At 57.7% G+C, this 131,038-nt stretch overlaps 2 protein-coding genes and 1 long non-coding RNA gene across 6 annotated transcripts in view; 2 read left to right on the top strand and 1 right to left on the bottom strand.

The window, feature by feature from the left end:
- Positions 1-5,592, top strand: part of SLC29A4 (solute carrier family 29 member 4) — a 15,962-nt gene extending 10,370 nt beyond the window's left edge. The window contains exons 6-11 of the mRNA XM_065923758.1: positions 143-217; positions 1,297-1,544; positions 2,328-2,463; positions 2,644-2,831; positions 3,462-3,702; positions 4,689-5,592. Coding sequence (XP_065779830.1) covers positions 143-217; positions 1,297-1,544; positions 2,328-2,463; positions 2,644-2,831; positions 3,462-3,702; positions 4,689-4,831 — 1,031 coding nt within the window. The 3' untranslated portion in view covers positions 4,832-5,592. The remainder of the gene's footprint in view (positions 1-142; positions 218-1,296; positions 1,545-2,327; positions 2,464-2,643; positions 2,832-3,461; positions 3,703-4,688) is intronic.
- A 2,933-nt stretch (positions 5,593-8,525) lies between these two features.
- On the bottom strand, positions 8,526-89,802 carry TNRC18 (trinucleotide repeat containing 18). 4 transcript variants are annotated; one of them, XM_065923735.1, is made up of 30 exons: positions 89,428-89,802; positions 87,096-87,531; positions 68,211-68,366; positions 65,598-65,723; positions 63,404-65,131; positions 56,346-56,448; positions 55,898-56,103; positions 55,219-55,365; positions 54,566-54,756; positions 52,842-53,271; positions 50,338-51,327; positions 44,076-44,251; positions 43,519-43,655; positions 43,167-43,295; positions 41,587-41,758; positions 39,735-40,095; positions 36,306-36,581; positions 31,699-31,941; positions 25,388-25,809; positions 21,586-21,738; positions 21,192-21,333; positions 19,357-19,474; positions 18,836-18,911; positions 18,561-18,669; positions 15,986-16,102; positions 15,449-15,613; positions 13,836-15,142; positions 10,510-10,746; positions 10,331-10,405; positions 8,526-10,014 (listed from the first exon to the last, which is right to left on the bottom strand). In XM_065923735.1, the coding sequence occupies exons 2-30, from the start codon at positions 87,280-87,282 to the stop codon at positions 9,808-9,810; spliced, it is 8,886 nt and encodes a 2,961-aa protein (XP_065779807.1). In that variant the 5' UTR covers positions 87,283-87,531; positions 89,428-89,802; the 3' UTR covers positions 8,526-9,807. The 4 variants fall into 4 exon arrangements, with proteins under 4 accessions (XP_065779807.1, XP_065779808.1, XP_065779809.1 ...); XM_065923736.1 differs by lacking the exon at positions 89,428-89,802 and adding an exon at positions 87,849-88,316; XM_065923737.1 differs by lacking the exon at positions 43,167-43,295.
- A 2,039-nt stretch (positions 89,803-91,841) lies between these two features.
- LOC136160281 (uncharacterized) lies at positions 91,842-95,547 on the top strand. The gene is made up of 2 exons (XR_010661594.1): positions 91,842-94,802; positions 94,925-95,547. It is a non-coding gene; the product is annotated as an uncharacterized lncRNA (long non-coding RNA).
- The last annotated feature ends 35,491 nt before the right edge of the window (positions 95,548-131,038 follow it).

The following is a 131,038-nucleotide window of genomic DNA, read 5'->3' on the forward strand; positions in this document are numbered from 1 at the left end:
CCACACGGTGGTTGGACCACGTCCGTCTGCCCCCAGTGGTGTTCATGTCCTTTCCCCACACTCTTGCCAACACAAGTGTTCTTGAACTTATGAACAGGTGACATGTGGTGTCTCACGGTTACTACTCTCTCTCTCTCTCAAGTGCAGCAATCCAGCTTCTACGGGTACACAGGGATGCTGCCCAAGAGGTACACGCAGGGGGTGATGACAGGAGAGAGTGAGTATCTGCAGACCCCAGGAGTGGGCGCTGGGCTTTCTGGGCTCCGAGAGCCTCTCCCTGGGCCTGAGGTGGGGCTCAGGAGCCCTGGGCACCTGGGGTGGGGATGCCTGGCGGGAAGCAGCGATGCGACTCCCAGGAATCTGGTTGTGAAGGGCATGGCCTCTTTGGTGTGTGGTCCTCTGGGATGTGAGGCGCAGGTGCCCCTCTGAGCGTGGGTCTGGAGTGTCTCTCTCGGAGCACCTGTGTGAGGCATGTGCTGTGTGTCTGTGTGTGCGTGCGTGTGCCCGCACCCATCCACACACGTGATGTCAGGTGCTGTCCCTCAACACCAGGCCCTCCTCGCAGCCCTAGACCCATGAGCCATCGCCACTTAGCATCTGAGACTCACTGTCCCAAACCCACCGTGTCATTTCCCACCGCCTCAGTGAACTGCACCCCCACGCTCAATCTGAAAGTTACTCAACACCCCATCCTTCTGCAAGTTGCGAGGGCCTGCCTGCCTGCCCTCCGGCTGATCCCGCCTATCCAGCCCCCGGTCCAGGCAGCTGACCCCCTCATGCGGTGGCCCCGCTCCACACAGCAGCAGCTCCTCTCTCCACCCAGCCCCAAGCAGCAGGGGCCCCCAGGAAGGTACCTGGCCTGCTGTGACCCCCCCATCCACCTGGTTCGAAGCCCACCACTTCCTTTCAGCTCCTCAAATAGAAACACGCAGAGCTCATGCCAGCCCCCTGTCAGGGATGCTCGTCCCCGCCGTCTTCCCCCGCCCCAGGTCTCTGCCTGTACCCCCAAATCCTGGTGTTCTTCTATGAGACCTTGGGGTCTCTCCTCTCCAGCCTCATAAGGAAACGGCCTGTGTGCATCATCCCCACTGTGTCCTCAGACCGGGACGGTGCTAGGCACACAGCAGGCATTCCATCTATGCTTCCAGCGGGGCGGGAGGGGGTGTGAGCAGGCGGCGGGCCGGGGAGGGGCGGTCTGCATGGACGCCTCCTGTGGGCAAGCCTTAGGACTGCCGGCTAGTTTGTGGGGCGGGGGCGGGCGAGGGCGGGGCCGGCGTCACGGCCCCTCCTCCGCAGGCACGGCGGGAGTGATGGTCTCTCTGAGCCGCATCCTCACCAAGCTGCTGCTGCCAGACGAGAGGGCCGGCACGCTCATCTTCTTCCTGGTCTCCGCGGGCCTGGAGCTGCTCTGCTTCCTGCTGCACCTGCTGGTGCGGGGCAGCCGCTTCGTGCTCTACCACACGGCGCGGCCCCGCCACTGCCGCCCGAGCCGCAGGGCCGGCTACCGCGTGCACCACGACGTAGCCGCCGAGGACGTGCACTTTGTAAGTCGCGAGGCCGGGGGCGGGCATCTGGGGGGGCGGGCATCTGGGGGCCCCGGGCACGGCCGCCACCCTGTCCCAGCCGCGCTCCCCATCCCGCTGTCGTTTCAAGCTCCAGCTCCTTCTGTGGCCCGAGGCGCTTTCTCACGGGCCGTCCTTCCTCACGTGGACCACAGTTCCATCCCTCAGTGGCACGCATGTCCGGGGCCTGAGTCCCCTTTGCGTATGACAGCCCTCGAGTCCTTAACACCCCCCCACGCCCGCTGTGAGGGCCCACACCTGCAGCCTGGGCGTCCCCGTGGCTGTGATGGCCCACACCTGCGGCCTGAGGTCCGCGCGGGCGCACTCTGGTGGCGGCAGGGCCGCGTAGCCGGTGGAAGGCCCAGGGATGGCAGGTGTGGAGGCTTAGGCGCAGGGGAGCCGAGGAGCCGGCCATGAGGAGGGCAGGGCAAGGGGAGCCAGAATGTTCTCGAAGGCATTGTTCCAGCTAGTCGCCCTCGCTGGGCCCTGGACTGGGGACACAACAGTGAGCCAGAGACCGGTCCACGGGAGGCCTGTGACAAGGCCCAGGTCAGAAGCTGGGGCCCCCTTGATGGTCAGGGAACTTCCCCGGATGGCTCTGGGCTGAGACCTGACCCGTGCGGCCGGAAGGGCGTGGGGGGCAGTGGGGGGCGCAGGCCCAGAGGCTGGGCGGTGGGGAAGAGCCTGGCGTGTTTGCCGGACAGCAGGAAGCACTGGGGCCTCGGGACCCGCGCGCAAACCCCGCCCCCTCCGTCCTCGCTCCAGGAGCACCAGGGCCCAGCGCTGGCCAACGGCGGGTCCCCGAAGGACAGCCCGGCCCACGAGGTGACGGGCGGGGGCGCCTACACGCGCTTCGACGTGCCTCAGCCAAGGATCAGGCGCAGCTGGCCCTCCTTCCGAGGTGGGCGGGCCGGACCGGGCGTTGGGTCTGCGCGCGGGGGCGGCGCGGGGCGGCGCGGGGCGGCGCGGGGCGGCGCGGGGCGGCGCGGGGCGGCGCGGGGCGGCGCGGGGCGGGTGCGCCCGCGGGCTGCGGGCGGGGGCCCCTGGGCTCGCGCCCTCTGACCCCGCCGGCCGCCCACAGCCCTGCTCCTGCACCGCTATGTGGTGGCCCGCGTCATCTGGGCGGACATGCTCTCCATCGCCGTGACCTACTTCATCACGCTGTGCCTGTTCCCGGGTCTCGAGTCCGAGATCCGCCACTGCATCCTGGGCGAGTGGCTGCCCATCCTCCTGATGGCCGTGTTCAACCTCTCCGACTTCGTGGGCAAGGTGGGCCCCGCCCTGGGGGAGGGGAGAACCCCCAGCTGAAGATGCACGTGGCTCGGGGTGGGGAGGATGGGAGCTGAGCCAAGGATCAGACCACAGCCAGGGGCAAGAGGAGGGTCATGTGGCATCCGCCCCAGGCTCACTGGTTGGGGGTGTCTCTGGCAGCACAGGTGTGGACACATGCAAGGGGGTTAGGAGCACCCAGAACTGGCTAGCCAGTTGGGCTTTTCTAGAAGAACACAAGACTCAGAGAGGGAGAGTCATCTGTCTGGGGTCACACAGCGGGGAGGTCTGAGAAACTCCGAGCCAGACTTAGTTAGCGGGTCCAGCTGCTGCCGCTTCCTACAAGTTAACACAGGTGGGCCTGACTCTGGGCCGCATGTTCCCAGGTGGGGTCGCGAGCCCGCGCGGTGAAGGCATTGTGAGGACTGAGGCAAGACACGTGTCGCGTTTAGCTGAGTGCCGAGCACACCGCACGGCCTGTGTGTTGCCATAATGAGGGGTTTGGTCGGTTTTCGGGGACAAAAACTGGTAAGGACAGGGACAGGGCCTGAGCCGGGAGCGTCCAGGGACAGGAGTGGGTCTGGAGAGGTGAGGGCAGAGGCCGGGGCCCACACGACCATCTCCCCGCAGATCCTGGCGGCACTGCCCATGGACTGGCGGGGCACCCACCTGCTGGCCTGCTCCTGCCTCCGCGTGGTCTTCATCCCCCTCTTCATCCTGTGCGTCTACCCCAGCGGCACACCTGCCCTCCGCCACCCGGCCTGGCCCTGCGTCCTCTCCCTCCTCATGGGCATCAGCAATGGCTACTTCGGCAGCGTGCCCATGATCCTGGCGGCGGGCAAAGTGGGCCCCAAGCAGCGGGAGCTGGCAGGTAAGGCCCCCCTCGGCCCACTTGCCTTGTGAGACTGTCCACCGCCAGGCAGGGAAACCCAGGCCCGTAGAAGTCAAGGCCACACCGCAAGCAGCTGCGTTTGGGTCCCAGGGGCGAGTCAGCTCGGAGCATGCAGGCTAGGACGTTCATCAACCCCCTTCCTCATTCATCCCACGACGGCTCGGTGAGCCCCTGCCGCAAGCTCCAGGGACACAGCGACAATAGAAGCAGTCCCTGTGCTGACGGGGTTGACCGTCCAGAGCTGACAGCAGAAAAAGGTGTGATGTGCTGGAGGAATATAAAACAGAGCGATGGAATGGAGGAGTTGGGGTCGGGCCTCACCTTGCAAGTCTGGCAAGGCATCACTGGGGAGGCGGCTTGAACAGAGCCGTGGAGGGAGGCGTGAGGGGCCAGCCACAGTGCAGGGGAAGTGGCGGGACTAGCATGTGCAAAGACCCAGGGGGCAGAAGCGGTGGTGTGGGCCAGGGAGGTGGCCTGAAGAGGTGGGAGGAGTCTGGAAGAAAGGGCTGGTTCCAGGATCTGTTTTGACCGTGCGGCCTGCAGGGCCAGCTGACGGATTGGGAGATGGAGCATGAGAAAGGGCCGGGGGCGGGGGTCAAGAAGGACTCCCAAGTTTGGGCCTGTTGCTCAGGGCAGGAAGGCTAGACGGTTGTCAAGTGAGACAGAGAGGGGGCTGAGTGGGGAAGGGGCACTGGAGGTGGGTTCTGGTCAGGGGACCTGCGGGGAGGCCAGTGGACACCCCAGGTCGTCCATGACAAGGTGGAGAGAAAGGGAGGCTGGAGAGAGAGAAGCAGGCCAGGCCTGGGCCGCCCAGCACGGTCCATCAGGGAGGAGCAGCCCTGGGGCGGCAGCAGCTGGCCGTAGTCACTGCCTCACCCCGCAGGAGCGGGGCTTCGGCTCCAGCGCAGGCGGTGGCCCGCCGGGGTCCCCCGCCCCCACCCGCTTAGGCCCGGTCCTGTCCGCAGGGAACACCATGACCGTGTCCTACATGACGGGACTGACGCTGGGCTCGGCCGTGGCCTACTGCACCTACAGCCTCACGCGGGACGCCCACCGGAGCTGCCTGCACCCCTCCGCCACCAACGCCTCCTTCCCCACCGGCCTCTGAGCCCTGCCCAGGGAGGGCTGCCGGGCCCCCTCCCCACTCCTGCCTGCAGTGCCTGGGGGCGCGCGGATGGTCCGTGCAGTTTCCCGCCTGCCCCCGCCCCCCGCCCGTGTCCAGCGGCCCACTCTGTGGGGTCACTCACAGCCATCACCCCCCTGCCTCAGGAGAGCAGACCACCAGCCCGCGTTCCCTGCTGGGTCCGCTCTGAGGGCCCCGCGGCCCTGGCCCCACCGTCGGCGGCACCTCCTCCACTGGGGACCCCGCTCCCACAGGCCTGCCCCCACACCCTGTCCTCAAACCCTGGGTCCCCAGCAAATGCCTTTGCTACGAGGGAGCTGCAGCTTGGGTGCGCCCACGCCGCGCCAGCACCCCCATGCACCCTGGTACCCACCTGACGCCACAGGCCTGGAGGTCTGTCTGCCCAGGAAGCCTGATCGACCTCCCCGTTTCCTCCAGCCGCCTGTGATACCGGAGGGCACAGTTTGAGGGCCACGAGCAGGGCCCACAGCCTGGCTGGAGTCACACCCCTGACCTAGGCCTTGAGCCCTGTCCAGGGAGGGACAGACGTGCCCAGGGGTCCCTGGCAAGTAGAAGAGGGTGGGGGGCGGTCCCTCCAGAGCTCCAGGCTGGCTCAGCACCCTGAGCTGGGGGGATTCCTGGAGCATCCTGCCAGCGGCGGGCTTCTCCAGGGGCAGGACAGGCGCCCTCCCACCCCCGCTGGTCCCGTCCACGCGTCTGTCCACTGACTGTACCGCACTGGCCATTAAAGATGAAGGCAGAGCCTCTGCCCCACCTCCGCCTCCAAGTCGCGTCTATGCCGCGCCGTCTCTGCCCGCCGGGGTGGGAGGAGGGGTCCTGGTGGGGCAAGACCCGCAGCCGGCTGGGATGGGCTTCCCCCCACGCACGTGCTGGCCCAGGAGGGTCCGTGTGGAGGGGCGCGGACAGGATGCGCATGGGCTTTCAAGGGCGGCTCGGTGCCCTTTGGCCTCAGGGTGCCCGATGGGGCAGCTCACGCCCACTGGAAAGGGGGAGAAGGGGCGGCAGCTCGCCCTGTCGTCCAGGGTCAGAGCGAGGAAGCCGGGCGGGGGGGGCGGGGGCGTTCTGGGGTCAGGTCTCGGCTCTGTCGCTGACAGTCAGTGATTAGAGCAGATTCCTCCGCCGTTCTGTGTCTCAAGTCTCCCCGAGAACCGGGTCGGTCTAGTCTGATGTGGGCGCGTGGGAGGAGGGTTGGGGAGGAGGGGACGGGGCCGAGCCCGCGCGGGGCGATGCCACAGGGGACGCTCCTCGGGGCTCCGGGGAGGGGAGGAGGAGGAGGGATGGGGAGAGGGGAGCGCGCACCAGCCCGTGACTCAGTTTCTCTAAAACCCGAGGACCGTCCCGGAAGGAGGAGCCTCGCTGCCTTCGCCATCCGCACACCGTACCCTCCACACACCGCCCTCAGACACCAAAGCCATCCGTGTCCCATGCACGCCGGGTGCTCTGGGGCGCTGGGCTGGTGCCGGTGGGGTCCGACCTGAGCTACGCACGGCCGGGGGGCGGGGCGGGGCAGCGCCAAGACCCCGGCTCAGCCTCCCCCGGACCCTAACCGGCAAGGGTGCGGCTTCTCCATCTCGCGCCGGCTCAGGGCCCCGCAGAGCGTCAGCACCCTCGTTATCTCTTCCAGAGTGGATGCAACTGGGAACACTCAGCTCCATAGGTTTTTGTTAGCTTTTTTCTTTGACTGCGCGGGGTCGTTCTTGCAGTTTAGGGTCTCCGTTGCCGCGCGTGGACTTTCTCCAGTTGCAGGGCGCAGGTTTCTTCTTGCAAGCATGGGCTCCTTAGTTCCGAAGCGTGGGCTTAGTTGCCTCGAGGCATGTGGGATCTAGTTCCCCTGACCAGAGATCGAACCTGCGTTCCTTGAATTGCAAGGCGGCTCCTTAACCACTGGGCCACCGGGGAAGCCCCTAAGGTAATGCTCAACATGTATTTTCTTATAACCCTCTTGTTAATTGTTTGGAGTTGCATTTTATAGGTCTCTTTTTTAACCTTTCTTTTGTTCTCTTGTGATCTGATGAATGTTTTTAATGTTTGTATTCCTTTTTCTGTGTGTATTACAGATTTTGGGTGCTTTTTTTCAGTTTTAACATCTCTATTGACGTATAGTTGACTTGCAGTGTGTTAATTTCTGCAGTACAGCAAAGCAGATCAGTTAATATCTTTTAACTTATTCTTTCCATTATAATCATAGAATAGTGACGTCACCTGTGCTGTCCAGGACCTTGTTACACTTATCCATCCTCTATATACAAGCTCACATCTGCCAACCCCAACCTGCCACTCCGTCCCTGCCCGCTTGGCAACCATCAGCCTGCTCTCTGTGATGCTTCATAGTTTCATTTGTGTCATATTTCAGATTCCATATGTCAGTGATATCATATGGTACTTGTCTTCCTGAGTTCACATAGTATAATACTCTCTGGTTACAAATGGCGTTATTTCATTCTTTTTTACCCTTGAGCAGCATTCTATTGCATATATGGGCCACATCGTTATTCATTCACCTGTCGGTGGACATTTAGGTTATTTCCATGTCTTGGCTGCTGTGAACATGGACGTGCACGTGTCTTTTTGAATTCTGTAGTTTTCTATGTCCTGGAGTGGAATTACTGCATGTGTGGTGTGCGCCCCCTGGTGGGTGAGGCTGGCCCGAGGTTGCAGCTGGCATCCTGGAGATCAGGGCCAGGGGCTGGCACCCCGGAGCTGGGCTCTCTGCTGGCCTCGGGCCTACAGGCTGCCTCTGGGTGTGCCCGTGGGTGGGGCTGCGTCCCCCACCCAGTTGTTGTTCGGGAGGCAGTGTCCTAGCACTGAGGCCTGCAGGCTGTTGGGTAGGACCAGCTCTTGGAGGGGGTGCCCCACGGCTGGGCAGCACCAGCATCCATGTGGTTGGAGGGCTCAAGACTGGCTGCTGCCCGCGTCTTTGTCCCCAGGGTGAGCCATAGCTGCCCGCCCCCTGCCTCTCCAGGAGACCTCCCCCAAGACCTGGGAGACCTGGCCAAGCTCCCATCAAGGTACGGCTTTCGCCCCCGGGTCCTGGAGCACAAGAGATTCCATGTGTGCCCTTTAAGGGTGGTTTTTCCCCCTAGTCCTGTGGAACTCCCAAAATTACGCCTTGCTGGCCTTAAAAGCCAGATGCTTGGGGGCGTCTCCCTGTGTAGGACCCCGAGCGGGGGAGCCTGGGGTGCGGCTCAGAGGCTCACTCCTGCAGGAGGCATTCTCTGTGATGTCATTCTTCTCCAGAGTATGGTCACCCCCCGGGGGTGTGGAGTGGACTGCAATGCAAGTCGGCCCCTCCCGCCTGTCTCACTGGGGTTCCTTCTTTATGTCCTCAGTTGCAGACCTTCCTGGTAGGTCCCGGTCCTTTTCACTGAGGACTCTTCTGCAGAGCTGTGACTGTGGTGGGCTCACAAGTCCTTGCGCTCTGCCATCCCAGCACACTCCAGCCTGGCCGGGGAATCCCTCTGCACTGACGGACACAGGCCAGCCCCCGCCCGGTAGCCACTGACCGTGTCTGCGGACCAGCGTCGGTGCGGCTAAGGAGCTGCCTGTTTCCTGTAGACTGGCTGATTCGTCTCCTCCCGGAAGTGTCAGCCTCCCTCCAGAGCTGCGTCCCAACGCCAAGTGCACCCCGGCCCCCGAAATGAACCACGCCAGACAACCGTACTTTTCCAATTATAGCTTTTTCTTTTTTCTTTTTTTTTCTTTTTTCTTTTTATGAAAAAGATCACACAGAATTCGCCAACAAACAAAATTCCAAAAGAAACTTAAAAAAAAAAAAAAGGAAAACAACAATTCCCCCAAAAAACAAAACCGAAGTCTGGCTTTTCCTTCCCTTAAGATTGTCTGGACGAGGCCTCCCGTCCCCTGGAAGGTGCGGGGGCTGCTAAGTGCTTCTGTGGGCTGAGTGGGGCCGTCTCCCCGCTCAGCCTCTGCTCTCCCTAGGTCCTTCTCCATCGTGGGGGCAAGTACAGTACACCTGGGCCGGGCGGTGGGCGGGGGGTGTGCTTGGGACAGGAGCGGGGCCCGTGAAGCGGGGTGCTAGACACTCACAATCTAACAGGAAATAAAAAATAATATTCTGCACGTCAGAATGTGTTCGCTTTTTTTTTTTATAATTTCGTAGCTATTTTTTCACAGTTTTAAAAAGTTTATATTTATATATATTTATATATATTTATCTTTATATATATAATTAAAAAGTTGACTCCATTTAAAGGCGTATGATACAGGGGAGAGTCTCTTGGTACAATAAAACTGTACAGGCTAAGAACTGCCGCCTCCCTGCGGGCATGGGGACGAGACTTCAGCACCATGGGGTTGTCTGTAGTGTGAGGGTCTGGACCGGCGGGTGGGCCCTCCCCGGGGCCTCAGGGCATGGAGCCCCCTCCCCTGGCGCCTGGCCAATGCTGCTGGACCACCCCCCTGCCTGGCTCTGCTCCCCGAGTCCAGGCCATCCTGAGAGGGTGGAGGGTGGAGGCTGGACCCCAGGCAGGTGCCCGTGCAGGCCCGGCCGGGTCAGTGAGGCTGGGGTCAGGAGGCCGCCCCGGCCCCACGGTGGGAGGCTCAGGATGGGCGCTGTGCTGAGGGGGCTGGGCACCAGGAGGACCCACCAGCGGCGGGAACCTCCGAGCAAGCATGAGTCTGGTTGCTCAGACACCCCCTCCCACCAAATCCCCAGCTGGCGTCGGCCTGAGGGTCCCGGGGCCTGGCCTGGCCAAGTGCTTACAAGGTGCTGGGGGGCCCCGAGGGGCTGGCAGAGCCATACCCTGATCGCTCAGAGGGGAGGGGGTCTGGACGTGTGCACATGTGAGCACGCACGTGCATGCATACGGGCACACACATGTACACACTGCCGCGTGGGGGCGTCCACGGGCACACCTGCATGCACACGGCCTGCGCACGTGGCCGCCGAGCCCTGGCAGTGGGGCGGGCAGGCCGCCAGCTCAGCAGAGCACGGGCACGCCGTCGGTGGAGAAGATCATGCCCGTGGTGGGCTCGTAGGTGCCCGCCAGGTAGTACAGGCCCTCGCTGTCCTGGTACTTCTTGGTCTTGACCATCTGCTCGTACTGTTCCAGGCCCACCACCAGGCACTTGTGCGACACCGTCTGCACGTCGTTCTCGTCCACGTGCGAGGACTGGTACAGGGCACGCTGCGGACACACGGTGGCATCAGGGGCCGCAGGGGAGCCCCAGAGGGAACCCAAGAAACACGGGGACGGAGGACGAAGGCAGCCAGCAAACCAGACAGAGCCCGTGGGACAGGGATCCAGGCTGAGGCAGAGACAGACCCAGAGACAGACAGACTGACAGACACAGAGACTGAGACACCGAGGGAGGGACAGACGCACCCAGAGACCGAGGGAGAAGACAGCAAGGGTGACAGAGACCGGGAGACAGCAATCAGAGATGCAGGCTCGGGAGATGGAGTGGGCGGGGTCACGGGAGGCCCCACCCCCGCGCTCCTACCTCCATGAAGTCCTTCCTCTGGCTGGAGGCCCGCAGGGAGGCGGGGAGGCTGCGGCCAGACTTCTGGTCCCAGGGCTGTGTGCGCAGACGAGGGGCTGCTGTGAGCCTGGGCCCTGCCCTGCCTGACCCCTGGCTCCTAACCCGGCCCCCAGACCCCAGAGCGGGGCAGCCCGGCCCACCTGGCCCTCGTGGAGGCGCTTGCCCGGGCTGGTCTCCTCGGGGTGGTAGAACCACTTGACGCGGACCACCATGTTGCTGCCCCAGGACTCCCACATGCTCTGGATGCGGCCGATGTAGGGCAGGTTGGGGCGGCCGGCCGACAGGAAGACGGCGCAGTCCCCGATGCGGATCATCTCCTTGCCGCGCACGATGGCCTTGTAGAAGAGCTTGCGGGCCTTGCCCTTCATGCCACGGCGCTGTGGGCAGATGGAGGGGAGGGTGGTCAGGGCGGGTGCGCCACCCCCACCCCAGGCCCCGGGTTCTGCAGGCGCTCCTGATCCGGAGCCCCCGCTCATCCCCGTGGCAGAACAGGGACTTCACATGAACTAAGGCTCCGCGCTGAGAGCCACGTGGGTGACGATGCAGGTGGGGGGAGGGCCCCAGGGTCGCTCCCTGCAGGAGCCACCGCCCTACAGCCACACCCACTGCTGGGGTTCTGACACCAGCCCCTGAGGCAGAGCCGGCCCCTGCTGACCCCCAACTTCCAGACAGGGATGGGAAGGTTGCCTCAGCCCCATGATCTCCGCTCCACAGGACACAGATTCCACTCGACACAACCAGTGCCCATCACTCTCCCGGCAGCCTCAATCTACACACATCACCCGGAGCAGTCTCTGCACCAGCTGGCTCTACCAGGGGCCAGGGAGGGGGGCCTGGGCAGTGTCAACCCCCAGGCAAGGCTGACTGCCCCCCACATTACCCCACGGAAGCCACTGGCTGAGGTCAGAGCTTGGCCGACAGGATCCAGCCCTGGGTTCGTGGCTGCCAGGCCCAGGCGGGGCTGGATTTCTCTTAATTCTTGCAACACACACTCCCTGACGCCCTCTCAGCGCTCCCACCTCGGCTGGCGCTGGGAGAGACCGGAGTGCAGGCTCCAAGGAGGAAACAGACCACCCATCGGAGCCCAAACTCTGTCCCAGGCAGCCCCGGGACCAGTCACTGCCCCCAGGCCAACACTGCCCAGAAGCCAGGCCTGCGCAGCCTGCTCTGCCCTCCAGTGGAGCCCGCGCGCCTTCCCTCCAAACCGACTCCTAAAACCCGCCCCTCCCTTCTCGGATTGGCCACTAGGCGGCGTCAAAGGGTTTTTTTTGTTTGGGTTCTTTTTTTTTTGTATAAACAAGGAAAACCTGCAAGCTTCCTACCTTACCCCCCTGGCCCTTTTCTATTTTTAATTCACTGAGTCTCTCCTGAGACTTTTTTGTTTGGCCACATCACAGCAAGTAGGATCTTTGTTCCTCAACCAGGGATCCAACCTGTGCCCCCTGCAGTGGAAGCAGGGAGTCCTAACCACTGGACAAGGAGGGAAGTCCATAACAGACTTTCTTGCCTGTTCTGTAAACTGCTCAAATTATTTTCAGCTCAAGGCATGGTACAAACTGACTCAAGGTGAGATGGATGGCTAAGACCTCTAAGCCAGCTCATTTTTGACAGCAGGTATGTTTTCAGGCCTCCATGGCTACCTTCCTCAGACTCAAAGAGATGCCCCCTTGATCCATGGGGTGCCCAGTGGGGCTGACCCCGCCCCTGTGGCCAACACGGGACCTGATCTGGCCAATCCAAACAGCCCATCCTCCTTCTGGCCACTGTGATTGGTTCAGGTGTGTGCTCAGGCCCTAAGCCAAAGGAGGCTCCACCTACTCTAGCTGGAACCCTGAAAAAAGATCCTTCCTTTCCACATCACTTCTGAGTTAGCAGGTCAGCTGAAAGCTATAGGGCTGCCTATTGTGAAGAGGAGCGCAGGACAGAGAGAAAGGAGAAACGGAAGCTGGGGGCACAGGCCTGAGAGGGATCTGAAGACAGCCTTTGGGCTGCTGGATCCAGCTGGACCTGAAGCTGAAAACCACACTTTTCTATTAAGAGTTTGGCCCTGTGCTCCGAGCTCTGCAGCAGGAAGTGCACTCAGTAACAGTGACACTGGGATGTGCAGGGAGCAGATGCTAAGGTAAGGACTGGCCACCGCCCTGGGGGCAGGGCAGTGAGGGTGCGCCCGTCCTTGGCTCAGAAACCACCGCTCCGTGATACACCCCTGGATAAGTGTCTGTCGGGATCAGCCGCGGGCCTGGTCAGGGATGTCCACATGTGGCTCATCAGCAAAGACCCTACAAGAATCCATACACCCTGGTTTGCTGTCTTGAGTAGGGGCCTTGCCAAGAGAGGCGCTTTCAGCCTGGAGCCCACAATCCGGGGTGGGTGAAAGTCAGATAGCTCACGCCCTGCAGGGTCAAGAAGCAGATCTTCTGCCCAAGACAACCCCAGGTGACGAATCAAAGGCACGGATGTTGGAAGGAGAGCATGAGCTGTGGGAGTGGGGGAGGACGCCCCCTTGTCTGACAAAGGGGGATCCCCTACCCTATCCTAAACAGCCTTTGGGGGTTCAGACTGGGGCCAGGTAGAGCTGTCTGCCTCACCCCAGGGGATCCAACCGCCCCTGGGTAGCACAGTGGCTAGCTCTAAAGGCTGCTGCCAAGACAGAAACCCCCAAGTTAGTCTGGATACATCACCAGAGAACCAAACCCCTAAAGCCTGCCTGCCTGGCAGCACCGGCATTACAGAGGCCCACACCCAGCAGGGCGCCTGGCTCCCGCGCGGCCTCAGAGGACCCTGACTCAGGGCAGCAGATGCTGTGGGCAAACCTGACCTGACCAGTTGTACCCATGGACCAGGACCCCAGCTCTTCCTGCCCAGGGGTGCGGGGCGGACTGGTGGCCTCTGGGCTGTTCCCCTTCTACATACAGAAGCTTCACGTATGTGCATGTCTATGCAGGTGTGTGCCTGTGCGTGTCCAAGTGTCTGTGTGTGCAGAAGGCGCAGGGTGGGCCAGGAGGGGTCCTTCTGCAGAGCCGACCCCCACCCACTACAGGGGTGGCCATGAGCCTCAGACCCAGTCAGCCAGAATGCTGGGCCTTCTGGGCCACCCTGACTAGCTCAGGACGGGCAGGGACCCAGCCAGGCCCAGGAGACTCAGCCCTGGACTTCGACCTGCAAAGAGGGAAAGAAGTGCCTCTGCTACGACTGCTAACCTGGCTAGCCCGAAAATGAAGTGAAGACAAATAAACTCAGGCCACGTGGCTTTGAGACCAGCCGCACGGTCACTGCAGGCCTGCCACAGGACTGTGTGGGTCAACCAGGTGCCTCCGAGGGTGGGTCTGGGTCCCCGGGACCAGGGGGCAGCGCTGCTCCGGGACGGGCAGGACTCAGGAATCACATGGACTCCACGGCCGTGACCCAACCCTCCACCATGGGGCTGCTGGGATGACAGAGAAAGACAACCCCCCGCCCCACCTACCTGGGTGGGCTTGCCGAACCACTTCCAGAGCTGCCGGGCAGGCAGGAAGGCGGCGATCTTGGGCCGGTTCTCCACGGAGGGCAGGCGCTGCCGCTTGGCCAGCTCCTTGGTGGTGGGGAGGTGAACACCCTCCCTCTTCTTGGGCCGGCTCTTGGCCCCGGCCTGGGCCTTGGGCGGCAGAGGCGGCGTGGGCTGCGGCGGGGGGGCCTGGGCCGCGGGCGCCGGTGCCTTCTTGCTGGGGGAGTGGGCCGAGGAGCGGGCCTTGCCCGCCTGCTTGGGCGCCTTGCTGGGGAGGGCCGGTGGGGCGGAAGGGCCGGCGGCGGGGGCAGGGGCGGCCTCGTCGTCCGAACTGCAGGAGTCGTCGTCTGTGGTGGAGGAGGAGGACGAGGAGGACGAGGAGGAGGAGGAGGAGGAGGAGGACGAGGAGGAGGAGGAGGAGGAGGAGGATGAGGAGGACGAGGACGAGGATGAGGACGAGGAGGAGGAAGAGGAGGAGGAGGACGAGGAGGACGAGGAGGAGGAGGAGGACGAGGACGAGGATGAGGACGAGGCCCTGGAGCTGGAGGCGCTGCAGTTCCGCCCGCCGCCCTGGCCATCCTCCTCGCCCTCCGTCTCGGAGCTGCTGCTGCTGCTGCCGCTGTCGCTGCTACTGCTACCGCTGCCACTGCTGCTCTCCGACTCCTCCGCCCCGTCCTGCTCAGCCTGGCCCTTGTCCGGGCTCTTGGCGGTCCCCGAGTCCTCGAACGCGAGCCCGACCGCAGGCTCCTGGGCCAGGTCACCATCTGCGGCCTTGGGCCGGGCGGCCTTGGGCTCGGGGCTCCCGGCTGCTGGCGTGTAGCCGCCCAGGCTAAGCAGGCCCTTGGGCTCCTCCCGCAGAAGCAGGGCCTCCTTGGCCTTCTTGCTCTTGGGAGACGTCACGCCCTCATGGTCCAGCTTGACCAGCAGCTCAGCCTCCTCCCCCGGCCTCCGGGCGCCCTTGCTGGCCGACTCCTCGGCAGCCCGGGCCTTCTTGGGCTTGGGGCGGGTGGCGGGTATGGTGATGGGCACAGTGACAAGGGGGGTGGGCGCCAGGGCTGCTGCAGGGGCCGGCAGCTCCCCAAAGGGCTCGGGAGCCGGGCAGCTGGCAAAGGTGGACGGCGCTGGGCTGGGCTGTGGGGGTGCAGGGCGAGCCTTGGGGGTCTTGGCCCGCTTGTCCACGGGTTCCGGGGGGCTCTTCTTGGAACCTGGGGTGCTGATGGGCTCCAGGGCCAGTGGGGTAACGGGGACGTCATCTGTTGAGCCGCCCTCCTCCAGGACGGCAGCTCTGTCTGCAAGAGAGGAGGGGGAGCCCCGAGAGTCAGGGCTGGGGGGCCTCTCGGGGCTTCGGGCCGAGCGGCTCTCACAGCCCGCTGTCCCCACGTGCTGGTGGCAAGGTGGCGCTGCCCCGGGCACCCTGCACTGGATTCGGGAAGGACACGCTTTCCTGGACCTCAGCTCTGCCTCTGAGAGACCCACGAGTGCCCTGAGCCTGCTTCCTGTCAGCATTTCTGCACAGGCGGGCGGGGGGTCTCTGTGCAGACACCCCAAGAGTGCGGCAGGCCCCAAGTCCTGGCAGGCTGGCCCCCAAAACATACCGCTCTTGGCTTTGGTGCTGGGTTTCCGCCCACGACCCCGCGCCTTGGCGCCGGGCTCCTCAGACCCTGGCGCGGCCCCATCCTTGCTCTCCCCGGCGTCTTTGCTGGTCTTTCGGCTGCGGCGCTTAGCGCTGGGCACCAGGAGCGCTGGGGATGGCTCCGCACCTGCGGGGCAGCACAGAGAGCGGCTCAGGCCCGCCTCCACCCCCGACTGCTGCGGGAGCATCACCTGTCGTGAGCGGCGGAGCCCAGACCAGCTACGTGGTCGGGCAGGAGGCCCCTCTGCAGGGACGCAGCTCAGGGGTCTGCACCGGCATGCAGCGGGGCTTCCTTGAATAAATGAGCAGGGGAGGGCTGACTGTGGCTTTAATGGTCCTTTCAGAGGATTCACCCTGGAGCCCTGGAGCCATGGCAGTTCTGGGTCAGTGTCTCGGTCCTAACTCTGACTAGTCGAGGGAGCCAGGATGAGGCATCTCCCCTCCAAAGCCCGGGTTTCCTACTGGTCAAAGGGCAGGGGGGACCCAGATCACCACTCACACTGGATCTTGTAGTCGGGTGGCAGGAGGCGGATGTGCGAGAGGGGGATCCTCCCAGTGTCCCCATCGTCGAACTCCACGGTGATGAGGTCCCCATCGTCCTCCAGACCCAGCAAGCCTGTTGGAGGAGGACGGGGTCAGGGGAGGCCCGCGGCCTGCACCCCCTGGCAGACGTGGGGCAGAGGGAGCAGACACTAGCCAGCGAGCAGCCCCAGGTCCAGGACGCATGAGGGCAGGTGGGCGGTGGAGCAGGACATGGGCTTTGAGCCAGGCAGGTCCAGAACTGTGGGCTCCCCTGGTCCAGCCAGGCATGTCCACCCATCCAGGGTCCTCCCCAGAGTGACAACAACGAGCGTGGGACCACACAGCAGAGGGAGCAGGCCGCAGGATGGCGGCTGCAAGAACGCGGGCCTCTCGGAAGACGACACCCGAGTGGACAAGCGGGACCCCCGCCGGGCTAGGCCCGCTGTGCCACAGGGAAGGAAGCCAGCTTTCCAAGGGGAGCCCCGGGGTCCCCTCTCCTGAGCGCCACACACCCCTGCAGGCAGGAGTGCAGGGGTCACTGGGCAGACTGGGGGTCACACGGCAGCGGCGAGCTTTATGCCAGGACACTGGGCACAGCAGAAGAGGGTGGTGGGCACCATGCCAACCAGGGCGACAGTGAAGTCCAAACCCTGGATGGTGACCCCACTTCTAGGCACCGGATGCGGAGCCCTGGGCCCCGAAGGATGGCGCCACGGGCAGGCTGGTGGGAGAGGAGCCGCCAGCGCTGGTAGTTGGCACCCCCCGCTGTCAGGCCCTGCCCACACACAGCTTCCAGTCCCCTTGCTGAGCATCACCAGTGATGAAAGAACAGCCTCCAGCAGAAGAGAGCGGAAGGACAGAGAGGTACAGACAGGAGCCTGCAGAAAGAGGGGAGGGGGACTGCAGAAGGAAATAGCTGAAGAAACCTAAAATGGAAACAGTATGTCCTCAGGGAAAAGAGGAATCCACGGAACAAAAAGAGATCACTGAAAAAAGAAAAAATCAAAGAATAAGAAAGAACTTTTAGGAATTTTATAAACAATAGCAGACACATCAAAAGTGCAACAGAATAGAAGGACCAAAAGGCAGGGGTGAGGAAATCTGCCAGAAAGTAGAACAAAAAGATAAAGATGATAATGGGCAAAAGACAGCAGCAGAGGGCCACCAGACAAGTGTGAGACCCAGGGAGAGAGGGCGAATGAGGGAGGAGGCTCTCCAGGAAGAGACATAAGAAAAATCTCCAGGAATTGGAAATCTACTTTCAAACCAAAGCACCCTTCCCCCAGATACCCAACAAAACACACAGAGAGAGACAGAGAGAGACAAAAAGAGACAGAGAGGAACAGAGACACAGAGACAGAGAGAGACACACAGAGAGAGACACAGAGGAGAGAAAGAGACAGAGAGACCACACGAGATTCCAGATCTAGGAATAAGGGGATGGTGCCAAGTCTCCTGCGATGATTCAGGAATAACCCTGGTGTAGGATACCTCCAACATCAGAACCCAAATAAAAATAGAATGCTGACTTCAGAGAAAGCAACGGAAGGTGATTTCCAATGTAGAATTTATACCCAGATCAACTATCTCTAAAGACCAGGAGAGAATAAGGAGACTGTACTTGAGGAGTTTCCCTCCCATGGATCCTTTCTCTCTGGAAGCCGTGAGAAGGTCCTCTGCCACAAGGAGGGAAAGAGACAGGAAGAGACAGACACGAGATGCAGCACAGGTGAGGTGGAATCCTCAGCAGGGCTGCAAGGGCAGGTCCCAGAAGTGATGCCTGCGAGGCAGGCCTGGAAAGCTGCCAGCCCCCAGGGCTCAGGAGGCTGGAGCCCCAGGAGAGCTGGATGGGGAGGCACGGCTCCCGTCGTCAGGGGACTCCAGCCCAGCGCCCTGCCCCCATCTCCTGGGCACACGGGTGACTTAGGTGGCCGACAGGTGGACTCCCTTGGCCCCCAGGTTTGACTTGGGGCTGTAACACACGCCCAGACTCCTGGTTCACAGATGCATTGGTTCTGCACTAGCTGTGTCCACCACCTGCCCACCTGCTCGTTCTGTCTGCTGCATCCACACCCACATCTTCTGGGCTACTGTTATCCTTTGTCTGCCCAGCTGCCAATCTCTTATTTTGCTCACAAGGTCAGCTTTCCTAGGGAAGCCACCTTCCCGTCTCTTCCAATCCACAGGCAAAACCAAGAAGCTGCCTCACTCATTAGCAAGGACAAGCGTAAGACCTGTAACCCAGGTGACCAAGGCTAGTTCAGTGCAACTCCATCCTGGGACTCAGATGGGAAAGCGGAGCATTTCATGAGGACAGGGTCTGTTCAGACGGTGACAGAGAGTCCTCGGGAGTGGGGAGTGAAGCCAGCACAGCTGAGAGCTGACGGACACGGGAACCCTGAGTCCTGATGCCACCAGGAAACAGTCCTGGTTCCAACCATGTGCAACGCTCTATACTTAAGTCCATCTGAGCTGGCCTTCAGGAACCAAATGGATCCATGCTGACACACTGGGAAAGGGGGTGCTGGGAGGGTCTCGGGGGCAGCTCTCACCTCGGACCACGGTACCAGGGTACAGGCAGCGGTACTGCTGGCTCCAGTAGGCCGCGATCCTGGTCCCTTGCGGCAAGTAGCGCGTGGAGGCCGGCCTCACGTCGATGATCTGGGGAGGGGAGGAATGAGCGCCAGGCCGGCCCCGCCCCAGGCCCCGCCCTCACCGCCTCCTGCAGCAGCCCCGCCCCCACCCCCGCCCCACCCCGCCCCCACCGCCTCCGGCAGCAGCCCTGCCCCCTCCCCACCCCGCCCCGCATCCCCGCCCCCGCCCTCACCGCCTCTTGCAGCAGCTGCTCCAGACAGTAGATGTGAGGCCGGTTCCCGCGTTCACCCTCCACAACCACTCGGTATCTGTACAGCCGGGGCGACGGTGGGGTGACGAGAGGCCCCCCGGGACCCCGCGCAGTCCACGCCAGCTCCACTTCCCGGGCCACCAGGATGGGGTGTGCAAGCCAGGGGGTTGCTGACTTGCTGCACAAGCTTGGGGCAGGTGTCCCCACTCTGGGCCCATCTCCTCGACATGACCAGGCAGGGTCACAGATGCAGGGAAGGCCAGCACAGCCTCGCCTGCTCCCTCCCACTGAGCCCTGTCCACCTTGGGGGCCACCTCGGAGTCCGCTCTACCCCTGGCCCGCTCACAGAGTGTGCTTCCTCTGAGCTTGCCCGAGCCCCCATCCTATGGTGGGGGAGCAGGGAAGCCACAGGTCAGAGAGGTGAGGCAAGGCGCCTACAGCGGCGCAGCAAGGCTCTGGGCGGGGGTCTGAGACTCTGCACAGAGTGGCCCGTCCCCACTCACATGTCTGGCGAGTGCAGGGTCTGCACGTGCCCCGCGTACAGCAGCTTATCGTCCATGGGGATGAGCACACGCAGGCCGTCCTTCAGCTCGTCCTTGTCGATGATGCAGGAGCGAGGGGCTGCGGGCGGGCGGTGAGGTGGGGCTGGAGCAGGGGGCGGCCTCGAGACCCCCCCCAGGCCCACCTGGCCACCCCGTCACCCCTCTCTGCAGTGTGCCCGCGCGCACACCTGCCCACAGCGCACAGGCCCCCTCCCAGTGTCCGCAAAGATCCCAGGCAGGTGGGAACCCAGGTGACGCCCATGCAAGGACCAGCGCTCGCTGAGCCTCAGCCAGAGGCTCCGGGCCATCAGACCCCACTGCTGCCCCTCAATGGCAGTCCCCAGCCTTTCCCATCAGCTCCTTCCTGACCAGGAACGGTGTCTGTTCTGGCGGCAACACCCCCACGGCTAGGCTCCCTCTTCTGACCAGGCCCCAGCCCGAGGCTGCCGCTCCCTTTCCCCTCCATTCTCCTCCAGGCCCCCACACTTGCTTCAGCCTCCTGGACCCAGTCTTCTCTGTAGGGCCCTGGACCCAGCCCCTCACTGCCGTCACCTCACTCAGAGAAACCCAGATCGCTGGCTGGGATGGACGGAGTGACGGGCTCAGGTCTCAGTCCCTGCCTGCACCCACATCCCTGCCACAGCCTCACAGTGGGTGCAATAGGCTTCCCACCTCTTGAACTTTGGCATGGCCATGTGACCTACTTTAGCCAGTGGATGAGGGGAGAAGCACTTGAATCTGAAGGGAGGCCTCCCTCCAGAGGCCTTCCGGTCCCTCTCGAGCCTCTGGCAGCAGGGCCGTGAGAGAACAAGCCCTGGCCAGCCCAGCGGGCCAGGTGGGGCAGACCTGTGTCTGCTGTCAGTGGACCACTAGACACCCCATTAACATGAGAGTCAGCCAGCTGAGGACACCTCACCGTCCTGCTGACAGCCCATCCCAACCCATCACTGAGTCTGCGTGCCTGGTCCTCACACAGCAACAGCTGACAGATACGCTCCTCAGCAGGTGACAAAGCTTCGCGGGGCTGGCCCGGCTCTTCTCACTGCACTCCCCCCACCAATTCACACTCTTTAATCTCAAGCTACAGATCCCCAGATCCAAGTCATCTCCCTGGGAGGTCACCTTCCTGGGATGCCCTCCAGGCACCCCAAACCCCAGCCACCAAGGCTCCCTGTGACCTACCTCGCTGACAGCTGTCCCCACCTGCCAAAACCTGTCCACATGCCTTGCCTCCCCGCCATCTGCTTACATAGCCCCCGTATGCTCCATCCCACCCACGTGCCCCTGGCTCCCCCCACAGGGGTCCCACCATCCCTGGACCCACTCCGCGGTCCACCCCCACCGCTGCTCACCCAGATCCCCCAGCAGCCTCCTAACTCAACCTCCTGCCCCCACCCCCTGCCCCAGCCCTCCAGTTCCCTGTCTACACAGCAGCCAAAGAGCACACCGTGAAATCAAGCTGACCACGCTGACCTCCCTCTTACTGTTCAGGAAGAAGTCCAAGCCCCACTGAGGCCCTCGAGACAGGGGGTCTGCCCTGCCTGCCCCCAGTCCAAGGCTGCTCTCCCGCCCTGACTGAGCAGCCCAGACTCACACGGCCTTCCTGCAGCTCACCTCAGGCACCGTGCTCCCGTCTAACCGCGGGGCTTCTGCACATGCTGTCTCCCCCGTCACCCTGCCCCCTCTCTGTGCGAGCCCGGCCTGGCCCGCTCTGGCCCCGCTGGCAGCTGCCTCTGGGAAGCCCCCGGCACCCCCACACTGCAGGCCGGGGCCCACGCGGCTCTGCAGGCGCTCACCTGGGGTCAGCGGCCGCTCCGCCGCCCCGCCGCGGGGCAGGTGCTCGTCCTCGGAGAAGCTCGAGTCCTGGTTGGGCTCGAAGTCCTCCTCAGCGGCCATGCTCTCCATTAGCTTGCTCACGGCTCCCCCCTTGCCCCGGTTCTGAGAAGAGAGCAGGAGAGACCGACGGCTGAGGCCCGGTCAGAAGCCCGGGGTCACCGTCAGGCTGCCATGCAGCGTGGTGCAGGGAGCAGCCAGATTCCACCTGGGCGCCAGAGGGAGGACAAAGCGGGCCGAGGGAGCACTTCCAGCCGCACACGGATCTTGGGGTGGGGGTGGGGCCATGCAGGGTCGCCCCCATCTGTCAACCAAGCAAAGCAACTCCGCCGTGCCTGGGCCTCCGGGGAACCTCACCTCCTTCTTCACCTCCTTGCCCTTGGCCTTGGCCTTGCTCCTCTTGGCGGAGGCTGGGGAGCTGGTGTGAGGGGCCCGGGCCTCGGCAGGCAGGGCGGGAACACGGGGCGGGGGCAGCGAGGCTCCGGACCCGGCCTCCTTGCCCTTCTTCTTCTGGGGATGAAGCCAGAGAGCGGCCGTCAGAGGGCAGCACGGGCCCACGCCCCACACTCGCCCTCCCACCCCCGGCAAGCATTTCTGGTTTTAATCTTGCTTTATTACCACTATATATTACTTGTTATAAAAAAAAAAAAAGAATATCGACATGCATATAACTGAGTTCCTCTCCAACGATCCCACCAACCGCAGAGGTGACTAGAGGGAATAACGGCGTGGCGTGTCCTTTCCAGAACTTTCCACAAGCACACACAACCATGTAAACTCACAGGCTAAGCAAACACATTTGTGCATACACGGTACTTTCTTGTTTTAAACACAGATGGGAATTTACCGAAAATTCCACTGTGCAACCTTCCTCCCCCCATCCTCTGCCACCTTCCTCCCCCCATCCTCTGCCAAGTGTATCTGGCAGACACAGAGGAGAAGCCTCCCTTTTTATTGTGACCAGGTGCCCAAGGTGCCTTGACGTGGAGACCTGAAATTCATCTGACTGCCCGCCTGCTCTTCCCTCTGCTGAATGACGCCAAGAATAATGACAGTCTCGCTCAGTGAGGCAGACACATTCCTGGAAGGAGCGTGCAGAACCGTGTCCGCACTGCCCGGGGTGCTTCTGGGGACCAGCGGCTACCTTCCTCTCACCCCAGCAGTGGGGGACACCCAGCTCAAAGCCCCCAGGGTGGATCTGGGATGCTCCCTCCAATGGGGGCACGGAAAGTGGGCCAGTGCACGGGGACTGTGCAAGGCTCCGCTTATCAGAGCAAAGGAGTGGGAACAACCCCAATGTAAAGCAACCCGGCGGGTCAGCAGATACAGTCACAAGCTTCCATCCCAGGGGCCAAAGGCTCTGTTCCAAGGGAGAGGCGACAGCATGGGCAACACACGATGACACTCGGGGCAGGAAGCGGGCTCAGGCCGCAGAGGGGACGGGAGGCAAGGGTGGGGGTCACTGTGTGCATTTCAGAAGCGGCGCGCCAGATACCAACGACCAAGTCACGGGCCAGGGGAGACGGAAATTAAGACAGAGAAAAAAAGATGACTGGGCAAATGATACTGAGAGAGCAGCAGAAGTCCCAGCTTCCACAAGAGACGAGTGGGATTCAAAGCCAACAGGGTTAAAAGGAACAAAGTGGGGAATGTTACAAGGATAAATGCATTCGTTTTAACCTCTATTTGGGGGGAGACATATATATAGGTTTATATACATATATACAAGTTTATATATACTGAAGCAACTTGGCACACACGCACGCGTGCACACACACACTCTCTCTTTTCTTATTTCTGATGCGTCTTGTAATCCTGTTCCCATTTCTGAAATTAGAAGGCATCTTGGGAGTGGACGGACAGTTTCTCATGTGGTTATGTCTCCTCTTCCACCTGACTTCTATTATTAAATAGACAGCTTGTCGTATGGGGCATGTCTTTGCAGTTGCACACTCAGGAGGAAAGGGAACTCAACAGCAAAAACTTATCACTGCGTGGAATTTAATTTTCTTCCTTTTCTTTATCATCCAAGTACTGTTATAATAAGATAAAACTGGTAACTCTTTCTTTCCCACTAGCCAGAAAGCCCATTTCTAAGAAACATTTCTTCTTTTAAAAAAAGAAAAGAATTCCAAAGGTGCCAAGTTCTGTAGCCAGAGCAGAGATGTCCATTGCTGGGATGATTACCATGGCAAAACACCATCATCAACCAAATCACCGATGGCCAGCATGGCTGTTGGCAGGAGATATTGAAAACCACGGGATGGCCAGATGGTGGGATACTATTCCGTCACTTAGTGAGTTTAAAAAAAAAATGAAAGAAAAGTAAACTAAAAAGTTCATGGCATATGGGAAGGCACAAGATCTAACTCCAAAAGTGCATCTCACAAAACTGTGCACTCTGTTTGACCCTAGAGCAATTTTCTCTGTGTCTGACGTCTTAGACAGTTAATCTGTTCCGTTCCATCTCTGACTGTATCGTCAGAAGGCTGGGATCAGGTGAGCCCCTGGTCCTCTCCTAACGGAAACTGCCTTTTTGGGAAAGGCTCAGAGAGGCTGGGGGCCCTGTGGTTAAGGGCTCAGGCACTAGACCTCCAGTGTTCTAAGTTCAGCTCTGACGATCATTAGCCGCTAGGCTAACTGGGAAGGTTCCAGGGCTACCTGTGAGGTGCAGTTTGTAAGACTTCGTTACACGGCTTGTAAAACCCGCCTTACATGGCCTTGTAAGGACTCAACTGTGATGTCAAAAGCATTATGTACTTGGTCTCTCCCCACTCCTTGCTGTGTTCCTGATACAGCGCTTCTATGCGCCCTGGCATTTCTGGGGTCACAGGAGCATCTTCTGTTCTAAGGAGGAGACACGTGATGAGCCCGTGGATGGCCTCAGGATGAGGCCTGGTCCGCAGAAAGACAAGCCACGACCCAAGCTTGAACCTTGCTGCCTCATCCCCGTTCTTGGAAGAGGAGCGAGGGGCTGGATGGAGCCTGAGTGACTGCTCTTCATCATGCCTCCGGATGAAGCAGCCACGAAAACCCCTCAGCAATGGGGCTCCGAGCACCGCAGGGCTGGCCCACATACCGAGGAGGGGACACGGGGCTCGGCGCCCCTTCACACACACCGTGCCCCACACGTGTCCTCCACCTGGCTGTTCCCGGGCTGCATCCTTTACAATAAACTGGACCAGTAAATCAAGTGTCTTCCCGAGTTGTCATTCTAGGGAATTATTGACCCGGGGGTGGTGGGGGGTCATGAAAATCCTTGATTTAAAGAGCACAGGTGACCGCCTGGGATGTGGGCCCGGCCTCGGGGGTGGGGTGGGGTGGGGTCTCCACCTGTGGGGTCTGCGCCAGCTTGGGGGAGCTGGAGTCAGACGTGTTTCAGCAGAGGACATGAGCGTCCCTCCCCCAGTACATGCAGCGTACGTGGCAGAGCGATTAGGACATGCCTGACCCCATGTGGGTCCCTCGGTATGGTTACCATCGTTATGTATTATTCTAGCACCTTCTCTCCAGGGACCAGAAAAGCCCGAGGTGGCTTCGGCCGTGAGGGGTCATGAACAAGGGGTCCCTGCGGATGCCACTCAAATGCAGCCCCTTCCTCACTACCAGCCGACACCGAGTCCCATCCCTTTGGGTGGCTTTCTCAAGAATGACATTGTAGTGTGGGGGACATGGGGCAAAGGGGCCTGAGCCAGAGACCAGCGTTGTGAGCTGGCGGTGAGGTATGCAGGCAGCCACCCGAAGCGGGAAGGGCAGCAGGCCTCATCAGTACAGAGTTCTCACAAAGCAGGTGTTCCCTCAGACAGGGGAAAAAAAATCCCATCTCTATTGTCACTACCTGCTCAAGAAATGAGGCTTTCCTTCCGGGCAAGCCTCTGTCACCGACAGAAGTCAGCCGCGGAGCGCGCGACAGTTCCCGCAGAGGCCTTGGAGCACCGCCCGAGCCCACCGCTTCACACCAGGCACTTCTAGCCCGGCTGCTGGGTGCCCTTATCAAAGACGCCCGTCGAGGGGCACCCAGAGGAGCGCCCACCACCCACGGAGGTCTCGGCGGGTACCTGCGTCTCAGCAGCACGCTGCCCCCCGGGGTCCCGGCCACCCTGCGCGTCTGAGCCCCTCGCTGGGCCCCGAGGTCCGGGGGGCCCCGCCCCGGGCCTACCTTCCTGGGGTCCTTCCTGTCCTTGGCGCGGCCGGCGTCCTTGCGCGGGCTGGGCAGGCTGGCCTTGGCGCAGCGGCCGGGTTTGGTGGCGGGGGGCGCGGCGCTGCTGGGCGCGGGGGGCGCCGAGGCGTCGTGCAGGAAGATCCGCTCGCTGCGCCGCCGCGTCCACAGGTCGTCGTCGCTGGCCTCAGGCCCTGCCTCCAGGCCCGGCTCCTTGGGGCCCCGCGACTTGCGGGCCTTGCGCCCCTTCTCAGCCACCAGCTTGGCCTTGTCGGGGCTGCTGGGGCCGGGGGCCCGCGCACTGGGCGTGGCCAGGGCCGGACCTGGCTCCCCCAGCCCCTTCTTGGGCCGCAGCAGCCCGGCGGGTGACCGCTTCCGCACCTTGACCTCGCTCTCCGAGTCGGTGTACTCGAACTCCGTGCCTGCACGCAGGTGAGGGGGGCGCTGTGGACGGGGTGCTCTGCGGCCCCCACTTCCCACCCTGGCCCGCCCATCCCTGCTGCAGGGACCGGGCCACCGGGGAGGCTTCCGCCGCTTCCAGGGAGGAGTCCGAGGCCTAAGGTCAGGAGGACTGTGGCCCACTCCCATCCCGAGTCCCCCAAGCTGCCCATACTCTGCTCCTGACCCTTCGCGCCTGAAGCACCGTCTGGGAATGTGGAGTCTCCTGCCCGGGCATGTGTGAGCTTCCCGGCTCTTCCTGGGCCTCCTCGGGAATCCCGGAGCCCTGGGAGGGTGAGCCGTGGACGGCCCACACCTGCATGGGCAGCAGCTCCAAGGGAGGCGGGCGGGAAAGTCCGCTCAAAATCCCCGAGCCCCAGCAGGGCCTCGCCTCTGCGTCCTGGTGCCACTTCTCACTTGGAGGGTCCTAGACACCCACTCCCCTTTCGAGAGGACAGGACTCCCCAGAACCCACACAGATCTGGGGCCCGGCCCCTCCCCACAGCCAGGGGGCCACCTCCCTCTACTGCAGGGCAGCCCCAGCTACCCCCCCCCCCAACTCCTGGGTTCCTTGAACGCACAACCGCTCCCGAACATCCGCTGTCATCTGTCCTTTTAAGCCCCTGGGTCTTCACTCCTTCTGGCCCCTCTGCCCAGAGCACCATCTCTCCCTGCCCTCCACCTGGACTACTGCAGCCTCCTTTCTGAGAAGACCCACTCCGCGCCCTGGGGAGTCCTTGGGTCACCCCTCCTCACCACAGGTACACGGCACACTGCAGAGGTCCCGTCTGTGTTTGTCTATCCTGGCGGGCTCCGCCCCCCCCAGAAGCAGATCCCCACCTTCTCCCAGAGGCCCCAGCATTGTACAATGCAGTGCTTGGCCCAGAGCTGGTGGCCAAGAAAAGACTCTAAATGGGGATGAGTGGTGCTTCTCTCCCCATCAGGGGAATGAAGAGGGCCTGCCTCCTCCAGGCAGAGCCCAGGGACGAGATGTCTGTGACAGTGGGGGGCTGACCGCCCCAGAGAAGGCCTTGCCCTGGGTCAGCCTACAAGCCAGGGCTGAACCTCGGGGCCTACTGACCCTTGGGCAGCCAGCAGCCGGCCACAAAGGCTCCCGTGGGAGGCTGAGACCCATCACCCCAACAGATGCAGCCTCGGTGGCAAGGGCAGGGCTGGGGAGGGGCCACACTCCAGGGGAAGGAACCACTTGCAAAGAATAACGATCCTATTAATTCCTCTTCTGTTAACAGACTTCCTGCTGCAGGAGAGGCAGCTGGGGCTTTCAGGGCTGATTAGGGTGCAGGCCATAAGACACTCTCGGCCTGTGAGCTCTGCTTCTGGGTATGAGGGAATGAGATCCCACCTGATGACGGGCCCCTTGCAGAAAGCCACCTGAAATCCTGGACGCACACAGAACACTGCAGGTGCACTGCACAGGGAGCCGGTGCAGGGCAGGGCGGTGACCAGGAGTGGACACTCGCCTGCAAGAGCGGAGGTTGGAGCCTCTTGGCTCATGGTAAGATCAGGTAGGAAGACAAACAGTTACGAGCCCAGCGGGGGAGCACAAGCAGTGCCTGGAACAGAGGACGCAGTCTCCGTCAGGGCCCTGCGGTGGGGACAAGCATGAGGCCCGCAGAGACGGAAGCATCTTGCTGCAGCCTCACTGCCGGACAGGCCGGAGCAGGGAATAGAACCCCCATCCTGGATTCCCAGCCAGTGTCCAGTAAAATGCTTCCTCGCCCCAAAAACAGGCAGAAAGGAGGAAGAAAGGAACAAAGAAATAGGCCAAGAAAACAGACAACAAATAGTAGAGAAAAGAATAAGACACAAATAGGATGAAAGTCAAGGGATTAAAAAAAAAAAAAGACATATGATACGAATAATAACCAAAGTCGAGCTGCAGCGGCTGTACAGACATGCATCACTTAATCGTGCTCTGCGGAAACTGCCCCTTTTTACCAACTCGAGATCTGTGGCAACCCTGCGTCGAGCAAGTCTATGGGCAATACTCTTCCAACAGCATTTGTTCCCTCTATGCCTCTGTGTCACATTTTGTTAATTCTCACAAGATTTCAACTTTCTTCATTATCATTATATTATTTTACTTTGTTGTATCTGTCATCAGTGATCTTTGATGTTACTACAACTCACTGAAGGCTCAGGTGATGGTTGTCGATTTTTAGCAATAAAATATTTTTTAACTGAGGCATGTGCTTTTTTCTTAAGACAGAATACTATTGCATCCTTACGACTACAATATAGTATAAACATAACTTTTATATGTATTGGGAAGCCAAAACGTTTTGTGTGGCTCACTTTACTGCAATATTGGCTAAATGCAACATTGTGTTTGTCTGGAATTAAACCCATGTTATCTCTGAGGTACGTCTCTACTATTATCAGATAAAATAGGTTTTAAGACAAAAACTGAGAAACAAAAAAGGACATTTTGCAATGATAAAATGATCAATCCATCAAGAAGACATAATTATAAGCAAATGTAAACAAAATGCAGAAACATACAGAAAAGATTATACACCATGACCAAGTGAGACATAGGCCAGGAATGCAAGGTTGGTTTGACTCTTTACAAAACCAATATAATATACCACATTAATAGGATAAAACATAAAAACCACATGAACAACACATCAACAGACACAGAAAAAGGAACAAAATCTAGTACCCTTTTGTGATAAAATCACTGAACAACGAGAATCAGAAGGAAACTTCCTTAACCCGACAAATGAAAAAACCACTGTTAACATTATCTGTGGGCTTCCCAGGTGGCTCAGTGGTAAAGAACCCACCTGCCAAGCAGGGGACTTGGGTTCAAGGAAGAGATCCTGGGTCAGCAAGATACCCTGGAGAAGGAAGTGGGAACCCACTCCAGTATTCTTGTTTGGGAAATTCCGTGGACAGAGGAGCCTGGCAGGTTACAGTCTATGGGGTCGTAAAGAGTTGGACGTGACTGAGCAACTAAACAACATCATATTTAATGGAAAAAGTATGAATGCTTTCTCACAAAGATATCTATGGGGCAGGGAGGATAGGAAAAAAAACAAAGATATCTTTTCTCACCACTGCTGCTCAGCATTGCATCAAGATCCTAGCCAGAGCAATTAGGCAAGGAAAATAAAGGGAATATACATTGGAAAGGGAAACATAAAACTACCTCTATTTGTAGATGAGATGATCTTATATATAGAAAATCCTAAGGAATCTACTTTAAAAAAATTATTAGAACAAATGAGTTTAGCAAGGATGCAAGATATAAGATCAATTTACAAAAGTAGTTGCATTTCTATATGTTAGCAGCAAACACTCCAAAAGTGAACAGAATTCCATTTATAATAGCATCCAAAAGGACTTCCCTGGTGGCACAGTAAATAAGAATCTTTCCTATATACCAGCAATGAACAAGTGGTAATCTGAAATTTAAAACCTGGTATTACTTACATTAACAATCCCGAAAATGAAGTAAGCTAAATTTAACAAAATATGTAAAAGATACATATGAGGAAAACTATAAAAAAAAAAATCTGATAAAAGAAATCAAAGAAGATATCCCATTGTCAGGGACAGGAAGAACTGATACTGTCAAGGTGTCATTTCTTTCCAAATTGATCTATGGATTCAATGTTAATAAACCCAATAAAAATAGCAGCAAGTTATTTTGTAGACATCAATTCTAAAGTTTGTATATTGAGGCAAAAGGCCCAGAACAGCCAATTCAATATTTAAAGATAAGAACAAAGTCAGAGGACTGAAGGTAGCTCATTTCAAGACTTACTGTAAAGCTGGAGTAATCAAGACAGGGAGATATTGGCAAAAGAACAAACAGGTCAAGGGGACGGCATAGAGAACCCAGAAACAGACTACCATAAGAACTGTCAGATGACGCTTGACCAAGGAGGAAAGGCGAGACAATGGAAAAGAGAATCTTTTCAATAGATGGTGCTGGAGTCAGTAGACATCCACATGCGAAAAAAAACAGAACCTGGACGCAGACCTCACGCCCTTCACAAAAATTAATTCATGGTGGACCACAGGCCTAAACTTAAACTGCAAAAATACAAGATTTCTAGACGATGATGTAGGAGAAAATCTAGATGACCTTTGGTATGGCAGTAAATTTTTAGATACAAAACCAAAGGCACAATCCATTAAAAAAAAAAAAAGAACTGATAAGCTGGACTTCAGTAAAATTAAAATTTTCTGCTTTGTGAAAGGCACTGTCAAGAGAATGAAAAGATGAGATTTAGGAGAAAATATCTGCAAAAGACACATCTGACTGTTATCTGAAATACAAAAGGAACTCTTAAAACTCAGTATTAAGATTTAAATTAAATAACCCAATTTAAGAATAGGACAAAAACCTTAAAAGACACTTTACCAAAGAAGATATGCAGATAGCAAATAATAAGCATATGAAAAGATGCTCCACAGCATATCAGTAGGAAAAATGCAAATTAAAACAATGAGAATGTCCAGAATCCAAAAGACTAACACCAAACACTGGTGAGGATGCTGAGCAGCAGGAACTCGCATTCACTGCTGGCGGAATTGCAAAACCGTACAGTTAACTTTGAAAGAGAGTCTGGCAGTTTCTTAAAAAACTAAGCGTGATCTTAAGATATGCATATAATCCAGTGATCACACTCCTTGGTATTTACCCAAAGGAGCTGAAAACATGTCCAGACAAAAACCTGCACACAGAAGTCTAGAGAAGCTTCAGTGAAAACCACCAGAACTAGGATGTCACCCAGATGTCCTTCGAAGCCCTTGAGCAGGTGAATGAAGAAACAAACTGCGGTCCGTCTTGACAGTGGGACGTTTCTCGGCATAGAAAGCACTGGGTCGCCCAGCCCTGAAAAGACGTGGTCCCGGGAGGTGGTGCGGGCCGCTGGGAATGGGCGCTGGGTTGCATGAAGTCGGGGCAGCTAGGGGAGGCTGGGGGTCGGGGTGGCAGGGTAGCAAGCAGGGCCCATTTCCCATGCCCCAGCCCCTGCCAGGAGGGCCTCACGTGTACCTCCAAGGCTCAGAAAAGGGCAAGGGGAGCTCACAGCCCAAACACATGTGGAGCCATCTCGGTTTCAAACATCAACCCCTGGTGAAGGTGAGCTCGGCCCAGGAGACAGTCCCAAGGTGTCTGTCCGTCCCAAGAAGGCAGAGATACGACTGGAGACGCAGAAAGAGGAGGGACGCAGGGCCAGGACACAGCGGGGCCTCCGGTCCGAGTGTTGGTGCCTGCTGCCTGTCTGCCCACGCGGGCAGCAGGACAGTAAGCTGGCACCTGGCCACCACCACTAATGACCTCCACTGGGTTGCAACCCCAGGCCCATGAAATCTGCCCTGTCTGGGCCAACGCACCTCACTGAATAAACTGCCCCTCCTAACTGCCCTGAGTGTAAAGAGCTTCCCCTTCTTCCAGACCTTTGTGTGGCCTGTTCCTTTCAGGTACACCTCCATTTCTCCTACATCACCTTAGCCAACTCCCATTTTTCTCTCCTGGCTCAGCCTACGTGTTACCAACCTGTAGTGGTCTCCCTTACCCCCGGGCTGGGTCAGGGGCCTCCTGTGGGCTTCCACAGCCCCCAGGGTGTGTATCCGAGGCCTCTGCAGACCCCAGAGCTGCCTGACACTGGGCGCCAGAGGTCCTGTTTGTTGGAAGCATCAACAGTGAAGGTCACAGCACAGCTCTGGAGACCCCTCCCCAGGGAGTGGCAGGCTGGGGGGCGGGGGGTGACCCCATCACTGGGGCCGTCCGCCCAGGCCCGGCCCCAGAGGCAGAGTTCCTGTCCTTCTCTTGAGCCCCGCCTGCAGGCCGGACAGTGGGACCCGCCGCCCCGCGGCCCACCACCGGGACTCACCCATCAGGCTCTGGCGCTCCTCCTTCTTGCGGGCCTTCTGCTTGGCCTCCAGCTGCACCACGGACAGGGACGGCCCCACAGTGGGGCTGGGCAGGGCACTGGCTGCAAAGCGCGCCAGCAGGCCCAGCCCGCTCTCCTCCAGGCCTGGCGACAGGGCCCGCTCCCGGGAGCCCAGCCTATAGCCGCCGGCAGCCTCGTCCTCCTCCAGCTCATCGTCCTCATCCTCCTCCTCGGAGCTCTCATCTGGCGTGCAGAAAACAGGGCGCGAGTCAGAGCCTTGGCCTGGGCCAGCGCCGCCCCCCGCCGCCCCCCACGCCGCCGCCGCCACGCCAGCGAGGGGGGGCTGCGGCTCCAGCCCGGCTCCGGACTCCTCACCAGCCCAGGCGCCTCCCACCCAGCCGCCCCCGGCCATCAAAGCGAGCCCAAGACCTGGGCATCCTGGGCAGCCCAGAGGTGGGCGGCGGCTTTGGGAGTCGAGTGTTTTCTGCAGGGGAGCACCGACATGCACCTGTGCTGTGGGGGGTGGGGATGGACACACGGACGAGGACTGGAGACAGAGCTCTCCAAGGTCTCACACGCACACACGCGCACACACAACCCGACGCACAACAAGAAAGCCGGGGGAGGAGGCGGGAGGAAGGAGGAGGGAGGTGAAGGCGGGGCAGGGGGGTGGGGGGGGGCGGAAGGACCCTGCGGGGGCAGGCCGGGGCTCAGGACACAGACCCCCGGGGTGTGTGGGGGCGGGCAGGGGGCAGTCTCAGCTACAGGAGGCCGGGGGTTGGCTAGCAGCAGGAGAAGGTGGAGTTCAGTCTCATCTCGGAGTGGGCGGGGGGGTGGTGGGGGGGTGCTCCCTTGACGGGAACCCTCAGCAGACTCCGGGGGTCCACAGCTGGGGCCCAGCACCCCGGGGAAACCTGGAGCAAACGTACAGTCCTCTCAGAGCTGCTGTTTCCTTATCTGTGAGAATCTCAGCTCAGCTCAACCAAGGGAACAAGCCGGCTACAGCTCCCAGGCCAGGAAGCGGGAAGGGAACGCCCGGGCGGGTCCGCCCACTCTGCTCGACACAGTTAGATGCTCAGGCAGCAGAGCGGGACTTGAACCTGGGGCTGGCGGCTCATTGCCCATGGCCTAGTGGGAAAGAGACTCTTAGGGAGCCCCAGCTTGCCTCACTCGTTGGTGAGACAGAAAGGTGCTTCTCCCCAAGAACTGGTCCAGCTCGGAACATCGGCACAAAGACGGGGTGGGTGGTGGGGCTGGAGGCCGCACCAAAAAAGGTGACTTTCCATGCACATGAATTAAGTCCTCCGCCAAGAAGAGAGACAGCCTGGAGGTACAGGCCAGCTCCCCCGCCTTTCTCGGGAGACGGCTCAGCTGACCCCACCAGGGCGGTGGGTGGGAGCGCGCCCGGCTTGCCTGCCCGCGAGGTGCTGTGGCCAAGGAGGTGCCCGTCTGCCCAGGGGCGCTGGGAGCCTGGAGGGGACTCACCAGCAAGAAGAGGAAGGAGGATTATGAGCTACCGCCTCTCTGCACTGTCTGGGGGCCGGGAGTCTGGGTCCGGGGGCGAGCGAGCCCTAGATGGTAGCCAACTCCACATTCTCCTGCCAACGCCCCCAAGCCGCCTGCTTGCTGAGCTGCAGTAAGTGGCCCAAAGAGGCGGCCCCGGGGGTGCCAGGGAGGCGGGGGTGGGGGTGGGGGGGTCTGGTCTGCCTGTCCCAGCCGAGTGAGCCCTCGGTGAGGGAGGCAGACGAGAGCTCGAGGAAGGCCCGGAAGGGGCTGAGAGAGGAAGGAGGCAGAGAGAGAGGAGGGCTGTTAGGAGGGGTGAGCGGACGGAGACCCGGCTCCCTGAGCGATGGGGGCAGCGGGATGGAGGCCGGCGGGACGGGCAGGTGGCAGGCAGGCCGTGCACACTTGCGATCCATTCACATTGCGGACGTCACATGGTTCTGTCTCCGCCCAGTGGGCCACAGCGGCAAAGCAGGCTAAGTGTAGGCAGACTTTTGGCAGCACCTGGGTCCCCTGCTTCGGGCAGGCCACCCCCCTCCCCACCTTGGGGCTGACCAGTCTGAGCAGGGTGGCGGGCAGGGGGGCTGGCTGGGCTGAGGGGGGCATGGGGTGGGACGTGGGGCTGCTCAGGTGTGGAGACTCCGGCTCTCTCTCCCACCCAGGATTCTCAGTCTGGCTCTGGGTTTTTGGCTGTCTGGAATGTCTGCATTGGATCCCAGAAAGCCAGGACTGGCTCAAACCCATCACCACGGGATGGAAGAATGTTTGGAAAGCAAAAAGCCAAAAGAAAGGGCGTGTCTCCCACAAAATAAATGCTGACTGGATTACCCTGGTCTCCTGAGACCCTTCCCCACCTCCTGCTCCCACGAGCCTGTGGGCCCACCCTGGCTTCCTCCCACGGTGGCCGGTCTGCTCAGGCCAGAGCCCAAGGCGGTAGGGGTAGCTGAGAGAGGGGAGGTGTCTCGGGACCAAGAAAGCCTTTCTGGAGTTGTCCACACCTGAGGCGATAGAGCTTGCCAAGGGCAGGGGGAAGAAAAAGTCCCAACAAAGAAACCCGAGGAAATGAAGAAAAACTTTTTTTTTTCAGAGGGAAAAAAAAAACCTGTTGGCTCAGTATGTGGGGGTTGGCTCTCGTCACTTGGTTTTTCAAAACCTGATCCATAAATGCCAAATTGATCCGCTGCTGCCATAGCCGATGGGGGCAAACCCCGAGGGGTGGGGGGTGCAGAAGGGACACAGAGAAAGGGGTTGTGCCTACCTACGGAGCAACGAGCCCGGCTCGCACCCAAGCTCAGTGACCCGCTGCGCGTCTGCCCTACTCCCAGCCTTCGCTGTGCGTCCAGAGTGCAGCGTGAGAGCAAATGCGAGAGACCAAAACAGACATTCAAAGCGTCATGGGAAGGGGTCAAGGGTGAAGGTATGGCCAAGCTGCTGGGGGGAGAAAGCAGACACACCAGAAAAGCCAAGCCAGTTAGGTGTTTTAGTACCAGGCGTCAGGAAGGCCCTATTACCCAAATATCCCTTTCAAGACCTGACCAGCGATCTGGGTGCAGTGGGGAACTGCCTGCCCCCTATCCAGGCTCTGTCTGATGGTGGGTGGGCCCCTGGCTACCAGATCTGGGATGATGCTGCCTGCTTCTCTACAGGGTCTGGGCTAGGGTGGGAGAGCTCCAAACCTTGGAAGCTGTAACTCTGGTCTCTGATGGGGAAGGAGGCGTGGGGACCCAGCCCCGGGAAGGCGAGAGGGGAATGGGGAACCAGCCAGACGTGTCCACAGAGGCCGGGGCTGGGGAGGCCTCACAAGACGAGGCCGGCGGGAGACCTAGCGGCCCAGGCTGTGCTCACTCAGGTGTGGGGGCCACACAGGGAGCCTGAGCCCCTAGGCCCCAGCTGCATCCTCTCCTGATCATCCAGAACGCCTCCCAGTCAGCATAAGGATGTAGGCTCGGATCCCTGGGGTCCCTGAAAGGGGTCCACCCTGAAGCAAACCCTAAACTAGGATGGAAAGCCTCGCCCCCACCCCAGGACATCTGGGAGTGGAGGTCCTGGAAGACTGAGACAAGTCAGTCTACCAAGGAGCTCACAGGGGTCCCTTACACCAACCCTGTCTGCCTAAGCGAGGCGGGGGGCAGACCAGCCTGGGACTCCTGGGACGACTCTGAGCTCTGCCCCTAACACGGCAATGAAGCCTTTGAATTTCACAACAAAACTCGGGGGACGCAGAGTGGTCTTGACCCTGCACTGCCTACATGCCCTTCAAAGCAGAAACATGTGTTAGAAAATGAGTATTTACAAGTGTTTTTTAACCACTGTTGCATAAGAAGCTTTAAGAAAACAAAAGACAAACAAGCAGCTTAACAAAAAAAAAAAAAAAAGGATGAAGCTTGAGGTGAAAGCAGTTGACTTTAAACCTGGAAAATGAAAGGCATGCCAACAGCTACCAGGGATATTTGAATAATAGAGAGAGTGCAGACTGCGTTATTCCATCTACCCCTTCTGGGGTGGGGGGGGGGTGGGGTGGGGATGGGGGTGGGGTGGGGGCAGGGAGAGGGGAGGAACAAATGAGGGAAGCGGCAACCTAATGGTCCAGTCAGGACACAGCAAGAGAGACAAGGCACACGGGTTTAGTTAAAAATGAACTCGGTATGTTTAATAAAGCTTGGTATTACCAAAATCGCGGTACAAACATCAAGTCACACGCCCACACAACAGAATTCAATTTACAAAACGTCCCCTGGGAGGCCTCCGCGGCCACGCCAGGAGGATCCACCCAGGCCTGCGGTCCAGGGGGCAGGGAGGCAAGGGGAGGGTGGTGGGCAGGAGGAGCAGGGAGAAGGGGAGGAAGACTAAAAACAGTCCATATAAAAGCTCAAAAAGAGCCAGCCAATGGTATTATCACAATGATACAGGTACAAATAAAAACAAAAATGAAAGGACCCAGGCTGATGCGGCAGGCTACGCTGCCAAGAACCGGACGGCCGCCCTGGCCGGGCCATCCCGGCGGCGCCTGGCCGCCCTCCCTGCGCTCGCGCCCCGCTCTCGCTCTCGCACTCACTCGCTCGATAGGAAACACGGAAGGTTATTTTGTGTTTGGAGCTAGTAACCTTGGTCAAACGAGTCCTCCGAGGAATCGCTGAAGGAGGAACGGGGCTCGACCTCTTGAAGCAGCAAACAAAACGGCTGCTTCCTGCCGGCGGCCGGCTTGGGCTTCAGAGTCCGGGCGCCCGCCAGGCCCCTCTTGGTCAGCTTGGGGCCGCCGGCCGGCTTGCTATTCTTCGCCACCATGCCGCACAGGAGGGAAGGTGTCAGTTTGGAGCTGGAGGGGCCCTGGGCAGCCCACTCGTCCTTCAAGAATTCCTCCTCTTCCTCTGAATCCGTATCTGCAGTCAAAGTAGTTTTTAATAAAGATAAGTCACAGAGCCAGGGGAGGGAGGGAGCTGGGGGTCTCTTCCATTAGCCTCGGCGCCTTTGAGGACACTCTGCCACGCACCAGAACAGAGGTCCAAACGCCCACTGGCCATGGAACCAGCAGAGCTGCACCACCTGGCTCGCTCCTCCCCATCCGGGCCTCACCTCTCACCTGGGAGGCCTCTGAGCCGCAGGCCCCACACAACCCATCTTGCACGGTTTGGACCCAGACCCTGGCTGGGCCGCTGCTTCCAGCACCACCCACCACACGGCCACAGGGCGAACAGTCTTTCCTGGCCCTGCAGGAGGCGGGAGCCCCACTCTCAGGAAGGTCTCTGCCCTGTGCGGGGAGGTCACTGCCGAGGCCAGTCCACCCCACGGGACTGCAGCCAGCCCATGGGCTCCTTGTGGGGAGGGAGGCAACCTAAGAGGGGAAGGACTCAGGTACAGCCCTTCTTTCCTGAAGCACCAGCTCCCAGTGGTATTCGGGGCAAGCGTGTAAAGACTCACAACCCAGCTTCTTGCTCGGCAATGTCAGGACAGCGGTGTCTGACAAATGATACTGTGGTTCCCAGCTCTACCCCGTTCCTTTTCCTATCAGAGCTGGGTGACCAGCATGCTGGTTCTGGCCTCCCTCACGTCTCCAGCCTTGGAGCTGCATGAGGCTTTGGGGAGGGGGCTGTCAAGTGGGCACAGCTCTGGCCCCTTCCAATCCCTTCCCAGGCACACTCACACCACTTTGGTCTGTTCTACACACGAGGCTGGTGAGCAAGATTCCATTGGACAGAAAGGCTCTGCAGCCAAAGGCTGTAATCCCTTCATCTCGTCAAATCCGTTGGAACTGGGAGCGTTAACAAACACAGCTGCCCTCCCGAAGTCCAAGAGAAGGAATGCGTGAGAGAGAGTGTGTGTGTGTGCGCGCGCACGTGCGTGTGTGCTTGGGGGCAGGGGTCCTCTGGTTGCCTCCTCCAGCATCTATGCCTTCCACTCAACACCCAACGGCAGGGTGGTCTGGCAACTCTGGGTGTGACGAGGACACGCCTCTGCCGGTCCCCCAGCCACAGCTCTCCCTCCGGTGTGCTCCATCCTGTCCTTCTTGAAGCCACTTGCCGGGCAGGACAAGTCTGTGCGTGACAACGACAAACTTGGATTCCCACCAGAACCCACCATGCACGCCACCAGATCCCTACAACCCACAGTGAAAACGCAGGAGGGCAACGTTCTCCCTGCCCATCTCCTGCCAGTACAGTATCTCAAGGCTGGAAACACCTTGACCTCTTCGTGACCCTGCATGCACCCATTTACGAGGAAGACAAAAAGACGACTGTGAAAAATAGAAGAGACGCACTCTCTCCAAAGCCAGCCACTCTCTCCCACACCATAGCCACCAGCTAACTGCAGACAAGCCTTTTGACCACCCTGTGGCAGCATTAACCCACTTCCCTCAACTGAACAGTGCAGTTTTAGACAAGAACGTAACAGAGATGAGCAATCTGAACACTGTTTTGCATGCGTACACACATCTGCCGCAGTGGACGTGGCAGCTTAGAGGCCCCCCCAACCCCTGCAAAGACCTCAGCTTATCTGTGGACTCTAGCCTGAACCCCACTCTAGCCTCATCCCCCTGTAAGCAGGGCGAGCAGAGGATCCTTCCGCCACCAGCCAGGCCACATCCACTGAAAGATCAAAGGAAAAGCAATCCCTGCTCTCTCTGTGATATTCCAAAACAAGCAAAGGAAAGTCCTTCCCTTCTCCTGCGGAGCTACAAGTCTCTAGAACTGGCACACAGCGGCCAGGGGCCTGGGCAGTGCCGCTCAGCTCACACCCAACTGAATCTGAGGTGCTTCGGCCACCAATCCCACCCAGGGGACATAAGGCACGAAAGCAGATCCTCACCCCCACACCCATCTGAACATCAAGGCTAGAGACCCAGGGCAACCAAAACCAGGAACGTTAAAATCCAGACACCAGCAGCAGCTTCATCTCCTGCCAGGCACCTTCTCCCAGCTGTTCACCCACACAGCGAGCTCAGTAGGGCTCTGGACAGCGCTCGGAGGCAGTCCATGGCATCTTAACTCCACAGAAACTTTCTTTCCTTAAGAACACACACCATTTCTCGCCCTTAACAGTCATCACCCTCGCCCCCGACCCCATGAACTAGGCAGAGGCGATCAAAGGCCCAGTCGCACAAATGCACGAAGTCACCAAGGAGAAAGTTTTCTACCCGAGTCACGGCTTGGGGTCCCCCTCGAAGAAGCCCGCGGACAGATGCCAAGAGGCAAGCAGCGGTCCCCGCCCTCACCGGCCTTACTGTGGCGGCCAGCCCTTGGCACCCACCCATCCTGGGCACTACGTGTTCCGCGCGCAAGTACTTAACTGAGCACCTATTACGTGCCAGGCGGCGGGCTCTGGGCCGACGGACGGGCGTCAGGGGTGGGGGTGGGGACAAGGCCGTCCGGGCCCCGGAAACCCACGCTCCCCCAGTTCCCAGACAAGAAGCGCCAAAGGCCGCAGGCTCCGCGTAAATTCGGTCCCTCAGTACCACCAGCTGTTAGGTTTCAGGGGCCCGAAAGCCTCATGGGGCTGGCGGCTGCCGTCCAGGCATTAAACAGGCTGCGCCCATCGTGACAGGCCATCCCGCGCCGCTGAATCTGACAGGCTGGGCCCTGCCTCAGCATCTATCCTCAGAAACAAACCGGGTAACCGACAACGGGAAAGGCCGCCCTGGTGTGCGCTCCAGAGACGCTTTCCTCACGAACGCGGAGCTAGAGAACTGGCTGACGCCTGAGGGCGGGAGCGACCGCTCTAGGCTGAGTAACCGCCAACTCTGTACCACAAGGCCTTCACACCGATGGCCTTAGCGCAGACCAATGGAAGGCAGGTACGGGAAGGCTGGCGGACTTCCGCTCCCACCTGCCCGCCAATCACGAGCACCCACCAATCACAGATGGCCGCCCAAAGAACAGCGTCCATTCGTCACAACCACTTCCGTTTCCGACTTGGTACCGGCGCCAAAGCAGAAGAGAGAACGTCACCAGAGACCATCGAGCTTTCGAGGCCGAAAGAGGAGGAAAGGAAAGAAAGGGAGGAAGAACAGCCCTGAGGCGGCACGGCCCACTACTTACTGTAGGAGTAACTGCTCACTTCCGAGGCGAAGGGGGAGTGGGTCGACTTGGGCTGGCCTCTGGCCTTGAACCCCACCTCCATCTTCCTGGCTTTGGCGGCCCTTTTGTGTTTACCTTCTCGCGAGGCTTTAAGAGACAGGCTGAGGCCTTTGGCCAGCGCCTTCCTGTCCTTGCCCAGCAGGCTGTCGTAGGGCGTCAGGTACCTGCCGCAGCCCCCGCTCGCTTTTGATTTCCCCCCAGAACCGTCTGAGAACTTGAAGGGCGACTTCAACTTGTCCTGCTTTGTGAGGGAAAGGGCTTTGTCCAGCTTGCTTGCCAACTGCTCCTGGTCGCTAGCCATCTTCTTCTTCTTAATCTTTAGCTGGAAAGGGAAGTTGGGAAGTCACAGGTTAAGACATTTGACACCCACAGTGGGTCTCAGTGCATGAGCTCCGACGAACCCAGGCTCCTTCTCCCTGCCTCTGTGGCTTTCTGGCACGTTGCTGAATTCCTCTTAGCCTCAGTTCCTCTACTCTGTAAAATGGGGGTGATTACACACAGGCAGCGCTGGGTTGTGCTGAAGAGGAACTGAGAAAAGGCACGTGAAGCACTTATTAAAGAGCTGTTACTGTGGTTACAGTTATCATCGCCACCGGCTGGCTGTAGCGCTATGCTTCCTACCAGGGAGCGCCTTAAACAAACAGCGCTGCCAGGGAGCCAAGGGGGAGAAAGGTGGCTGGATTAAGGGAGGAGGGATGAACCCAAAGATGGAAAACCCAGATCACAGCACAGCTGATCTGCTTATCTCAGCTGCCTAAAGCAGGTGATGAAGACGGCCTCACAGCCTAAACCAGGCCATCCAGCTAAATGGGCTGAAGCTGCCAAGAAAATGCCTCGAGTGTGCCTTGGACGCCTGAAGCAGAAAGAATGATTAGAGATTTCACAGATAAATTCCTGCTTGCGCGTCTCCCGTCAGCTGGAGTCATTTGCTGTTGAAACGTGCAGCTTCAATGGCCCTCATTTGAACATTTCATCGCTATTTTCTCTCTAATCAGGTAACATTTCATAAGGAGAGAAAAAGTTGGGATAGTGTCAATTAGACAACAAGAGTGCCCTTCACAGTTCGAGAGTACAAAGGATGCTGACGTACAAACTACAAACTGGCTCTCTTCCCCTCCCCACGGACCCACTCTCCCCTATGTAAGTCCTTCTCTCTGACACCTGAATCAACTGTAACAGCCCCCTCCCACAGGGTTTTTCTGGGAGGGACGACAAGGTATGTTAGTATTCAGCGATGAGGGCCTTCAAGTGGGTGATTTCAGTGCTCTGCAGAAACAAGAAAATTCAAGGCACTGGCACTCGGCCCTTTACCTCAGGAGAGTTCCCAGAGGAAATTACAATGGCATCAAGCCCTTGTTTCTTCAAACTCCAGAATGGTAAAGCTGCTCATTAAATAATTATACTGTGAAACAACTGAGTAATTGCACTCTTGGGTTAAGAACTTGCAGCCTCTCCTCTGCGCTTCAGCAGAGGGTCATGGAGCACGCAGAGGACGGGCTTACAGCCTCTGCGCCACCTGGGGCCGTCTTACTTCACCAGCTCTCTGACCTGCCCTGGGCCTTACTGTCCCGCTCTGCACAATGACCAAGACTGCAGGAGTGGTTCTAGCAGTAAGGCAGCCACCCTCAACAAAAAGCGTTCGCGCCTGGGTTACTATTCCATTTTATCCATGGTGATTCCACAGTTAAGTGTAGCCCAAAAGTGTTTGCGCAACAGGACCAGGAGACCTGCAAAGGGAGTGTGTGAGCCCCAGCGGCCCCTCCACACCTTCCACCTCAAGCCACCAGTACTCCTGAGAGACGGGGCGACCAACCTGACTCATGAAGTCTGACGAGGTTTCGTGCTCGTCCCAAGGCTGGTTCCTCCCCCTGGCTTTCCCCGCTCCGCCGAGGGCGTCATGGTCCTCCTCAGGCCCCTTGTGTCTCTTCCTCATCCCCGCTCCCAGCTCGTAGTCATCTGAGGTCAGCAGGGGCTTGCTGCTCAGCCTGAAACCCAGACGTGGAACCGGTCAGCGCCCCAGCCAGGCGGCATTCATGGGCCGGGGTCCGCCCTCATGGCCCTGAAGGGTGGGCTCTGGATGCTGAAGCACAGACTGCCGAGTCAAGCACTGTGGTGCCAGGACTCTGGGACACTTGTGAAGGAGGCAGAATGAGCGTTTAATGGGGAGAAAAAGAATTTGAAAGCAGCGTCTCTGCTGGCCCCTCTCTCTCATGCTCCTTCACATACACACACACAAGTAACCTGTCACGGTCAGAGACCTCTGTACCCAAGCATGCCAAGAACACGGATCAGAAACGCCATGGACATCCACCAGGATGGGGCGGGTATTTATCAAGAGCTGCTCTGAAGGAGGAGCCACCCACTCTTCTGTACCCGAGCAGCACAGGCAGTCAGGCCACGGTATCGGTCGCCTGCTTCACGCTAAACCCTCATGAATATAAGACAGCAGTAACTTTTACCTGGTGTTTACTGTGTGTCTCATTCCATGTCTGTGTTTTGTATTTTAACCACAAAACAACACTTGGTTCCACATACTCCTCTTTATAGAGGAAGGCGCTCACCTAGAAGAGCTAACACCTGGCCCAAGGTCACGAGGCGCAGCAGACCTGGGACTCAGCAGGAGGCGCACCCACCTCCAGGGTCCGCGCTCCTACAAGGCGGCTCCACGTGCGGGCAGTCCCAGCCTCTGCTGGCTCCTCCGGGAGCGGCTTTCCCCACCCGCCTGTGGCTGCTAACAGGGTATTTCTCTCTGCATCCTCTGGTCAGTCAGGGACATCCAAGCTTAAGTGCAAGACAGGGGGGCTCTTGGGGCTGTCTTCTCCTGAGAAGACCCATAGCCTCTCCTGCAGCTGTGAAGGTACCCTGTGGCCCCCCTGCTTCCTCACCCAAGCCCTGCTAGCGCAGGCTGAGGCGCGCTCCGGAGGCCTGGGGGAACCACAGCATCGCTCCTCTATCCACACCTAACCCAGAGGGAGTGCTCTCGCTCCGGCCACTTGTGGCTCCAAGGAGCCTCTCCCCAGCATGCGTGGAGGCAGAGGCCCCGGTCACAGGCAGCATCCCGGGCACAACGCACCAGGAGACGAGGAGTGAGGCCGTCCAGCACAGAGGGAAGCGGGCCCTAGCCGCGGAGGACGCCAGTGCGGCAGGAAGACGGGCCTGACGCTGGGGTGACGTTCGGTTTGCTGGCTGGGGTGGGTGTGCCTGTCCGCTCCATGCCTGCCCTCCTGGCCGGCCCAGGGCAGCGCACTGTGCTGCCCGTGAGCCACCAATCCCGGCGGGTCAGAGCCTGAGGGACGCGAGGGTCCCCGGCGCCGACACAGGCCCCGCGCGGGCCCGCACGCCTCCCCTCCGAGCTCTGTGCCAGTCCCCGACCCACCGAGGGGCCAGCCTTACTTTCCGCTATGGATGCGGCTCTTCCCTCTCTTGCGGGGGGGCGACAGGGCGCTCAGGGCGTGGGTCCGTTTCCGCGGCCTGCCAGGGCCTCTGCGTGCCAAGCTTCTATGGGGTTCCTCGCGCCTGTCCCTTAAAGAGAATCACACGCTGGGCTGTGAACCCGGGGGTGGGGGGGCGCGGAGAAGGGGGCGCACAGAGCGCACACGTCACTCGGGGCCACGCACACCTGGCGGCCTGCACAGCGGACCTCCTGAGCGCGGCGCCTACAGAGCCCAGCCGCGGGCAGCGGGGCGCACTCACTCGGAATCGCGGCGCCTACAGAGCCTGGCCGCGGGCGGCGGGTCACACTCACTCGGAATCGCGGCGCCGCTGCAGCTTCACCAGCTCGCGCTGCTTCTCCTTGTACTGACGCTGCACCTCCGCCAGCCGCATCCGGAAGTCCAGCTCCATGGCGTCCATGCTCTCCAGGGAGGACTTCATGGCATACATCTGCAGGGAACGGCGGGTAAGCGCGGGGTCTCGTAGCGGGGACGCCACCCTCCCCCTCACCAAGACGCCCTGTGTGCACGCCAGGGTCCGGAAAGCCAACCCTGTGGGGCCGAGTCCAGGCCAAGGTGGTCCGCAAGCACCTCTCGGGCAGGGCTGGCGTCTGTCACGTGCACATCTGCTCTCCCCGAGCCCCCAAGCCGTTGCCCACGGGACACACCCTTGACACGTGATTAGATGATACACTGAGGCTGGGGAAGAGGAGACCGCCGGGGACCACCCAACAAGGTGGTGGCGGAAGTTGGGCATGCAACAGGTTCCCCCGAGCGTGCAGCCTGCCAAGGCCCAGGTCAGGCGGCCTCTCTGGGGTTACCCCGTCCTCCCCCCACCCCGCTTCCCCGAGTCACGCCCGGGATGCCTCACCCGCTCGTCCTTCTTCTGCATCCAGCTGTACTTCTTGTTGGGGTTCAGCTCACGTGGTAGCCGCAGGTTCTTGAGTGGATCCACGAAGGGGCCGTCCAGCACCTCCTTCAGCACGTGGCTGCTGGCCGCCAGGAGGCTCTCCAGCGACGGCCGCACCGGCAGGCCCCGCTCCGCGCCTGCGGGAGGAGGCAGGTGAGCCTGTGCTCTGGGGGCCGGGCTCACGGGCACCACGGCCGACCCGCCTCAGACCCCCACCTGGGAAGGGGACACGGGCCAGAGTCCTGTCCATCACAGCACGCCTGTGCACAGACGGGCAGGTCACCAGAGAACGGCAGAGCCGCGCTCTAACAAGGCGACTCTCTCTCTGCTTATCTGTCCTGAAAATCTTCCGCAAGGACTATGCGTGGTTTTCACGATCAGAAAAAACAGAACCCCATGATAAGTTCTATAAATTGTGAAAAGTCACATGTGTACATGATAAAAACCACAAACCAAGCAGAGAAGAGTCACGAAACACACGCCTTCCTCCTCCCGCCACCAGGCCCCTCCTGGGAGGATGCCTCGGCCAACACTGCGTGGCAGGTAGTTCCAGAAACTTTTACACACATTCAAACATGAGTAACACCCAGGCATCCTTCACAAGCAGAAATCAGCACCCATCAATACACACCACATCACACTGCTTGTTGCTACTCAACAAGTTTCTGCATTAGCACAAAAATACACACACGCATTCATACTGTAGCTTGAACCCGAACAGAAAGTGCCATTTCTGTAAGTCAGAACCACTAGAATATCAGCAATTTTACGCAGCAAAACCGAGTAACAGCAGCCTAGTTTTTCTCTTGGATCGATAAGCTTTAATTTACCTAAACAATCCCCCACTGATGGCATTCAGGTGGCTCCAGATTTTTTTTTTTTTTTGGTAGTAAACACACAGGAATTTTCCAGAGACTCTGCCTGTCTGTGCAATTAATATGATCAAGGTATGTGTGTTCATCTCTGATGAATATTCCAACTGCCCTTCAGAAACACTGCAGCAACTCAGGATCTCAACAGTGGTACCTGAGAACCTACTTCTCCACAGTCTTTCTACGAAAATAACATGAGTTTTCATTTTCCAACTGATGTTTCCTTTGTGATCTAACATATGATCAATTTTTTAGAACGGTTCATGTGTACTTGAGGGGGAAAATATGTTCTCTTTTTAAAAAGAAAGTTTTTAAAAGTATTTATTAATTCAGCTGCACTGGGTCTTAGTTGTGGCATGCAGAACCTTCGATCTTCCTTGTGGCATGCAGGACCTTTACCTGTGGCACGCCAACTCCTAGTCGGGGCATGTGGGATCTACTTCCCTGTCCAGGAATTGAACGCAGTCCCCCTGCATTGGGAGCGTGCAGTCTGAGCCACTGGACCGCCTGGGAAGTCCTGGAAAAGTATATTCTTCACAACCAACAGGCAGAGTTCAACATGCAGAACTCCCTAACGTCGACATTAACGAGCGTATCGCCCAGATCAGGGCTTCTGAACCCTGGCGCCATTGACATGGCCATGGGCTCGTATCTCTGCTGCAGGGCGGCTCTGGGGGCATCGTCCTGAGACACTGAGAGGCGTCCTCGCCTTCACCACTAGGTGTCAGCAGCGCTCCCCTCAAGTCCCAACCACATGTCACCAGTGGCATGAGTTGAGAGTCCCTGTTTTGCTCTTCTGGGTCTTTAGACACCACACACCAGTGAGCCCCACCAGCAAGCAGCTGGCACTGAAGCATGTGGCCCACCCCCAGGTGCCACACCCCCGCCAATCCCTTCCAGGTCCTCCGAGCCGTCAGCTTCTCAGTCACTGGGTCAGGCGGTGAGCTGACCCATCAGAGGGGACCACGCAGCGACTCCATCGCCTGCTTCAACCCCCCTCCAAATGCACCAGCCTCGCTGGGGTCCCCAGGACACAAAGGGCAGCCTGGTGGCCCGAGGCCAGAAACTGTGTGCCCCCAAGGCCACATGGAAAGCCCTAACACCATCACACCTCAGGAGGCAGAGCCTTTAAAGAGGGCGTCAGGGTAGGCTCTGTCTGATCCAGTAAGACTGCATCCTCACAAAAGGGGACGTTTGGAGACACAGATACACATGGAAGAATTTCACAGGCCTGCTGAGGAGAGATGCCTCAGGAGGAGCCAACCCAACCCTGCTGACCCCTGGATCTAGAGCGCCCAGCCTCTAGAGTCATGAGAACACACTCATTACTCAAGACTCAGCCCCCTGCCCCGCCCCACGGCGCTTGTATGTTTATTACAGTAGCCAGAGCTGATACCCCAGCCCTGCGGCTGTACCAACGCGGAGGTGACCTGGGAACAGGCCCGACACACACTGGAACCATGGGACCAGGCATCCCTCACAGAGACTGTGGTGCCGGAGGGCGGGAAGGATGGCCGCTCGCCTTGGGACACCGGGCTTGCTGCCCGCCAGCAGGAGCGGGGAAGCGGGAGGGCCAGCGGCGCCAGGAAGTGGCCAGGCCGTGGGGAAAGCTCCGGAGCCCTGGAGCTGCCGTATGACCGGGACCACTCACGGCCCAGGCCTGCAGGCACTCTGCACGGCACCGATGCTCAGGGTCCGTCCGGGGCTATCGGAGGCAAAGGGCCCCCAGGCCTTCCCCTGTCCATGTGGTGCCCGCACCCCTGCACACCGGCGTCTCCAAGCGCCCGCTCCAGCCCAACGCCGCCCCCACCCCAGGATCACAGAGCCCACGCTCAGGCCGCCAGACCCGCACTGCAGAGCGCCCAGGGCAGTGCAGGGCAGCACCAGGAGCATCCGCATCCAGCCAGCCGCCGGGCTCCCCAGACGCGCGCCTCCTGTTGCTTCCCCGCCTCAGAAACCTTTCCTCTCTTCCAGCAACTCGGGTCAAAACCCTCAGCCTCATCCTTACACACCCAACCGCAGTCCCTTCGCAAAGCCTGCTGGCTCCGACGTCCACCCGGAACCCACCTGCCCGCACCTGGGCCCGGGTGCAGATGGGAGCCTCTACTGGGTCTCCCCACTTCGGCCCTCGCCCCGGCATCGGCCCCCACACAGCCCCCAAAGAGACTGCAGTTAGGTCTGATCCTATCAGTGCAACTCAAATCCACCTTCCAATGGCCCCTCACTTCACTCCAAGTGAATAAAAGATGACCTCCACCCTCCCCAGTGATCCCACTTCCTAGCAATCACTCTCCCCTCCGGGCTCCCCTCCAGTCCCTGGCCTCCTCACCTTTGTTCTACCCTGGGGCAAACAGTCGCCCCAGGGCCTTTGCACTTGCTCTTCCTTGAGCCTGGCATAGTTTTCCCCAGAAGAATCTCCCTCCCCAACCTATTGAGAGGGGCTTCCCTGGCTATCTGCTATGGGAGACCACCTTCCCACCCCTGCCCTGACCCCCTCCCACTGTTTGGGCCTCCCACTTGTCACCCGAACAGTGCGAGGGCTGCACGCGGATGGCCTGGTTCACTGCTCATACCAAACACTGCTGGGCATACAGGAGGAGCTGAATGAGTGCATGAATCAGGCAGCAGTGTGAAGACAGGCAACAGCAGGCAGAGGCCCCCAAACTTGGTGACCCATCCTCAGCCCTCTCCTTCCCAGAGGCCCCTTGGCCTGTGTGGTCCCCACTGAAAACCCACCAGTTGGCAGGATATCAAGAGGGATTTGTCTTCTGGGGGAGGGGGGGGGAATTTGTACTCAACTATTTAAATGAAAGAAAAGAAACAATGAACTTGAACAACAGGACTTCCCTGGTGATCCAGTGGTTAAGAAGGCACCTGCCAATGCAGGGAACACAGGTTCAGCTCCTGGTCCAGGATGATCCCACAAGCCACAGAGCAACTAAGCCCACGTGCCACAACTGCTGAAGCCTGTTCGCCTAGAGCTCGTGCTCGACATCCAGAGAGGACACCGCAGCAAGAAGCCCAAGCACTGCAACCCAAAAAAGAAAAAACCCACAAAGCAACAGACGCCTGCAGGGAAGTAGGTGTCACTCGTCCAAGCTTCCAGGAAAGGGGCATTGGACCCTGATGATGAAAAAGATCTGGTTCTGACCCAGCAATTCCACCCCTGGGAACAAACCCTCTAGGAAAGCAGAGGTGTGGACAAAGATTTTTCTCCAAGAGGAATCATCACATTACTTACAACAGCAAAAGGAAGGAAGGAAAATTACAGAAAAGAAGGCAAATTAAAATGCCTGACAATTGCGGGTCGGGTCTCAACTGAAGGCTGGGGCCTCCACCAGGCAGAAAACTGCATAGTTCCAAAAAATGTTTTAAGAATGCACAGTGTTGAAAATGTTTAATAAAGAATATACTTAGGGGAAAAGAAGGCTGAGCGCCGAAGAACTGATGCTTTCAAACTGGGGTGCTGGAGAAGAACTTGAGAGTGCTTAAGAGTCCCTTGGACTGCAAGGAGATCAAACCAGTCCATCCTAAAGGAGATCAACTCTGAATATTCATTGGAAGGACTAATGCTGAAGCTGAAGGTCCAATATTTCGGCCACCTGATGCGAAGAGCTGACTCATTGGAAAAGACCCTGATGCTGGGAAAGATTGAAGGCAGGAGGAGAAGGGGACGACAGAGAATGAGATGGTTGGATGGCATCACCAACTCAATGGACATGAGTCTGAGCAAACTGCAGGAGATGGTGAAGGACAGGGAAGCCTGGTGTGCTGCAGTCCAGGGTGTCACAAAGGATCGGGACAAAGAATCTGACACAATGTAGCGACTGAACAACAACAAAGTGGAAAAGGCAGGTAACAAAAGTTGCTTACAAAATGATCTTAATTTTAGAAACTTGTGCAAGTGTAGAACAAGTTCTAGAGGAAATACAGTTGAACACCCTGCACTGCTCTTATGACCTCCCCCCAGCTGTGCGCCACCCCCGCCCCCACGAGTGTTCTGGCTGGAGTGCAGGCCGGCAAGGCTGCGCCTGACCCTTTGGCGCTTTACATACTTCGTGGAGCACTTCGATTTCTATGTTGAATGTCAGTGGGTTTGTGCCAGCCCAGAAGTCACGGCAGGCACTCCATTCCTTCTGAGGATGACCACCTCCCTACACACACACCTACATCCTAGAAGTGACTGCTCTCCCATCCAGGGCTGGGCAGGACCAGCCCACTCCATCCCATCTCCTGGGATACAGGCTTTGTTTCTGCAAGAAGCATGAACCACAGTCAGCCAACTAATGAGTGAATCACAGCATCTTCGCCACAGCTACCAGGAGAGAGGTGGCTCTTCTGTGTGTCTGCTGGCTACAGTCCATGGGCCCGTGGGCTTGGGAGGAAGTATCAGTGACCCCCATGAGGAAAGTGGACCCACCCTGCATGAAGCCAGTGGAAAGCAGTGAAGCTATGAGAGGGAGGGACAGGGAAGAGGCAAAAAAGAGCTCCTGATGACTTGGCTTGAGCACCTGGATCCAGCCGTACCTGAAACATTCCCTCATTACTGACACATTGTGATTCCACAAGCCAAAAAAATTCCCCCCGACTTTTTCTAAGCCAGTGAGTCTTGTCGCTCCCACTGCAACGCATCCTGCTAGTTCACCACGGACAGAACAAGGAGGAGTTTCACCACTAAGAAACCCATAAGCTAGCTGCATGACAAAGTGACTATATAACACCACTGCCCTGTTTAAAAATGGTAAAGGCGGGGCTTCCCTGGTGGCTCAGTGGTAAAGAATCTGCCTGCCAATGCAGGAGACCTGGGTTCCATTCCTGATCCAGGAAGATCCCACAATGCCCTGTCCAACTACAGAGCCTGGAGCTGCCACTACTGAAGCCCAAGCACCCTAGGACCTGTGCTCTGCAACAAGAGAAATCACTGCAGTGAGGAGGCCATGCTCCCCAACTAGAGCGTAGACCCCGCTCGCTGTAACTAGAGAAAAACCCATGCAATGAAAAGCTAGTACAGCCCCCCCCACCAAAAAAAAAAAAAAAAAAGCAGTTAAAGTGGTAAAGTTTACGATAAGTGTATTTTACCACAATTTTTAAAAATTAATTCACAAAGGGAAAAAAAGTGAATAGAAATAAACCATATTCTAGAGATTCTGAAACTTTAAAAATCCCACTTTAAAAAAAAGTTTTTTTTATAGGAAGGGAAAAAGCAGGAGTTTCTCAGTGGCCTAGTGGTTAGGATTGTGTGCTCTGGTCAGGGAACTGGTAGGGGTTAGGGTTAGGGTTCCCCAATGCGCAGCCAAAAATAAATAACAAAAAATAGGCCAAGGGGGGAAAGCAACCCCCAGAAGCCTCACCCGCTGCCTCCTGGCTCCTCTTCTCCAGCTCCAGCTCGGCGATCTCACTCAGCAACGTGATGCCATGCAGGAAGCTCTGCTCCAGAACGAGGCTCTGCGCGGCCTCCAGTGTCTCCAGGGCCGGAGCTCCAGTGCCCGGGGAGGGCAGGGGCCGGGCCTGGGGCAGCTCTGCGGCCGCCGCCAGGGCGTTCATGCCGGCCAGCGGGTCCTCCAGGCTGGGCAGGAACTCCTCAGAGCCCGCCTCCTCCAGGAAGCAGGTGCCGCCAGGCACAGGGCCAGCCTCGGAGGCCTCCAGGCTTGGGCACTCGCCCTCCCCAACGGGCATGTCACAGTCCGGCAGTTCCAGGCTGGGTTGGGGCTCAACTGGGGCCGCCTGGGCCAGGTCCTCCTCGCCGGGCACCGCCTCCGCCAAGGGCACGGCCACGGGCACGGCCACGGGCACCTCCACCGGCTCCTCCTTGGCCTCCACCAGCGGCTCTGGCGTCAGCCGCGGCCCCAGGTCCGGGGCAGCCGCACAGGACTCTATCCGGCCGGGCGAATCGACCCGCGCCTCGGCCCCCTCGGCAAAGTCCGGGCACCCGGGGGGCTCCTCGGGCCCCTGGCCGCCAGCACTCAGCGCCTGGGCCTCCAGCAGGCCACCCGCCGGGCTCGGGGCCGCCAGGGCATCCTCGGGGGGCAACGTCAGTGGGGACCCCAGAGAGGCCAGCTGGGCAGGTTCTTCATCCATGTCCTCCACCTCCGCCTTCACCTCCCGCTCTGCCAGAGGCTCTTCGTCCGGGATCTCGCGCAGCGGCTCTGGGACCTTGGACGGGGACAGGCGCAGGGGCTTGTCCTCAGGGGAGAGCGCCAGGCGCTCGGGCCCATCAGCTGGGAGCGGCACGTCAGGGGCCAGGCCATCGGCGTCGGCAGCCGCCGTGGGCTGCAGCAGGAACGGGTAGGGCCTCCCATAGTGCGGTGGCAGGGCTTGAAACGGGTACCGGGCTGGGATATCTGCAGAGGACACGCAGGTCAGTGGGGGCCCCCTCCAGCCCCGTGTCCCCGTCAACACCCACCCACCTGCCACCCTCTCTCCTCGGCCGCCCTGCAGGGCTGGAAGCCCTTCCCAATGGCACCTGATGAACCCCAGGACCTCTCTGCACATCTGGGTCCCAGAGATAAAATATCGGCCACCCGGCAGTCCCCAGGGGTCTTCGGGTCGGTCTCAAAGGCAGAACCCATCGACAGCTCTGTCTCTGGTTCCCGCAAACTGAGCATCCGGCACAACGCTGGACCAGAAGGATCTGGTAATAAGACCCTACACAGGGGGCTTCCCTGGCGACTCAGTGGTAAAGAAACCACCTGCCAAAGCAGGAGACATGGGTTCGATCCCTGGTCCCGGAAGATCCCACATGACACAGAGAAACTAAGTCCATGGACCGCAACTACCGACCCCGCACTCCAGGGCAGGGGAGCCGGAACAACCGCAGCCCAAGCGCCCTAGGGTCCAAGCTCCACAACAAGAGAAGCCACCTCAACAAGAAGCACATGCACGGCAACAGAGGAGCCCTTGCTCCCCGCAACTAGGGCAAAGCCCCGCGCAGCACAGCCAAAATAAATAAAGTTATGAAAAAGAAAAAAGACCCGAAATGGTCCCCACCCAGCCCAGCGGACTCTGTCCTCCATCCTGCAAGAACCCACCAGCCCCACCTCTTTTTCAGCAGAGCTGGGGACACTCAAGTTGTTAAAAAACTGACAGTAACACTGTGCTGCCACCCACCTTGTTACCTCTGACCTCCCCCCGCCACAAAGTGTAATCTCCCGGAGAGCAGGGTGGTGTGCAGCTGACTCTCTGCAGCAACAGACCCTGTCAGGGGGGCGGGCGGGCATGCAAGCAGTAAGAGCTGAACAGGAACCAAAGAGGGGAGACAGATGCACGGAGCACCCCACCCAGCACTGCAGCCTGGCCTGTGCTCCACACTTGACTCGACTGTCAGCAAGACATCGGCTCTCCCCAGAAAGCGGCGCGTGCGGCCCAAGACCACACAGCATCCCAGCGGGCGAAGTCTGAATTCTGGAATTCAAGCTCACATCCTCCCACAGGCCGAGGCTACCCACTGTGTGTCCCCATGGACACGGGACACGGAAGAGGGTGCATGCGTGCATGCATGCCACACGCGGGCGGGGGCACGACCCGGAAGGTACTGTCATCGTCAGTGTGACGACGCAGCACCTGTGAGCCAGGCGGCGTTGCCTGTTCAATGCTCAGAGCAAGGCCTCCTGAACTCAGGACCTACTTCTAACATTACACCCATTTCCCCTGACCTACAACCAAGGGAAGACTCGAGAGACGATGGCTGACAGCTCGTTCCAGAGCTTGACAGCAGGCCACGTACTGGTTTGGCCAAAACACCAGAAGGAATTTCCTGGCTGAGCCAACATGGCAGGCACTCAACAGGAAAAGGAGGAACGGCCAGCTGAACCGATGAGTGAGTGACGCACGGGCCACCCGTTTCCCCAGCTCCTACCTGAGAACAAGGCCTGGAAGGGGCTGGGGGCTTCCTTCTCCAGCTCTAAGTCCTTCTTCTCCACAACGTTCTCGGGGGCCTCCTCCTTGCGGGCGATCCCCGGGGTGGGCGGCGGGGAGGCGGGCGGCGGGCTGCTGGGGTGGGAGCTGGGCGTGGCGGGGTACGCGTAGGCGGGCGGCTTGGACACGTCCTCCAGCTTCTGAATGACCTTGGCCTTCAGGGCAGCCACAGGGGACGCGCGGGGAGAAGGCGGCGGGCTCATGGCCTTGCCGTAGGCACCCGTGGGGCCAGTGCTCAGGCCAGGGGGCTTCCGTGGCAGCAGCCCTGGGCCCGCGGCCGCCAGGCCGGCCTTGCCCGCGGCCTCCAGGCTGCGCTTGCTCACCTTCTCCTCCATCTCCACCCGCTGCTCCTGGGCCTTCAGCCGCTCCTGCTGTGAAGGGGGCCGACAGGCGGGGTCACCGCGGCAAGACCCATCACCCAGCACCAGCCCCAGGCTCCCCCAGCCCACGGAGAACTCCAGGCAGGGTTGGGGACTGCAGGACCCTGCTGGAGACGGACATTCCATCCCGGCTCGCATAACAAGCACAGCATTCCTTGTGGAATTCCAGCAGACAGGGCTGGGGAACCTCTGGTCTAGACCCTGATCCCTGCCCCAGGACCCCCAGAGACAGAGCGTGGGGGGCCAGGCAGAAGTAGGAGGCTCCTGAAGACGCAGGACTGTCCCACCCCAGCTCCACCACGGGACAAGGACAGCTGCCTGCACGGAGGGTTCACTGCCTGAGGACCCTCCCCTGCTCTATCACAGCGCGCTCTCAAACACCACCACGGGGAGCCTTCCCGGGCCGAGAGGAAACGGTTCAAGAGTAGCCTGGGCCCGGCGGGCTGTCCGCACACAAATACTCTGTGCAGAGGGCTCCAAGCCCCCACCCTCACCGCTGTGAACTCTCAATAAAGAACTCGATGACAGAAATTAACAGCCGCTCCATTTCCACAGGAGGAAACCTGCAGCCCAGAGAGGTGAATTCACTCGCCCAAAGGCACTCAGCCAAGCGTGGCAGAACTAAAGGTTCAAAACCAGGGCCCCAAGCGCTGTATGTCATCTCTGTTGAGTCCTTCAGGGAGGCTGCTGCACGAAAAAGGAGGGACACGGCCGGGCAGAGGACACGTGTCCAGGAACACCTTCAAGAAGCCAGGAGGGCTGTGGGCTTTAAGGAGTCACCACACAGGGGGACACCAAGTGCCACCCACCTCATGGGACCAGGCAACGTGGGTGGAGGCCAGCCCTGGCCCAAGAGGGAAGCCCAGGCCATGAGGCGCCCAGCTGGGCCAGGCTGGGCTCAGGAAACAGCAGGAGCCCACTGGGATCCCTCCAGCTCCCAGGCAAACACCTCCTGTCCACAAGTCTGCCTCTCCTGCCTCGGTTTCCCCGTGGCCCCCTGCACCCCCCATGCCCCCGCCAGGCTCTGTCCGCCTCTCAGGCTTGCTCACCCTGTCCCCTCTGCCCAGAGGGCTCCTCCACAACTGACTTCTTCAGGTCTCTGGGCAGACATCACTACCTCCAGAGAGCCCTCTGTGACCACCAGCCTCTCACTTCTCCCTCCCAGTCCAGAACTGGATTTTGTACCAGCTGACCCCTCTGCCTCGCCATCAGTGGGAGCGGGCTCCCAGAAGGGTCTCCACGGCCCCCACGGCCCTCCTGCGACCATGCCCCCACCCCAACTCACCACCAGCTGGGCGCTCCTCTGCAGCTCCAGGGCCTGGGCCGCCTGCTGCTGCAGGTAGAGGAATTCCTGCTGCCGCAGGAAGTGCTGCTGCGAGAAGAGCTGCAGCTGCTGGGCGTGGTGCAGGGAGGTGCGGCCCGGCGGGTACAGGGCGGGCCAGAGCGGCGGCACCGCGGCCCGCTCCATCAGCTCCGCTGCGGGCGAGAGGACCCTGAGGCTGCGCCCAGCGCCTGGCGCCCGCCACCCCACTCCACAGACAGGGAAGCCGAGGCCCAGAGAGGGGCCGCGCTCACACAGCGGCAGAACGGGCTCAGCTGGGCCTCCGGGGGCTTCCTGGGGGCCGGGAAGCCGGTCCCCCTCCTCCTCAGCCACACCCCAGGCCCCGGGGCCCACGCGGGGGTCCCAGAGGCCACACAGCGGGAGTGGCTGACGTGGCGACACCCAGTCTTCTGCAAGCTGGGTTGCTGAGGGCTGGGGCATCGCGCGGCCCCGCCATGGCTCTCCACACGGGCTTTCTGGGCAGGAACTCATCACAACGGGGACCCCTGCGGCTCCGTGTCTCCCCCTCCCCACCACAGGAGGCCCATGGCGTTTGGGACAGCCTCACTGGATGAGGCCATCACAGCCCCTGCCCCGAACCACAGACCACCACTTACCAAAGTGAGGCAGGTGGTCGCTGGGAATGACCACCAGCTGGCCCGACTGGGGGTCCCTGACGAACTGGTAGGCTGAAGGCAGGGAGCCCCCCAGGCCAGGCGGAAAGGCAGGCGCCATGCCCTGGTGCAGAGAAGGGGGGCCCAAGCCTAGGAGAGACCCAGGCCCAAGTCAGTGCCGGGGGCTACTCCCCACGCCCCCTCCCTTCCTGGGCCTCCATGGAGGAAGCCGAGGGTAAGGGTTGGCTGGCTGTGAACCCTCCCCCGTCGCCCCTTCTGACCACTGTCCACCAACAGGCTTGGCAGAGGAGCCCCTCGAGGCTGAGGCCGCTAATGATGACCCTGCTTGGGCTTCCCTGGTGGCTCAGATGACAAAGAATCTGCCTGAAATGCAGGAGACCTGGGTTCGATCCCTGGGTCGGGAAGATTCCCTGGAGAAGGGAAGGGCCAGCCACTCCAGTATTCTTGCCTGGGAAATCCCATGGACAGAGGAGCCTGGTGGGCTACAGTCCACGGGGTTGCAAAGAGTTGGACACGGCTGGGTGACTAACCTTTTTTCGCTTCGGACAAACGAGAGAGGTGAACTACAGGGACGAGAGGAGGGGTCCCGCCCCGCACCAGCGCCCAGCACCTTGCTCCGCCAAAAACACTCAGGCCTCCGCTGTCCCCACCCCCGACTCACCGTAGGGGTGTCCAGCGAGCCACATGGACGTGCTACCCGAGCGGGGCAGCCAGGGGTGAGTGGCCAGGTGGGCCGCAGGGTCTGCGGACCAGCGACCAGAGCCCGCCAGCGCCGGGCCCCCGGTCACCATGAGGTTGGGGTTCAGGCCGTTAGCAGCACAGCTGGTGGGGTGCAGGCGGGCCAGGTCGGCCAGCTCCTTGCTTTCTCTGGAAGGGGAGTGGAGGTGGCAGTGAGTCTGGGACGGCCCCGGGGCAAAGGGGAGGGAAAAAGGGGCGCCCCACGGGACCGGGGGACACCAGGCCACTGCTCGGCACCCGGGGGGCAGAAGAGCCGGCTGGGGCTCAGCAGGGGGCCCCGGGCCTTCCTCAGGAAGGCTCCCACATGCGCAGGACCACCCCGCGCCCACACAGGGCCACCCATCCCGCCCTGGGGGCCCCCCAGGCCTCACCTGAGCAACTTCTCCTGGTCTCGGTCCAGCCGCGCCCCCAGCAGCCTCTCCTCCCGGTGCCTGGCCCGGTCATCGCCACAGTCCTCGTCAGCTCGGCCGTGCCCTGGGCAGGCAGGAGGGGAGGAAGTGAGCCCCACTCAGGGCCCCCAACAAGCCCTCAGCGTCTGAGCGGGTCCGTCACCCTGGCCAGACGTCCTCTGTGCCCAGAAACGGTCCTCCACCGCCCTCAAAGAGCCCACCTGTACTCTCCCAGGTAACTGGGAAACTGCAGGAATAGGTCGTAAAACGGGCGGCGCCGTAACCCAGGATGAACCTAGTGGTACTCAGAGACAGGGTTTCCTCCTTTAGCGCCGGAAAGGCAGATGCCGGGGGCGGGTCAAGACGGATGGAAAACCACAACCCAAAGAAGCAGTCGCCATGCAGAGGCGCAGTCAAGCCCAGGTCACGGGGAGCCAGCCGCCACCCGGAGGCCCCGCCAAGGTTCCGGCGGTTGCACACATGTGGCTGATCTCTTCAAAATCAAGACGGAAAACTGAAACCGGAGGACCCTACGCACGTGGGGCGGGGGTGGGGGGCGACTGGAGGGTGTGGGGCTGCCCCCCGGCTGGCCCATCCCTGCCCTGGTGCCCAGGAGGCACCCCCACACCCCCACAGCTGGTCCCGCGGCACCTCCCCTGGGCTCCCTGCCCCTCCCAAAGCAGAGAGGGCGGGGCCCCAAGCCCTGACCGATTCCACAGGAGCTCAGCCCTCCTCGCGCGCCACCTTCCCCAGCCCATCTTCCCCAGGTGTCTTCTACACCGTGAGTCAAAATTCAGAGTCTGCACAGTTGCGGAGGCAGGCCAGGGCCCACAGCCACCAGCGGCAGAGACCACTCAGTCGGCAGCCAAGACTTTTCTCAAAAGAGAAACCAAGGACTTTGCTGGTGGTCCAGAGGTTAAGAATCCACCTGCCAATGCGGGGGACATGGGTTTGATCCCTGGGCCGGGCAGATCCCACATGCCACCGGGCAGCGAAGCCCGTGCACCACAGCTATTGAGCCCTTATGCTCCAGAGCCCGGGAGCCCCAACTACCGCGCCCACGTGCGCACTAGAGTCCGTGCTCTGCAACAAGAGAGGCGACAGCAATGAGAAGTCGGTGCACCGCAACTAGAGAGAAGCCCCAGCTAGTCACAATGTGAGGAAGTCCACGGGCAGCAACCAAAAATAAAGAGAAACCCACTGAGGCTGGACTAATTCCTCCCCTAGGATCAGCCACCCTGGGGCCAGTGTCCACCCACCCGGGGCTCCAGAGATGCGCTCGGGGAGGAAGCCCCCCCCAGGCCCGCCGGCACATGGACCTTGTCAGTTACTACTCTGCTGCAGACCAGTGTCCCGGCCCCCTCTCCGGGGTCCACCAGCAGGCCCCACACCCCCGCATGGCCCCCGGGGGCAGGGATCCAACCTGGCATGCTGCCGTCGGCCTCTCCCCTAGTTTCTTCCCTCCTGTACCCCCAACACCAGGAACTCCCAAAGACCTCCTGGGAACTGTTCCCAGGAGAGGCTCAGGGAGGCAGGCAGCTTCTCCTTTCCTTTCAGGAAGGTGGGAGCCCACCACCAGGAACAGGAGGCGAGCGGGCAGGGAGGGACAGCCATGAGCCCATATGCCCGATGGACCAAGCAGGTCGGGGAAGGGATACATCTAGAGGGCGATGCAGAGAGAACAAACAGCAGGTGCAAAGGCCCTGGGGCAGGAGTGTGCCTGCCTCATCCAGGCGAGAATACCAAAGAAGAAAGCACACGGGAGGGGGCGGTGCAGACCGCACTCAGGGCCTTGCGGGCCGTGAAAGGGAATGTGCCTGAGATTCCGTCCAAGGTGAAAGGAGAAGCCAGAGGAAGTGCTGAGCAGGGATGAGACATGATCCGACTAAGGCTTTGAAAACCGCCTGGGAACAAGCAAACCAAGAAGGCCCATAGCTTGTCTCTGCTGAGCTCCAGGTTGGCGGGGGGCCAGCTCCTCCAGGAGGCAAGTGTGTGGGGCGGAGGGGAGTCAAGCCCAAGGTCCCACACACACAGAAGACCCGTCCTCCCCAGCCCTCGAGGCATGAGCTCTGGTGATTTTCAAGTCACCCCTGTGCCCAGCGGGGTCCGAGGGCCACTCCATGCACACATTCATCCAGTGGTCATCAAGCGGGAGGAGGGGTTTCAGCCCTCACCCCAGCCGCCCCAGAGAGGAAACCAAGCCACAGGCAGGCAGAGGAACTGCCCAGGTCAGACTCCTGACTGCCGAGGAGGCGCCAGGCTGGTGTCGGGGTCTGAGTGAGTTGTCCTGCACACCTGCCCCGGGGTGCACGGCCCCCAAGCAGACAGCCCGCGCAGGGTGAGCACCCGGGAGACGGCAGCCCTACAGCCGCTGCCTGTCTGCAGCCCCGCCCCGGGGCCCGCGTCCCCGGCAGTGACAGCTTCTCTGAGGGTCACAGCCTCTAATCCCAGCCATTATTGCCCAGGCTGAGGCCCGGTTCCCATGGCAACCTCCTCCTGGACTCCCGTCTGCGCCTCTCCAAGGCTGCGGCTGACGACGTGCTTGTTCGACTCTGGGGTCAACAGCACTGCTTACAGCCAGCGCGACCCCGGCTCTGCCAGGCGATATGGACAGTGGGGCAAGGTTCGGGGGGAACCATCACAGCCCCTCAGATCTGGTCCCCAGTTTGACACTACCACAGAGTTGACAACGGGCAAGGGGGAGAGGCAGGAGGCACAGCCCTGGGCTTCGGGTTCAAGCTCATCCCGCCTGTTCTAGCCTGAGTGACCCAGGGCGCGTCACTCCAGCTCCACAGGCCCTGCTCTCCCGTCTGGAAGCTGAGGGATGAACAGATCCTCCGCAGGGGGCTGTGGGAGGAGACACTGGCTGGGGCTACCCGGGGCTGCCTGCACCCGCCCCCGGCTAAATGGCAGGGACAGTGCCAGTCTGCTGGCCTCTCGAGCATCGGCAGTGCCGTCCGGGGCTCACAGGCGTACACGATGCCGTCCTTCAGCCATCTCAGTGTCCGAGATCCCTGAAGCCAGACCAGACCCTGAGGGAGCCCCCTTGGGACATTTCTCAAAAAGGATCTCAGGCTTAGGGCAGAAACTCTGAGCCCTGAAGACTCTGAATGTGAGCAGAGAAAAGGCAGACCTGTGTATGAAGCACCTATTACGTGCCCGTCAGCCCACCAGGCACCAGGGAACGAGGCAGCCCCCCTAGCGCCACGCAGTAAATGCAGACATCAGGGCTCAGAGGGCTTAGGCCTCTGGTTCAAGGTCGCATTGCTGCAAGAGGCAGAGCCTAGACCTGAACCCACTGCCAGGGAAAGGGCTCACTCCACCAGGAGGAGCCAGGAGGCGGGGAGGGCCCAGCGGCACCAGGCTGACAACTACCATTCAGTTAGGATGATGCCAACTCCTTCCTCCCTCGAGGCCATCCAGATTAGGGGAAAACCCACTTCTTAGGGGGACTTCTTTTTAAGGAAAGTTGGTGGCTCAGTCAGTAAACAAAAAATTGCCTGCAATGCAGGAGACCCTGGTTCCACCCCAGGGTCGGGAAGATCCCCTGGAGAAGGGAATGGCAACCCACTTCAGTATTCTTGCCTGGAGAATCCTATGGACAGAGGAGCCTGGTGGGCTACAGTCCATGGGGTCACAAAGAATCAGACACGACTGAGTAATCAACACTTCCACTCCTTTTCACATCAAGGTTCCAATCACCTACACTCCAATTGTCATCAGAAAACAGGAAAACAGGCTCAGCCCCAAGATTCCTTAAGCCCTCATCCCCAGACCATCCCCGCCTTGCTCCCGGCTCCCACTCTCTCTCACACTGTCTCTCTCTCTCTCTCTCACACACACACACACACATGCTTAAACACACATGTTCTCACCTACACTGACACGTTCTCACCTATACTCTCTTATACACGCACACACATTCCCTCATACACATTCTCTCACACACACATGCACATTCTCATCTACACTCTCTTACACATTCTCACACACTCACACACACATTCCCTCATACACAAATTCTCACACACACACCCTCATACACAAATTCTCACACACACATTCCCTTATACACATTCTCACACACACACGCTCCCTCATACAAACATTCTCACACTCACATTCCCTCATACACACATTCTCACACTCACATTCCCTCATACACATTCTCTCTCACATACACACACATTCCCTCACACACATTCTCTCTCTCTCTCACACACACACACTCCCTCATACACATTCTCTCTCACACACATTCCCTCATACACATTCTCTCTCTGACACACACACACACACACACACACACACACACACACACACACATTCCCTCATACACATTCTCACACACACACATTCCCTCATACACATTCTCTCACATACACATGCACATTCTCTTACACATTCTCACATACACACTCACACACACATTCCCTCATACACATTCTCTCTCTGACACATACACACATTCCCTCATACACATTCTCTCTCTCTCACACACACACACACACACATTCCCTCATACACATTCTCACACACACACATTCCCTCATACACATTCTCTCACATACACATGCACATTCTCTTACACATTCTCACATACACACTCACACACACATTCCCTCATACACATTCTCTCACATACACATGCACATTCTCTTACACATTCTCACATACACACTCACACACACATTCCCTCATACACATTCTCTCACATACACATGCACATTCTCTTACACATTCTCACATACACACTCACACACACATTCCCTCATACACATTCTCTCACATACACATGCACATTCTCTTACACATTCTCACATACACACTCACACACGCGTTCCCTCATACAAACATTCTCACACTCACATTCCTTCATACACATTCTCTCTCACACATACACACACATTCCCTCATACACATTCTCTCTCTCTCACACACACACACACACTCCCTCATACACATTCTCTCTCACACACATTCCCTCATACACATTCTCTCTCTGACACACACACACACACACACACACATTCCCTCACACACATTCTCTCACACACACGCTCCCTCATACAAACATTCTCACACTCACATTCCCTCATACACATTCTCTCTCTCTCACACACACACACACATTCCCTCATACACATTCTCTCTCACACACACACACCCCCTCATACACAAATTCTCACACACACATTCCCTCATACACAAACATTCTCACATACACACACTTAAAACACACATTCTCACCTATACTCTTTTATACACATTCCCTCAGACACATTCTCACACACACACTCACAACCACAGACACAGATCCCGGGGGCACAGACAGGTATGCTGGGTATCAGGAAGAGATCCCAGCCGGAGGGCCATTATCGCGTCTCATGAGCATTCTCCTACAAAAAGGACCCCCAAAAGGTCTTTTCTTTCCCAGAAGGATCTACCTAGTAAGAGGGCTTGTCCACCACCCAGCCAGCCACCTCCAAGCCAAGGGCTGATACCCAGACTTTTGACTGCAGACTAGGTCAGGCAAGACCTCAGCGAGCTCCGAGGGTCTGAGGGCAGGCCTCTCTGGCTCCAGGCAGGGGTGCTCCACACAGAACCGCGGCTTCAGTCGGTCATTCAACAAAGCTTCCCTGAGAGTCACGGGCTCTGAGCCCAGCCGGCCACGCCCACACCTCCACACACACCTGGGCCAGCAGAGCGGGCCAGCGCCCGACCTGCAGGTGGGGGCCTTTGGTTCAATGCTGAGCTCTCTCTTGGCTTCCCTGGTGGTTCAGAGGGTAAAGCATCTGCCTGCAATGCGGGAGACCTTAGTTCAATCCCTGGGTTGGGAACATCCCCTGGAGAAGGAAATGGCAACACACTCCAGTACCCTTGTCTGGAAAATCCCATGGACAGAGGAGTCTGGTAGGTACAGTCCATGGGGTCGCAAAGAGTCAGACACGACTGAGCGACTTCACTTTCACTTGGGCTCTCTCTGGGCAGCCCAAGCCCAGAGTTCCACCAAAATGCAAAATTCAACTATGCAAAATTCCAGGAAGGAATCCAACTGGGAAAATATGCAAGGGACAAAACTAAATGTAACCAATCAACCCCCTTCTGACAAGATATTCAACTTCACCAGTAATTAAAAGAAATGTATCATTACTCCCTAGCCAGCTTAATGACATTTGTTTTTTCAATAAAACACAACTCTGAGTGGTCTAAAATGAAACAGACTGCAAACAAGCATATAAAATCTCTAACAACCTAAGAAGTCACAAAGGCATCCATCGTTGAGACCACAGGGACGCTGGGGGGCCCTGGCTTCCATCGGTCACACTCAGTCACTCATTCCCCCACTTATCAGACACCTACTATGCGCCAGGCCCCACGCTAGTTATTGGGAACACAGAACTAGGTAAGTAAGGCATGATTACCTCCCTCAAGGACTTAGAATTGAAAGCTTAAAGCTAATCTATTCGTCGGAATCTATTCTTAGAAAATGACTCAAAATATCAGGGAGGCGCAATGCACAAAAATATTCAGAGCCACTTCCTAAACACAAAAACATCAGAGGGAAAACTGAAATGCCACTAGGGAATGGCAAAGGTAGCTATGGTGAGTGCTCTGGAGGGAACAACAGAGGCCATTAAAACTGCTACTTATACAGAGTTTGTAAAAGCAAGAGCCTACCTACCTGGGCAAAAAAAAAAAAAGCAGAACCCAAGATCACAGTGCACTGCGGATCAGATGGGAAAATGAATCTGGCAGAAGATCTCTAGGTGTTCAGGGTTATGGAAACAAATGTACGGTCCCTTTATGTCCCTCTCCTTTCCTGCATTTTACACATTCTTCTATGTGCATAACAGAAAAAGCAATAAACCCTAAATAGCAGCCACAGTCCACAAGGGGGATAAAGGACACATAGAACCAGGACGGTTGGGAGAGAAGGGTGTGGAAGAGGGGTGGGCAGGGGGAAATGAAAGGAGCACAGAGGGGGGAGGTGATGGGGAATTAAAGGTGCGGGGGTGGGGGTGGGACCCAGGACTCACCTTTGACGTTGCTCAGTGACAGGGACCGCTCCTGGTCCGCCAGCCCAGGTGCCAGCCTGCCACTGCCGCCACTGTCCTTCTGCCGGGCCACAGCCACCGCAATGCCCACAGGCGGGTGTCGCACTTCCGCCTCACCCTGGGCCACGGAGCCCTCGCGCCCAAAGGCCTTGGCGCTCTCGGGCCTCTCCGGGTCCCGCTTCAGCTGTCGGCCGCTGGATGCTACAGGGCCCCCCGGGTGCGGGAGGCGCGTCTGGGCGCGGGGGGCAGCTGTGGGCGCCGGCTCGGGTTTCATGGTGCCCAGGCCGCCAAAGGGGCTCTTCTTGCCGCAGCCGCCTGGGCGCACAGTCACGGCCTCGCGGGCGAAGCTGCCGCTGTACTTGATGAGGCTCTGCATGGCAGAGGCCTCTCCGGGCCCGTGGGCCGCTGCATGGATGTCAGCACCTGGCCTGGCGCAGGTGGCTGCGGCGCGGGGCAGCGTGGCCCCGGGGTCCAGGTAGGCCTTCTTGGAGGCGGCAGCGGCGGCCTCCTCCTCGGCGCGGCTGGCGTGGTGGTGCTGCGCGGCCAGCACGGCCATCTGCGTGGTGGCAAAGTTGCCCAGCTCAAAAGGTTTCCACTTGTGCTCAGGGCCGGCAGGTGGGGGCGGCCGCCCGGGCTCCAGGCCGAAAAGCTTGGCGGCCTGCTGGGAGGCGGTGGTGGTGGTGGGGCCGCGCAGGGCGCGCTCGCAGGGCCGCGGCTCAGACTCGGGTTTGAGCAGCTCCTTGGCGGGGAGGTAGGCCCGGGAGTCCGGGGAGGCGCGCGCAGCCCGCGCCGGAGGGGCCTCGGCAGGCGGCGGCCGCTTGAGTGAGCGGATCACGGAGCTCTTCTCGCGGAGGCTCTCGGGCCGGTCCGGGGGTGGCCGGGGAGACCCAGGCGGGCCCTGCAGGACCCCGGGCCGGCCCACGTCGCGCTCCCGGGCCCGGGCGTCGCGCGCCTGCGACGCGATCTGGATGGGCCCTGGGCGCTCGTCGAAGGCCTCCACGGAAGGCACGAAGGTGGGTGCCACCACGCGGTGCTCGCGGCCCGGCTCGCGCGCGGCCGCCGCAGGGAAGATGGTGTAGACGCCAGTGGGGGCGGGCTGCGGCGCGGCGAAGGCCCCGGAGGCGGCGGGGGGCGCAGGCGGGCCCTTGCTTGGCGGCGGTGGCGGCGGCGGCGGGAGCGGAGAGGGGCATGGGCAGGGCCCGGGCAGCAGGGCCTCTGCGCGCCGCAGCCGCGCGCTCTCGTCCTGGCGCGCAATGTCCTTGGTGCCACGGGCCCCCTCGGCCACCAGTGAGGGGAGCCCCACGTCCCCGCTGCCGTTGCAGAGGCTCAGCGGCAGTGGCGGCGGCGGGTTTTTGCCCTTGGACTCGGCGGCGGCCGTACCCGGCGCCCGCGGGGGCCCCGGATCGGCCAGGAAGGGGGACAGGCGTTCCAGGAGGCGCGGGGGCCCGCGGTCCTGGCGGCCTTCCGCCCTCGCCTCTTGGGTCAGGTCCACCACGCCGCGCGGCCCCACCGCCTCTTCGCGGGCCCGCGGATCCTTCTTGCCAAACAGTGGGGGCGGCTCCCCACTTCGGCCTGACCGCTCCTTGGCTGGACCTTCCCGAGAAGAGCCTTTGGTCGAGGCGCCCGAGGAGTGGCCGCCGGAGGTTCTGGAGGAGGGCGTGTGAGAGTGCAGGGCACCCGGAGCCCCCGGGGCGGGCAGGTAGAAGCCGTCTGCAAAGAAAGAGCGCAGCCGTGAGCCAGTGCCCCCACTGCCTGGTGCAGAGCCAAGGGAGGCCTGAAGGACTCCGGGCCCTGGGCTCCGGGGCTCGGAGGAGGACCACACACTGCTTGTAGTGTGGCTCGGGACAGGGCAGCTCTGGAAATGGATGAAAAACAAGTTGAAACCTCATCTCGGCCCCCTACTAACCTTTCTGAGCCTCAGTTTCCTCATCTGTGAAAGGGCGAGAGGCCAGAATTAAGAGCTGCCCAGAGGGCCCAAAGGATTAGATGAGGACCCAACAGCTAGGAGGTCCCAGAAGGCTATGGGTGGGCCCCAGGAGCCTGTGGGGGCCTCTCGGGGCTGGAGTCTTGGGAAACACAGCCAGGGTGTGGTGGTCTGGAGTGCTGGGGTAGTGGTTCCCCCCAATCCCATTCCACAGCCCACTCCCAGGTTTCCCCGCCACTCCTGCCGTCTGACCTTTCTGGGTATCGAAAATGCTGGGCTGGCCCAGCTGGCTGAGGAGGGGGCTCCCGCTGCTGGGGGGCTCCAGGTGGTTCAGGTGGAGGTAGGACGGGTACAGCCCACTGGGCAGGTGGGAGAAGCCTGCAAGAGAGAGAAAAGACCCCCTGAGACCCCTGTGCGTCCCCCCAGGGGGCTCCTTCCATCCTCTCTGCTGCTCGTGGCTTTCAGGCCCCGTCCCCTGGTGCCGGAAGCCCTGCGGTTTAGCGCCAGCTCCCCACAGCAAGGACTGCCCCCTCCCAGTCCTGGCACGCCAGGCCTCCTTGCAGTCCCAGACAGCCACTGGGACTCCTGAATCCCCCGGGAAGGGAATCAAATTGGCTCCAGGGGAGGGCAATGATGACGATGATGATGCAGGTGGCAGTTCTCATCAGAGACCAAGCCCTTTCAACTGCTTTGCCTTTGTTCAATTCCCATTCACATTTCAGAAAACGGGGGGAAAAAAAAAAGACTTCTGTGAGGCAGATACTCTTAATATCCTCATTTTACAGATGAGAAAACTGAGGCTCAGAGTGGCCCACTTGCCCAAAGTTCCCTTTCCCCCTCCCCACTGAGCAGAGGAGCCTGCCTTTGAACTGAGGTCACCAGGACTCTTAACCTCAGCCCAACATGGACCTTGTTTGAAGGCTGTACTGCTTAAACTTCTCTGCTGTGTAACCCCAGCAGGTCACTAGCATTCTCTGAACTTCAGCCTACCCAGCACAATCTCCAGCTGCTGAGACTCCCAGGCAGGTGTTGCTAAGAAGGAATTCTTCCTGCCGGGGGTCCTCCTAACCTCTCAAGCCCCCTCCACTCCCACCCATGATGCCCAGAACCAGGGCTGTAAGTTACAGGGCACAGAAGACAGAAAAGAGTGGCCATGGAAAAAGAAAGAGGCCTAAAAGGGTACACAAGAAAAGGAGGCCCAGCAGGCAAGCAGGTGAGCAAGTGCTGGGGCCCTGGGGGCGGGCCCAGCCTCTCCACCTGGGCTGTGGGTGATACAGGACCCCGGGCCCACTGGCCACCCCTGAGGTGCTTGGGTCTCCTATGCCCCCTTGTTACACCCTCCTGAGGCCAGGGAGGCAAGACTATCCCCGGCCACACTGGGCCCGTCTCTCCTCCCGCAGCCCCACCGGCAAGGACACTGACGCATCAGGAAACAATGAGGGACATGATACAGGTCATTTCATCACTAACAGCGCTTGGTCCTGCTGCTTTTGCATCTGTAAAATGGGCATAACGGTCCCTCCCTCACGGCTTGTTCTGAGGATAAAGAGTTCAAGTGTGCCGTGCTCCGTTCATAGGAAGCACACTGCGTGTTCGACAGCATTACTATGGTTACTGGTATTTGTTGGCAAAGGAGAAAAGTGAGTCAGGGAATGCAGTGCTCAGTCGCTTCAGTTGTATCCGACTCTTTTCAAACCTCTGGACTGTATGTAGCCCGCCAGGCTCCTGTCCAGAAGATTCTCCAGGCAAGAATACTGGAGTGGGTTGCCATGCCCTCCTCCAAGGGATCTTCCTGACCCAGGTATCAAACCCGCGTCTCCTATGTCGCCTGCGTTGGCAGGCGGGTTCTTTATACCACTAGCACCATTTGAGAAGCCCCAGGGAAAGCAGGGGGCAAGCAGATAGAACAAGGCACCAGAGGTAGCCCCCACCTCACCTTCACCCCCACTGCCCCGGGGCTGGTGGAGACAGGAAGCTCAAGATCGGACCCCAGTCCGGAAGGACTGCCCAGCGTCCCAAACCTAGAGGCAGATGGCCCCTGTGTGTCAGGACAGTGACGGAAGCGCTCAGTGACAAGGCACAGAGGAGGAAGCAGGGAGACAGTGGGCGGTGAAAGGCCCAGGAAAGCCTGAACCTGCAGCAGCTGCTCCCAAGACCCCGATCTTCCAGGAGCCGGGAGCACACCCCAGGGTGCCCAGGAGGCACCAGGAGCCAGTGAGCACCCAGCATGTAAAATCCACCCGAGCACCAGGGCAGGGAGGAACGCAGCATCCCCCAGGCCCATCCCTTCAGTGACAGAGGGGAAACTGAGGCTCCAGGGAGGCCCGGCAGGGAGCCAACCGGCAGACAACCCCCCCACAATTAGGGGCATCACTGCAGAACGAGAGCAAGAGAGCCCCATGGCGCCTGGCCCCACTGCTCCCACAATTACAGTTACTGTTGAGCTACGCGCCGGGCGGGTGGGGAACACGGCGTTGGGCGGAACAAACTAGGCCCTGCCCTCAGAGCTCGCCCCGCTGGGAAGACAGGTATTTCATGAAAAATCACACAGAAAATGAGTGGTCACAAGCGAGTAGGAGAACAGGAATGGGGGTGGGGGAGGCGAGCCAAGCCCTGGAGAATGAACAAGAGACAGCCCGTGAGCTGGGGTGAGGGGCTGCAAGGAACAGCACGTGTAAAGGCCCTGCGGCAGCAGTCGGAGGGATCGCTGAGCGCTTGAAGCAGGGAGCGGAGGCCAGAGGCTCACGGCTGGGCCCCACAGGCCACACGCAGCTCGGAGAGGTGACCGTGGGGCGAAGGGGAGAGGGCAGGCTGAGAAGTGCTGGGGACAGCGGCCCGGGCCCGCCCGCCCGGCTCGCTCCTTACCTTCGTGGGCGTGCGTGGCCCACAGCTGCACCATGGGCAGGTTGCTGGGGGTGGGGGAGCGGAAGGAGAGGTCAGAGGGCAGGGGCACCGGGCTCCCATGGGATGAGGCCGCCGGCCCCATCCCGCCGGCCACAAAGCTGCCCAAGAAGGCCTCGCCTGCAGAGAGAAGGGGGCCGTCAGGCAGCCAGCAGGCCCCCGCCGCCCAGCCCACCGCCCCAAATTCCCCGCCTCCGCCCCACCCCACCCCAGCGCCTTGGACTTTAGCACCAGCCTGGGTCAACTCAGCAAGACTCGGGGCTGGAGAAAGAGACCCCAGGTGCCTCCAGAGCACCCAGCACTCTTGGCAGAAGGACATTATCTTCCCCAGACCCCAGGGGGTGTGGTTCTCCTCATCCGAAGCTGAAAGCTGGGGCTCGGCGGGGGAGGACCTCCAGAGGACACAGAATGAGGAGGTGGCAGGGGACTCAGGTTCTGAGTGCCTGGACCCAGGGGAACCCCTGGTTCAGTTAGAGAAAGACCTCCGAGGGCCCCACGGCACCCCTGGACAGCCGCCGGGATCAACTCTCAGCCAACCCTGTGCAGGAGGAACAGAGTGCCCTCTTAACAGATGAGGATGCTGAGGCTGAGGCTCAGAGATGGGACATGCCTGACCCCCACGGCCTGTGAGCAGGGACTCTGAAGGCAACCCAGAACCACAGGAGTGAGCCAGTGGGTCAGGGAAGGAATGAGAACAGCGCGCAAGGGAGCCCGGGGGGCCCTCCATTGGGGTCCCTCCTGGGGAGGCAGGCAGGAGAGCCAGCCTGCCTGGGTGGAAACCACACCCACCCTGGCCACGCCCCTCTTGGCCAGGCCCCCGCCCGCAGGGAGGCCTCCTCCTTCCTGCCCCACACCTGCCTTTAGGGAGAGACCCCGGCAGGCCCCCTGCTCACAGCCCAGGGGGATTGCCTACAATATCTGGGCGGGGGGCTACCCTTCTCTGGCCTTGGTTTGCTCATCAGCAAAATGGAGAGAGTAAGACCTCACTTGAGAAGCATAGTCAAGCAAGAAGGGTGCACTTAATAACCATAATAAATAACAGCACTGCCCACAGAAGGTACCAAGTGCCAGCTCCGGCCGTCCGAGATGAGCGCTCCCCATGTGCCCCCCAGGTAATCTCTCCAAGCCCGCGGTTTACATCGGCCCAGCATGAAGTGGCCGTGGGGACACAGGCAACGTAAGACTAGGGGCACCCAGGGGGGCCCAGCCCAGACCCCACCTGACCTGAGCCCTCAACCCACACTGAGGGCCTGCAGACCCCCCTCAGCACTTCCTGGGGGGCACAGGGCACCCCGAATGGCCACCGCATCCCCCCAGGGGATGTCCTCCCAGAGCCGCGGGAGGACACCTTCTGACCACACGTGGCGTCAACACCTCCCCGTCGGTGCCCCCAATGCCAGCCCCGCCGGCCCCCTCACCGGACTCCAACGCCAAGCCCTCGGGCCCCAGGGCCATGGTGGCCGGTCCGGCGGCCCGTGTGGCCCCAGCCTGGGCAGCGGGGCCTCGGGGCGCCCAGGCCCCGGCTTCCTCCTCGGCAGGTGGGCGGGCAGCCAGCTCCGGAAGGGGTTTGCGCAAGGGCTTACATCAGCCCCCAGCTCTTCCTGCCCCTGCCCCAGCTTGTGAAACCCGCCCAGCGGCACCCCAGGCCCGGCAGGGCGTTGGGGCCCGGATGCCACCAACGGCTCCCGCCTGCCACAGAGCTCAACGGCGCCCCGAACTGCCTCCCCGGGGGCCCCCAGCCCGGGGATGCAGGCGGGCCTGTGTCCCCCACCTCCCCAGAGCAGCGTGCAGCTCTGTAAGACGGGCTCGCCAGCCCCGGACACTGGCCTTCATCTGCACAACTCGTGTCCCAACCCGCTGCCCCAGTGACGCCCCTGAAGCAGAGGGTCAGATCTCAGAGCCCACAGGAGACAAACCCGGCTGCTGCCTCCTTTTCCACCTCTGCTCATTCCCACCTCAGGGGCCTCCGAGAAGCCCCCTGCCCAGGACAACCTGGCAGTGGAGATGCTGTGAGCCCAGGGGAGGATGCCTTCCCAAGCGAGGCCACAGGCTCTCCAGGGGCGCCCAAGGCCTGGCACAGAGCAGGCATCAATTCTTGGCCTAAGGGGCCGCGTTGTATGTAATCCACTCAGGGCCAAAGCAGACAGACACGTTAGGGTTGGGGAAGAAGGCACACACAGCCCTGACCCGAGGACACAAGTGCCAGCTTGGCCGTCCTGCTGGTCCCCGTGGGGTCGAGGTCAGGCGGCTGACCCCCACCCCACCCTACGGGCTTCTCCAGACTACCTCTGAGCTCCACACACATCCCCCAGCAGTACCTTCAGCTCTCCTGAGAGTCTAGGCACTCGTCTTCCACTCCTCATACCCACCCCCTGGGGATACAGCCATGGCCTCCTGGGTTCCCCGAAAAGGGTTGGGGGGGTCCCCCAAGGGCTCCGGAGGGGGGGCAGTGAGAGTCAAACAAAAGCCCACCGACTCCACCAGAAATCCTCCAGCACAGCCTACAGTGGGGGGCTGGGGGGGTCTCCACCGCTCTCATCACAGACTGAGGTTGAGGGGGGCCTGGTCCCCCTGCCTGGTCCCCGGACGCCCCCTGGTGACTAGAGGCCTCTGTGCCACCTGCCCACCCATGCAAGCGTCTTAACTCCAGGCACACGCAGGGCACCCAACATGAAGTATCATCGTTCACAATCAGAAAGGGGAACCCAGCCCAACTCCAGGGAACCCAGCCCAACTCCAGCGAACCCCAGGCTTCACGAAGATGCTCAGAGTCTCCTCCCAGGCCTTCCACGGGGCACAGAGAACAGACCCAAAGACACACAGCCCTGGGCCGGGGGGCAGAGCCAGGGCTGAACCGGAGCCCTGCAGCCCATACCCCCTCCTACAGGAGGGCGGCCACACGTGGCCCCCAGGACCCCTGTGGCAGAGCCTTCCCACTGGCCAGTCCGCCACCCCGGACAGACCAGGACCTGGGCAATCAGTGACGCCTGCCGGCCAGTGACCCACAGGACCCGCACCTGTTTCAGATCTTTGCTGGACACTCAGGGGCCACCGAGCCCTCGAAACACGTGGCTGATGTGACTGAAGAACTGCATCTTCAATTTTATTAAATTTTAATTAATTTAGACTTAATTTAGCCACAGCCTGGGTGGAAGGCTTCCTCCCTGCCAGAAACGAGCAGGCCAGGCCCCCACCAGAACAGGGAGTGACAGGGGGCCCCCCTAGGAGACAGTGAAAGGCGAACCCTGGCCCTCACCCCCAGGGCTCTGGGACTCTGCCTTTACCTCCCCAGGCTGAGGAACAGGGTGATGGGAACCTCGCCCCCTCCAAGGGGGCATGCAGATTAAATGAGTTCACATTTGCAAAATACTTTTCATGAAGCGCCTCATTATTTATAGTATACAACCTGTGGCGCTTTTGAACTGTGGTGTTGGAAAAGACCCTTGAGAGTCCCTTGGACTGCAAGGATATCCGAACCATCAATCCTAAAGAATCAGTCCTGAATACTCATTGGAAGGACTGATGCTGAAGCTGAAGCTCCAATACTTTGGCCACCTGATGCAAAGAACTGACTCACTGGAAAAGACCCTGATGCTGGGAAAGACTGAAGGCGGGAAGAAAAGGTGGCAACAGAGGATGAGATGGTTGGATGGCATCACTGACGCACTGGACATGAGTTTGAGCAAACTCTGGGAGTCGGTGATGGATAAGGAAGCCTGGCGTGCTGCAGCCCATGGGGTCACAAAGAGTCAGACATGACTTAGCAGCTGAAGAGCAACAACCTGGGGTTCAGAGAAGGGCAGCAACTGCTCAAGGTCAGGGTCTGAGGACTTCCCTAATGGTCCAATGGCGAAGACTCAGTGTTCCCAACGCAGGGAGGCCCAGGTTCCATCCCTGGTCAGGTAACTAGATCCCACATGCTACAACTAAGATCCAGAGCAGTCAAATAAATATTAAAATAAAAAGGGCAGGGTCTGAGCAGAACCACCGCCTCTACCCAAATTCCATCTGTCATTCCTTAAAATAAGATTTTAATTCTGAAACTCGAGAGAACTGGTGGTCACCCATTATGAATGCACTAACTTCCACAAAGCCTCCCAGGTGGCGCAGTGGTAAAGAACCCGCCTGTCAATGCAGGAAATGCAAGAGACATACATGTTCCATCCCTGGGTCAGGAAGATCCCATGAAATAGGAAATAGCAACCCGCTCCAGTATTCTTGCCTGGAGAATCCCAGGGACAGGGGAGCCTGGAGGGCTGCAGTCCACAGGGTCGCAGAGTCGAACACGACTGAAGGGCTGAACACACACAGAGCTACCAGCGAACCACACGCTTTCAAGTCGTGACCTGCATACTGTGTGCATTTCACCTTAATTTTAAAACACACACACACACACACATACAAAAGCTCCTCTCTGCCTCTGAATCCCGCCCTGGGTCTCCCTGACCCCGCTGCCCAGACCCCACTGCCCAGGGTGCCTCGGGGCTCAGGGGTCCCCAGACAGGCACCTTCCCATCCTGGCACAGCCTCCCACAGACCTCAAAGTACAGGAATCTCATTACACCCATTTTACAGACTAAGAAACTGAGGCTCAGAGAGAGGACCCAGCATCACCAAGCCTGGGCAATCAAGTCCCTCGGATGATGCTGCAAGCACACTGCCCACCAAGGCCTCAGCTCAGGAGTCCCAGCTGGACCCTGAGAGAGGGAGCCCCCCCCAAACACGCAGGGCCTGACCTTCGGAGGTCTACTCTTGTCCCGTGAGAGAGGAAGGATGCCCCGGGGGCAAGAAAGGAGACACTGAGGCCTGGCTATGGGGCAAAGCGCTCCTGCCGCTGCCTGGGGAAGAGAGCCAGGGTCCCTCTGGAATGTGGACAGCAGGGAGCTGGGCACTCCACCCAGCCTCGGCGCCCCCAACCCCGTCTGTGTCCCCTCCAGCACTGAGCTAACAAGCCCGCCCCTCGCGGGGACCCACCACCATCCCAGCCCTTCCCACCCCAGGCAGTGCACTGTGGGAACACAGCAGAGAGCCATGAGTGTGGGGGTGACCCGCCCCCCCTTATCAACACCCAGAACACAGGGCAGACTTCAGGGCTTTGCAAGTCCAAGGCTGGCCCAGGTCACCAGGAGACAGAACTCGAATCCCGAAAAGATGCTTCTTTCCTCCCGTCACACCTCAGGCGGGGGGGCTCCTGGAGGCTCGGGGCTGGGGAACGAGGCCACCAGGATGCTCCCCTTAAGGGGCTGCACAGTGCTCACCTGCCAGCAGTCCCCAGAGAGGACGCCGGTGAGGCCACCCGGGCCGGCCAGTGGGATCGTGACTCTGGGGATCCTTCCAGAAGCTGACTATGTAACAGGCACCAGAGGTCCTGGCTGGTGGGGGCGGGGAGGGGACTCGATGAGATCAGGGTGAGTACAAAAGGTCTGGTAAACATTGAAGGGCTCAGAGGACTTTATCATAGCCCAGCCTGGAACATGGACCAGCAAAGCCCCACGGCCCCAGGGCCTTTGCACCTCAGCCCGGAATCCATTCCTCCTTCCAGATACCTAGAAGTTTATCTGTTTACTCCCATCTGTACATGCCTCACCCCTTCTCTTACAGTCTAGGTGATGCCGCCTTCCCTAACCAGGGCTGTCTTGAACTGCAACCCACCCCGCCCTCCACGGCCTTTCCTGAATTATTTTTTCCCTCATGCTTATCACCACTTATCAGACCATATCCATGCTAGTTCCTTCTTTACTGTAGTTCCTTGTATATTGTCCCTCTCCACCCACTGGAACAGGAGTTGGCAGGCTTTTTCTTGAAAGGGCCAGATAACAAAAACTTCTTCAGGCATTGCAGGCCTATTCTGCCTGCCTGACAATACTTAAAAGGACTGGGCTTTGTCCCAATAAAACTTTATTTACAAAAACCAGGAGATGGGCTGGATTTGGCTGCAGTCTGCAGACCCATGCATCACAGTGAAGGTTTACTCCATCCCCGGAACCCCCCTCCTGGACCCCCCACTGTACACAGTAGGTGCTCAATTAATATTTATGGATGGAAGGGGGGGGCAAGGTCATGATCAGCTAGGACTGAATGAAGGACGAAGAGGAGACTTTCTCGGGCCCCACTTTACAGCCAGAGGACAGTTTCCACCCTTCATTTGATTCTGTCTCTCAGCCACCCCCCCCCCAGCCCCACCATCAACTCTGGGCGGGGGGGGGTGGATTCTTATCCCTTTTATAGAGGAAGAAATAGGCTCTGACCCCAAAATCTACACTTTTCCACTCAGCCACACCACCCAGAATCAAGACCCTGTTTTCATCTTTTTACTCAAGAACCCTCCCCAACCAAACACAGAACAAACATGTTTCTTTTTTCCCCTTCCTATCTTAAAAGGTTTTGGCCTAGCAAAGGAAACTACATCCCTTAAAGATGTCACCAAAGGCTATCAGAACATCTCATAAGCCTGATCAGATCAGGGTTATCATCTGAAAAAAAGAGCCCGTTCTAGCCCAGAGCATGGACATGTGACTTAGCCGTTTCTATGACAGCGGTGGAAAATAGTTTGAGGACCCTCCGGATAAAATGACCTTCAGACTCCCATTCACCCAAGAGACTTCTGGAATATCTAGGCGGGAGAAGGGGTTAATGCTCTGTCTTATAAAGAAAAAGCCTTATCATTCAGTAAAAACACCGAGCAAGTCACAGATGAAGAACAGTAAATAACATCAGAATTCAGGTAAAGGCATCGCTATCGAGACAGGATGACATCATATTTATCTACCAAATCAGCATATTTTTGGTTCAGTTGTGGGGAGGGTGGGGGTAGAGATGAGCAACCCAGGGGGAGTAAGGAGGGAGCCAACATCCTCAGCTTTTGGAAATAAATCAGATTATCAAAAGCCCGGACCCATTTCCAGGGGCCCCTCCTGAGAATGCCCACTGCAGCCAAACTGACCCAGAGATGTAAAGCAATCCCAATCCAAACCTCAGTGGGGCAGAGGGGTGTGCTGGGTGGGGAAGGATGGAAACTGAACACCTGTCTCTAAAATGACATAGAAATTGAAAGCAGGGTGAAAATTTGTAGAGATTCCGGCATACCCATGTTCATAGGAACATTATTCTTACAACAGCCAAAAGGTGGAAGCAACCCAAGGGTATATCAGATAAAAAAAATTTTTTAATGTGGTCTATCTTTATTCAGCCTTAAAAACAAAGGAAATTCTGACACCTGACCCAATGTGGATGAACCCTGAAGACAGGATGCTAAGTGAAATAAATCAGTCAGGCACTGAAGAACAAATATTGTTACAATGATTGCACATCTAGGAGGTCCCTGGAGGAGTCAAATTCATGGAGACAGGCAGTAGAAGGGTGGGTGCCAGGTGCTGGGGGAGGGGGACTGGGAGTTAGCGTTTACAGGGGAGAGAGTTTCCATTTGGGAAGGGAATGTCCTGGAGATGGATGGGGTGACGGTCATGCAACAGTGTGAAAGCCCTTAATGCCACTGAACCGTCCACGTAAAAATGGTTAGAATGCTAAGCGTATGTTCTATGTACTTTACCAGTTAAAAGAGCAAGTGATACAGAGACAAAGTCAAGAAGGCAACGCTGCCTTCCGGATGAAGGAAAAGGCGGGAGGATTTCGGTTTCTGCTCTTGTTCATTCGCTCAGTCGAGTCCCACTCTGCGACCCCGTGGAGACGTAGGTTATCAGATGCCAACAATGCAGCCGTCATGGCGTGGGCATGTGGGTAGGGACAAATGGGACTAGGGGACCGGAAAAAGGCCCCCCAGCACACGAGGTGGAGAAAGATGGTCTTTTCGATAAATACGGCCAGGCCCCTTGGCCACCCATCTGGGAAAAGCCATGAATCCCGACCCCCTCCACACCATACATAAAAACCCACTCCAGGAGCACGGCAGAGCCACGCAGGAAAGGCACAAGCTTCCAGAAGAAAACACGGGACAACTCCTTCGTGGATAAAGGGCAGCCAAGGCTTTCTCAAAGACCCCAGAGAAAGCACTGACCATGAAGGGAAGACCGATATACTGAAGTCTATGAAAATGAGGAACATCTATTCGTCACGTCACACTATTGGAAGGATGAAAACGTGAACCACCTCGTGGAAAAAGACCTGTGCCCTGGGGATTTCCCCTGTGGTCCAGTGGTTAAGACTTTGCCTCCAATGCAGGGGGTGCAGGTTCGACCCCTGGTTGGGAAACTGAGATCCCACATGCCTCGTGCTCAAAAAACCAGGACATAAAACAGAAGCAATTATTATAACAAATTCCATAAAGACTTTAAAAATTGTCCACATTAAAAAAAAAAAAAAAAAAAGACCTGTTGCCCCCAAGGAAGGGCTTGTATATATAAAGAGCACCTGCAAATCAATAAGCAAAAGACAGACAACTCAATGTAAAAACTGGCAAGATTCAACAAAAGAATGGCAAATAAGTATGTCTGAGTTACCAATAAATCCTCAACAAGGTACTCAGCCTCTTAAACCATGGAAAAAGTGTGAATGAAAACTTCTACACACCCACCGGAAGGGTTAACATGTCAGAAAAGTTAAAATGGACAATATGAAAAATACACAACCAGAGGGGACATAAATTATTAGTGCAACTGCTCTCAAAGAGTTTAGCAGACTCTAGACACCTTTCTGACCCAGCAATGCCCTCGCAGGTATGTAGAGAAAAGATTGCAAGTTGGAATTCAGAGATCTTCCCCACTAGTAATCACCAAAACTGGGAAATAACCCAAATTCCAACAATGAGCTGGATAAACTGTGACAATGTCATAGGAGGGAACCCGTTCAGCGAGAGAAGCCACTATAGCAACCAGAACAAGATAAAGCTCATGACCTCACAGGGAAGAGAACACACTATATGCTTCCACAAACGTGAAGGGCACCAGTTTCAGCCACAGTAAGGGTCACCTTGGGACAGGACGCCTGGGTTTCTTTCTTAACCCTGTTTCCGTTGGTGAAAAAACTAACTGAACTGTACATTTATGATCCCTGCTTATTTCTGTGTGTCCCTTAAGCCCCAATAAAAAATATCCTTTAAAAAATTGAGGGCAGAGGGCAGATCTGAACACAAGTGTGCAACGTGCTACTTTCTGAGTAATTTCCATGAAACTCTGACATGGACAGAACTTGCAAAATCCAAAGCAAACAAATAAATAAAAATGAGCCCCGAAAGGAAAAGGGGAAGTGAAAGAAAAATTTTTTTTCATACCCACTACCTCTGCTACCCTGGTGGTCCAGAGGTTAAAGCGTCTGCCTGCAATGCAGGAGACCCGGGTTCAATCCCTGGGTCGGGAAGATCCCCTGGAGAAGGAAATGGAAACCCACTCCAGTATTCTTGCCTGAAGAATCCCGTGGACGGAGGAGCCTGGTGGACTACAGTCCATGGGATCACAAAGAGTCAGACACAACTGAGCGACTTCACTTTCACTTTCACCTCTGCTAAGCCCCTGGCTCTCTTGCCAGAGAGCTCAGGTCTGGCCCCTAGATCCCACATTTCCTGGCTGTGTGACCTTGGGGAGGTGACACAACCTCTCTGAACCTAACTTTCCTTCAAAGTGAAACGGGGAGTTCCCCTGTGGACTAGCGACTCAAGGCTTTCACTGCCACGGCCTGGGTTCAATCCTGGGTCGGGAAACTGAGATTCCGCAAGGTGTGCAGTGTGGCTAATAATAATCATGCAAAGCTCTCCCCTTTTAAAAATGAAATTAAAAATAAGTAAATGAAGGGCAGGCAGGAAAGGAAGGAATCTGTGACTTGGGCCATGCCTGTCTCCTCTATTTGGCGTCACTCCCCTTTCCCGGAGGACGGTGACCCCAGACAGACCAGCAAGGCTGGGGGTCAGAGCGAGAGGGTGGGGGGGACTTACCCTGTACGTTCTTGCCGCTGTGACTGGCCCACAGGACCCGTGGCCACGGCCGACGTCCCCAGGCTCCCATCCCTACGGTAACTGGCTGAGAACCGTATTTCTCCTCTAATCTAAGCAGAGGCTTACAAGCCAGGAGATCAACCTGCCCCGCCCCCTCTAGGTGGGGAGGGGTCTGGCTGGGCCTGAGGGCTGGTCCGAGGGAGGCAGGAGGGGCTTTATTCATCCAGCTCCCCGATCCAGCCTCCCTCCCCTCCAGCTGGAGCCTGCCAGGACCCCCGGAAGGTCAGATCCCAAAAGGCACCTTTTAGTCGCTCAAGACCTCCCAGCCCCTCCCCAGCAAGAGAAGGGCGATCTGGGTGGAACCCCAGCCCCTCCCCCAACCCAGAACCCACCACACGCCCAAAGTAGAGGCTCAAATCTAAATAACGGAGTCCCCGGGCAGCCGAGGGGTCGGGGCCTCAGCCCGGCCAGTGATATGCAAATATATCCAGCCCGGCCTCGCCCCAGGGCTCCAGACGTTCCCAATTCGAAAGCAATTACAGAGGATTTCCCCATTGATTTCTCTTCCCCCCCAGCCGAGGTCCCAGCCGAGAGGAAGTAGAGGCAGGGACGGAGGGAGGGCATTCTAGGAACCGTGGGGGCGTCTGTCCCAGCGGGGACGGCGGAGACAGAGAGGGACAGGGTCTCTTGGGCACCCAGGAGGACGGGGGCTGGCTCCCACGGAGACCGAGCAGGACAAATTCTGTCCCAGGCTCTTCCCTGGCCGTCCAGGGGTCAGGACTCCCGCGCTTCCCCAGCAGGAGGCAGGGATTCAGTATCAGGTTGGGGAACCGAGACCCTTCAAGCGGCACAGCACAACGCTCCCACCTCCAAAAAAAAAAAAAAATCCCCTCCAGAATGCTGGAAGGTCACAAAAATAACAGTAACAAAGTTTAAAAAGAGAACATGTTGATCACTAGGGAGCCCTTGAGGGGCTTGGCTAGATTCTCAGGGCTGGTGTGGGGATCAAAACACAAACGCAACCAGAGTACAACTCTTCATCCTTAAAATGTACACTCAGTTCTTGGAAGAGGGGCGGCCAGTGTTCAATTCCCTGCAGCCAGTTAGGGCTCCTGCCTGAGAGACAGAGAAAGACAGCAAGGACCTGCAGACTCCGTAAGAAAGTTCCCCAAAGGTCAACGAGTCCCACACTTGGATCCCAGGCCCATCAGCTTGTTAGCATTGCTTGCTTTTTTTTTTAAGATGTACATTTTCTAAAATATTTTATTTATGTGGCTGCTCCGGGTCTTAGTTACCAGAATCTTTGAACTTCATTGTGCCGTGCAAGATCTAGTCCCCAAACCAGGGATCGAACCCAGACCCCCTGCATTGGGGATCACCAGGGAAGTCTGGAGCTCATGTGCTTGACTATTATGTGGTTCTAAAAGATTCTAAGTACTTGTAAAAGGGAAGACTGAAAGTTCACATACAAAGAACAAGAATCAAAATAACATCACACCCTCAAAGAGCTGCACTGGAATTTAGGAGGTGGCATTGTAATTCCTTCAAATAATTTCCAAACTGCCAGTCAAGCGTGAAGGTAGAGTAAAGACGTTTTCAGGTATACGAGGCCTCAATAAAATGTGCCTTCCGTGTACCCTTTCATAGAATGCTACTGCAAGGTATGCTCCAGCAAAACAAGGAAGTAAAGCAGAAAAAAAGGGAGGAATGAAAATCAGGAAACAGGAGATGCAACACAGCACAAAGGGACAGTGAGTTTGAAGAGACCTAAGCACCAGGCAAACCAGACTAGAGCAGGAAGAAAAAGTGCAGAAAGGAAATCCCAAGAGAAGAAAGAGGTGGTTCATCCAACAGATCTAACCAAATGAAAAGTATGCCAAGAAATGAGGAGGCAGAGATTCCAAGAAAGCTCTGCAGATGGGGGGTGGGGGTGGGTGTGGGGGTGGGGATGCAGTTAATAACTCAAGGAAATAAGAAATGAATTTTATCATACCACTTGACTCAAATATCAACAATATTTACAAACCCGAAGCGGGAATAATAAAACTGGTTTAAACAAAATTGTATTTCACAAATACTGGGAGGAGAAAGGAAGTGGAGATGGAGGCAGGGGAGACGGTGAGGCAACAAAACAATAAACATTTACTAAGTGCTTATTATTTCCCAGGTACTGTTCTAATGCTTTACACGTATTAACGATTCATGATGTGGATACCATTATTATCCTCATTTTACAGATGAGAAAACCAAGGTAGGAGAGGCAAAGAAACTTGCCTTTGGTCTCATGCTAATATTAATAAATGGGAGTCAGAAAAGAAACTTGGACAGTCTACACAAAATCCTCATCTTCCATAGGAGTCAGTAAAGAATCTCAAAAACTCTAAAAAATAACCAGCAGTAGAAGGTTATTACACAGAAATATGGATGAAAAGGCCAAAAGAAATAGCCAAGAGAATTAAAAGGGGGCACCAGGAATGGGAGGCAGGAGGCAAGAGATCGATGGTTTTCTTTATAATCCTAACAACACTATATGATATTTTCTTTCTTTAATATTTATTTATTTGGCTGCACTAGGTCTTAACTGCAGCACTCAGGATCTCTGATCTTTTCTGGGGCATGAGGGATCTTTCTAGTTGCAGCACACATGATCTTAGTTCCCTGACCACGGATCAAACCCGGGCCTCCTGCGTTGGGAGCACAAAGTCTAAACCACTGGCCCACCACGGAAGTGCCCCATCTGACTTTTCAAATGATACCTAACCTTTACTCTAAAGTTTATACCAAGCATAATGCAGAAGTATACACTTTTACTGGGTGAATTTCATAAGATGCAAAGTATTCCTCAATACAAATACAGAAAAAAAAAAAAATTAAGATGCATGCACAATTAGACACTACTACTGAGTCACCGGAATGAATAGAATTTAAAGCTACTGACAATCTCACCGGCTGGCAAGACAGGGAATGGATCGTACAACAGTGCAACCATTGGAAAGCTCACGGATACAAAAGCTGAAGTTACACACACTCTGTGACTCACCAATTACAGTTCTAGATAATACACACATACACACACACACACATATATATCCAAAGAAATGTGCACCGATATGGGCCAAAAGGCCATGCTCATACCAGCACTATTCATAGTAAATACTGCAAACAAACCTAAACGTCCATCAGCAGAGGTGTGAGTGAATACTATACAACAAGCAGAAATCAATGACTGCTTCACGCCGCAGATACGGGCGAATCTGACACACCCAGCATGAGTGAAAACAGCCAGAGATCAAAGATGACAGGTTGCACAATTCCATTTACAGAAAGTTCAGACACGGGCAAAAAAAACTAAGGTACAGAAATGAGTCTGGGGGTGGGAGTGGAGAGTGACTGGAAGAGCCTCTGGATATAGGAAATGTCTTGACCTTGAGCTGGCTGGTGGTGAGGTGGGTGTGTTCTACACACCCATTTGTAGGATTTGTGAAAGGACAAGTACTGACTATTGGAGACAGAAGCATTTTACAGAATGTTAACTACACCCAAAAAGAAGAATAATAAAAATGATGTGTTTCAGTTGGGACCCTGGAGTCTAAGCAGCCTGTGGACCATCCAGAGGGGCCAACAACACCCTAGAGGCCCTGGGGGAGGACCAGACTAGAGTCGGCGTTTCACTGGTGAATGACATTCTAATTACAGCAATCACTTTTACTGCCACTTCTAGAAGCAGAGGGCTATTTGTGTGCTAGACACTTCAGAGCCACTAAATGAACCCATTTCCTAGATAAGAAAACCGAGGCTTAGAGTCATCACCCAGCAAGGGGAGGAGGAAAACACCAAAACTCCAGCAATCCAACCTCGGTCCCTAGGCCCTCCAGCCTTCAGCAGTTATCTGGAGATTGCAGAGCCCCAGCTGGTGTATGGAGACCCAGACCATACACAATTATTCATGACAGTGTGCAAAGCAGGTTTTTCACTCTGGGCTGAGGGTCCATCTCTTCATTACCTGGGATGCAGATGGTGAATGCATTCGTAGCCTGCAGTGGTAGTAAGCTTTTATGATCCCCACTAAATGGCCTTGACTTCCTCTAAAGTCAAATGCCAGGCCTCTGCGGGCAGCTGGTGCGGCAAGGACCCTAGCCCTGGGGGGCCAAGGCTGACCACTGGTCAGGGCCCAACCCCACCCCCAAGCCCCTGGGCAGGCCTAAGGCCTATACCCTCCAAAGTTGGGCTGGGAAGCGAAGGACAGGGTAGGTTCATGACAGGACCCCATGTGACCAAAGGCAAGTGTTAAGGGACCTGGTGGCAGGTCAGTAAGATCAGACTGCAGACCGGTCCACGCCAGGAGCCAAGAGCAACCGACCTGGCCACATTCAAATCAAGAATGCTCCATCACTGCCATCTCCTCAAATCCGCTCCTCCCCATTCCTGCAAAAGCTGCACTGAGCAAAAACCCCTGTTTGTTGTCGTCCTTATCAGCCCCTCCACATCTACCTCCGAGGCCCCACCTTCCCCAGGCATCACACCCCAGCCCTCCCCTCCAGCCCCCCTCCTGGGTCTCCATCATCGTCCTGATAGCCTCCTCATCACTGACAAGTTCCCAGCTTCTCTCCGGTCTACCAGTCTCCAGCAATCCAGACTAACTTTGTTAAACGACTCCCTGGCAATAATTTCAAAGGAAAGTCTGAACTAGTACAGCAAACAAACAATCCAACTGCCCTATGACCTCCCTGAGGTTCAGCAACTATGAACCGCTTTCTCACCCAACGTGTTATCTGAAGTCATCTGACTTATCGTCGTCTCCCACATCTCAACATTTTAGATGGTTTTTTTTTTTTCCTCTTCCTGAGCCATTCCTGAGCCTACGCTGCAGACCTCACACCCCCTGCCCCTGAATGCTTCTCATCCGAAGAGCAAGGCCGCTCTCTTACATAATCACAGTACGACTTCGTGAAACGTGATCCTGACTGGGTGCTATCGGCTAATCTACAGTCCATATTCCAATTTCGTCAATTGCCCCAGTGATGTCCTTTAGAGCAATTTCTTCCCTGATCCAAGATCCCATCGAGGGCCACACAGGGCCCTCCTGCTGTCGGTTTTTCGTCCCCTCCAACCAGGAACAGTCCGCAGCCTTCATCCTGCCTTCCACGACGTGTTTTGTTAAGAGTCCAGACTGGTGCCATAAAATGTCCCTCAACTTGAGTCACTCCCTCCATTTAAAACCCTCCACTGCCTTCTCACTCCTCACAGTTTGAAATTCCAAGACCTCATTACTGGCCTTCAGGGACCTGCAGGGTCCCATCACCTCCTCTTCCCCTCCTCCCATTCCGCACCCCCACCAAGCTCCAGCTATTCTCAGAGCTCCAGCCAGTCACCACTCTGGTCAAAAAGAGACCCTCAGCATTTTCCTTCTTTCACAGCCTCTATCTCTCATTAAAATGACTTCCTTGGCTGACTTATGTTTACTGCCTGGCCCCCGCACACTAAGACGGGAGATCCAATGACAGCAAAGACTTCTGTGTTTGGTCACCGAGGAGCCCCACGGCCGGAGCGGTGCCTGGCACGCAGGAGGCCCTTGGAAATCCCTCTGCAGAGCAAGTGAACAAGTGTGGAAAGAAGAAAGCGTGAGGTTGAGAGCTAAAGAACCAGGGGGGCTCAGAGAGGAGGGGAGGGCTGCAGAGGCCCTTCCAGATTCTAGAACCTCCCTCAGGCCTCCCTCGGGCCTCTGCCCAGAGGAGGATGCACCCAGCAAATCTCCCTTATCTTGGGGATCGAATCACTCCACCAGCCAGTCCCACTGATTAAGCTTTTTAAATCAATCCCAGTAGGCCGACAGGCTGGATTTCAGAGATAGAGCTGATCAGACCCTGGAGAAGGCCCACAGTCAGCTATTGTCCACCGGTCAGTCCAAAGTGCAGGGCCTGATCCTGGGTTCCTACCTTCACATTCACATAGCCTCCAGGGGCCAGGCCCAGGTGTGGGGGCAGGGAAAATAAACATCCAAACACAAAATCCTGCTAACAGCTCTTTAATTGCAATGGTGAGGAGGACTGAATCCAGGTCTCCCAAACCCAGAGCAGAGGGGCTGGCCGACCAGGTGTTTGTCACTTACTTGTCCATTTCACCAACTGCTGTGAACATTTCAGGGCTCACACACCTCACAGTACTCAAGGATACTGGGAAGAGAACTGGGGACTCTTCATCCCAAGCCCCATCTATTCCTGATTTCACCTCCTCTTGAGCAGAACAAGGAGTCACCCCTCTCCACCCAGACTTCATCTCCTCTCTGAAGACCCTCCCTCGCCACAACCCCCCTGTCACTACCTGCCTGAATGGGGTCCCAGCCACCCCCACCACCCCCCAGCCAGGGGGCCCTTCCAGCTCTGAGCTCTCCCCACTCGGCCAGCTCCCTCCTGCCTTGGAAAGCTGGATCCACCCAGAGTTCCCACCCACAAGGAGTCCAGAGGTAATTCGGCCTCTCCGGCTGTGTGACCCCGGGCAAATAGCTCAGCCTCTCCAGGCTTCCCAGCACAAAAATAAACAAATAAAGATGAGGCAGATAACTCTGGCGAGACTTAGAGAGCCGACAGCCAAGAAGGTGATGCCCGTTGAAAGAGAAAATTTAGCACCTGCACCCCGCAAGAAGGGCGGGGACGGTTCCCGGTGGAGGAATTTGTAATGCGGCCCCACCCCAAACAGTGAATGGGGCGCCGCTCCCCACCGCCTGGCTAATGGGATTAGCCCCGAGTTTGCTCTGGGCGTTGGCCTGGGGTCCTTAGGTCTCAGCACGGCCACCGGCCACCGTGCTGAGACGGTGCGGGGAGCGAGAACCAGCGCCAGCCACCCTTCCCTCCGCGGCCGCAGCGGCCTGAGCGGCGGCCTCCGCGCCCTGCCCGGGCCGCGCTTCCCGCGCCGTACTGTTTCCTCCATGACCTCAGCCGCGGAGCACGCAGAACTCAGGCCGCTCCTAACGTACAAGGCGCCAGCACAAGCCTCTGCAGCCACCTCCCGCTGGACTTCCCCGTCCTGCCTGCCCCTTCACCAAGCCACTTCGCCCCGTGCCTCAGTCTCCCCATCTACCTAATGGGCACCCAATGGGTCTGTCTGGCTGCTGCTGCTGTTGGGCTCAGCGCGCCGGCTTGGTGCGCGCACGCAGGGGCCCCCTGGAGCCGCGGCTATTTTCCCTCGGCTTCTGGTTAAAAGACTTGGCGGCTGCCAGGCCCGGCCCAGACTGGAGACCAGAGGCTTGCGGCGCCCTTTCCCAAGCCTCTCGGAAGGCGAGGAAAGGCCCCGCCCGTCAGAAAGACCCCGTGGTCTGATTCCAGCACCCTGCCACCTCCCCTGGCCGGGCCAAGCAACCCCCGGAGCGCAGACACAAAAATGACCGCGGCCTCTGGGGGGGCGCGTGCAAAGGGGGGCAGCCCCGGCCCTTCCTCTGGCTAGGGTCTCCGGCACCCCTCCCTGGCCCGCAGTGCACCACTTGGGAGAAAACCCTGGCTCTCATTGTGGCAGCTCTTGGGGGACACGCGCGCCCCAAGGCCACGACCCGGTTCCTTGCCCCCCCCCCCCCCACACACACACACACACACACACGTCCCCCGCCCCCCGCAGACAGGGATCTTCGCGCGCGCGCCCCTCCCCCGCCTGGTGCCTCACAAAGGCCCTTTGTCCCGCCGAGCCCTGGAACTCAGGTTCCTGAAAAGTTTCAAGAGAAAAATCAAAGAGGCAAAAAGAAAAAAAAAAAAAAAAAAATAGAGCGCTGCGGAGTGGGCAGGGTCGGTGGGGCAGGGCCACGGCGGCCCAGGTGTCCCTTCCAAGACCCCAAGGCCAAGGGAGCGTCCTGGGGTCCTGGAGAACTCACAAGAGTCCTAGACTACACTTGGTGGTGGGAGAGGTGGGGTTTTTTTAATTTAAAAGCCGAAGCGTGGGACGCCAGGCACAGAGGCTGAAGGCAGCGGGGGAGCAGGGGCTGGGTTTCCTGCAGCGGCCGAAGGCAGGTCTGGGGGTCCCGGCGTCTGAGGTCCCCCTGCCAGACCGCAGCGGCTAAGGCAGGCTTGCCCCTCTCCAGCGCGGTCCCCACCGAGCCTGGGCAGCCCCGCTGGGAAAACGGCAGGATCCAGCGGGCCTTCTCCGCCCGCGCTTCCATATCAGACCCAGGGTGTTCCCGCCGCGGATCGTGCCGGGCCGATCGGCTCCCGCGCCGCTTCTGTCCTGAGCTTCGGGATGGCGGCCGCCCAGTGTCTGCATCCCTGCGGCGGGGCCGCCGGCCTTGCTGCTGGAGAATAAGGGGTCTCCAGGGCCCGCCTTCTGCCCTCTTCCCGGGGTACGGCTCCTGCCACCGTTCCCCGGGGACGCGGGGTCTTCTCAAGGGCAGCCGGCCCGCCCGCTGAAGGCCGAGGCCCCAGGGTTGGGGGTCTCTGTTCTCTTGCCCACCCACACCCCTCACACACCAAGCGACCGGACTAGCTGGAGACCCCACACGAGAGACCAGAAGCTAAGGCCCCGGACGCACGGCGCCCGTAAGGACATTTGCCAAGAAAAGCATTGCAGCTCTGGTGCAGACGTCTCCAAAGGGTGTGGAGCGGGGTTTGTTCTTTTCTCGCCCAGATTTTGAAAACTCCAGTCCAGGCTCCAACTGCAGGAGCCCCGGGTTTGGAATCGCCCCTGGGGGCTCCGATTTCGGCCAATTCGACTGCCTCGGGAGAACCGGACGCGCTGGGGAAGGCTACAGAGTCCAGCGCCCCTGTGTGTCAGGGCCTCCAGACTGGCCTCTGCCCCGAGCGAAGAGACCCCCTGGGCCTGCCCATACCCCGTGTGCACCCTGTGTACCGGTCGGGGGAGAAGGAGGGGCCGAATCCCCAGTGCGAGCACGGGGATGGGGGAACAGACCTGGTAGCTCCCCCGGGGCCGGCCTCCCCCGCAGGATCCCGAGGGGACAAGAGGGGGCGGGCACTGCATAGGGCACTTACCCGGGTGAGGGTGCAGGTTGAGGCCGGCCATGTACTTTCCGGGCGGCAGCGGGCCGGGCAAGCCTGAAGCGGGCAGGCGTCCGGCCGTGGCCGCGCCCACGCGGTGGCTGTCCATGGCCAGGCCGGACAGCAGCGGCGGCGGGGGGCCGTGCACGGACCGCGGGGGCCCGAAGTCTCGGCCATCCATCCTCCGCGGGAGTGCCGCGGCCAGCCCCCCACCCGGCCCGCGGGCCTCGTTCAGTGGGACCTAAAAGTTCGGCGTCGGCGTAGTCCCAGAGTCCTCGGGCGGCGGGGGCTCCGCGGCGTGCATGGCGGCGGCGGCGGCCAGCGGGGCTTGCGCTCGGCTGCGGGCCGGCGGCCCGAGGCGCACGGCCGGCCGGCGATGGGGCCCCTCCGGGCGGCCAGGCGGAGCGGCGCGAGGCGGCGCACAAGGCGTCTTGGCGGGGAGAGGAGACGGGCCGCGGAAGAAACAAGAAGCGGGGGAGAAAAGAAAAAGGAGGGGGGAAAAAAAAACAAGTTCAGAAAGTCGTCTTGACGTTCGGGACTGGGGGCTACCGAAGAGGCCAGAAATGAAACCGGGAGGAGCCCCTTTTCCATAAAAAGTTCAATTCCATGCTCCTTCCTTCCGCGGCTTCAGGCTTCTGCGCACCCGGCTCAAAAAGTGCCCAGCCCGGACTCTGCTTCGGCCGCTCACGGGTGCTCCCGAAACTGGGGAAGGCCCCTCGGCCGCGCCCGGAGCGCCTCAATACAAACCTCCGAAATGTGTTGGATTCCTGGGCGTCACATGCTCCAGGGTTTCACACCGTGAAACCTTCCCGTGAGCGGTGCGAAATGTCTCCCTAAACACTATGTCACTATCTGATCCGAAAAGTTTAATATTTAATCTTTGGGGACCCTTGTCTTCCTTTTCTGAGTTTGGCTTCCCTGAGCTCGCCCCAAGCCGCGGGATTAGTTTTTTTCACGACAGAGGGTACTAAGTGGGTTTCTTATTTTTAAAAGAGATTCATCGCCCCCTCTCGCCACCCCCCTCGGGCCACGGAGTCGTACAATCTAAGTCCGAGGACCGGAGACGTGGCATTCTCGCCTGAGCACTGGAAAGAATCCTTCAAAACAAGCTTTGGTTTCATTTTCCAACGCCCTGGCCTGGGAATCTTGCGGCCCTAGGACGTGGCCTGGCGCGGGAGATTTGGGGGGCATCAGAGAGGAAGGGAGGCATTCAGGGGTCTCGCTTCTACCCTAGCTTGCCCCCGACCCCAAAAATAACCTACAAAGAAAACCTTGGCGGCGCGGGCCGACGGAGGGGCGCCTCCCCCAGCGTTGGGCAAATCCCCCCGTAGTTCCAGTTTAAAGCTGTTTGTTTAAAAGATTTGCCGATTCCCGTGGGGGCGGGAGGGGGGTCTAGGAGCCAACCCTGCCCTCGCCCTCCGTCTGCCCGCGGCAGCTCGGATTCCTGATTCCAAGAGGCTGGGACGCTCCTAGAGCCGCCGATCTCGCCAAAGCCACCGGGCTCACGGCTGCCCGCCCTGCGCCCCGCGACCGGCTGGCTCCCAGGCCCCGGACCTGCAGACCGTCTCAGCCACAAACCCTCCGGGGTTCTCCAGACTCCCTCCCCAAGTTTGCTAAGGGTGCTTATTTTAACCCGGTTTTGGTTACAAACACCCGCTCCCTCCCTCGCTGCCTCCCATCAGGCTCTGGTTACCAGATCCGCGTTTACTTTGGAAAAAATCTAAGATCGCCACATCCGAAGATACATGTCTTAAGGAGGCGATGAGCTTTTCCGTGACTTTTTTTAAAATGTTCTTTGTGTACCTTTCCTTTAAAAGCCAGCGCTTCGGGGCATACCCCAGCGCCCCACTTTGGGGAAGTCGGGGTGAAGCCCCCCGCAACACCCTTGCTCTGGCAGAGAAGCTGGTTCGGCCATCTGCGGGATCTGCTGCGTTCTCCCTACTTTTCTCCCCCTCTTAAATGCAGTTAAAATGGCTGAATTCCGGCTTTTAATTAAAAACAGCCTATAATCGAAAACGTCTAGGCGTCCCTGGCTCCCCCGCCGCCTGCCGGGAACCGAGAAGGGAACCGACGCCCCTCGGCCGGGCTGGGCGGGCTAGAGCAGGGCTGGGGGCTCAGGTGGGTGCCCAGGGTTCAGGGACTCGCTCCCACCCCTCCCGGGGCGCCCCACCATGCCGGCCATGGTCCCCCCGATTCTGTTCTCCGGAGCTGGAGAGCTGCGGGAATCCCCGGCGCACCCCGAGGGAGAGGTGGGGTGGGGGCCATCTGAAGAAGTTTGGAGACCATCGTGCCCGGCCAGGGGCAGGCGGGCGGCCCGGCGGCGTACCTGGCGCGGCGGGGCTCCCAGATCCGGGCTCCGGCGACGCTGACTCTGGTGGCGGCCCCGGCTCCCGGCGCGGCTAGGCGCCCGTGCTGCCCGCCATCCCGCGGCCGCAGCTCCCCTTCGCTACCCGCAGCCGCCTCACACTTTTTGCCCGCCTTTCCTTTTTTTGGTAGAAAACCGCTCCCCGGGCCGAGCGCTCGGCGCGCCAACTCCTCCGCCCTCCCGCGGCCGGGCTCCCGCAGCCCCCGGAAAAGCCAGCTTTCCTCCCGCCGAGCTCCCCGCTTTTTAATAAAATCCAGGTAGCGCTGGTTTAAAGAATCCCAAATCTCCATATACAGCCCGGGATTGGAAAAGGTACATTACACAACCCCCCTTTCAAGTTCCTCTCGCTGGATCTAAAAAAAAAAAAAAAAAAAAAACAGCGGGGGGGAGGGGACGACTGGGGGAGGGGAACACTCTCGGGCGAAGAAACACGCATTGTTCCCGGGTGCCCGCCTCCCCGCAGGCCGGCCCCCGACCGCCACCCATTGGCCGCGCGCGCCGCCCATCACGCGCATGTAAACACCTTGGCCCTCGGCCATTCCTATAAAACCAATTACGGACCAAGGGGCTCCAGCAGTTTCCAGGCTCCCCTCGGCGGGGCTGAATGATCAAAACTGGTGGTGAGAATTTTTCCGGGCCGTTTCTAGGCAGCCCTCCCCCTCCACCAGCTCGGACTCCCCCCGCTCCTTTCCTCCTCCTCCCTTTTCCTCCCCCCTCCCCCAGCGTCTGGGCTGAGTGATCAGAATAGAGGAAGATGGTTGTCGCCGCAATCCTGGGCTTTGCAAGGCGCAGTTTAATGGGCCGCCTGTCAGCTTCCTGCTCGCGGGAGGAGGTGACAAGCCGAGCGAGCCGGCAAGGGCCGGGGTCCGGCGGGCTGCGCCCCGCGCCCGGGGCCCCCCGACTCCCCACCTCCCCCGAGGCGCGCCTTCTAGAACGCGCGGTGGAAGACGCCAAAACGGACAAGGGCGGCTTTTTCCCTCCTCCCCCCACCTCGCTTTAAAACAAAGCAGCGATTCATTCCCTCTCCCCGAACTGCGCGGTTGGGTGGGATGGGCAGGCGAGAAGGCCGTTTTCCTAGCCCTGGTCTGCGGGTTCCTCCCTGAAACGCGGTGTCAGATGGTTACTGATTAATATTTTGGAGAGGCCGCGGCGGCGGGCAGCGGGTGAGTTTCTAATCTTCTAAAAGGGGTTCCTATAGAAACGCGGGCCAGGGCGCGCCCCCCGCTCGCCCCGGCCGGGGCTGCGGCGCTTTCCCTCGCGCCCCTCCCCAAAGACTCGCTTTGCGTGGGCGCTCCCCTCCCTTTCTCTCTCCCCCCGACCAAAAAAAAAAAAAAAAAATCAGAGCAGAAAAAAGGATTAGATCGGCTGAGCGCGAACTGACTCCCTCTCGATTCTGACATTTCAGCCTATTAGCATTTCTCCACGGGGCCTTCTGAAACCTATTAAAGTGTAATATTAAAAACCTCTTGGCTGGGGGCCTTCTCGCCTTCCATCCGCCGCGCCCCCTCCAGGGAGGGCGAGACCGGGAAAAAAAAATCTGTTGAGCTCAGAGGAAGCAGCAGCCAAGCCCAAAAAGTGCTTGGCTGGGCGCAGCGGCCGGAGGGGGAGGGGAGCCCCAATCCCCCAGACTTTGTACTTTTATTTTGCGCTTTCAGCAAAATCCTTTCTGGGTTGAGTAGCCGGGAGCTGCCCGCGGCAACCTACTTGGCTGCAGGCGCGAGGAGTGCGGACGCGGTCGTAGGGGCCGTCCTGGGCGCCCGCACCCTGCGCGGCCCCGCAGGAACCCGTGCCCGGCTAGGCATTACGTACCCTCGAAAGGAAGCTTGGAGGGGCAGAAATCCTTTCCGATCCTGCCTCAGAGACCGACCGCGGTGATTAGATTTTAATTAAAACAAGAGAAGTCCGCTCTTTCGCCCCTCGCTGCGGACTCAGCGTTTTTGCATCGTTCCTTTTTTTTTTTTTTCCAATCCATTTTTAAGGCAACTTTTCTGGAGGAGGGGTATAATGAGCTAGTTCGCGCCCATTCGTTCTATTTTCTTTACTCCACTTTTAGAAAAAGAAGGGGGTAGGCTTGGAGAGCGAACTGGGGGTGTCTTAATTTAATTCCAGTATAAATTTTAGGGAAAAAAAGTTCAGCCTCTTGAGGGCAGTTTCAAGTTGCCCTTCCTGGAGCCTCCTGCGCTGGTTTCTAGGCTGCCCTCTTTTGGAAGCTGGAGCTCTTGCTGGGGTGGGGGGCGGCGGGAGGAGGGGAGAGAAGGAAAGAAAGCCTCGAAAATAGCGGAGCCGAGGGGAAGGAGTGGCGGAGCAGGGCACGCAGGTCTCAGGGGCGGCCGGAGGCTCCCGGTGCAGCCCCGGGACGGCCGGGAGCACAGGCCGAGAGGAGAGGGGGTTAGAGAAAGGAGGTATTGTGCTGTGTGCCTTGGGGGAGGGGGGTGATGCAGAAGTAAAGTAAATGCAGCTGAACTGCGCGAGGCTGCTGGAAGCCAAAGCCGGGGAAGGGGCCCTGCGTGGGGGCGCAGCCCGGGTGGGCGCCGAGTGTCTCCAGTCTTATCCAGAGGCCTTTGTGGGTTCCTAGTAAACCCTCCCACTCCTGAAACCCCCATCGCTCAGTATTCAGACCCCAAACACCGATCCCCCATCCCAGTACCCCCGCCCGGGATCTGGAATGTTTTTCTTTGTTTTAATATAGCTCAAAAAAAAAAAAAAAAAAAAAAAAATGTCGAGAGAGTTGGGGTGGGGAATACAAAGGGCTTACGGGGGTGGAAAAAAACAAAAGCCTATTTTTATAAATGTTTAATGTTTTCACCCCTGGATGCTCCAAGACGCCGTAATTGTGCCGGCGCGGTATATGTGCCATAAATCATTTAGTTGCTAATAAAAATTGTGCGTTTGCCCTGGATTTGCCAATGGCGTCTGCATTTTCCAAGTGTGCGCCTGGTCGGCGTGGCGAACCAAGCCTGCATTTCATTAGGGCCGAGGTTCGGGGGGCAAGCGTAGGCCCCCTCCCTCCCCATACCCCGGACCTTTGTGGGCTGCACCCCCCTTGTGCGGCCGTCCCCGCGCATACCGGCAGCCCGCAGAGCCCCTGGCCAGCGCTGCCCGGGTGCGGGGCCTGGGAACCCAGAGGTGGTGGCGGCGGCGGCGGCTCCTCCTGGCTCGCCGGACAGACGGTGCCGGGCAGTGCCGGGTCTCCGAGGTACAGCGCGGTGGGGGTGCGGGCCGGCCGGGCCGACCTGCGTGCGCCCCGATCTTTGCCCCTCTCCGCCGGCGCCCAGCCGCCCGCAGTCGCCGAGTAAACAGGCGGCCGGGAGCCATCTTAAGGGCGGGGGACGGATCCCAAATGGAGAGGTGGGTGCAGTCCTGGCTGCTTTCAAGAACCCCCCCACTCGTAGGAGGCCTCAGGGGCACCCCCGACCGGCCCTCGCGGTCTGGGAAAATACGCTCCCCCCTCTGGTGACCACACTCAACATAAACCCGGGCCTGGGCGCCCCGCGTGGATCGGGTCGCAGCGCGCGGACTCCGCAGTGCTCCCGGGTCCAGCCGCCATCTTCCACCCCTCCCCCCCGCATACTTGTGTTTACTCGGCAGGATCCGTGGCCAAAAAAAGAGTGTGTTGACGCATTGTGTGTGTGTGTGTGTGTGTGTGTTGTACTGGCTGGGCGGAAAATCGGCTGAAGCGGGGAACCTCCTCGCAAACCTAAACCTCAGTCCCCGGAGAACCCGCCCAGGCCCGCGCTGTTGTCCGCGGTCATCCCCGGGGCCGCCAGAGCCGAGGCCTTTTGTACGTTCCCGGATCTCCAGTTCCGTGGACGCAGCCCGACTGACAAAATTCTTTCGCTTTGTTTTAAAAACCAAAGGACAGGCCAACCTTGGACTCAGCGCTCCCTGGCCGCGCCTTTGTCGCGGCGCGGGCTCAGCGTCCCGCGCTTTTGGGCAATCCTGCGCAGTTCAGGGTCAAACCCTGCGCTCCCCGGAATCCTCGTGTGGCTGGCCGCAGGGACGACATTCTCCCCCGACCCCTCTCCCCACCCTACCCCCCGAGAAGAAACCATCGTTTCCTAGGCGAAGACACCCAAGCCACCTCCATCACATGCTCCAAGCCGCCTTGTGCAGCGGGGACCGAAACCCCCGCGCTCCACCAGCCTCTCCGTGAAGGGGACCCCGGGAATTCGCCGGCCTCCGCTGCCCGCCTGGGAAGCCGTGACGCGGTCTTTTAAGCGCCCGTTTTCAGGTTCCAGGTCCGACAACCAGGGAGCTCCTGGCCCGGGTGCTGCTAAAACCTGGAGAGGCCCCTCCCGGGAAAGCCAGGCTCGCCATCCCCTTGCCGGGACTGGCCCAGTCACCACTCGGCGCCGAGCCGAGGTTCGACTAGCCCCACAGAGATCAGTCCCGACTCGCCAGGAAGCCCAAGGGCGCGGCGCCGGAGTCCGGAAAGCCGCAGGAGCCGGGCCGCATCGCACACAGAGCCGGGACCCCGGAGCGTCTGGCGGGCCGGGTCCCGCGGATCCCTGCGGCGCTCGGCTCCGCCTCCAGCCCTAGCCTCTTCCCCAGGCCAGGCCGGGTCGGGTCTTCCACTCGACTGTTCGACTCTAAGGGGACGGAGACCGTCTCCGGCGTTGGGGGCCGGCAGGGGCCATAAATCTGGGCGCAGGGGTGGGCCTCCTTCCCACTGCCGGGGCCGGTATTCCCGGTGAGGCCGGCATCTGGACTGCACTGGACACCCTGTCCTCCAGGTCAGGGCGCGGGGGGCCCCCGAGACGAAGCAGGGAGTCAAGTCAGAAATTTCCCTGTTGGCCAGAGAGAGGGAACGAACAGCCTTGTCCACTGGGCACCACCAGCTTCCATCCCTGTGGCCGCGGGACCCTGGGCATCCCCTGACCGCTCCCTGGGCTAGCGGCGCCCAGCCACGCGCTTACTACTCAGAAGGTGAGGTGAGGCTCTGGTGGGCACGCGCCGCCACCTGCCTGAACCCAGTTCAGGCTCTGCGCGTGCCATCCAGGGGCGACGGCTAGGTCAGAGTGACTTCTCAGAACTCAGCCTCCCAGCACGGACTCTGCGGCCATTCTGGGCCACCCTTCGGCCCTTGGAGCGCTCCGTGGGTGCGCCGTGTGGGGAGGGGGACTTTTGTGTGCATCGAGGACCAAACGGGGTCTCCAGGCGGCTCGTCTGTAGGCGAGGGGCTCCTCTGGTCTCCCTCCCTGCCAGCCCCATCTCCTCCTTGCTGGGACCTGGGCTTTTCCCCTGTCTGGACCCAGTTCGGCCCCCTCGTCGGCCACCCTCTTTGTCGCAAACAGGCGAACCAGCGGGAAAGCAGGTTCAGCGCTGGAGGCAGCCTGGTAGGGGCGGCAGTCTTTCCACCCCAGGCAGGAGCGGGGCGGGTAGAAAGGGACTGATCCAGATGGGATGGATTTGCAATAATAACGCTTAATGTCACCAGCTTTGTCTGTCTCTTTGCCAGAGGGGCGGGGAACAGGCCTTCACTCCAATGCCCTGCATCCGCCGACAAGCAGGCAGTGCGCGCTCTTCATCAGGACAGCCGCCTCCGGACAGCCTCCTGGACTTTGGTGGGGACAGCCGCCAAAGGGGGAGGCATTCACACACACACACACACACACACACACACTCACACTCACACTCACACACTCACCGTGCCTCCTGGGATCCACCCTGAGCCAGTGACACGACAGCAGACTGGCACGTGGAAGATGCCGGAGGCGGAGGGTTTGGAAACCTCGCTGCGAAATACTCACCTGGGGAGCTTCGGCTCCTTCCTAGAATTTCTAAAAGCACAAGTGAAGGGACCGAGGCCTCCGGGCAGAGCCCAGAAGAATTTGAGCGCTCCCCTCGGCCGCGGGAACGCAGCCTGGGAGTGGAGAGGCGGCCAAGCCGCATTCCGGCCGCGCCTCCCCCGGCCCCAGCCCCAGCCCCACGGCGCCCCAGGAAGCGCCTCCGAAAACAAAGCGCTGCGGTTTCAGCCCAAGGTTAAAGTCCACCGCTAGCGTGTGTTTTTTTTCTACCCACCCCCCCCCCCTCAGAATCTAAGAGCGATAGTGTTTCTCCAAATAAACCGCCAATAAATCAGCCCGGGGCCGCCTGCTAAGGAGCTCTGCTGACCTTGGGGACTGGATCTTCTGCTAGACCCGTCGGGGACAGGCATGGGGAGGGGCCCTGCGTGCCAGCCGAGCCCCCCTCCCACTCCGCAGAGGAGCAGAAGAGGGACTGGCCAAGGGCATTCAGGGGCGCTTATTGGGGTGCTAGTGTGCCCAGGGGATGGGACAACTGTGGTTATTTGCGGGGGGGGGGGCTGGCAGTATTTGGAGGGTGAAGCTGACCACGTGTCCATTGAGCGCCTAGGGTCCCCGCACTGTTCTAGGCACCCAGGGAAGGGACACGAGGCACAGACAAGGCCTCTGTGGGGGCCTTCTTTGTCTGGGTGTGCCTGGGTGTGTTCCACAAGCCTCTGTGTGCGCCTATGACTAATGGGATTTATGTATGTCAGCGGCCAGGGTGACTAATGGAGGCCTTGGCAGCCTGTGTGCTTGTGGAGGGGGGTGCCAGGGGAGGGGCGCTGCACTTCTCGGTGGGGAGTCAGTGCCCCCCGAGGGGCCGCCCTCCCGTCTCCTCCAGGTCCTCTTCTCCTGCTGCCGGCTGGCAGGTCCATTTGGGCTTCTGAACCCCCGCCCGGCAGGCCTGTGCATGCTGAGAGCTCCAGAGTAAATTCCATGGGCAGCCTGGCCCCCCAGAGGCGTCTCCGCCCCTGCCCACCGCCCTGACCCACGTGGCCCCTGCACACCCAGCCCAGCCCACCTGCATCCACAGCAGAACGCTTGGGCTTCCTCTCTTTCCGTCTGAAAATTCCTCCTGATGTGAGCCTCTGCTCCGTGCAGGCTTGGACCGCCCTCTGACATGGGTGCTGTCGGACCCGTATGACAGACCAGAAACCCGAGGTGCAGAAAGCAGGGCAGGCCCACAGGGGCGCGGGGCGATGGGGGAGACCGACGGGGAGTCCCAGCACCCAGGGAGCCCCCAGCCTGACCACAGCTAGCTGAGAGAAGGTGCACAGCCTACGGTGCTGACCCAGCCCGCCACCCCCCTCCTGCCTAGCCTCGTCCACCCTCTCCACCTTCTCCTGGGGCCTCTCTCCTGCCCTCGCCTGGGACAGGGAGGCAACAGGGGTCAGAGGTTAATGGGAGCCCATTTGGCCGGGCCTGGTAGGGGCAGGGTAAGGTCAGGCTGGCTGAAGGAGCCTGGCCCTCATTCCCGGCTGGGAGGGCAGGAGTTCAGGGGGCCTGGGACTCCGTTTACTTGGCGAAGCTCGGGTGCAGCACGTCCCTGGAGAATCCCACCTCCCATCTCCCTTGGGGTCTCCTGGTTTCTGGCACACCACCCCCGTCTGGGCGTTCCTCCAGGTATTCGTTCTGCTCCTTAACACATACCTACTGTTGCACATGTCTGTGCCCCTGTTAGAGACACACTCATCCAAAGGGTCCCCGGGAGCAACAGCAGTGAGACGCCTTCCTAAGATCGCCCAGTCTGGGTGACAACAAGCGAGCCAGACAGGTTTCAACCCAGCTCTGCGTCTTTGTGCTCCTCACCCGTCCTCCGAGGCCCGTGGTGGCCTCTCTAGGGAGGGGACGGCAGGACCAAACCCTGCTTCCCAGGCCTCCCGGGAGCCTCCTACCCCCACAGGCCTCCAGGATGTGTATGCGTGTGTGCGTGTGTGAGTGTGTGTGTGAGTCACACACGAACCTCTCTTACTCTCTTCACCCCCTCCCGCCTTTTTTTTTTTTATCCTTCTTTGGCATTTTTCTTTCAAGCAGAAAATAAAAACATTTCCCATGGCTACAGCTTTGAAAGCTTCCCTCGCCTTCCTCCCTCTGTCTCACCCCCACCCCTGTCAGTCCATTTCCAGAGTCAGCAGAAAGTCAAAAACAAACCCACAAAGATCAAGCCTGACAGGCCCCCCCTTCCCGCGCCCCTCCACTCTCTGCCTGTCTTGGTCTGTCTCCACCCAGAGACGAGTGTGAGGCAGCCCCACCTCCACACACATGCACGCATGCACTCACATACTTTCTGCAGCCGCAGGGAGTCTCTTAAGAACCTTCTAGAGCCACCCTGCCAGAAAGGCCTGCTTACGTGATTTCTTCTGCTGGAAATATGTGCCTTCTTCCCCAGCCTCCTCCGTCCAGCCCAGCTCACCTGGCCCAGCCCCCCTGGACCCTCCTCATGGAGCCCTTCTGCTGTGTGTTGAATACCTCCCCACCAAAATTCATGTGTTCAAGTCCTGACCCCCAATATCTCCAAGTGTAACATTACTTGGAAATAGGGCTATTGTACCTAGTGACGAGATCATACTGGAGTAGCTGCTGCTAAGTCGCTTCAGTCGTGTCTGACTCTCTGTGACCCCGTCGACAGCAGCCCACCAGGCTCCCCCGTCCCTGGGATGCTCCAGGCAAGAACACGAATGGGTTGCCATTTCCTTCTCCAATGCATGACAGTGAAAAGTGAAAGTGAAGTCGCTCAGTCGTGTCTGACTCTTAGTGACCCCATGGACTGCAGCCTACCAGGCTCCTCCGTCCTTGGGATTTTCCAGGCAAGAGTACTGGAGTGGGATGCCATTGCCTTCTCCGATACTAGAGTACGGGGGGTTCCCTGATCCAGCAGGACTGGAGTCCTCATACAGACGGGACCCAGACAGAGGCAGAGGCCGGGAAGCCATCCTGCCCCTTAGTCCAGAAGGAACTGACACGGCCCGCACCTTGACCTTGGGCTTCCCGCCTTCAGAACTGAGACAGAATCCATTTCTGTGGCTTCAGTCAATGACCTTTTGTTATATCAGCCTTAGCAAACTAATACAACAACCCAGTTTTCCTTTTTCTTTTTTTGACCAAGCCACATGGGTTGCAGGATCTTGGTTCCCCAACCAGGGATCGAACACACAGCCTCAGCAGTGGAGGCACAGAGTCCTAACCACTGGACTGCCAGGGAATTCCCATACCATCCCAGATTTAAGTGTCCACAAGAGTCAGGCGACACGAATGAACAGAAGTGGGATGGCATCTAGAGCGGGGAGCGGGTTGCAGCCTAGCCAGTAGCCCCCAGGGGGTCAGATCTCCTGTTGTTCATGGTGCATCGTCAGAATGGGCTCGGTTATGTTGCAGTGACAAAAGTTCCCATTATCTCAGTAGTTCAACACAGCTCATACAAATGTGTTCTCCGCAACACGTGGTCTGCTCTGAGCCTGGGCAACCCTCCAGGGCAGCTGAACTCCATGTGGTGACTCAGCATCCCAGGGCACTTAGATTTCCTGAGTTGTCCACCTCCATGTAAGGTCATCCCGGGGAAGAGAGGATCATCACAGAGGACTCTCGCTGCCAGAGCATTTATCATTCCTTGTATTTAATCCCTTGTGTTTGTTTAACAAATACGTACACGTCAGGCTCTGTGCTAGGGCCTGATGATAAAGTGGTGAGCACAATGAACCAGAATACGCCTCCCTGTGGGGCTTCCAGTCCAGAGAAGGGGACAGCTGGGTAACAGAGAACCATGAGCATGGTGAGCGCTGCCAAGGAGAAGGCCCAGGAGCAGCGGGAGGAGCCACATCACACGGAGCCTCCGCCTAAAACAAGAAAGAGAGGTTTTAAGTGGGCCTCAGGGACTTCCCTGGTGGGTCAGCCGATAAAAAATCCGCCTGCAATGCAGGAGACCTGGGTTTGATCCCTGGGTTGGGAAGATCCCCTGGAGCAGGTAATGGAAACCCACTCCAGTGTTCTAGCCTGGAAAATCCCCACGGACAGAGGAGCCTGGCGGACTACCGTCCATGGGGTCGCAAACAACTGAGCGACTAAGCACTGGGACTTCCCTGGTGACCCAGAAATGAATCCACCTTCCAATGCCCGGGATGTAGGTTCAATCCCTGGTCAGGGAACTAAGATCCCACGTGCTTTGAGGCAACTAAGGCCACACACCTTAACTACTAAGCCCACATGCTACAACGAAGATCCCTCCCGCTTTCAACTAAGAACCGACGTGGCCAAAAATAAATAAATTGATTTTTTTTTTTTTAGTAAAAAGGGGGCTTCCCTTATGGCTCAGTGGTAAAGAATCCATGCCAAAGCAGGAGACCCAGGTTCCCTCCCTGATCTGGGAAGATCCCACATGCCACGGAGCAACAAAGCCCGTGCAGCCCAACTATTGAGCCTGTGCTCTGGCGCCCAGGTTGGGCTCTAGAAGCCTGGAAGCCACAAGTACCGAGTCCACGTGCCTCAACTACTGAAGCCCAAATGACCTAGGTGAATCAAGGACCCCCTCCCTCCCTCTCAATTTTTAATTATCTTTCCATTGGCCCTATCCTCTCCTATGAACCTCCATTTTCTCTATGTGGTAGGCTATGGCCATGTGCAGCAAGAAAGAGGCAATTCCCCAGCAGCTTATCCGGAAAGATGGAAACTCTGGACAGAACACAGACCGCCAATGACCTGTCTTCCCTTCACACTCTTCTCTAAGGGCAAGATCTAATCAGACCTGAGGAATGGCTGATGGATGAGATTTTTTTCCACAAAGCCTTGCCCCAGAGGCAGAGCTTCACAACGGGCGGGACTTGGACCAGCCGCAAACCTGGAGGCTTTCTCCAGTCCCTCCCCCGTTTCTCCTCCTACTCTCGTTTTCTGTCTGCCAGTCCCTCGCCACACCCCGCCCACACTGGATCACCAGGTCACAGTTCCAGCTCCAGATGATAAAATGCCGAGGCTGCAGGGGCCTGGGGCCAGGCTCCTCGAGTGGCTGTCTTGACACATTGTATCCTCCGAGGATGTGTCCCCTTTCTACACTGTGACCTTGACATTTCTCCCAGTGGAGGTGGAATCTTGCATCTCTCACCAGACACGTGAAGTGACACCGCGACTTCCAGAGCAAGGTCAGAAAGAGAAGACGCGGTGTCACCCCTTCCGTGGTGGGGTCTGAACTCAGCGCTGCCTGTCCCTAGCCAGGCCGCCCGTGCCGGGGGGCCACTGATGGAATGACCCCGGAAGGAAGCAGGAGGGATCTGAGGAGCCAGCCGACCTTGCCCTGGGTTCAAGCCTGATTCTGCCATTCACTTGGTATGTGACGTTTACAAGCCGTTTCCCCTCTCCGAGCCTCAGTTTACCTGGCTGTGAAGTGGAGCTCCTTGCCTGAGATCAAGCAGGAGGGCTGTGCTTACAGTGACCACGCAGATGGTCCTGAGATGCACACGGTTCTGAACGCTGTGAGCGTTCAGGGTGCCTGTGAGCACTCAGGCAGCCACAGAGGCCCTGTGCTCCAGTGACCACCGCCTCACTCCCTCCACGAGCAGCTGGGTTCTGGGCAGGTGCCCAGGAGAGGATGGGTTCCCAGCTGGCACTGCCTGGACTGTGGTCAGACCTGTCCCCAGGTCGCTGCCCCGGCATTTGTTGCCCAGGACACGACTGAAGCCAACCCTGTTGCTGGCCGGGGCCACAAGCTAGGTGGCTACTGCTGCTGTTGCTCAGTCGTGTCCGACTCCTGGAGACCCCGTGGGCTGCAGCACGCCAGGCTTCCCTGTCCTACACCGTCTCCCGGAGCTTGCACAAACTCATGTCCCTTGAGTCAATGATGCCGTCCAGTCGTCACCCTCTGTCACCCAGACAGCAGAAATTGACTCTCTCACGGCTCAGGCCAGAAGTTCAAAATCAAGGTGTCAGCAGAGCTGGTTCTGTCTCTGGGGCCGCGACGGAGAATCTGCTCTGGGCCTCACTTCCAGCTTCTGGTGGCGGCCAACGTTCTTGGCATCTCTTGGCTTAAAGCTGCTTTGCTCTGACCTCTGCCCCCGTCATCACAAGGCCATCCACCCTCTGTCTCTATGGCCTCCCCTGGCGTCCCCTCTCTGCGTGGTTCTGTCCCAGGCTTTCTTCTACTTGTTTGTTTATTTTGGCCGCGCTGGGTCTTCCTCGCTGTGCAGCGGCTTTCTCTAGTTGCGGCGAGTGGAGGCTCCTCTCTGGCTGCTGCTCGGACTTCTCATTGAGGAGGTTTCTCTTATTCTGGACCACAGGCTCTGGGTGCACGGGCCTCAGGAGCTGCAGCTCGTGGGGCTCTGGAGCACAGCCTCGGGAGCTGTGGCGCACGGCCTTCGTTGCCCCAAGACATGTGGAATCTTCCCGAACCAGTGATCGACCTCATGTCCCCGGCACTGACAGACGCATGCTTAACCACTGAACTGCCAGGGAATCCTTGCCTCCTCTTTTTTAATTATTTTATTTTATTTTATTTTTTTTGACTGGGTCTTTGCTGCCGCACACAGGCTTTCTCCAGTTGTGGTGGGTGGGGACCGCTCTTCGATGCCATCACAGGCTTCTCACCACGGAGCTGGCTTCTCTCGGCTCGACTTGCAGGTGGAGCACGGGCTTAGTCGCTCTGGGGCACGTGGGATCTTCCCAGAGCAGGGGTCGAAGCCATGTCCCCTGATGAGGCTTCTTAATCACTGGGCCACCAGGGAAGTCCTCGTCTCCTCTTCTCACAAGGCCATCAGTCGTGCTGGATTAAAGGCCCACCCTACTCCAGTGTGACCCCCCCTCTTAATTGATGACATCAGCAATGACCCCATGTCTAAATAAGACCGCATACTGAGGTTCCAGGGCACAGGACTTGAACGCATCTTTGTGGGACACAGAATCCCACCCACAACGCCGACCTTGGGCCCATGACCCCCGCCTTATCCCAGAGCCAGGACACAATTGGAAGCCCCTTCTGCAGAAGGACTGGGGTCCTCCAGCCGGCCACGAGGCAGGAGAGGAGACTGAGGTCTCGTAGTGTAGGGGCAGCGCACACATTCCCCTCCTAAAGGGAGGGTCTGCAATCAGAAGCTGCCGTGACTTGGGGGGCTTCCCTTGGTCAGGGCAAGCAGAAGGGACAGGAAGTTGCCCACCCAGCAACCCTTGACTAGAGAGCATCCACGCCCCCTGCTGGGTTCTACACAGCCTCCAGAGTCCCCGGCAGGCTGAGCCCTGGTGGGGGGAGGGAGAGGGAAGGACTGGGAGTTTGGGGCTGGTTGGTGGATGCAAACAGTCTCATTTAGAATGGATAAACAAGGTCCTCCTGGACAGCACAGGGAACTACATCCAATCTCCAGAGAGAAACCATAATGGAAGAGACTATTAGAAAAAAGAATGAGGACGTCCTTGGTGGTCTTGCTTCTTATGTGGCCACAGATAACAGTGGCTAAGACGCTGCCAAAGCAGGGGGCCCAGGTTCGATCGATCCCTGATCAGGCAGTTAGAATCCCACATGCTGCAACTAAGATCCGGCACCACCAAATAAGTAAAAATAAATATTAAAGACTCAAGAAATAAATTACCACTCTTGAAAAAAGAATGTATATATGTGTGTAACTGAGTCACGTGGTTGTACAACAAAGATTAGCACAACATTGTAAATCAACTATACTCCAATTTTTAAAAATGATAAAGCACTTCCTGGTGGTGTAGTGGTTAAGAATTTGCCTGCCAATGTGGAGGACCCGGGTTCGATCCCTGGTCTGGGAAGATTCCACGAGCCTTGGAGCAGCTAAGCCCATGTGCCACAACTACTGAGCCTGCATTCCGCAACCGGAAACGCCACTGCAGTGAGAAGCCTGCACGTCGCCACTAAAGACTGTGTGCAGCAACAAAGACGCAGCGCAACCAAAAAAATAAAAATAATAAATGACTAATTTTTAATGATTAAAAACCCAATTGCACACCTTGTTCTGGCCGTGTTTCCTTGCCTGTATCACTCCCCTATCTTCTTGGGCGGCCCCCCAAATAAACTGCCGGCGCCCACATCCTAATTGCAGGGATCCGTCTCTGGGGTCCCTTCCGATGGCCACCTGTTGCTGACCCTGCTTCAGTCATCATCTCCCACTCCGAGAGGCCAACAGGGGCTCAGAAAGGTGACCTCTGCCTGGGTCACCCAGGCCGCAGGTGGCAGGCAGAGGTCCTCCTGCACAGCCTTTGCTGGTCTGCCCGGGTGTGGTGTGGGCGACCACACTGCTATGCCTTGGAATCTTGTTACGACACGGAGACGGAGGCCCAGGTTGGGGAAGGGACACATCGAAGGTCCCAGGGCAGAATGGTGATAGACGATGGAGGAGGGACTTGAACTCGGATCTCTCGGAAGCTCCAGTCAAAATGAGAGAGTAGGGGCTTCCCTCGTGGTCCAGTGGCTAAGACTTCACCTGCCAACATAGAGGGTGCAGGTTTGATCCCTGGTCCAGGAGTGAAGACCCCACATGCCTTGTGACCGAAAAAACTGAAACATAAAACAGAAAAAATATCAAGACTTAAAATGGTCCACATCAAAAAAAAAAAAAAATTCTTAAAAAAAAGATGGTGGAGTAGGAGGAAGTGAGTTCCACATGGACTCACCTTCTCCCACAAATCCATCAAGAATACATTTATGAATGAAACAGTTCTCACAGAACACATACTGAACACGCAAAGACGACCTCAAACACCTAAAGGAAGATCTCTACATAACCAGGTAGGACGAAAGGCAGGGCAGGGATAAAGAGGAAGCAGGATGCAACCCGTGCCCCTGAGAGGGAGCTGAAAAACAGGTCTCTGGCCATCTTGTTCCCTTCCAATGGTCCCCATCACCCTTCCTGCCATTGTCTACAAGCCTAAGAGGCTGCTTCAGTCCCCTTGGGCCGCCACAACAAAGATACTCGTGCTAAATCGCTTCAGTCACGTCCTACTCTTTGCGACCCTGTGGACCCTATGGAGCCCGCCAGGCTCCTCTGTCCATGGGATTCTCCAGGCATGAATACTGGAGTGGGGTTGCCATACCCTCCTCCAAGGGATCTTCTCGACCCAGGGATCAAACCCGAGTCTCTTATGTCTCCTGCATTGACAGGTGCGTTCTTTACCACCTGGGAAGCTCCACAACAAAGACAGGGCAACTTGAACCACAGAAGCGTATTTCTCACACTTCTGGGGACCCGACGTCCGAGGTGTGAGCAGGATTGGTTTCCTCTGCGGTCTCTCTCCTTGGTTTGCAGGCGGCCGTCTTCTCCCTGCATCTTCACACGGTCTTTCCTCCATGCAGGTTTGCGTCCTGATCTTTTCTCGAAATGACACCAATCCTGTTGGATTAGGGCTCACCCCGATGACCTCATTTTAATTGGCTCTTTAAAGTTCCCTTCTCTTAGGACTTCCCTGGGGGTGCAGTGGTTAAGACTCTGCCCTTCCACTGTGGGGGCGGAGGACACAGGTTGAATCCCTGGTTGGGGAACTGAGATCCTACACGCTGTGTGGTGTGGCCAAGATAATAAATAAATAAAATAAACGTCCCGTCTCCAAATACAGGGCTTCTCTGGTGGCTCAGACAGTAAAGAATCTGCCTATAATGCAGGAGATCTGGGTTCAATCCCAGTATTCTTGCCTGAGAAATCCCAAGGACAGAGGAGCCTGGCGGGATACAGTCCCAGGGGTCACAACGAGTCAGACACAACTGAGTGACTAGCACACAGACACACACACACACATTCCAAAGACATTCTGAGGCATTGGGGCTAGAATTTCAACTTATGAATTACGTGGTGGAGGGGGGAGGAAATCAGCCTGTCTTAGTTCATTTGGGCTGCTGTAAAAAAATACCATAGATTGGGTGACTTAAACAATAGAAATTTATTTCTTCCTAGAAATAGTTCTCGGAGAAGGCAATGGCACCCCACTCCAGTACTCTTGCCTGGAAAATCCCATGGATGGAGGAGCCTGGTAGGCTGCAGTCCATGGGGTCTTGAAGAGTCAGACATGACTGAGCAACTTCACTTTCATTTTTCACTTTTATGCATTGGAGAAGAAAATGGTAACCCACTCCAGTGTTCTTGCCTGGAGAATCCCAGGAATGGGGTCGCACAGAGTCGGACACGACTGAAGTGACTTAGCAGCAGTAGTAGAAATAGTTCTAGAGCCTAAAAGTCCGAGATCGAGGCATCAGCAGATTTGGTGTCTGGGGAGGGCCTGCGTCCTGGTTCACAGACGGCTCTTCTCCTCTGTGTCTGCTTTGTGGGTAAACGGACAAGGGGGCTCTCTAGGGTCTCTCTTACAAGACCACTAACTCCATTCATTTGGGGTCTACCATCATAACTTCATCCACTCCCTAAGACCCCCACCTCCTCATCACCTTTCAAGGTTAGGAGCTCAACATATGAATTTGGGAGGGACCACAGACATTCAATCCATAATGCAGCCCAGAGACTTCCCTGATGGTTCAGTGAGTTCAATCCCTGGTCAGGGATCTAGCTCCCACGTGCCACAAGTAAAAGTTCACATGCCGCAACCGGAGACCCCACAGGCTGCAGCAAAGATGGCACAGGCAAACAAATACAACACATAAAAATGATACATACAGACATACATCCTATAGCCCATCCCAGGGGCCCTATGCTTTATTATTTCTCTCGTCCCCAAGCCCAGCTCAGTAGACTGCAGCGAAATATCCACTCAATGAATGAGTGGAATGATGTCATTCTGGCAGGTTTTCAAGGATGAAGAGAAGTTTGCCAGGCAGAAAAAGCAGAGACAGGCATTCCAGGCTGGAAGGTCAGCCTCTGCTTAGGTCAAAAGGGTCCCAGCAGGGCCTGGGGGAAGGGAGCAAGTCGAGCAGACCTCCTGTCCCAGGCAACTGGTGTCCTGGGCCAGCACAGGTGATAGTGGCCCTGGCCTGCCCACCGTGGCCCTGCTGACCGTCTGCCCACGAGCCGTGTCTTGTCCCCAAGGAGCAGAACCCTACCACCAAAGGAGCCCAGCTCCGATGATTCCAGGCATCTCTCTTCCCCTTCACGCCTGGGTGGGCTGAGTGTTATTTATTCAAACGCTCCTTTTATTGGTGTTCTGTTGAGAACACAGGAATTATTCATGGTGGGTTTCGGGTCTCTCCCGGTGACAACCACATCTTCGTAGACTCAAGGTACAAATTACGGTGTCAACTCAATTCACCGTCAGTCGTGAATGTCCCCCAAGCATCAAGCAACAGAGGCTCAGAATGTTCTGGAAGCCCAGTCTGGCTGGAGGCAGCAGGGGCCTAAGTGAACAGGGACGGGGCTGTGGATGGGTGCAAAGGAGGGTGATGGGGGAACAAGCCCCACCTCCATCCATTTGTCCTCTGTGAGCCTGGTCAGCCTCAGTCTTCTCATCCGTCAAGTGGACACCAATGTGAGTGTTTCACACCAGGAGGCATCCACACAGCCAGCCACTGCCCGGCCGAGCCTGGCACCCGGGAGCCCTCCTTCAGGGAAGCGGGTGGGGAGCCAACTCACTGCTCAGTTGCTAAGTCATGGTCGACCCTTGAGAGCCCATGGGCTGAGCATGCCAGGCTCCTCTGGTCACCAGCCTTCATCCCCAGGGGTCACCGTGGAGGTGGGCGCCCAGCCCCAGGACATGTCCCAGCAGACCCCACGTGGGGCAGGGGTGAGCTGACCCAGCCGAGAGCTGCCCAAGCTACAGATTCACAAGCGAGATAAACGCCTGTCCTGGTGAGCCACTAGCATTGGAGTGGCTTCTTACGCGGCCGCAGACAACTGAAATGTGTGGTTCAGCTGAAAAGGGCTTCTGAGGATATGCTTCATAGACCCCCCACCAGAGGCCTGCACCCCAGGCCACCCAACCCCCAGACTCGTCCCATGGGTACCACGGCAGTGGGTGCTAAGGGCTGGAGAGCCTTCAGCAGAGGTTGGACTGGTTCAGAGCATCTGCGAGGTCTGTGCCTTAAACACTCCCGGCTTTGAGCTGCCACTGAACGCGGACTTGGACAAAGATGGGCAGTGACCTACGTTTATGTGGTGTATTTACAGACACAGTAAATGCAAATGACCTCAAAAGCATAACAAAAAGGAAATGGTGTGGATTTTCCTGGTGGCCTGCCAAGGCAGGAGACACGGGTTCAATCCTTGAGCCAGGAAGATCCCACTTGCAACTAAGCCTGTGAGCCCACGGGCCGCCCCAAGGGAAGCCGCTGCAATGAGAAGCCCGATCGCCGCAACTAGAGAAAGCCCGCACACAGCAACAAAGACCCGGCACGGCCAAAAAAATAAACAAATAAAATCACAGAAAAAAGAAAAAGAGTAAATTGTCCTAGACTTCCCTGGCGGTCCAGTGGTTAAGACTCTGCGATTCCACTGCAGGCGGCACAGGTTCGATCCTTGTCAGGGAAGGTCTGCATGTCTCACTCTGTGGCCAAAGTGGGGGAAAAAAAATGTAAACTGTGGGAAAAGAATTAGAAAGCAATGAGTTTTGAGTCCTCACCATCTTTGTTTTCCATGTAATTTGTTTAATTGGAAGTTTTTATTTTCTAACTTTCTGGGGGGCGTACGGGCCACGAGGGATCCTAGTTCCCCGAGCAGGGATCGCACCTTCGTCCCCTGCATTTTGAAGTGGATTCTTAACCATGGGATCGGCAGAGGTGTCTCCCTAATCTCTTCTGAAAGGATACCGGTCATACTGGATTAAGGTCCACCCTAAGGACCTTCTTCCACCTTGTGAGTAGGCTCAGTCACTTAGGCGTGTCTGACTCTTTGCGACCCCGTGGACTGTGGCCCACCAGGCTCCTCTGTCCATGGGATTCTCCAGAATAGAGTACTGGAGCCGGTTGCCATTTCCTCCTCCAGGGGATCTTCCTGACCCAGGTCTTCACCCAGGCCCTCCTCCAGGGAGCCATCCTCCTGGAGGAGCCTGGCGTGTGCCCGGGAAGGTAGGCAGGGGCCCAGCCAAGCCCGAGTGGGGACCAGTGCGGACAGCCATCCACATCTGGGGAGGTTCTTTGTGACCAGTGTCAGCTTTAAAATACGCCCCTACCAAAAGGTGGAATGTGTGTCCCTGCTCTGAACCAGGGCAGGCCCGAGACTTCTTTGACCAAAAGAACAGGCTGGAAGCGTGGCCTCTGGGATCCGAGGCTGGGTTGGGAGAGACCACATGCTTCTGCATGGCTGTTCACGCATTGGCGACAGGCAAGAGAGGGGTCCGAGGAACTTGGGGCCACCAGGTTGGTTGCAAGGAAGCTCCAGCCACATGGAGAGGCCATAAAGCAATGCCCCAGCCCAGAGCCTCTGCTGGGCCCCCACCTCCGCCACCTGCCTGCCCCACCGGCCTTCCTGGTCCAGCCCTCCGAGCTCTCAGATGACTGCCAGGAACTGCCCAGCATCTTCCTGACTTCCTGACCCACAAAATCCTGAGCCTAGTAAAGACGGGGCTGCGTGCCACGCTTTGTACCAACCGGTGGAACAGCCATCGCAACCAGAGAGACTGCTGTGCCCAGTGTGGGATAAGGCTGGAAATGGGGTGAGGGCGGGGCTTCCCTGGTGGTCCACTGGTTGAGACCCTTTGCTTCCAATGCAGGGGGCACAGGTTCAATCCCTAGTCAAGGAACTAAGATCCCACATACCACTCAGCCAAGAAGACTGGGTGAGGGTGGCCCAGGGGCCACTAGTGGTAAAGAACCTGCCTGCCAATGCAGGAGACATAAGAGATGTGGGTTTGATCCCTGGGTAGGGAAGATCCCCTAGAGGAGGACATGGCAACCCACTCCAGTATTCTTATCTGGAGAATCCCTTGGACAGAAGGGCCCGGTGGGCTACAGTCCATGGGGTCTCAAAAGAGTCAGACACAACAACCTGAAGGCAGTCAGGCCAAGTCAATTGCATTGCTGCCACTCCCTGGCTGGGTGAATCCACACCAATCTGATTTGCTAGCATCCTGGAGAGAAAGCTGGCCAGAAGGCTGACACCTGCAGGGTGTGGGATCTCTCTTGGGTCACAGCGGGTGCTGCTCCTGGGAGAACGACCCCACCCTCACCCCAGACAGGGCCTCCGTGAGAGCCAAGGAGCCTGTTGGGCAAGCGACCACCCGGGTTCTCTCCACGTCCACGCCCACCGCTGCCACACCAACACCCGCCCGGCCCACAGCGTCTCAGACGCAGGGCGGTGGGGCCAAGGCAGCCTGGCCAGGGGCCCTGGCTAAAAATAGCCGTCACCAGGCCTTTATTGTGTCTGCAGCGCGGCTCTGCCTGCCTGGCTCCTCTCGGGCTGCTTTGATGTTGGTATTTAAACATCACGCGCAGAACCTGAGCCTTCCCAGAGCACGACTGAGACCCACATGCACACATGTGCGTGCACACACCCCCACACACACCTGCTCCTCCAAGAAGCCAGTAGGGGTCACCCCAGAGCAGCCCCCAGCTCTGCCCAGCCACCCTGCACATCTGGACGGGTGTGCAGGGGCCGTCGTAACTCAGCCCCACACTAGGCAGCTTCGAAGGACAGAAACAAGCTCGCTCCCAGTCTGGAGGCCAGGAGTCCACGATCAAGGTGCCAGCAGGGCCTGCTCCCCCTGAAGCCTGCAGGGGTCCGTCCCGGCCTCTCCCCTGGCTCCTGGGGGTGCCCGGCACCCCTTCTGTGGTGTGAAGTCACTCCAGTCTCGGCCCTGGCCATCACACGGTCTTCCCGTGTTTCTGCCTCTTCTTCTTCATTTAAGGATACCAGTCACACTGAATTAGGGCCCACCCTAACCACCTCATCTTATCCTGATGGTCTCTTCGAAGGCCTGACTCCCCAGTAAGGTCATGCTCCCCGGTAATGGGCTGCAGGTGGGGCACTAGGACTCGACTAGATCTTTTCTGTGGGGACACAGTTCAACTCACAAAAGCATTCTTCAGGGACTCCCCTGGTGGTCCAGTAGTTACGACTTTGCCTTCCAATGAAGGGGATGAGGGTTCAAACGCTGGTCGGGGTGCTAAGATTTCACATGCCTCTCGGCCAAAAACACAAAACATAAAACAGAAGCAATATTATAACAAATTCAAAAAAGACGTTAAAAACTGTCCACATCAAAAAAATCATAAAATAATAAAGATAATAATAAAACAAGAGACATTCCTCGGATGGTTCTGAGTCCAGGCTCCCCCTCCTTGGTGGGTGCCTCTTCCTGACTCCTAAGGCCCCTCAACGCCCAATCCCAGCCCGGACTCAGGTGTCCCTGCCCAATTGTAGGAGTCTTGGGGCAGAAATGGCCGTGTTCCTCTCTGCCTCCAGGTGCTACATGGTATCCAGATGTGCTCCTGGTTGGGGCACGGGGTGGGGAGGCAGGTTAGCTCAGTAGCTTATTCACCTCAGACGTTAACGCTATTCTCTTTCCCACTGCCTCACAATCACAATATGGCTGCTGACATTCCAGACATTCTATCCCACATCCTCTTCTCTTTACCATTTTGGTGTATATCGCTCCAGTTGAACTTTCAACTTCCAGCATCAGTACATCTGAGGGATTTCTCAGCACCCACAGCTTGACTGGGACAGGATTAAGACCCTGTCGGATGGGAGTTAGTGGAGATCAGTGTTTTGCTCCCTAGCCCTTAGGTGGCAGAGTTCGGAGGTATGTGACCTTTGCTGTCTCCCAGGGGGCTTGAATGCTGGCTGTCCATGGTGGCCACCTGCTCACTTACACTCCTTCCCATTCCTATGTCACTTCCCACTTTCCCACAGGGGTTCCCTCACTTTCCTTCACCTCCTTGGCCACAGTCTGCATGTTGTCTCTGCAAAGGCCAGCTAGGCTGTGGAGGAAGGGATCTGGGCCTCTGCTCCCCTGGGGCCTGGTTTCCTCATCTGTAAAATGGGGGTGAAGGTACCACCTCTCCGAGGTGATGTCCAGGAACAGGCTTGCAGGAAAGGTTGCCGAGACACAGGGCTTCTGGGGAGCGGGGCATGCGGACCCTCCCTTCCCTCTCGGGCCCCTGGTCTCAGCTGAGGCTGTAGCAACGTGAACGAATGAGTGAAATGCATGATTTTAACAACGTTGCCGGTTCTGGTTCTGTCTTCCTTCCCTCCCACCTGCCTAACCTCCTACCTGAGAGCTAACTGGGGACAGTGGGGCGGGGGGAGCAATGAGGACCTAAGAGGGTGGCAAGGGCTTCCCGGGGGGCTCAGTGGGAAAGACTCCACCTACCAACGCAGGAGACATGGGTTCAATCCCTGGTCCAGGAAGATCCCACATCCCGAGGAGCAACTAAGCTCATGCAACTACTGAGGCAGTGCTCTAGAGCCTGGGGGCCACAACCGCTGAGCCTGCGTGCCCAGAGCCCACGCTCTGCGCAAAGGGAAGGCACCGCAGTAAGAAGCCTGCACACTTCAACTAGAGAAAAGCCCCAGCAGCACTCCTCCGCCTCCCCCTCCTCCCTCCCCCTCCTCCCTCCTTCTCCTTCCTCCTCCCCATCCTGTCACTCCTCCCCTCACCCCCCTCCTCCCCCTCCCATCTCTAAAAATGCCTTCCAGCTGCCTCCTCCTGCCTGAAATTCCATGTTGGCTCCACCCCAGGGCCTAAAGCTCTGGCGCAAGGGCTGCAGGGCTCCGGGCTCACTGATTTGCCTGCAAGTCGCCCCACATCTCTGGGCCTCAGTATCCCCATCTGTAAAGTGGGAACACCCCGGAGTAAAGGACCTCCCGAGTCAGTCCGCCCACAGCAAATGTGTCTCCAGCTCCGGTCCCCACGGGGAGGGGGTGCGCCGCGGTGAGCAGGACCCCACGGCTCTCGCCCAAGGGGCCGTGGTAGGCAGGGAAGAACCATGGGACGCGAACAGTCACAGGGCAGGTGTGTTTGCAGAGGCCTGACCCCCACACCCCACCCCCAGGCCTCAAGGAGGCCACACCCTGCCCAGGAAGGGAGCAAGCCGGCTCCGTGAGAGGGAGAGGCTGGTTAAAGCCCTGAGACCTAGAATGTCCAGACCAACCGACCTTTCCCCAGATGAGGCCCGCGCCAAGCCTCCCTGGTCCCTGACTTGTGCACACTCAGACGCCCTCAGCTCCCGGCCAGCCACTAGACAAGACAGGCCAGGGCGGGGCTGCATGCCAAAGCCTGCTTTGTCTGCGACCCAGGGAGGGCAGCCCCCATACCTGGCTCAGGAGACCCCCGAGGTGGGGGGACCTTTCCAGCGGCCTGGCTCCGCCCCAAGGCCGAGCAGCTGCTGTAACCTAGGGGCAGGCCTCTGAGAAAACCGCAGGCGTCACAGGGATCGCAGCTCAAACTCATGAAATGGGCTGGAGGTGGCCTGGGGCTCGGGGGAGGGCGTGGGGAGCTGTGGTCTCATGGGGACAGAGTTCCACTTTGAGAAGGTGAGAATCCTGGAGATGACGGTGGTGATGGCTGCCCCCGGACTGCACACTTGATGATGGCTCAGATGGTGGGTTTTACGCTACATATATATTATCGCCGCTTTTTAAAATGTAAAAAAGACGGCGGGATCTCAGAGAGTCTGGCTGGGCACGGACACCATCCGTGAAGGGACTCTGCCTCCGTGACGCCGCTCCACCCCACACCCCACCAGCATCCCACAATGCCCTATGCAAATCTCACTGGTGCCCCCGGCCAGCGTCCTGGACGCCCCCTACCCTGTCCAGGCCGGCAGCCGGCAGCCTCCAGGGCCCAGAGAGGACGCCGGCTCTGCTAGCCCCACCCTATCTCTGCCCCGGGAGCCCCCAGAGCACACACTGACCGACCTCGGCCTGGTCTGGCCCCACGGGGCTAACATGTGGGGTAGGTTTAGCACCTGCAGAAATCCGGCTGCCTGGAAAGGGCAGCGTGAGGACTTTAATTTGGTTCTTTTCCTCCTGGAATCAGTTGTCCCTGGAGACCTAATCACCCCTGGGGCTCTAAAAGCATCCGGCTTGCCAAGGAAGAGGCCAGATCCTGGCCCGAGGCGATGCCAGCTTCCCACTTTAATTGGGGCCGTTTTTAGCCCCGAGGGGGAGGCTCCCGAAACTCCTGGGCGTCTCCCGCCGTGCCCGCAGGAACGATGGACGTGTGCCTGCCTAAGCCTGGGGCTCCTGTTCCCCCATCTCTGACTTCCGATGTCCCCAGCGGCTGCCTGCTCTACAGGTGGGGTACCCTGGACCCCAGTGGGTAAGCATCCACAGTTCGTGTCCCTCCTTGAGGGGCTGTTGGGAAGGCAGGGGGCCCCTCCTCCCACCTGGAGCCCAGCCCTTTACACTTGAAGCCCACCACTGATCAGATCGAATCCCAAACCCGGCCAAGGGGATCTACCCAGCTAGTCAGCCAAGATCGTACCTCTTATCCCTGAGCATCTCACACCCAGGCCACCTCTCAACTGGGGCCAGCTTGGTCCCCCTGCCACCCTCAGCCAAGCCGGCAACACGTCGAGTGGTGTCCCCTCAAAGGACATGTCCACCTGGAACCTCAGAATGTGACTTTATTTGGAAATAAGGTCTTTGCAGATATAATTAAGATAAGGGTCTCAAGATGAGGTTGACCTCGCTGAGGGTTGACCTTGAATTCAATGATCGTGTATGCGTGCTGAGTCGTGTCCAACTCTGCGCGACCCCATGGACTACAGCCCTCCAGGCCCCTCTGTCCATGGGATTTTCCAGGCAAGAACACTGGAGTGGGTTGCCATTTCCTTGGCCAGAGGATCTTCCTAGCCCACGGATCGAACCTCCCTCTCTTGAGTCTCCTGCTTCAGCAGGCAGATTCTTTACCACTGTGCCACCTGGGAAGCCTTAAAAAAGATTCAAGAGACAGAACACACACATACATACACGGATGTGTGCAGACAGGGGCTGAGATTAGTCAGACCGCCACAGGCCAAGGGTGCTGGGCATCACTGAAGCTGAGCAAAGGCCTGGACCAGATCCTTCCTAGAGCATCTAAGAGGACCCAACCCCGCTGCCACCTAGGTCTCGGACTTTGGGCCTGTACAGTGTGAGAAAACAGACGTCTGTGGTTTTAAGCCACCTGGTTTGTGGTCATGTGTTACCGCAGCCCCAGGAAACCCCAGGGCCCCCCCGGCCCGTGCACCATGCACCCAGGCTGACCCCACGGGGGCGGGGAATGGGGGACAAGGGTCTCGGCACCTCCTCCCGCCCCAGCCCCAGGGTTCCCCAGACTGAGCTCCCCACTTCTCAGCCAGTGCTGGGCACAGAATCTGTTTTCCATAAACAGTCTTTTGAACCGAATTTCATTTTTCTCACCCAAGGAAAGAGTCTGGAAGAGAATACGCAGACGCTGGGGCTGCAGCGCGTCAGGGTGGAGGGGTGTTTTGTGGCCAGCTGAGGGTTTTTCTTACTTTTTTACTGGCATTATCTGTCCTTTCTGATTTTCCTCTAATAAATATGGGGGTGGCGGCCTCTGAAAGTGGGTTCCTGCCCCCTCAGGGCGTTCTGAGATCAGGAGGATGGGGCAGGGGGCAGAGGAGAGAGGTGGTAGGTTCCCCCAGGCCCTCCCCTCCCTGGGCCTGACTAGGAGGGGCATGCTGGGGCCGCCCCAGGAGCTGCCCTGGGCACCCCCAACTTCCTCCCCCCACCCAAAGGTGCTCTGGGAATGAGTTATGGGAGACCTGTTTCGCTGGCAGTTTCCAAAAATAAAACACCTTTCAAGAGCATGAGCCTGAGACTTCCCTGGTGGTCCAGCAGTTAAGGATCTGCCTTTCAACATAGGGGACGTGGGTTCAATCCCTGGTCAAGGAACAGGATGCCACGTGGGCCGCGACAAAGATCCAGTGCAGCCAAAAAAAAAAATGAGCACCAGTCCTGTGCTGCCCTGGTCAGCAAGGAGTCTCTGTCCGTCCCTAGGTCTGTCCCGCTGGACACCCTGGAGGCTGACGGCCACACTCTGGCCCCTCCACCAGGGAGGGACGGACTGGGGCCTGCCTGGTGCCTACTCTGGAGAGGCGCCCCCAGACCACCCAGTCCTACCCAGGTAACCCGCCCCCCAGTATCACCCAGCACAGGCACCGTCTCTTCATCTCCTGCATCGGAAGGTGGGTTCTTTACCACTAGTGACACCTGGAAAGCCCTTAGTTGGTAAAGAATCTGCCTGAGATGCTGAAGACCTGGGTTTGATTCCTGCGTTGGGAAGATCCCCTGGAGAAGGGAATGGCTACCCACTCCAGTATTCTGGCCTGGAGAACCCCATGGACAGAGGAGCCTGGCGGGCTTACAGTCCATGCAGTTCAAAAAGTCAGATATGACTGAAGCAACTAAACCACCACCACCACACAGAAGCTGGGAGGGGCCAGAAGGATTCTCCCCGGAAGGCTACGAAGGGGCGTGTTCCTGCCAATACCTGGATTTCAGACTTGTAGCTCCAGAGCTGTGAGATCAATTTCTGTTGTTCCAAGTCACCTGCTCTGTGGTCTTTTGTCATTGCGACCCCAGGAAACCCCTACAGCCAACCATGGACTAATAGAAGGTTTCAAAGGCTGACCCCCAGTCTCTGAGCATGAGGCCACTCACAATCCAGAGCTCCCCGGTGAAGACAGAAGGTTCCAGCCCAGGTCACATGCTTGCTGGGCATTTCCCCTGCCTGGTCCTGCCTCCCTGAGAGCCCTCCCGCACTGGAGCCCTTCCAGAAAGTTGACCTAAGGCAGTAGATGTCCGTCAGCCTTGGATGGGTGAGTGCATGGAAGCAGAGAAGAAGGAAGGAAGGGCGATGGATGGATGGTGAACGGGTGGATGGGTGCGGGGTGTTTGGACCAGTCCTTTTTGCCCAGGACCAGGCCTGCAAGCACTTCCAGGACTGGGTGGAACTGTAGGCGACCCCCGCTCCCCCACCATCCGCCCCCAGAGCCCGCTCCCTGGCAGGAGACAGAGGAAAGCCCTCTGAGTTTTTTTCACTCCCCTGCAGCCTCCCATACCCACCACGATCTGGAGCTTCAGGGAGGGGCCTCCCTCCAAACGCTACAATGTTTCCACCCGCTGAGGTCAGGGAGAAGGAACGCTGCTGCTCCCACCAGCTCTGCAGGGGCTTCACAGCTAAAGGATCAGGAAAGGGGCGAGGGTTCCCTCCAGAAGCCCCTGGGCCCCCTCCCACCTCACCCAGGCACAAGCTGTAGGCAGCAGGGGAGGACACAGCGGTGTCCACTTTCCTGTGCATAGGTGTCTCTGCTGGTTTTGTCGCTAAGTCTTGTGTGAACTCTTGCAACCCCATGGACTCTAGCCCACCAGGTTCCTCTGTCCATGCGATTTCCCAGATGAGGATACTGGAGCAGGTTGCCATTTGCTTCTCCAGAGGATCTTCCTGACCCAGGGATCAAACCCGGGTCTCCTGCAGGCAGTCTCTTGCATTGCAGGCGGATTCTTTACCAACTGACCTTTCTGTTTTCCAGCATTTCTACAATGGAAGTGGTCGCCTTTATGACCAAAAAATTAGAGTCTTGGAGACAAGGTCTGCACCCCGGAGAGATTGATACTGTGCTGGAAAGGAAGTGGGACCTGGAGGGGCACGGGGTGGGGGAGAGGGGAGGGGGCACCCCGGGCCGGTGACAGCAGGAAGCCTGAGGCCCCCAGGCACTCAGACCCCTGCCTGGCCCGGGAGGGGAGGACGTGGTCCTCTGAGCCCTGGGACTCTGGCCGGGGATCCAGAGGTTGGTCCACATGGCCAAACTGGGCCAAGCTGGGCCTCCCCGCCCCAGACGGGTGCCAGGTGGGTCCCAGGGAACACAGAGGCCCTCAGGCCCGCCATGCCACCCCCCACAGGGGCAGGGACTCAGGGGGAGCCACTCCCACCCATCCACCTCCCTCCGCAGCCTCTTTGATTTGTTTCTGTATAAAATCAGCGAACGGAGGCAGGCGGTGGTTTAGGGAAAACGGCAGGCCTCAGCACTTCCCCGCCTTGGCAGCATTGTGGTGGGGGGGGCTGGGGGCGGGGCAGGAGGGGAGCAGAGTGGGGAGACCCCAGGATTCACCCAGTTCCAGCGGGAAGTGCAGCAGGGAGGCTCCCCCACCCCCCACCAGAGGCCCTGCCTCAGTTTCCCCATCCATCGGTCACGCGGCCTTGGTCCTGTTGCCGGGCTAGCAGGAAGGGGTGGGTTTCCGGGGCTCCTCCCATGGAGCCCCTGGGCCGGAGACCCGCCTGAGGCTCAGCGAGGGCATAGCAGGGGCAGCAAAGCCAGGTGGCCCCCAGGCCTCAGTGACTGGCGCTGCCGTACAGTAGGGAGCCTTGGAAGTGAACAGCTGACCATGCCCATGTGGCCGCCCATGGGTGTGCACCCCCTGCACCTTGCTTCTTGGGGCGGAGTGGCTTCTGACCCAGAGGGGCCTTCAGGCCCCTCGAGAGGCAGTGAGGGCAGACCCTCTCCAAGCCCTGCTCTGGGCAAACCCTTGACCACCCTCCTTGGCACTGCTTTCCAGGTGGGCAAACCGGAGCAGGGCGCTCTGCCCAGGAGCCCTGGTGGAGCCTGGGTTCTCACCACCCTGCTGCAGGGAGACACTTCTCCCAGCCCCATCTCCCAGGGGTGCCGGGACCCCACCCCCAGCAGAGCACCCTCCCTACCCCACGGCAATGGCGGGACAGCTGTGCCAGGCTCCCGCAGAGGTGACTCTGAGGGCCCCCCCTGGGGCCTGGCAGGGTTGAAGGGGTCCCTCCTGGCACAGTTGGAGGAGGCCCCTGGGAGAGGCCGTGGGTGCCCCCACCCAGCCACACCTGCTCCTCCCAGTTCTACAGGCTCTGCTGACCCCTGCTGGCCACTTATCCCATCACCATAGCAACCCCAACCATGCTTCCCAGGCCCCTGGCATGGAGCCAACAGGGCAGGGATGCCCAGGCCAGATGGGGGGGCATGGAGGCCCTAGAGGAGGGGCTGCCAGCAGGGCCTGCCTCTCCCAGGGAGCCCCCACTTGTCCCATTAAATACCGGCCGCCTCCCCAACCAACCCCCACGCCCAGCTCCCCACCCCCACCTCCCACTCCCACAGCTCAGGGGGACTGCACCCCGACTCCTAACCAGAACCCCCAGCTGAGTCACCACCTCCCCTCGCTTCTGGAGCTGCCTCTCAGGCACAGTGACCCCTCCCACCCCGCTTGGACCCCCTCAGAAGGCGGCCTCCCCCCTCCCCCGGGTCCCATCTCCTCTCCTGGCGCCCTCACCAGGGCGGCGGTCACTGCCCGGCGCGGGCCCCCAGCTCCTCTGTGGCCCTGCAGCTACACGTGCCCCAGGCTGGGCCACGCCCGCCACACTCCAGATGACTTTCCCAGCTCCCGCTGGCTCACCAGCTAAGCCTTCCAGGGCATCCCACCGGCTGTGACCTCCCGGGTCGTGCATTGTCTGGGGACCCTGGCACTGTCGTGTCTGTGGGGCCCCTGCCATGTCCGAGCTGCGCCCTGGATGGCACGCATCCTCTCAGCCCCTTCCTGCTCCCAGGCCCACTCCCACCTTCCCTGGCCCCTCCCCCTGCTCCGGGGGTCTCCCTGGGCCTGCAGACCCGGCCCTGTGGGGTTACAGGGAGACTCAGCCCACCCTGGCGTCAGCCTGACCTCGCTCGCCCTGCATGGCCACCACATTGACCAGAGCCCGCTGTCCCCAGCCCTTGCGCTGGACCTCAATACCCAGAGAGGAGGAGCCTACGGGGCCGTTCTGGAGACCTCCGGGGGGCTGCTCAGAGAGGCAGGGTCTGCTGATGGACGGTGGGCCCCTTCTCGAGGTGGAGCTGGGGCCAGAGGGGTAGAGAGGCAGGAGCAGGGCCATGAAGCCGGAGCCCCGGTCCCGCCCCAAGGCCCCCGGGGTCTCGGGCTGGTCCGCCATCTGCACTTGTACGGTGGGACCCATCTGCAAGTGACGAGTCAGTGATCCCCGGAGAGACCCTGGAGGTGGAGGGAGGACCACCCTTCCTCTGACGGCCAGCAAGCCCTGGGACCCCTCAGCAGTGGGGAAGCCCAGCCGTCCTGGGGGTCTGGCCTGCGCCTGCCCCGGCCACCTGGTGGTGGGCCCCGCACCGGTGCTCAGAAAGGCCCTGGAAGCCTCCAACTTCAGTGGGCCCCAAAGAGGAGGCTGGTCCCCCGGCGGAGTGGGAGCGGGGTCTGGGACCGGACCCACCCCGGTCATCGTTCAAATGGGTGCCCCTGAGCATAGCTAGGCCCCCCTCCCCTTCGTCTCCGCCCAGAGAAGTAGCCAAATGTCAGGCAAACCCAGCCAAGTCTGGCCACGGCCACGGCCATATAGACAGCGCCCACACGTCAGGCCCGGAGCCACCCCAGTTAGCAGGACAACCTGGCCGGCCAGGCTATCCTTCTCACCTTCTCTCTCGCTATGGGCCTCTGTCCTCCTCGCTCGGCCCCTGTCGACCTGTTAATCTGACGACCTGTTCTCTCTGCCTCCTGGTCTGTCTCTCTCTGTCTCTGGCCCTCCAGGCGGAGGGAGCAGCCTGTGCAAAGGCCCTGTGGTGGGTCAGGTATTAGAAGACCTGAAAGCAGACAGGCATGGTGGAGGGGGGCTTACGGGGTGGGGTGTGTGATGCGGCATGAGGCTCAGAACAGGGCTGTCCCCTCTGAGAACACAGAAGACTTGCAGGCTGACGGTCAGAGAGCAGCTCATATCAGCTCCACTCCAGTCAGACCCACAATCGTCATGATGCTTGTGTATCAGACAAGGATTCAGGGAAGGCTGTGTGATCCAGAAATGCAGCCTGTCCCACCCCCATTCTGTGCGAGCCCCATGGTTCGGGCGGGCCCTGACTGGTCCGGGCAAACCAGGGTGTTCTCATCCGCCTGCCTGCAAGCTTGGTTCAGGAGTAGGAATAACTAGGGAAACCCACAGACCCGTTTGCCAGTAGCTATCCCAAACTGGGTCCTTCAGAGATACCATCTGAGCAGCTGGATCAACCCTGACCTGAAGGCTACCAGGCCATTTCTTTACTACATAAATTCCTTTTATTGTGAAGCCATTTTGAGCTCGGTTTTTCTATTGTTTGCTCTCAAATGCATCCTGACACAGAGGGTGGGAGTGAGCTCTCCCAGAGACTCAGCATAGCAAGGAGACCACCTCAGAAGCCAGACAGCAAAACAGTTTCCATATGGCAAGAAAGGCAATAAAAGACTTTCCAGTGTCAGGGAGGCTCAAGCTCTATTGGAAAAAGCAACATGAAGGTCTGGAAAAATTAACCCTTGGATAGCAAAGGTCTGCGATGCCCCACAAAGGCCCCAGGTGGCCGGGAGAGGGTGGAGGGGAGGAGCAGGTGGTCAGCCAGGGGAAGGGGTCCAGCCCCTTGCTCACCAGACCTCCAGGCCCGGGTCCCGTGGAATGCCACCCCGGTCACCGTGCCTGGCTGGCCTGCGCCCACCGCCCGCCGGCCAATTCGGAGCAACGGTGCCGCCAGCTTCCGCACCACCCCAGCCGCGCTGGAAACCTGCCCACGAGTTAAAAGAGATTTCTTTCCAGCAGACACCGCGCTGGCGGATCCGAGCCTTATCTTCCCCTTCCAGAACGAGTGTTGTTCATTTCACTTCCTAAAATAAAATTTAAAAAAACCCTCAACCACAAACTGAAAAACAGGTGGGACCGTTTCAGGATTTGGCTGGAGTGCGTCTGGGAGCTGATAAGGCGCAGCCACGGTTGCTGGGCGACGCAGCAGCGAGTCGACGGGGACAAGTGCTTGGCATTTCCGGGGTGTCTGTGTGGCCCCCCGAGGACACAGCTGGCCATGAACAGGCCCGTGGGCTCCTCCAGGCCTTTCTCATTCCACAGAGGTTGCACCCCTAAGTAGCTGGAGGTCAAGAGGGGCAGAAAGCCAAAGAGGGGAACACACCTGTGCAAAAATAATTTTGTTGCATAGTCGCTAAGTCGTGTCCCACTCTTTGCGACCCCGTGGACTGTAGCCCACCAGGCTCCTGTGTCCATGGGATTTTCCAGGCCAGAATACTGGAGTGGGTTGCCATTTCCTCCTCCAGAGGATCTTTCCGACCCGGGGATTGAACCTGTGTCTCCTGCGTGGCAGGTGGATTCTCTACCACTGAGCCATCTGGGAAGATATTTAAGTTCTTTTTTTAAAAAAAAAAACACTTATTTATTTCTTTATTTTTGTTTATTTGGCTCTGCTGGGTCTTAGCTGTGGCATGTGAGATCTTTGGTTGCCACATGTGGGATCTAGTTCCCTGGCCAGGGATGGAACTCAGGCCCCCTGCATTCAGCACACAGTCTTAGCCATCAGACCACCAGTGAAGTGCCTAAACTCTAAACAGAGCAGAAATGCCACCACTGACTGCGCCCGGAGAGGGGGAGGGCGCTTAAAAAGCGTTCACAAGCAAATGCCTGCCTGACTTGGCCTCTCAGACCGGGGGCAGGGTTTTACTAGGGGCTACTGATGAACATTCTGGAGACAGGTCTGCAGAGATGGGCCACTGGGCTCTACCTTGGCCCAGGTCTGGTCCACTGAATAACTGGCACCAGGGCGTGGAAGTCGCCCAATCAAATGTACAGCTGATCCCAAAAGCCGGGAGACAAAATACAAAAGCCAACCTGCAGGGTACTCGGTGTCACGTGGGGGCCTACAGCTGCCGCCCCCGTGGACGGACTGTGTTCCTGTGAAAGCTGGTGGTTAGCTGGTGAAATACGGGGAAGGCCATGTCACAGCTTCAGAGGCTGTGAGAGCTGAATGAATGAATAGAGAAGGCCTAAAAGGACAGCTGACACGTACTGAGTAACTCATAAATATAAGCTACTATTATCGTATGCATGCGCTATTTAAATTTAACGTATTCATAAGAACAGGGCTTCCTGGTGCGTCAGTGGCAAAGAATTTGCCTTCCAATGCAGGAGACACAAGAGACGGAGGTTGGAGCCCTGGGTCAGGAAGATCCCTTGGAGAAGGAAATGGCAACCCACTCCAGCATTCTTGCCTGGGAAACCCATGGACAGAGGGGCCTGGTGGGCTACAGTCCAGTGGGTTGCAAAACATTGGACATGACTGAGCATGAACACAGAGACGCAATCGTAAGGACACTCCTAAAACAAAAGGCCGAGAGCTGAGGACACACGGGGGGACATCTATCAGTGGGGTACCTGTCTCCTTCTCCCTTCTCTCTCCTTTCACCCTGCCCTCCCCTCCAAGTGACGCTTCGGTTCACAGCGTTGAGTAATAGTTGTTTCTCACCTCCTCCACGAAGCCTCTCCTGATTCCTGCACGCGGAACACGCTCCTCCCACCACTCAAATCCTATAAGGGTTTATGTGTCCCTCCCTGGTGAACTTTATCACTCCCTACCTTGGCATAGTTATCTATATAGACATCCGCAGGCATTATGTGTTTTGTTTTGCTTTTAATTTTCATTTACTTATTTTTAAAGGTTGCGCTGGGTCTTTCTTGCTGAACAGGGGCTTTTCTGTAGCTGGGGCAAGCAGGGGCCGCTCTTCGTTGCGGTGTGCAGGCTCTGGGGCATACAGGCTTCAGTGGTTCTGGTGCATAGGCTTAGCTGCTCCATGGCATGTGGCATCTTCCTGGATCAGGGATTGAACCCGTGTCCCCTGCATTGGCAGCTGGATTTCTATCCACTGTACCACCAGGGAAGACCTGCAGGCATTATTTGTTGCTGGACAATAAATTACTCCAAAACTTAACAGCTTAAAATAATTAGCAGGGACTTCCCTTGCGGCTCAGTGGCTAAGACTCCTCACTCCCAATGCAGGGAACATGGGTTCAATCCCTGGTCAGGGAGCTAGATCCCACTTGCTGCAACTGAAGATTCTGCATCCTGCAACTAAGACCTGGTGCAGCCAGACAAGTAGATAAATATTTTTTAAAAAACAGAAACAAAGAAAAATAAACAGTATGCGTTGGTTACCTCACAGGGGTTCTGGCGCAGGAAGCATCCAGGAACATCTCGGTTGTGTGGTTCTTGACCCCGGTTCTCCCTCCAGGTTGCAGTCACGTTGCGGCTGGTACTTCAGTCATCAGAAGGCTTGACGGGGCTGGGGGCTCCTCATCCCCGATGGGTAACTCTCGGGGCTGCAGGCGGGAGGCCTCAGTTCTTTAGCTTGTGGACTGTTCTATAAGGCTACTTGAGCATCCTGCCCACACAGCACTTGGCTTCTCCCAGAGCAAGTGAGCCAAGGGAGGAAGGTGAGCTGTAATGTCTTTTCTGACTTTTTAGTTCAGTCGCTCAGTCGTCTCCGACTCTTTGCGACCCCACGGGCTGCAGCGCACCAGGCCTCCCTGTCCTGACTTAGCCTCCATCATTTCTGTAATATCCTGTTACTTAGGGCAGGTCTGCCCAGTACAGGAGGGGACCCCATGGGAGGAAATACCAGGAGGCTGGGATCATTGGGGGCCATCTTGGAGGCCAGCCAACACAGCCTCTTTTTGTTCCTTCTGGAACATAAACTCTAGTACACAACTGAAATCCCGGCTCGACATCTAACACCTGGCTGTCGTTCGGTCACTAAGTCATGTCCGACTCTGCATCCCCATGAACTGCAGCACGCCAGGCTTCTTTGTCCTTCACCATATCCCAGAGCTTGCTCAAACTCATGTCCATTGAGTCAGTAATGTCATCCCCTTCTCCTGCCTTCAATCTTTCCCAGCACCAAGGTCTTTTCCAATAAGTCAGCTCTTCACATCAGGTGACCAAAGTATTGGAGTTCAGCACCAGTCCTTTCAATGAATATGCAGGACTGATTTTCTTTAGGTTGGACTGGTTGGATCTCCTTGCAGTCCAAGGGACTCTCAAGAGTCTTCTCCAACACCACAGTTCAAAAGCATCAATTCTTCGGTGCTCAGCTTTCTTTATAGTCCAACTCTCATATCCATACATGACTACTGGAAAAACCATAGCCTTGACTAGACAGACCTTTGTCAGCAAAGTAAGGTCTCTGCTTTTTAATATTCTGTCTAGTTTGGTTATAACTTTCCTTCCAAGGAGTAAGTGTCTTTTAATTTCATGGAGCAGTCACCATATGTACTGATTTTCACTTATTAAAAAAAAAAAAAAAGACCACAAACAGATACCACTTCGCACCCACTAGGATAGCCACTAGCACAAACAAAAACAGAAAACAAGTGTTGGCAAGGATGTGGAGAAATCGGAATTCTCGTGCGCTGTTGGTGGGAACCTAAAATGGAGAATGCAGCCACTGTGGAAAACAGTATGGAGGTTCCTCAAAAATTAAATATAGAATTACCACCACACAATCCAGCGATTCTACTGAATCTACACTCAAAAGCATTGAAAACAGGTCCCTGAAAAGATATTTGTTTATCGCAACGTTATTCACAGGAGCCAAAAGGTGGAAGCAATCCAGGTGTCCATCGATGGTTTGACAAAATGTGGTCCACCGATACGATAGAATGTTTTTTTCAGCCTTTTAAAAAGGAAGGAAATTCTGATGCCCACTACAGCATGGATGAATCTTGAGGACATTATTAGGCTGAGTGAATTAAACCCATCACAAAATAACACTGCATGATTCTACTTAAGTCAGGCCCTTAGAGTATCACTTTCATTGACGGAGAAGATAGAACAGTGGCTGTCAGGAGCTGGGGGAGGGGACATGGGGGAGATAGTCTTTAATGGGGACAGAGATCAGTTTGGAAGGACGAAAATGTTCTGGAGATGAGGATGGTCATGGTTGCACAACAATGTGAATGTATTTAATAAAAAGAATGGATCACAGGACTAACAGTAAGCATTAACGCTACACAACTTCTTGAAGAAAACATAAGAGAAAAATCTTAGTGGCCTTGGGTTTGGCAAAAAGTTCTGAAAAAAACAACACAAAAAGTCATTATAAAAGAAAGAAATCCATACATTGGGCTTCATCAAAAGAAATTTTTAACGTTTGCTCTTTGAAAAAACTATGTTAAAAAGCCAAAACGGCAAGTTAAGGCCCAGGAGAAAAGATACATCTGACAAATGGTTTGTTCAGCTATTAGGAAACAACAACTTTTACACAATAGTAAGACAAATAACCCAACTGGAAAAAAATGGGCAAAATATTTGAACAGACGCTTCACCAAAGATACACTGATGTCAGATAAGCACGTGAAAGATGTTGAACATCATGAGTCACTAGGGAAATGCAGATGGAAACCACGTGGAGACGCACACGCAGCAGGATGGCCAAAATGAAAGAGTCACGGCACCTGGTGTTGGCAGGGCCACGAGTCCGCGGGCGTCTCACCGTCAGCTGCAGCTGTTTTTGCTCAGCCGCTCAGTCGTGTCCGACTCTTTGCGACCCCGTGGACGCCAGCACGCCGGGCTCCCCTGTCCTTCACCATCTCCCAGAGTTTGCTCAGACTCACGCCCAGGGAGTGGGAGATGCCATCCGGAGGATGAGATGGTTGGATGGCATCGCAGCCAGCTGGGACGAGTGCAAATATCACCATCCCTTTGGACAACAGTCCAGCAGTTTCCTTACGATTTAACCAGGCACCTACCACAGTACAATCATTCTCCTCCAAGGAATTTATTTACCTGGGAGAACTGAGAGCTGACAGCCACATGAGATCCTGCACGTGACTGCTCAGAGTAGCTTTATTTGTAACGACCAAATCCTGGAAGCTAGGTGGATGTGCCTCAGCAGGTGAATAGAGGGTCAAATGTGGGCAGGTGACAAGGCGCCTGGCCTGGGGGCGCGCAGGGGGACCCCAGGCTCTGCAGGTGCCTCGGGGCAGGCGGGACCTGTGTGGGTGTGAGTGAGGGGCGGGGGACAGGGCTGCACATGGCCTTCTGTGGCTTTGGTGGGTCAGGAGAATTGGAAGCTGTGCCCCGTGGGCCAGGCAGGCCTGGGCTGGGAGCCGGGAGAGACCCGAGAGCTCTGGGGGAAGGAGGGGCAGCTGCTCCGGGGCCGGGGAGGGGCTGTGGCACCCCCGGGATCAGCCACCAGGACACCCCAGCGTCAGCGACCCCAGAGCCCAGGCCGAGGACAGAGGCTGAGGTTCCCCCCCCTTCCAAGGGCTCTGCCCCGTGGGCGGTCAGGCCTGGAGCATCTCAGATATGTACGCAAAGCCTCTCACGGGCAGGCCTGTGGCTGGGGGGCCCCTTCCCTGGTGGGGGACCCGGCTGTGATCAGTCGGGGGGACCCTCTAGGACCCATGACAGCCCCCCTTCAACCAGAGCATCCCCAGGCCCCTAACCCCTCTACAACGGGGTGGGGGTGAGTGTGCTCAGGACTCCACTTCCAGGAAGGAGGTCTTGAAGACCCCACCAGCCCCTGCCTAGGCTCAACTCAAGGAGGGACAGAAGCCAGAAGAAAGGGGAGGTGGGAGGACAGCGGCAGAGGAGGGCGATTTACGGCATAAACACAGCACTTGTGTGTGGAAGAAAAATATTTTCTTTGAACAAACAAGACTCTCAGCCTCGTTTCCCAGAAGCACTATTATCTCTGCACAGTTCTGCTTCCAAAAAGAAAGAAAAAACATCACGGGCGAGGGACAGAGGGGAAAGGAAAACAGCTTTGCAACCGGAGAACAAACGCTTCAGGGTCTCAGGGGCCTTTGCAGGGGGTGGCAGGCTGGGGGCAGTGGGCAAGGCTGGGGTGCCCGGCTGCCTCCCCCCACCCTGGGCCCAGGGGCCGGCTTCCCTCATCTCCAGCGGGGATGGCAGCACTTGGCTCAGAGCCATCCCAGGGCCCACGGCCCAGGCCCCCAAACCCCACACTGGACCCACTGTGTGCTGGGTCTGGGGAGATGCGACACCCAAGAGCTCAGACTACAAGCCACACAGAGGGCCCTGTAGGAACCTTGACCTTGCAGGGGGCAGGGGTGGAGCGTGACCTCCTGGCCCAGCACGACCCACACCCACGTAAAAGACAGGCCGATGTGCGTGAGGGTGACGGCATTGCTGTATCCAGGGGTGGGTTGGTTGGTTTTAACATTTAGAAGTTTAAACTCATGGTAGGAACAAAGATCCCTAGCCTCAGATTTTGTTTTTACAGACACGAGGGTTCCCAGAGCCTGACTCACGGCACACAGCCCCGCCCCTCCCCGTGTGCCCAGCCTGAGTGCTCAGACGGGGGGGCAAGCAGGGTCCTCCCGTGGCAGGGGGATGGGGTCTCACCATCCAGGGAGGGCCCAGAGGAGCCAAGGGGGCCACGTAACAGGAAGCCCTACGACCGGGGAGATGGTGTGTGTTCTTTCTGGGGGTGAACAAAGCAGTGTGTGCTGACACCTCAAATTCTAAACACCTTGGGGCCCTGCAATTTCATTTCTAAGATTGCCTTCTACCCTGAAGATAAAGTTGTGCGCAATACTAAGTTTATAAGGATGCTCACTGCGGCACAGTTTACAAAAGCACAAAGCTGGAAATAACCTAGATGTCCAACCATTGGGGATTGGTCAACGGCTCGAGTCAATTATTACAGCTGTCGCAGATCATAGCGTAGAAGCTTACGTGAGGCAGAAACCTGTGCACCACATAAGCAGTCAGAGAGAACACTGGTCGGGGGCTTCCCTGGTGGCCCAGTGGTTAATACTCCACACCTCCACTGCAGGGGCCGTGGGTTCAATCCTTGGTCGAGGAACTAAGATCCTGAACACTTTCTGGCCAAAAAAAAAGAACGTTGGGTAAAGTTGTTTGTAGGGTATAACCCCATCTTTATTTTCTCATTATATACATACACTTAATACTCCAAAGTATAGACTTCCCTAGTGGCTCAGATGGGTAAAGCGTCTGTCTACAACATGGGAGACCTGCGTTCGATCCCTGGGTAGGGAAGACCCCCTGGAGAAGGAAATGGTACTATCGGCTGGAAAATCCCATGGACAGAGGAGCCTGGTAGGCTATAGTCCATGGGGTCGCAAAGAGTTGGACACGACTAAGCAACTTCACTAATACTCCAAAGAGAAAGGATAGAAAGTTATACTCCAAAATATTAATATTGGGACTTGAATTCTTTTTCTTTTTCTTTACCTACACTAATTAGGTTTTCCAAGGGAACATTATTTGTTATTATTATTTATTTATTTGGCCATGCTGAACAGCTTGCAGGAGCTCACTTCCCTGACCAGGGATTGAACCCGCGCCCTTGGCAGTGAACGTGCAGTCATAACCACTGGATTGCAGGGAGTTCCCATCTTTTCAGGTATTTTAAAGGCCACTGGGGTTTTCATTGTTCTGTTATTTTTTTCATGCTGATTCATAGGTGATCTCTGTATTAGGGAAATAAGGGCCTTATATATATATATATATATATATATATATATTTTTTTTTTTTTTTTTTTGGTCACACCGTGCAGCTCTTAGAATCTTAGTTCCCGGACAAGGGATTGAACACAGGCCATGGCAGAGAAAGTGCCAAGCCCTCACCTCTGGACCATAGGCAATTCCCAAGGGCCTTAATTTTTATAGAAATAAATGTGTGCTTCCCAGCCCTTCTTACTGCTGGCACGTCTTGCTCTCAGCAGATCAGAGACAGTCCAAGCCCAGATGCTCTTAAGTTCCCACACGGGCTGCTTCTGCCCTCTGGGGGCAAGGTCAGGACTCTGAGCCCTCCTTGGGGACTCAACTGTCTGATGAGCCAGGCTTGGGCACACACATGGGTACCAGTTGTCTCCTCTTGGTTGGTTTTGCTTTTAACTCTGCTGGGGGTTTGACTTTGGCAAACTTTGATGCATCTCTCAAAATCCAGAGAACACTGACTTCAGTCTAGGAGAGCCTTCTCCCTGGCCCTTCCAGATGGAATGAACTCCTTCTTCTGCACTACTTCTGTACCTTGTTCAGACTTTCCCTGTTAACTGCTATTATCATTCTGAATTCAGCTTTTAAATAATTCTCTTTTTTCTCCCCCCTAATAAAATAATGTTCATTTGGGACTTCCCTGGCAGTCCACTTTTGCTGCTAAGGGCCTGGGTTCAATCCCTAGTCAAGGAGCTGAGACTCCCACAGGTCACTCCGTGTGGCAAAAAAAAGGTAAATAAATAAAACCTGGAAAGATGGTCAACTTTGCTCATAAAAGAAATGCTCAGTTAAATTACACAGAGAGATACTATTTTTCACCCACCAAGCTTGCAAAAATCTGAAAGTTAAAGAACACCCTCTACTGGCAAGACCATGGGAAATAGACTCTTGTACATTGCTACTGGGAATGTAAATTGGTTCAACTAATCCCCATGGAAGACAATTTGGGCAGTATATCTATCAAAATGACAAATGTATATATATATTTTTGACCCAGCTATTCCCGCTTTTAGAAATGTATTTTATAGATACAGGCACATGTGTAAAATGACAAATATTCAAATGATTAATTTGTAGCATTGCAGGTAATCACAAAAGACTGAAAACCATCTAAATGTTCAACCACAGGGGATGAATTAAATAAATGACAATACATCCATCCAGTGGAATATTACACAGCTGTCAAAACTGAATGAGGAGGTGATAGGAGCAAAAATGACTGAGCAACAACCTTCAAAACTCATCCCTGATAAAATCAATGGAGAAAACTGGCAGAAATGATCAGAATCAACTTCTTCAGAACTCTGGAAATTAACGAGGCTTGCAGCAACCAGGGGAGTGTTTATTCAAGAAAACCACTGATTTCCAGTAGGAATCAAGATTTGTGGATTTGTAATTTGTCCTATCCCACCTTCCTTTGTCTAGCTCAGCAACAGCTTTGAAAACTAACAGCCCATATTCCCAGCCCCTTAAGGAGAAGAATGGAGCTGAGGCTCTTCCAAAGCTTTATTTATTTTTTATTTTTTGTTTTTTTTTTAATTTTTTATTTTTCAGTGGGTTTTGTCATACATTGATATGAATCAGCCATAGAGTTACACGAATTCCCCATCCTGGTCCCCCATCCCACCTCCCTCTCCACCCGATTCCTCTGGGTCTTCCCAGCCCACCAGGCCCGAACACTTGACTCATGCTTCCCACCTGGGCTGGTGATCTGTTTCACCACAGATAATATACATGCTGTTCTTTCAAAACATCCCACCCTCACCTTCTCCCACAGAGTTCAAAAGTCTGTTCTGTACTTCTGCATCTCTTCTTCTGCCCTGCATATAGGGCCATCGTTACCATCTTTCTAAATTCCGTATATATGTGTTAGTATACTGTAATGTTCTTTATCTTTCTGGCTTACTTCACTCTGTATAATGGGCTCCAGTTTCATCCATCTCATTAGAACTGATTCAAATGAATTCTTTTTAACGGCTGCGTAATATTCCATGGTGTATATATACCAAAGCTTCCTTATCCATTCATCTGCTGATGGGCATCTGGGTTGCTTCCATGTCCTGGCTATTATAAACAGTGCTGCGATGAACATTGGGGTGCACATGTCTCTTTCAGATCTGGATTCCTCAGTGTGTATGCCCAGAAGTGGTATTGCTGGGTCATATGGTAGTTCTATTTCCAGTTTTTTAAGAAATCTCCACACTGTTTTCCATAGTGGCTGTACTAGTTTGCATTCCCACCAGCAGTGTAAGAGGGTTCCCTTTTCTCCACACCCTCTTCAGCATTTATTGCTTGTAGACTTTTGGATAGCAGCCATCCTGACTGGCGTGTAATGGTACCTCATTGTGGTTTTGATTTGCATTTCTCTGATAATGAGTGATGTGGAGCATCTTTTCATGTGTTTGTTAGCCATCTGTATGTCTTCTTTGGAGAAATGTCTGTTTAGTTCCTTGGCCCATTTTTTGATTGGGTCATTTATTTTTCTGGAATTGAGCTTCAGGAGTTGCTTGTATATTTTTGAGATTAAACCTTTGTCTGTTTCCTCATTTGCTATTATTTTCTCCCAATCTGAGGGCTGTCTTTTCACCTTACTTATAGTTTCCTTTGTAGTGCAAAAGCTTTTAATTTTCATTAGGTCCCATTTGTTTATTTTTGCTTTTAT

This window comes from Muntiacus reevesi, chromosome 2 (genome assembly GCF_963930625.1).
Source record: "Muntiacus reevesi chromosome 2, mMunRee1.1, whole genome shotgun sequence".
In the NCBI taxonomy this organism is placed as follows: domain Eukaryota; kingdom Metazoa; phylum Chordata; class Mammalia; order Artiodactyla; family Cervidae; genus Muntiacus; species Muntiacus reevesi.

Bases quoted from the DNA above. Each gene is read 5' to 3' on its own strand.
- TNRC18 (XM_065923735.1), bottom strand. From the start codon at position 87,282: ATGGATGGCCGAGACTTCGGGCCCCCGCGGTCCGTGCACGGCCCCCCG. The intron at 51,328-52,841 runs GTAGGAGCTGGG...TGTCCTCTGCAG, and splicing joins CTTCCAGGCCTTGTTCTCAG to ATATCCCAGCCCGGTACCCG. The intron at 31,942-36,305 runs GTTACTAGCTCC...TCTGCACGCCAG, and splicing joins GGAGGACTCGTTTGACCAAG to ATGAGAGCTCCGAGGAGGAG.